At 41.0% G+C, this 121896-nt stretch overlaps 3 protein-coding genes across 12 annotated transcripts; 1 reads left to right on the top strand and 2 right to left on the bottom strand.

Annotated features, from left to right (window-relative positions):
- The first annotated feature begins 1091 nt into the window (after positions 1–1091).
- Positions 1092–46888, top strand: erc2 (ELKS/RAB6-interacting/CAST family member 2). Of its 6 annotated transcripts, none has more exons than XM_012918543.4 (20): positions 1092–1216; positions 5831–6638; positions 22151–22174; positions 27003–27437; positions 27783–27857; positions 29983–30138; positions 30948–31115; positions 31567–31734; positions 32573–32710; positions 34435–34575; positions 34826–34966; positions 36487–36522; positions 38763–38965; positions 42676–42687; positions 43045–43168; positions 43264–43424; positions 44470–44617; positions 45410–46045; positions 46513–46580; positions 46720–46888. In XM_012918543.4, the coding sequence occupies exons 2-19, from the start codon at positions 5967–5969 to the stop codon at positions 46537–46539; spliced, it is 3465 nt and encodes a 1154-aa protein (XP_012773997.2). In that variant the 5' UTR covers positions 1092–1216; positions 5831–5966; the 3' UTR covers positions 46540–46580; positions 46720–46888. The 6 variants fall into 6 exon arrangements, with proteins under 6 accessions (XP_012773997.2, XP_076740167.1, XP_076740168.1 ...); XM_076884052.1 differs by lacking the exon at positions 42676–42687 and adding an exon at positions 40645–40767; XM_076884053.1 differs by lacking the exons at positions 22151–22174; positions 42676–42687 and adding an exon at positions 40645–40767.
- Positions 46889–50908: 4020 nt separating this feature from the next.
- LOC101466124 (uncharacterized) lies at positions 50909–61661 on the bottom strand. 5 transcript variants are annotated; one of them, XM_076884048.1, is made up of 20 exons: positions 61522–61661; positions 60911–61070; positions 60394–60628; positions 59709–59812; positions 59510–59615; positions 59381–59422; positions 59138–59256; positions 58540–58596; positions 58374–58434; positions 58059–58282; positions 56950–57003; positions 56812–56866; positions 56630–56731; positions 56438–56476; positions 54748–56353; positions 53787–54017; positions 53603–53686; positions 53345–53440; positions 52655–52795; positions 50909–52549 (listed from the first exon to the last, which is right to left on the bottom strand). In XM_076884048.1, exons 2-15 carry the CDS (start codon positions 61016–61018, stop codon positions 55782–55784), a joined length of 1878 nt encoding a protein of 625 aa, XP_076740163.1. In that variant the 5' UTR covers positions 61019–61070; positions 61522–61661; the 3' UTR covers positions 50909–52549; positions 52655–52795; positions 53345–53440; positions 53603–53686; positions 53787–54017; positions 54748–55781. The 5 variants fall into 5 exon arrangements, with proteins under 5 accessions (XP_076740163.1, XP_076740162.1, XP_076740164.1 ...); XM_076884047.1 differs by having other exon boundaries at positions 53787–53958; XM_076884049.1 differs by having other exon boundaries at positions 53791–53958.
- A 3053-nt stretch (positions 61662–64714) lies between these two features.
- LOC101465164 (inter-alpha-trypsin inhibitor heavy chain H3) lies at positions 64715–96017 on the bottom strand. Its single transcript, XM_004548486.6, has 25 exons — positions 95867–96017; positions 95084–95244; positions 94852–94956; positions 94384–94546; positions 94177–94287; positions 91315–91443; positions 91076–91192; positions 89618–89786; positions 89411–89521; positions 89052–89233; positions 88763–88942; positions 88546–88667; positions 86911–87143; positions 83352–83426; positions 82945–82995; positions 81409–81441; positions 80312–80344; positions 68605–68670; positions 68358–68405; positions 67683–67754; positions 67174–67281; positions 66870–67038; positions 65740–65888; positions 65582–65666; positions 64715–65482 (listed from the first exon to the last, which is right to left on the bottom strand). The coding sequence occupies exons 1-25, from the start codon at positions 95936–95938 to the stop codon at positions 65368–65370; spliced, it is 2859 nt and encodes a 952-aa protein (XP_004548543.4). The 5' UTR covers positions 95939–96017; the 3' UTR covers positions 64715–65367.
- Positions 96018–121896: the final 25879 nt, after the last annotated feature.

The raw sequence follows: 121896 nt of genomic DNA, 5'->3' as shown, positions 1-121896 counted from the left end.
AGGTCACAGAAACATACGGGCTTTGCTGTAAAGAGCTGAGGCTGTCACACAGACTAAGCCCTAATGATAGAAACAGGTGATTAAAAAAACAAATTTGAGTCCTGCTATACATAAGTAACCTTAAAATACTTTAGTAAATGTACTGAGTTACTTTCTACTACTTGTTGAATAAAAAAAGTATTCAGGTATATTTTGTCAATGATCCAAACTGATTTGTACTTAAACAAAGGTCAGTGCAATATAATCATATATAATCAGTTCAATACAATCACATAATAATTTGATTGTAATTTGTCCTTGTATCTAATATTAAATACACAATTTTACTACTTAAAGCAGCAGACTAAGTGCAGGAGCTGATAACTAACCACCACACTTGTATTTGGGGTGTTGTAAAGCATGTAAAGCTGGACTGCCCGTGGTGTGCCAAAAAGTGAGTGACTACCAAAAAAAAAAAAAAAAAAAAAAAAGATTTCCAGTGGGGTTTTTTGTGTTTTTTAAAGCACGATATATTTGTTTGCTTTGGTAAACAAACTGTGACCTGATTCAAGTATCTTTATGACTCTGTGTTATTGTACTTACATTATAACCAATCCAGCCTTTTTGGGCTACTTAACATATCTTTATAAATGGACTGTTTCTTATATCGCACTTTTCTACTCCACTTGAGCGCTCCAAGCGCTTTACACAACATGCTTCATTTACCCACTCATACAAGCACGATTTTTCTACACTTAAGTGCTGTCTATCTAACAGACACACACATTCATACTCTGATGAACGCATCGGAGAGCAATCTGGGGTTCGATATCTTACACAAGGACACTTGGGCACCTGGAAGCATCAAAGTGCTTCCAGGGCCCTGTGCACGCAGGTTTGATGCGCTATTATTGGCACAGAGAGACGTGCAAATAAAGTAAAATAAAACAAGATCCAAATATCTTCTACTAATGTGGGTGGGAATGGTCAGTGATTCCCATTCAGCACCAAGATGTGAGATTCAGCGCAGGCCGCTCTCCGCATCCCTCTCGCCCATCCCCTCCCGCCAGCTGCCACTTGCAGTAGTGGTGATGCTGCTCCCTGGCGTGTAGAGGAGGAGAGAGAGCGTGCCCGCTGCCCAATGACAGCGCAGGATGCTGAGAGAGGCTGCTCGGGTGAATGGAGGCGACAAGATGCCGTCTAGAGCGGCGAAGAAGAGGAATTAACATCGATAAAGGTAAAGCCCGTGCGTTTATTTTACCTCACATCAGATCTGTGATTTTCATTACAGAAGAATGAACGCCTGACATGCGCGAAGGTTTTTTTTCCCTGCCTTCTTGAGGGTTTCATGAACGACTTGCCGGGGGAAAAGGCACAGGCTGTGTGCGTTTAAAAAAAAGAAGAAGAAAGAAATCCTCCTAATTCCGTGGTGGCTGATTGCATAGCTCACTTGATACGTAAGAATTTGCATTTTTAAGCCGCGTTGACGCGATAGAGCAGCGAAGTCTTTCAAAATAAAGGTTTCAATCGCTTTCTCCACGGCGGGTTAGACTAATATTTCATTGGTGTATTCAGATGCACACCACGCTGGAGCTATCGAAAATGTAGGCCCAGTGAGCTGTCAATTGCTCGGTCGTGCCTTCCTGTATTACTGTGCTGCATTAAATGTAGCCCCTATCACCCAGTGTCAATAAGGCGACATAAGGAGAAACACCTCAGCTCCAAATAGTCGTTTATGACTTAATGAAGGTTACCGTGATATCGGGGTGTTTGACATTTCCCTCCCCCCGCCCGTGACATCTTCCATTAGGAGCCTGAAGCATAAGCTGGACCATCCTTAAATACTGGAATTTGGTGGATAAGTGGACATCTACATTTTCTCATCTAATCATCCAAGCGTTGAAGTCCGTGGGAGGCATTCGGGGGCGTCAAGGCTCTGTAGTAGAATACATGATGAGGAGGCTGCATGTGTTGCACTTGCTCTCGTAAGGAACCGGTTGGCGTGCTTGGCCGCCTTCACATGAATTACTAACTATTATCGGCCCATATGACAGTCTATTTATAGAAAATGTCCTTCTTTGTCCGCCATTGGCATGCGCTCTGACCTCACATTACCACAGCCGCTCCATATAGTTTAGTAGGCTGGTCGTTTCATCAGTTTTATCAGGGTAAGAACAAAATACCCCCGTGCAGCCTTTCATAAAATGTCACGATTGCCTGATAGGAAACACTCCCCCTGACCCCAGAGGTAGCCAAAGCATCCCCTGTGGTGAAATCTTTGTTTCGGGACATCTGTACCCTCTCTGCTGTTTCCGCACCATTTCTCTCTGATCGTGTTATACTGTAATTTGCTCTTAGGTTTGTCACCTCAGCGGCATAATCTATGTTTCAAACCCTCCAAAACCACGCGTGTTTGATATTTACGATCGCAATAATAAGCTCACAGCAGAAAGCCTGGATAATAAAGTCTGTAAACAAGTTTGGTGTCATAATGGAAGTAAGCTCTGATTTCCCTTCTGATTTGTCATGGAACCTTTTGTTATCCATATAAGGTAGATGATTGCAGTTGGGCTTGTCATCAGCTGGCATCTCTTGAGGTTCTTCTATATTATCACTGTTTCTGCAAAAATAGATACTCTCCTTTTTCCATTTTTTGACAGTTTTGTCATTCTGGCTTTCTCAGCAGTGTGCTTCGGATGCAGGTGATTCAATTTTCCTTTAGAAAAGGGTTATAACAACAATAAACGAGCCCCCACAGTCTTTTATAACACAGTATATAAGGTAGAACATAGCACGTTATGGTATTTGTCACAGATATTTGTCACTTGAGTCCAGCTTCTACAATGAAACAAACAACAATGACTAAATGGACTAAATGGATGATTTAGTGTAAATTTTTTCACTATCTGCAATCTTACACTGCAAGTCCTATGACCAAACCACAATTTACAGATTTCCATCCAACTATTCCACCACTGCAAGTGCAAGTAGAGAAACACATGACTGTGGCACAATGATGTGCTTGGAATGTGCCATATGGTGGACAGGGAATACTGTGCAATGTAAAAGCCTTATCACTAGCAGCTGATTTCTGTTAGGACAGAGAAAGACACACTTTTGGTGTGTTCACTTAAGCGGTGGCAGTCTATTGTGCTTTCAAAACCTGTGTTTGTATGTTGTTGTTGTTTTTTTTTAAACATTTCCCAGCATTGTTCTGCATGTGTGGTTTTCCTGTAATTTCAGAGTTTATATGCCTAACTCGGAATGGAAGTTGGATAGCCTAAAAAGCTTCAGCATTGGACAAGAAGACATATTTTAGGTCAACTTACAGAGTGAGAAACATGCTGGAGTCACTGCCTGAATCGTTGGCTCATCATTTTTGACACAAGTCAAACTAAAACAATAATCCTAATTCTGTAGAGACCACATTTATATATCCTGAGCAGTGTCATCTATCAGCAAAAAAATAATGATTATGAGGCTCATTAGCAGGACAGTGCTAATTTGTTAAAAGATGCTTCTCTGCAGTCTTTTGCTGGATATGTTGGGGGTTTTTCCCCATAAATTTACCAACTAGACTTCACAGAGCTGCTGTAGCAAGCTGACCGCTGAAGATAACAGCAGCAGGCTTTGTTGTTGCACATGTCAGCATATTTGAAATTTGCATTTAATTTGCTCGTGTCCCTTTGAGCATGTAAAGTTAAAAAAAGAGGGTTTTTTTGCAGCTAAAGGATATAGATGAAATATCTGAAGGCATGCTCTGTCCGAGCCTTTAGACAGATTCCATTTGATTTTCTTTTGCCCTTTTTAAATATATGCATATATCTGTCCAGCCCCGTTCTGTTTCCAGACACCTGTTACTTAATACAGCTAGCAGAGAAGACACTGTCTCGTTCCACTTCCTCAGCCTGGCTGCAGTGATCGCTGCTGGGCAGGCGCTGATTTACAGATGAAGCTTCGGTGAAAGCAGCTGAGGGTCCCCATCATCAAAAATCGCATTGAATTTCACACACTGCCCAACCTGTCGATATGCTCTACCGTGCCATTAATTGTCATTTTAACTGCCCTTCAAAGTAAAATACAAGAATGTACATGATAATAAAAAAGGAATTATTTGCAGAATATACCCTTAAGTAAATTTTGTGCTGCATATACAATTAAACATTTAAAAAAAATTTTTTTTAATCAGACCTTTTTGAAACATTACGTCAGACGACTGAGGTGCTTTATCTTTGTTAGCCCTGGCATAGTCACCATGGCAACTGGATCTGCGTAACAAGTGTCACCAAAGGAGACACTTTGATGGAAGAGTCTGGTTCTTTTTAACTTACACTGAATGCCTATAAGCTCAGTTAACCTTTGTCTTATACAGGGTTATACAGGGTTATACAGGGTTATATAAGGTATTTGACCCCAAATATCAGCTACGGTGTAATAAGGACATCAGGTTTAAATAAATTATAAGCGTAATACATCTTGTGATATATTTAAACTAAAGATGGCACAAACTGACACATCCATTATTACACCCATTAAAAATTAACTCTCCCACATCATTTTCTCCCATTTAGCCAGTAATGTCTGCTTTGCTTTGCAGTCTTTTAATTTCTGAAAAAACAAAACAAAAAACAAACTAGGCCCCATACTATGGCATTACTGTTATAGTTAATACTAATCCCTTCACATGTTCAAAAAATGAAACCCAGTCAAAAATATCCATTTATTTTCTTCATTGCAGTCTGGAGTCTATGCCAGATGACACTGGGCAAAGAGGCGGCGTACACACTGGATGGACAGTTCACCAGTCTAACACAGGAAATCGCAGAGAATCAGACAACCATCCACACTTTACTGTTTGCACATAACAACATGCAGTTAAGAGATAACGGCTGCAGCATTGTGCTGATCCCAAAGACACGTTCAATCCCAAACTCTTTACAGTCTTATTGTGAATATTACTGTGTGAATTAAATTATCCGTTTATGAGACAATAAAATACTGCAGGGCTTTACTCTGTTCTGTTTGCCATGGAATCTGTTAGCTGTCTTTTTGTACACACATAAATCACATTTATTTCTTTAGATATTGCATTGACTGCACTGTTGGATGCACTGTGATACTCTGTGTTCATGTGCTGTGATGCTCTTCATACTGTTACAAGCATGCTCGGTCATGCTTCTGTGTATGTGGGACATGTTATGGGCTAACTGCTCATTAAAACCACTTTCCGAACAACACATTTTTCTCCTCGCACGAGGAGCTAATTAGGAATCAACACTGCTAATTGGGTCTGTACTTTATCATTATATCTTAATATAATAAAACAATACAACTAATAGCCCCTATTAGTTTTAATTAAAGCAATACCATTAGAATGTGAAAAACCTTAAAAAATGACTAGATGTTTTAAAAGATTTTTCTTTAGTATCTCAGTAAATTTTCCATGGATATCATTGTTCACTCTACTGCACAATAAGCAAGCATCAGTGAATGGGCATGTGATATATTATTCCTGTGAATTAGTCCGTTGTTTATTTGGGATCATTAATGGGATTTACTGTACATCACTGCTGGACAGTGTATGAATCCAGTGGGATGCTGGGAGATTACTGTAAGTCACATAAATTGTGTCAATTTGCTGCTAATAAAACTAATAAATGATAAAACTAGTTATTTTTCAATCCATAGTAGTATTTTGCAGGCCAGGTCTGTTTTGGTATTCTTTTCTGAATGCAGTGTTTTTTTGGGGTTTTTTTTGTAATAGTAAATGCTTTGTCTCGCTGTGCCTTTCATGTGACACGTACAAATAGTGGTTATTTATCTAACAGAAGCTTCTCTCCTGTTTCCTCAGATCTGACTTTGATCTACTCCACCTTTTCAGACATGAAATAAGTCACCCATGTGCAGTTCTAAGAGTCAGAGCAGTCTCATTATAACTCGCCCCTGTTAAGGACCCCTCTGGTGGCTACACCGCCGAATCACAGGACATGTACGGCAGTGCCAGAGCTGTAGGCCATGTAGAGAGCAGCCCCGTACGGTCCCCGCGCCTACCAAGGTCCCCCAGACTGGGCCATCGAAGGGCACACAGTGGGAGCGGGGGCGGTGCGGGGGGCAAGACGCTCTCCATGGAGAACATCCAGTCCCTCAACGCTGCCTATGCTACTTCGGGGCCCATGTACCTGAGTGACCACGAGGGCGTGGGCTCCACTGCCACCTACCCAAAAGGCACTATGACTCTGGGTCGCGCCACCAGTCGGGCCATGTATGGGGGCCGTGTCACAGCCATGGGCAGCAGTCCCAATATTGCTTCTGTGGGGCTGCCTCATGCTGACCTTCTGTCTTACAGTGACCTGGGCTCCCTCTCCATGCTGCACCCCCACCACCACCAGGGGGTGCCCTCTGCTCTGCTGAGGCAGGCAGTGCGGGGCAGTGGTGGGGAGCTGCTGGAGATGCAGGCCCAGCTCAGGGAGATGCAGAGGGAGAATGAGATGCTGCGACGGGAGCTTGACCTGAAGGACAGTAAGTTGGGATCTTCCACCAACAGCATCAAGAGTTTCTGGAGTCCTGAACTGAAGAAGGAGAGGATAATGAGGAAAGAAGAGGCGGCTCGTACGTCAATCCTCAAAGAGCAAATGAGAGTCACTCATGAGGAGAACCAGGTGAGACAAGCCCTCGTAGCTGTCATAATCCACTCATTACTGCAGTGAATTTCAGTTGCTGCTTTTGTCTCTTGCCTTTCTGTTTTTTTTCACGTACTGTCCTTCTTGAGCTGTGACTGTGCTTTCACCACGCTCTCCTTCTGCAATAGACCACAGTCATCCTCAGTCCAAGATTTCAGAGAATTATTGCAGTCATGTTTTTCAATACTTGTGGGAACCTTTCTGGAAAGAGTTATTTGTGTGCATAAATATTTAACATGCCGACACTCTCCTCTCCTAGTACTCCTCTGCAGAATCAATGTCACCTCAGCCACAGGAAATACAAAACCCTAATCAAGTTTTTTACAATATACTCGAAATCTGAGCATATTAAGTTAAAAGTGCAGTGACGCTGCCAACAGGTAAACTGAACTTCCTGCACACAGTATAGAAGCAGCACTGCTTAATTTTAGTGTATTTTTTTAAAGGTTCAGCAGATTGGCCCTAGAGGGGGGAGATGTCAAAAGGTTTTCTGCTTGCCTCAGTGTGGGGGTGTAGTCATGGCCCAGTTAAATCACTGCCTGACAAGAGTAGGCACAAGGCCCAGACACAATTGTCAAGGACTCTTAAACACTCTCTATCTGTCTTACTCTCTAACTGTCATTCTCATTTTCCACTGTCTGTCCTTTACTCGCACTGGCTTTGATCATCTCTCGCTGTTTACCTCTGTTCATCTGGCCTTCACTGCATTCACTTTAAGAGAGCTTTCAACCCACTTTTGGAGTTAATGAAGTAAAAGGCTAACCTGCAGCTTTCTTCTTCTTGTCCACTGACCTGTGTGTGCAGCACACAAATATCTACAGAAAACAAGGTGGATAAAAAAAAACCCCCAGCTGAGCTCGCGTTCATGTTGAGAAAATGCTCACCCTGATTTTAATCATTTTTATGTCAAACCTTGGTGGCAGAAATTGGAAACAGTTAGCTGACTCATAGTCTGGAGAGAACATTTGAATATAAAGCCCTCGGTTCAGTTGGATATGTCATTGCTGATGATACAGTGCACTAGATTGTGGAGTAGGTCAGCGTATTGCTTGTCTGGCCAGACTGAACCGTACAGTATGTTTTTTCTTTTTGTGGCAGGCTGTGGCATGATGCAGCAAATTGAAGAATACCTCAGTGATGTAAAGGTTAAAAATGACCAGCCGGCTGGCGTCTTTGTGCCAGTTTGAGATGTGATTTAAAATAACGAACAGCCAGTGGGGCATTCATTACTCAAAGCAGCAGACGGTGTCTCTCCACCCTTCAAGGTCATAGAAGGATAGTGTTAGCAGGACCGTCACATGACTGTCTGTCGGCACATTGGTTTGGATTTATGTATAAGAACAGCCCTTTAAAAAACAAATCGGTGTGGACGCACCTGATTTGACTGGAGTTAAAAGGGCCTGCACTTTTTATTCTTGTGGTTACAGCAGTGTCATGAGGCTAAACTGAAAGATGCGTCACAGGCTGGATGCCTAAACCTGCTAGCAACCCTCATAAAGGGTGTGGGGCAGGTGTACTTTGACTCTTGTCTTTCTTTATGATTCCTAAAAAAACAAGGGGGCACTTGTTTTGGGCGTGAATGAGCATTTGTGTGGTGTTATTCGATTTCCTTGATTTGTTTTTTGAATCCACGCCTGAATAAAAATGATATCATCATTTGCAACACATTAATTTGGCAACAGTTGTGTAGATTATGCACAGCCTTTGTATTTGAATAGTAGGCAGACTGTCTGGTTATTACTGATGAGAGTCTGTGTCACGCATCGGGATGAAGTCAAAGATTTAACATCGAAACAAGTTTTGTATGCAAATGTGCCTGTTTAATAGCAGTGTCAGTGACAGGACCAAAGCAGTTCTTTACATTCAGTGTGATTAGGTACTGAGTCCTGTATGCATTTTTAGCCTGGCTTCAGACATTGCAGTGGCTGATTGGTCCTGTAGAACATGAAGGCTATACAGTGTTGGCTTTAATAGGTTTTCACTTGCCACAAATATATTTAGCCTTGTCCAGTCCATAGTCATCCCCTGCACTGAGTAATATTTATGTTCCTCCTGGTAGGGCTCATTAATGAAGTATGTCAGCTAATAAAAGGCAGATGTGCCTTGTTACTATAATTGGTCTGTTCTAAGTTGATTTCTGGGCTGCAAGGCGTCCTTACATAAGTGCATACTTGCAGTGGAATGCTTTGGTCACACCCACTAGGCTTGTTCAGAGGCTGAGTGAGGAGCAAATTGCTTCATTAATAATGGAGTAATTTCAGGCCAATCATTACGTCTGTCTTGCAGAACTCTTTACAGTTGCATCAGGTGCCTTGGGCCTCTATTAGCTTGAGCAAATGCCATGCATTATTTATCGTGCGAAATCTAGAATAAGGGAGGATGTGCTTCTTTTTTTAGACAAACTTTTTAAAGACATGCTCTCTGGCATTAGATTTTGCCTTTTGTCTGTTTTGTAAAGCGAAGATTTCATTGTGAGTGAAATACCAAGCGTAGCCTGCAGAGTTTTTATCAAAACGTTCAATGGTCATGACTGGAGGTAATGATTACTGATTAGCCCGGGACCGTTTTGTGCATTTTTAATGTAGTGTGGCTGAGGCCGTTATAAAACTGTTCTTTTTTGACTCCATTTCACCAAATGTTTTGCTGCGCTCAAGCTGGAGAAGAGCTGCTGGAGGCAAATATGTGAGCTAGAGCATACCATATCGGACTGAGTCATGACCACTCCTGCTCAGCCACCCAGTCAGCCTGCATCAATGCTTTTCACAAAAATGGAGGCTGAGCTTCCCAGTCCCTCTGCTCTGTGTCTGTGCATGGGTGCAATGTTTGCTTATTTTATGCTGGAAGATGCCAATCTTTACATGGTGTTAGCACAAGTGTGAACTTGTGAATCTCACCAGAGTGTTGGAGTGTATTTTAAATACCTCATGAAAAAGCATTCATGCTTGTATTCCTCATATCTGTGTGTGTAGTGTGTTTGCATTCTTAATTAGCGGTTACTTCCTTTGGTAGTTGTGCTGGCTTGTAAATGTGTGCACAGAAGTTTAATTGCCAGGGTGTGTTTGTGTGGGAGGGGATAGTTAATTGTTTGTATGTATGATTCATGGCTCAGGTGAACCCACTACAGAGTACATTAGTGCAGTTTGTTGATTTATCCCATTTCATTAAGTAGCAAACAAGCTTGCAGCTGTCATACACACATGATGAGCAAAAGTACTGATGACACGTTGAGTCATGTCACAGTCAGCGTCATGTGAATAGTCACTTTTCTTAAAGTGCCCATGGATTCTTCCCGTGCCTGCCACTCTCCATCAGAGCACATAAGATGGCTGCTGCCTCATCCACACGACAGGAAGGTGTTGAAATGAGGAGGCCGTCTCCCTATTTTATTTTGACAAGATGAGATTAAAATGCAGTTTACATAGGGCAAGGCTGCTAGGATTTGGATGAGAGTGAAATGTTACAGTCTCCTTTTTCTACAGAATCACATCAGTTTAGATTCAGAGCAGAGATTTGAGTGCAGAAAAATCATAACAAGTAAAGTAATAAAAAATATGCACAAATGTAAGCCAGAAAATAAAAGGTAATCACACAATTAATGACACTGCAGTTTTGCATTTCTCTAGGAACATATTTGAATCTTGTTATTTCAATACATTACACTGAAGCATGTCAAAATACAGTGGGGGGAAGAATGATCTGATCCCCTGCTGAGTTTGCTCACTTGCAAAGAAATGAACTCTAATCTTCTCTGATTTTTATGGTAGTTTAATTTTAATGGAGAGAGACAGAATATCAACCAGAAATTCAGAAAAAAAAATACATTAAAGTTAAATCCTTGTTGGCAACCACAGTTGTAAGACAGCCATAACATGTTTCTTGTAGTTGCTCAGCAGGTCTTCACACATCTCTGGTGGGATTTTTGGCCCACTCTTCTTTACAGACACTCACTGAAACCTTGAGGTTTCTTGGCAGCTGCTTGGCAACTCAAAACTTCAAAGTCTGGAGACTAGCTAGGCCACTCCATGACCTTAATGTGTTTCTTCTTTAGCCATTTCTTTATTGCCTTGGTCATATGTTTTAGGTCAGGGGTCAGCAACCTTTCTAATGATGAGTGCCATCTAAAATTTCCTCAGAAGTCAATGTGCCATATGATTGCATTAGCAATAAATTTAATAACGCTCTATACTAACAGTTACACACTATATAGAACAACTTTATAGAATTATATTTGTTCGCAGATGTTGGCAGCTATCAGCAAATAGTTATCAGCTATTTTGTAACAAAAAAAAGACACTTTTTTAGCCATAACAAGAACTCCATAACAGCAAATGAACTGTACAACAGAAAATGCAAATGCTATTTATGGTCTCCTCACAACAATGATAAGAAAAATAAACTGGGCCAATTGGCATGTTTGTTAATACAGAGATACACGTATTAATGTGACCTCTGGTCTCTCACTCCAGCATTCAGATGGCTACCTGAGGACTCTCTTCATGTGAGAGAAAATCTGCTCACACAGATATATAGAGCCAAATACTGTCAATAAGGCCTCCGCAATGTTCTGAAGACAGTTAAACTTGTCAGGTAGTGATGTCCAGCAGGTGAAAATGCAAGCTCCATGAACACGCACAGCTATGGATACCAGTTGCATTCGTATTTCTGCAAACTTTGACCCCCACAGAGTGTGAGTTCTGTCACGAGTCTACCGATGTATCCGTGTATTTCCGCGGTGTTGATGCTGCGCTGAGCGAACAGCTCCTGAAGCATTTGAAGTGTCGGAATGTTGAAATTTCAACATCGCTTGAAAGAACTGCCAGCTAGTAACGTCCCTTTTACCGGTAGGCCAAGTAATTTTTAGCTTATTGGTTGTATCTGGTAGTTGGGGGTTGTTAGCTAAGATACCATCATTAAGAAGTGGCACAACTAATGTGTCTATGCAAGATAATTTGCAATGTGCACTGCTGGCCCAGCCATTTATTTTTTAATGCACCTTCTCAAATTAATTCACTGCGTGTCGTGCCCAGGGCTGGACTGGGACAAAAAAATCAGCCCGGGCATTATGACTAGAGACCGGCCCACCAGGTATTATAGGAAAAGCCATAAAGCCTTTGAATGAAAACAAACACTGTTGTGACAGTGATGTACAGTCTTGTTGGTATTTGTATGATTTCTATACATTTTACATCAGATAAAAACTTTGGTTGTAAGATTAAGATAATTATTTATTAAAAGCGAGACATTTTAAATGAGAATAAGAAAGAATGAATCGCTACCTTATCGTAGTGGAGGGGTTTGTGTGTCCCAGGGATCCCAGGGGCTATGTTGTCTGGGGACTTTTGCCCCCTGGTAGGGTCTCCCATGGCAAATTGGTCCTGGGTGAGGGACCAGACAAGGAGCAATTCAGAAGACCCTTATGAAAAAAACATCGAGGGAACAGTTTACCCTGCCCGGGATAGGGTTACCGGGGCCCCATCCTGGAGCCAGGCCCGGGGAGGGTGCCCGAGGGCGAGCATCTGGTGGCCGGGCCTTAGTCCATTGGGCCCGGCCGGGCACAGCTCGAAAAGGGGACATGGGCCCATCCTCCTGCAGGCCCACCACCCGCAGGAGGTGCCATAGGGGTCGGGTGCATTGTGTGCCAGGCGGCGGCCAGGAGTGGAGGCCCTGGCGGACTGATCCCCGGCTACCAAGACTGGCAATCGGGACATGGAATGTCACCTCTCTGGTGGGGAAGGAGCCTGAGTTAGTGCGTGAGGTTGAGAGGTACCGGCTAGATATAGTCGGGCTGACCTCTACGCATGGCTTGGGCTCTGGAACCAGTCTCCTGGAGAGGGGCTGGACTCTGTCTCAGTCTGGAGTTGCCCCTGGTGAGAGGGTATTCTAATATCCCCTCGGCTTGCTGCCGATACGTTGGGGTTTTTCCCGGTGGATGAGAGGGTTCCCTGTGCCTTAGGGTCGGGGAACGGGTCCTGACTGTTGTTGAATTCTCCCAATTCTTTGAATCTTTGGGCTGAAGGAGGGACAATACTCGGTGTATAAATGCTCAATCAACAATCATTTATTTCCATACAATTCAACAGTCAGAGCATTACAACGTCCGGACGGGAGAGATGCTACCAGAGGGTCAGGCACATGTCTCAAAATGGTGACGGGTTGCTCAGCTTTTTATAGTCTCTAGTGGCCCCCAGCTAGTCGTAAAAGCCAAAACATCACATTTTTTCTCTGTTACAGCGCCTAAGTTATGACCTCGGCAGTTGTTTCTCTGCTTTCTGTAAGGTGGGGGTGTGGAATGTGGTCTATCTATCTCCCCTGTCTTTAGACACAGAGTCTCCTGCTTACAACCTTCTCTTCATGATTCAACAATTAAGCATGTCAAGAAAACAGTGTAACACATTCCCAGCAGATCAAGGATACAGAGTGATGCACATTTATCTAATGAACTAATATGTGAATATGTTCTGTTAACTCAAAAGTATAATGAGAACTAAACTACATACAGCTCACACACTCTATATTAAAGGGTATAATGTGATCTACAGCAGTATTCTAATTCAACTACTTTGATTACATATATAAGGTAACATATAATAACAGAATAATCTAATACTGTCATCTGCGCTTATGTGCCGAGTGGCAGTTCAGAGTACCCAGCCTTCTTAGGTTCCGAATGGACCATCTTGAGCGTCTCCATTCCCGAAGCTGCTGCATTGAGCTGCAGCCGCAAGGTGGTTGGTGCCTGTCATGGTGGTAATCCCCGAACCAAATGGTGGACACCAGAGGTGAAGGGAGCCACCAGGCTGAAGAAGGAGTCCTATCGGGCTTGGCTAGCCTGTGGGACTCCGGAGGCAGCTGACAGGTACCGACAGGCCAAGTGGAATGCGGCTCGGGCAGTGGCTGAAACAAAAACTCGGGTGTGGGAGGAGTTCGGAGAGGCCATGGAAAAAGACTTTCGGACTGTTTCGAAGAGATTCTGGCAAACCGTCAGGCGTCTCAGGAGGGGAAAGCGGTGCTCTACCTGCACTGTGTATAGTGCTGGTGGAGCGCTGCTGACTTCGACTGAGAAAATTGTCGGGCGGTGGAAGGAATACTTCAAGGACCTCCTTAATCCCACTGACACATCTTCCGAGGAGGAAGCAGAGTCTGGGATTGAGGGGAATGACCCGCCAATTTCCGAGGCGAGGTCACTGAGGCAGTTAAACAACTCCTTGGTGGCAGAGGCCCTGGTGTTGATGAGGTCCGCCCCGAGTTCCTGAAGGCTCTGGACGTTGTAGGGCTGTCCTGGCTGCCACGCCTCTACAATGTTGCGTGGAGATCAGGTGCAGTACCCCTGGACTGGCACACCGGGGTGGTGGTCCCCATCTTTAAGAAGGGGGACCGGAGGGTGTGTTCCAACTACAGGGGGATCACACTCCTCAGCCTCCCTGGGAAAGTCTATGCCAGGGTGCTGGAAAGGAGAGTTCGTCCGTTAGTCGAACCTCGGATACAGGAGGAACAATGCGGTTTTCGTCCTGGTCGCGGTTTTTGCGGATGATGTGGTTCTGTTGGCTTCATCGAGTGAAGGCCTCCAGCTCACACTGGAACGGTTCGCAGCCGAGTGTAAAGCAGCGGGAATGAGGATCAGCACCTCCAAATCTGAGGCCATGGTTCTCAGCCGGAAAAGGGTGGAGTGCCCACTCCGGGTCAGGGATGAGTTCCTGCCCCAAGTGGAGGAGTTCAAGTATCTCAGGGTCTTGTTCGCGAGTGATGGGAGAAGGGAGCTGGAGATTGACAGATGGATTGGTGCTGCGGCTACAGTGATGCGGACGCTGCACCGGTCCGTCATGATGAAGAGGGAGCTGAGCGTAAAAGCGAAGCTCTCAATTTACTGGTCGATCTACGTCCCTACCCTCACCTATGGCCACGAGCTGTCGGTAGTGACCGAAAGAACGAGATCGCGGATACAAGCGGCGGAAATAAGCTTCTTCCGAAGGGTGGCTGGCCTCTCCCTTAGAGATAGGGTGAGAAGTTCGGCCATCCGGGAGGGGCTCAGAGTAGAGCCGCTGCTCCTCCACATCGAAAGGAGCCAGCTGAGGTGGTTCGGGCATCTGATATGGATGCCTCCTGGGCGCCTCCTGGGTGAGGTGTTCCGGGCATGTCCCACCGGCAGGAGGCCCCGGGGCAGACCAGGACACGCTGGAGAGATTATATCTCTCGGCTGGCCTGGGAACGCCTTAGTGTTCCCCCGGATAAGCTGGAGGAGGTGGCTGGGGAGAGGGAGATCTGGGCATCTCTGCTTAGGCTGCTGCCTAAGCGGATGAAGATGGATGGATGGAATAAGAAAGAAAAGTATTTCTTTGTGCCCCCCTTTTCCCTGTTAATGCCCTTCCTGGCCCCCTGGCAAAACTTTGCTAGACCCGCCCCTGCACAGTTACCAGCTTTCAGCTACTTAGAAAAGGATCCTGGTGTTATTTGTCTCTCAGAAACAGTTCATAACTTCCCTTCAACTCATTCATGTCACCTAAAAGGTAAACCTGTTTCCCCATAACCTGTTCAGCTCTGATAATTCAGTAAGGACATCTCCGTTTCCCTCTCACCACATATCCAAACCTATATCATGGCCAGCAGCTTACAGCTGTGGCTCCAGCAAACATCAGCTGATACTAGAAATTAATATTAAATAAACGATTCAGTTTTTTACCGGACGGTTGGCAACTCTAATAACTAATCTTATGAATGAAATAAAGTTCACTATCAGTAACATCATAGCACCCGCCCAGCCATTGGCTGTATAGCACCTCCGTCATGCTAGCTAGTACGCAGTACAAGATATTGTAACTCACTGTAAAAAGTCAGCACAACGAAAATAAACTACACCTAAACTTGGTTTATATCTGACCCAGATAGACTGCAGGTCATAACTTCTTACCTGAAGTTCAGTTCACCTGACACTTGGACCAGCGGCCGCCTCGGGTCTCTCCTCCTCCTGTCTCTCCTCCTCCTGTCTCCCCTTTCCCTCATCCACCTGCTGGCCTCTGTGAAAGCTCCGCCATAGCCACCATCAAACAACTGAGTTATTTTTACACATTGGCCAGCATCTGGCCAATCCACCACCTTTCATTGTTTATACTGTTACAAAAACGACAACAACAAAAACAAAAAAACATCGGCCCATGAAAACAAAAAATCACCATCACCGGTATGCCCGATGGCCAGTCCAGCTATGGTCGTTAACCAGATCAGTTAACCCTTCGCATGCCACAGCTGGCACAGGTGCCCAGGGTTGCCGACCCTGGTTTTAGGTCATACCGGAAGACCCATGCATGACCTAATGGATGGAGGTTCTCATCCAAGGTTTTACAGTACATGGCCCCATCCAGTGACCCCTCAATGCAGTGATGTTGTCCTGTATGGTAAAAAGAAACCCAGAACAGCCCCAAACTTAAGACAGCCCAGAACTTGTGCCTTCTTGAGCAGGGGGACCTTGCAGGTGCTGCAAGAGTTTGATCTATTACATTGTGGAGTGTTACGGATGGTGTTCTTGATTACTGTGGTCCCAACTGCTCAAGATCTTTCATGAAACTCCAGACAGAAGGCGATTGACAGTTCTTTTATATTTCTTCCATTTGTGAATAATCATATCAGCAGTTTCTCCCTTTTCACAATAATTCTTGCTGATGGTCTTGTAGCCCACTCCAGCCTTGTGCAGGTCCACAATCTTGTCTCTTACATCCTTTGACAACTCTTTAGTCTTATGCAAAGATGGTTTAGAGCAGGAGTATCTGTGATTGTGCTCCCAATCTGTGGGAGTAAGAATTCTTCCAAAGGCTTGGTTTCAGGGGATGAAATAATTATTTCATTCAGTGACATGCAAATGAATTTATAACTTTTATGTAAGGCGGGGTAAACCCTGGCAACTATTCTCACATTCACATTGAAGGTCACTTTAGAATCACCATTTAACCTAACCCCACTAACAGTCTTTGGACTGTGGGAGGAAGCCAGAGTACCTGGAGAGATCTCATGCAATTCACGTGTGGGAACGCCACTAACCACTGCACCACTGTGCTGCCCTGATATTCTGCCTCACTCCATTAAAATAAAACCTTCATAAAAAGTAGATACTGTTAATTTCTATGTAAGTGTCAAACTTACCAATTCAGCAGGGGATCAAATATTTATTTCCTCTAATGTAACATAGATTATTGGAGGTAAAAAAAAACCCTGATATTTAAAAGAAATGTACATTAGTTCTTTTTTTCTCATGTGTGGTTCTGTTTTTCTAATTCATGCCTGATTAAAAACCATATCATGAGCACATTAATTTGGCAACATTCCTGTAGATTAAACACAGCCTTTACGTTTCAGTAAAAGACAGACTAGCTGATTTTTCATGCAAAATGACCGTGAAATTATCCACTTCAGTCCATCATTACTGATGGGATTGTACATCATTATTTTGCATCAGTTTGAAGACGATTTAATAAAGAAGTATCACATTAGCTTGCTGTTATTCATAGCACATAAGCCTGAGCCTAATGGATACACTAAAGCCCATGAACTCAACGTTACACTACCAACACAGAATTAGTAAAGAAACACACAAACTGTGTCACAGGTTCATTTCTTCTTTTGATGTCTGGTGCATTTAATCCCACAGTTTCTGCTGCCTGCCTCATAAATCTATAGTATTCATTTATATTGTTAATTAACTGCAACATTCTACAAAAAATAGACTTTGTGAACATTTAAGAAAACGTAAGCTCATTCCATAACTACAACAAGGACTGAAAATCATGATTAGCAGAGGCGTGCGCTGACAATTAATGAAAGGCAAGCAGTGTTGATGAATCAATCAGTGATTCAACTGGTCAATGCACAAATGGTCCGCACTTACACACTTCAAGAGTGCAGAAATTATTTTGATGATTTTCTCCTGTGCTGAAAATCTATGTACTGCATCTTGAGAGACAACTGTTATTACCGGCTTCCTGCGCTCTTGAACTGTTGGTAGGTTTGAGAGATCTTCTCTATAGTTCAGTCAGTCCTGTCACCCCCATATTTACTGACACGCCACCATGGATGCATGTGGGGTTATCCATAAAGATAGCAGACTGTGTTGCCAAAAACACACAAAAAACAACAGTGCTCTCTCACCATTGCTGTCAAGACACACACACGTATTTCTTACTTTCAGCTGAAAGAGAAAAGATGCGACATACCTGTGGGGTCAATATGGGGTCATCACATTTGCCTGGCTATATATTTCTCTCTCTCTCTCTCTCCATATGTATATATGTGTGTGTGTATGTGTGTTTGTGTGTGTAAATGGCCGCAAACACAGTTACAAAAAACTTTAATTAAAAAAAATAGATAGCAGCACTCTCATTATGGCTTCTCTCATTTGATGATGATGGATTGGGGTAATCACCACCCCCATATGTTATCTCAAAGAGAGCAGAATTAAGTACATAAACCTTTACTTGTGCCCCCATGTGCACTCAAATACACGAGTTTTACAGGCGTTGGTTATGAATCTAATTATTTAATACATTAACGGTTAAAGAAGCCAAAAGTTAACATATGTTGTATTTTATTGCTCAGAGGGTTTAAAAACAAAACATTGGCTGTTTCCAGTGTATATTGGTTTGCCCTGACTTGTTATTAGGTTATAGCTAATAAATAACTTTTATAACCATGTGGATGGCAACTTTGCATTATATTATCCAATAAATACTAGCAAAAATGATAACAATAGTACTACTAATAAACAGTGTGCTATTAATGAGTTTAGAAACATAAAAAAAAATATAATCAATAAATTATTTGCTCTTCTTTTGCATATTACATCAACAGTGAACAGATCTGCATCAGAGCACAGTTTAACTGCTAAAATGAATCATTTCATCTTGTGTTTGAACTTCATATCATTCTTCACAGTGACGCTTTGACACTCAGTTAATTAAACAAAGCCTAAGTGTAGAAGATCACTCCTCAGTCTTTGGTTTTTATCAAACTTAATGATGCTGGAGTATTATAGTTGGCTGTTCTTGACTATGAGGAGAACATCTAATACGTTTAGACATCACGCCTACAGCTTTAAAAATCCATATTGAAAGATATCAAAATGAAATTCCCCTACCAAGGGTTAATCTTTAGTAGTGCTGCATAGAAAAAATCTTGCTGCACAGTTGTGTATACTGCCTAGACTCACAGATTCGTGCCTTTACTCTGCTGCCTAACTTTCCTGTAGCTGCATGCAGATGCACAGTTGCCTCGTGTGGGTGTAATTGTGTATTGTCAGCTGTCACGACATACAATACAAAGATTAGGAATGTAGTGAGGAGTAGGCTGCTCCGAGTCAGCACTTTAAAGCTGTCTGTCAGATGCAAACACCCACATTCTTTAACACATACACAGACAGTATGCCACACATATCGCAGCTTTTTCCTTTGCCACCTGGTAAAACCGCCTAAATGCCACCAGCTTTGAATATAATTCTGAGGGTAGAGTAGCTTTAACAGTTTTTATTACTCATTGCAAGACACATTTTAGCTATCCTAGTAAACACCCATCCTTGTGGGCAACTGGTTAGAATAATAAGGCGGGGAAGAGTAGAAGTTTCTGTTGAAGTTTCCTCTGCTTCCAGGATTTATGGAGGCAAAGTATAAGTCTGAAAAGGTCATGCCTTATTGTTAAACCAACAAGTGATAGAGGTGGAGCAGGAATGCTAGTTCTTTTAAACAGGGCACAAAGGGAGGTTGGCTGGCTCCTCTGACATTGAGGAAAAAGGTGGTTGATTGTGGATCACATTTAAAATTTTCCCAACAGCTACAACTATTTAATGCCGCCTGTCAGCCCCTGCTAAGGAGAAGAACTCTTTAAAAAATGTCAAGGATGTTAGAAATCAGCCAATATTTTCACAGAGATTCCTGAGCCTTTGTTGGATAATTTAGCTATGAAGAAAGAGCATCAAAGACATGTTGTAAGGCAGGAGATTTTACACTCTGGGTTCAATCTGTTTAATGTCATGTTTGACTCTTTAAGATGTAGCACGTGCACATTCTTACAGAACAACAGTACTTTTAGATGTCAAAATGACAAAATATAGTTTTAAAGTCTTCATAAACCTTCATACACCTCTCATTAGTTATTATTAATGTGTGGCTCTCTTCCACAGCGTGTCTTTGTCCTGTCTTCCTCCCCTCACCCCAGCCATTCGTGGCAGACGGCCCCCCCTCCTTGAGCCTGGCTGGAGGTTTCTTCCTGTTAAAAGGGAGTTTTTCCAAAGCGCTTGCTCATAGGGAGCCATATGATTGTTGGGGGGTTTTCTGTTTTCTTTGTATTATTGTAGGGCCTTTACCTTACAATATAAAGTGCCTTGAGGCAACTTTTATTGTAATTTGGCATTGTATAAATACAACTGAATTGAATACTTACTGTAGTTGTAAGCTGCCTTGTGGTATTGTGCACAATACAGTGCTTACATAATACAGTGCTAAAGAGTAAGCACATACAGTGGTTACTCTTTGCATGAGTAGGTAGATGGAACTGTAGTAAGTTTCTGTCTACCGATCCTGCCTTTTCCTGTGGTAGCTGGGATATGCCTCAGTTTGAGAAACAGGTAAGGAAAATGGATGGATGGATTGCTAGAGTAGATTTAGGTCTAAAGTTCAGGTTAATGCAATTTTGCAGGCAGATTTTTTAAGAAACTTATTCCACTTAATCTCAGTCTTTTTTCTCTAGATTAACCAGAGTTTTGCTTTTTATAGATATATTCCTTAAAATGGCTGAATCTGACTCCTTGTTTATGGTCTCTCTCAAATGGATTTCCTGTTTCCGCACTACAAGATTTCTGACAGCCAGTTACCCCCGGCTGCACCAGGTGTCAGTCGAAGAGGGAAGCTTAGCATCTCTCTGCGACTCTGGTGAAACCTCTGGAAGCAATTTTTTAGGATATGCGGCCAAACAGAAGCCTACTCGTGAGAGAGAGGGTGACCAAAAAGGGAACATCCGCTGAGTCATTACTGATTCACAGAAACTTCCACAGTTGTGCTGTGATTATTGGAGGAACGGCCATGCAGTCAATTTAACCCACAGTGCAATTATGTAAATGGATTCACTGGACTGGCTTTTGCAGTTCAGTTCCAAGATGGGAGGTAATTTAGGAGAAAGGAGCAGAAATGAGGGAGGATAAGAAAGAAAGTATGTGAGGAGAAATAAACGGTTGGGTTTCAGTATTTGCAGAGATTTAACCTCTACATGTTCAAAAAATTAGATATATTTCTAACATGTTTTTATGTACATAGCAAATTAATATTTCTGTGAGAGAGAAAACTTTGTGTTGAAAAGTGTTTGTCACTAAGAGACTGTTCAGGTTTTAAAGTTTGGCCTCATTCTCTGTTTTATATATTATATTTCCAACAGCACTACTGAAGGGAGTTGTGCTTGGCAGCAGTCCCGCAAGAATGCTGACACAAACACCGCCCCCTGATGGCCGGAAGAGTACATGTTTTATACTTACACAGTATCATGTCAGTTCTGTGCTCAGATACTGAGCCAAATGAGAAGGTTTTGTGACATTTATGATAATTTTGTATTTATATTAAGAGGTGGCTGTACTACATATATTATAACGTAGTTACACTGTAATTATTATAAATTAAAACTGCAACTAGTGACTGTGTGGTTAATCTGTTCATTATGTTACGTCCCTCTGCAATTACTATTTCAGTAAGTTCTAATGAAATGGTAAAATAAGCTAACAAAGATCAAAAAATATATTTGCTGCAAGATTGTAAGAGGAAAAAATGTACTTTTAAAGCTGGTGTAATGTTTTGCGTATTTTCTCTGTAGCTGCAGTTTTCTACGATAATGCTTCATCTCATCATTATCATTCTTAATAACATAATTTATACTGCTTTTATTAATTGTACATCTATCACTGCTGCTAACCAGAATGCTTAAGTCATTTTTTAAAAAGCCATTTCCAATCTTTTCTTCATCTCTTTCCAGAAAGGCCATTCTGATAAAGTCATCATTTTTCTGTGGACAGACTTTTGACTTCTTGTAGAGAGAAAAGGCAGAAATAAAAGAAATAGCTGAGCTCTAGTAAGTCTCAGCACGCAGTGAGATGAGAAGTGTACAGAATTCCATCCCTAACTTTTTGATGGTTATGTGTACACCCTCTGAGCACTCTGTATAGACAGAGCTATTAATGTGAACACACATATGTGTAAGTGTGGAAGTACAGCTCAGGACTCTGAAGCATCCTTTATCAATTAAATGCTGTCACTATTAAAATGATTAATTTTTTCCATTGCTTTTCCTACTATGACAAGCCAAAATGTCTGTTTTTAAGAAGAATTTGCACTACTGACTGTGGACTGATAAACTGGCAGCTCTCATTTTAATCTCTGACTTGTTTATGTTCATCCATCTCTGTTGCATCAAGCTCTGACGCTGTGTTTTCACCATACATTTGTTTTTCTGTTCATTCTGCCCATGCTCTGCAGCTGCTGGATGCCAGGAGAACCAAGGTTTGTCCCTATGTTTGCACCACGTGCTGAGTGCACAACATAGAGTCACCTTCAGTGTGGCGTGTATTTTCAGACACCTGGCAATCCCTTTGCACCATACAGTCCTTTCTCCTATGAATCCTATAACTCCTAGAAGTTAAATATTTTCAGTGTTTCAGGCTCCCTTCTTGTCCTATGAACCCTGGTCTTTATGTTTCCTCATTTTAAGAGTACAAAGCGATTACTCTGTTTAATGTAATAATGTCTGGTGCTCCTTTAGTACAACAAAACCTAAAACCTCAGACTCCCCGTGAAGTCGGTTTGATTTCACATATTTTCCACTCCTTCAGATCCTGACTGAGCTATTTTCTGAACAAAAAGTAATTTGTGCTCCACTCTCTGTCTCTGCTGGAAGAAAATTTCAACAGAAGTCAGTTTTTGACAGAAACCGGGCCTTAAAGGTATTCCTCTAGACCCAAAACCAATCAATAAAAAGAATGTGAATGGTGTATAGCTTTGATATCATGTAATACGGACAGACAAATTCACAAACATGCACACCTTTGTTCAACAGATGGCTGATCTGTCCCTATGGGGTATCAATACTGTAACTTCTGTTCATTAATTTTATATTTTAACTAGTTTTCATCCACCCAGCCAGTCTCTACCAGGAAATTTCACAGTTAGTTTGCACATGTTTTCATTGTAACAGTATGGCCCCTCTGATATTTTTAACTTTTAGTATTCGTGTCCTGGTGGCAGATGCATAAAGCTGTGTGTATGCACAAAGGCAAAGGCAGATTTATGAAACCATGCATACAGATTGTGCTCTTCAAATGCACCTAGACACTTAGATTAAAACAAAAATCTGTATAGTTGATAAGTTTTGTATCCCATATTATCCTCATCAGTTTCACCATATCTGCGCTGATTTCCTCTAAAAATGTCCCTCATATGGTCTGAAGATCTAGTGCATCTAAGAAAATTTGAGCATTGTGAAAAGTTCATTTTTTTGTGATTAAATTAAAGAAGGTGAACTTTGATACATTCTACATTCATCATATATAAAGTGAAATATTTCAGGTCTTTATAAAGAAAAATATAGATTTCATTTTGAGTGAAATACTGTTCACACAGTATAAATAATGTCTATCTCTCAGTCTAGTTCAGTACATGCAAACACAACCCAACTGCTGACTTGACAGTTCTCCAGATAATGATCATTGACATCGTCCACAAGGGCACGGAAGAAAAGGCTGGCTGTTGCAGAGTGCTGTGCTCAAGCTTATTCGTGGATAGCTGACTTCAAGGGAAAAATGTGGTAGGAATAGTGCACAAACAGCAGGGATGACAGCAGCCTTGAGAGAATCGTGAGAAAAGTTGATTCAAGAACTTGGGAGAGCTTCTCGAGGAGTGGACAGATGCAGTGTTACTGGGCTGTCGCACAGACGTGCAAAATGCTTTTTTTTTTCAAATGAAGCAAAGGTCCTGACGTCTGGGGGAAGAGTGGAAAAGGCACAAAATCGAAGATGTTTTGAAGTCCAGTAAGAAGTCCGCACACTGTGATGACTCAGGGTGCCAAGTCTTCAGCCGATGTTGTTGGTGTTTTGGTCCACTGTTTTTTATCAAGTCCAAAGTCAATACTGACATCTACCAGGAGATTTTATAACACTTTATGCTTCCATCTGCAGAAAAGCACCACCTGCTCACAGTGCCAGAACTGCTACCATGACCATGTTATTACTGTAAATGATTAGCCAGCCAACTCTCCTGACCCGAATCCCCAGAGAATCTAAGATGAAGATGAGAAACACCTGACCCAAAAATACAGTCGAGCTGAAGGCCGCCATCAAAGGAACCGAGCAGTAACACCTCAGCAGTGGAACAACCGTGTCATACTGCTCTGATGCAGTAATTAGTGGCAAAGGATTCCCAAGTACTGAGTATTTATATAAACATATATTCCATTAATTAAATATTTCTACATTACAAATTGTTTTAATAGTTTACTGGACTTCTGATTTTCATGAGTTTTAAACCATAAAAATCAAATCCATCCAGCCATCCATCCATCCATCTTCTCCTGCCTTATCCGGGGCCGGGTCGCGGGGCAGCAGCCTAAGCAGAGAAGCCCAGACCTTCCTCTCCCCAGCCACCTCCTCCAGCTTATCCGGGGGAACACCAAGGCGTTCCCAGGCCAGCCGAGAGATATAATCTCTCCAGCGTGTCGTGGGTCCTCTCAGTGCGACATGGCCGGAACACCTCACCCAGGAGGCGCCCAGGAGGCATCCTTGTCAGATGCCCGAACCACCTCAACTGGCTCCTTTCGATGTGGAGAAGGAGCGGCTCTACTCTGAGCCCCTCCCGGATGGCCGAACTTCTCACCCTATCTCTAAGGGAGAGGCCAGCCACCCTTCGGAGGAAGCTCATTTCCTCCGCTTGTATCCACGATCTCGTTCTTTCGGTCACTACCCACAGCTCGTGGCCAGACTCTGCTTCCTCCTCAGAAGATGTGTCAGTGGGATTAAGGAGGTCCTTGAAGTATTCCTTCCACTGCCCGACAATTTTCTCAGTCGACGTCAGCAGCGCTCTGCCAGCACTATACACAGTGCAGGTAGAGCACCGCTTTCCCCTCCTGAGACGTCTGACGGTTTGCCAGAATCTCTTCGAGACAGTCCGAAAGTCTTTTTCCATGGCCTCTCCGAACTCCTCCCACACCCGAGTTTTTGCATCAGCCACTGCCCGAGCCGCATTCCGCTTGGCCTGTCGGTACCTGTCGGCTACCTCCGAAGTCCCACAGGCTAGCCAAGCCCGATAGGACTCCTTCTTCAGCCTGGTGGCTCCCTTCACCTCTGGTGTCCACCATTTGGTTCGGAGGTTACCACCACGACAGGCACCAACCACCTTGCGGCCACAGCTCAATGCAGCAGCTTCGGGAATGGAGATGCTGAACATGGTCCATTTGGACTCAATGTCCCCAGTCTCCCTCAGAATGCTGTTGAAGCTCTGCCGGAGGTGTGCGTTGAAGATCTCACGGACTGGGGCCTCTGCTAGGCGTTGCCAGAACACCCTCACTACGCGTTTAGGTGCACCGGGTCTGTCCAGCGTCCTCCCCCGCCACCTGATCCAACTCACCACCAGGTGGTGATCAGTTGACAGCTCAGCCCCTCTCTTTACCCGAGTGTCCAGAACATATGGTCGCAGGTCTGGTGATACAATTACAAAATCGATCATCGACCTGCGGCCTAGAGCGTCCTGGTGCCACGTGCACTTATGGACACTCTTATGTTTGAACAAAGTGTTTGTATGGCCAAACTGTGATTTGTGCAGAAGTCCAATAACAAAACACCGCTCGTGTTCAGATCAGGGAGGCCGTTCCTCCCAATCACGCCCCTCCAGGTATCACTGTCGTTACCCACGTGAGCATTGAAGTCTCCCAGTAGGACAACAGAGTCTCCAGGTGGAGCACCCTCCAGCACCCCACCCAGGGACTCTAAGAAGGCTGGGTACTCTGAACTGCCACTCAGCGCATAAACGCAGATGACAGTCAGGACCCGTTCCCCGACCCTAAGGCGCAGGGAACAAACCCTCTCATCCACTGGGAAGAATCCCAGCGTACAGGCAGCAAGCCGAGGGGATATTAGAATACCCACCCCAGCCCGCCGCCTCTCACCAGGGGCAACTCCAAACTGAGACAGAGTCCAGCCCCTCTCCAGGAGACTGGTTTCAGAGCCCAAGCCATGCGTAGAGGTGAGCCTGACTATATCTAGCTGGTACCTCTCAACCTCACGCACTAACTCAGGCTCCTTCCCCACCAGAGAGGTGACATTCCTTGTCCCAGTTGCCAGTCTTGGTAGCCGGGGATCAGTGCGCCAGGGCCTCCACTCCTGGCTGCTGCCCGGCACACAATTCCCCCGAGGTGGTGGGCCTACGTGAGGATGGGCCCATTTCCCCTTTTTGGGCTGTGCCCGACCGGGCCCCATGGACTAAGGCCTGGACACCAGACACTCGCCCTCAGGCACCCTCCCCGGGCCTGGCTCCAGGGCGGGGCCCCGGTAACCCTTACCCCGGGCAGGGTAAACTGTTCCCTCGATGCTTTCCTCATAAGGGTTTTCTGAATCGCTCTTTGTCTGGTCCCTCACTCAGGACCAATTTTCCATGGGAGACCCTACCAGGGGGCAAAAGCCCCCGGACAACATAGCCCCTGGGATCCCTGGGACAAACAAACCCCTCCACCACGATAAGGTAGCGATTCAAGGAGGGGATAATAATCAAATTTAAAACAAAAAAGGCTTGGAATATTTCACTTTATGTTTGATGAATACAGATGATTATGATCATTTAGATTTAGAATTAAATTAAATTTCAGGGTGTTCAGTTTTTTTTTTTTGTTCATCTGCACACTTTCTTCACTTATATGTACCAGTTTACATAAAGTTGAATGTGCATGTTATTGTACATGCACTTGGTCCCTGCTTTCTCAGTGTGAAAGTCAGACCTGTGAGAGCACCAGGGTGTTTCTGTGTATAATAAAGCCCTTTACAGACTAATAAATTTATATTTGGAAGCTGTGAATTCTTTTTAAAGATATTTTCTCCAACAACTGTAAATCTATGCAGTCAGGACTTAAATTAGATCCGTGCTTCACACTTTTTCAACAAATAAACCTAAAATCTAAAAGCGTGCCAAGGTAAGTCATGTGTTCCCCATGATCGACCTGCTGTGGGATTGTTTGTTCATCCCCATGTGTAGTGTTATTACGTAATGTTCGGTTATGAGCTATACCTAAAAATAGTTTCAATAATTGGTAAGCCTCTGTGTGTGTTTGTATATGTGTGTGTGTTTGTAGCATCTTCAGATGACCATCCAAGCTCTGCAGGATGAATTGCGCACACAGCGAGACCTCAACCACCTGCTGCAGCAGGAGAGTGGTAACCGCTCTGGGTCTGAGCATTTCACCACCATTGAGCTGACAGAGGAGAACTTCCGGCGGCTGCAGGCTGAACATGACAGACAGGCCAAGGAGCTCTTCCTGCTGAGAAAGACCCTAGAGGAGATGGAACTGAGGATTGAGACCCAGAAACAAACCCTGGGTGCCAGAGATGAGTCAATTAAGAAGTTGCTTGAGATGCTACAGAGCAAAGGGCTGCCCCCGGGCCCGGGCAGGGCGACCGAGGAGGAGGAGCAAGAACGAGCCCGGCGCATTGCAGAAGCAGAGGCGCAACTGGGACACCTGGAGGTCATTCTGGATCAAAAGGAGAAGGAAAACATCCATTTGCGAGAGGTAGTATATGTCGAGGGTTAAGATGATGATGTTAAGTCATTGCATTCACTGCTTTAGAGTAAAAAAAAAAAACTGTTCTTTTGTTTTGTTGTCACTAGATGGCAGTGCAGCATGTCACAAAATCAATATTCTCTTCTCTGCTGCTTATCCCTGCATCATAACAATTATGTAATGTATGAAGTAAAAGAACTGAAGAGCAGTTGCATGAAATATTTTGCATGTGTAAGCATAAAGCTTTTATGCATTGTGAGGTGAGCTTTTGAAATTTTAATAATCTAGCTATTCATTGGAGACCACGATCGGTTTTGCTGCACCGCTGCTACAAATTGTTGTCTTTTTTTTAAGGAACTGCACAGAAGAAATCAACTGCATCAGGACCCAAGTAAAACTAAGGCCCTGCAGACCATTATAGAGATGAAAGTAAGACTCCTATACAGCCTGCGCATAAACACATACAGCAGGGCCCATCATCAACTACGCTTCACTGCTTCTGTTTAAAGCCAGATGTTATTTTTGTATTTACCTAACTGACTGACGTTCACAGCTGTAGCATGTTTGCCACTGCATGTCTAAATGGAAACCTGTTCCGGCAAATCTATTGTTGTGATTGTGATCGTCGGCAGCTGAGTCAATCATCAACACACTGACACACTCTAGCAAACACACACACACACACACACACACGTACTGCTCACAAAGCAGTTGTGCAAACATAAACAAGAGTCAATATTACTGTTTAACATTTCAGCTGTTGTGGCTCGCTTGACAGATGGCCAGCTACCCCAGACAGTAACACGCCACACCAGTTTCATGACAAGATGTTTTCTATTCTGCATGACAGATTGTTTGCAAACATCCCAGACTCCAGCTCTATCATTTCAGCTTCATTTTTTTGCAGGGGAGTATTGTGACTCCAAAGCATTGTTTTAAAATTTTCATTCAAGGTTTCTGAACTGAGGAAAAACTACTGAGCTGAAATATAGCAAAAAAAGTGTATAAAAGGATAGCAAGAAGCATCTTGGATTGTAAATAATTCCACAAAACATACCATATGGAGAATCTTTTAGGATGAAGGACCCCACCCTCTTTACACAAGCATGTTGTACAGCAGCTGGATGTGACACTAGCGATATCAGGCTCATTCAATGAACCACTGTAGACACCACCAGCCTCACTGCAGAGGCCTGACATCACTTCCTCAAAATAAATCATGACATCATCGCTGAGCTGACACAGCCCCTCTCACTCGGCTGGATCCGTGCCGAGCAGGCCCCAGCCTAGTCATGTGATGTGCAAGCTCTAGGATCCTGTTGATTTTCATACGGCGCGCGGGGAAGTCCCGCCTCCTTTCTCCTCCTGTGCTGTGCAGGAAGACCCTGCATCTCTCCCCCTCTCCTCTCTCCCACTGCTGTGTTGATGCTGATGGAAGCACGAATAATCCTCCCTCCCTCTCTTCCCCTACATCCCTCCCACCCTCTCCTCCTCACTCACCAGAGACAGTGCACGGTATATAGCCTGCCTGCTGCTGCCATGGAAACAGGTGTGGTTGTTTATGACAGTGAGAGGCCAGTATGCAGGGAGATAGAGAGACAGAGAGGCATACAGAGGCAGGGAAAGGGAAATAAAGAGCAAGATTTACTGACCAGGTCGATGTACCAGTGATTACATGTGGATGGAATAAAATCACTCTTCTTTAAAGGTACGATGTCTTGTCTCGATTGCAGCAGTGTTAGTTCATTGATGTTCGTCTCGTAACACAGAGACTGAGCTGAGGTGCAGCAGCAGGGCGAAGTGCATGTACAATGTGCAGTGCTCATACATTGACGTTAACCCCTCAGATCCTTGTCTGGTACTTCATCATTCCTCATCACATTTCCCACCTTCCTCTGCAGCGGGCTATCACTGCCCCTGCTAATGGCCATAAGTTCATAAGTTCAGAGTCACTAAGAGGAAAGAAGGAGGGACACAAAAAAAGAGAGAAAGACAGAGAACAACAAGGTTGCTCCATGCTCTGCTGGAGAGGGAGATGGACCATGGCTAATCTTAAAGACGTTGTATTATTTATTTAAAAAGCCGTGAAGCTAAAGCTGCACTCACAGTCGCAGTCTAGAGACTGGATTCTGCATTGATCTGCAAGCATCTACGGCAAAAGCTACGGCTTGTTACTTTTCTTCCTTTCCCCCTGCGCATTTCTCTCCGGTCCTGGTTGATCTCGCCGTACTGGATGTGCGCTCAATATTTCCCAATGGTGATTAATCCTCCGAGCTGCCGCACGGAGCTGAGTAGAACGCTTCTGATTTCACCGACAGATACTGCAGTTGCTCTCAGTCAGACCAAAGAGCTTTTTCCATTCTTGGTTTATCTCACTATATCTTTCAGTTCCTCCCCCCCTTTCAGTCTCTGTGTCTGTATTTCTCTTTAAATCTTTTACCCTCCATTTGTTTCCTGGACTCTTTTCTTTAGCTCAGATTTATTTGCAGCATGCAACTTTTGGACATGCCAGTCCTGGTTTTGAGGTGTGTCTCCTCCGCGTGTTTGTGTGCAGGACACCAAAATTGCCTCTCTGGAACGCAACATTCGGGATCTGGAGGATGAGATTCAAATGCTGAAGGCAAACGGCTTACTGAACACAGAGGACAGAGAAGAGGAAATCAAACAGATGGAGGTCTACAAGAACCACTCTAAGTTTATGAAGACGAAGGTAGAGACTAACTGCACTGTGCATGCAGATCTGATGCTGTTAAAGTATGGCTTAATATAAAATGGCAGGCATGATGTTCAGGGTACAGAGCTGTGCAGAAGAGAGAGTACTGAAAAATGTTGTGTTACATAAATGAGCTGCTTTAACACATAGTGAGAACAGCAAAGTGCCCTGACGGCAAAAAATCTGAAAGAGGCTCCGTGCCAAAAGTGGGGAAAAATCCAAACTTTGCAAACGCATACTTTAACATTTGAAAACACTTTTCTTCCTTAATTACACATAAAAAGTACATCACTTTATTAATCTGTGGCCACAAGACAAACACAAGTCTAAAATAAGATAAGCCACAATGAAAGCTTTGTTTTTGTTGAACTGACTTCCGCTGCTTGTTTTCCGACCGGTCCGTGATGATAAGTTGTGTTTGCATATCAGAGTTAGAGTCATACACTCAAGCACAGCCACCTACAACCTGTGATAGTGTCAAGGTGTGTGTGTCTGTGACTTTCTGGGGCTCACGCGTACGTGTCTTTGGAGTGTTTACGTTTTCTCTCCTTATTAAGCGACCAGCCACAGTTTTGTTCTTCTATTTTTAGACTTCTTTTCATCAATCATGAATAGAAATGATGTATAATATATGATGAATGCAGGGGAGTTAGTCCCAAATGCATATTTAATGAGGGAGAAGCGTGTTGATGAAAATAGTGCGAAAGCTGTGCAGACTAGCTCGCGGTTCCCATTCGTGAGTGTGAAATCGTTACACTGCTCACGTAACGGTTGGGTCAAAATGATCTGCTTCCTCTCATGTACAGATTGACCAGTTGAAGCAGGAGTTGTCAAAGAAAGAGTCAGAACTGCTGGCTCTGCAGACGAAGCTAGAGACCCTCAACAACCAGAACTCAGACTGCAAACAGCATATCGAGGTGCTCAAAGAGTCTCTCACTGCCAAGGAGCAACGTGCTGCCATCCTGCAAACGGAGGTAATAAAACAAGCTCAACTTATTTGTACACGTACAATAAATTAACTTAACAATACATCGCTTCACAAACATTCTCAAGCTCCTAGCCAAACTGAGCAAACAATAGGCTCGCCCTGGGCCCGAGGCTTATTACAGCAAATCATATCAGCAGAGTGTTTGCTTTGAAAGCTTTGGTAGTAAGTGAAGTGCAACCTAGGTCACTACCAATGAAAAACTGTTGCCCAGTGTACTGTCACAGCTCATAGACCAGAAAACATCACAGATCTGCAGTAATAAATAAATAACTGTGGTGAATTATTAAAATACTTCCCTAATAAATACTCATCCAGCACCTTTTTTACTTTAGGGTTACTATAAGTTATTAAATCAAAGTGCTTTTAACTATAATGGTACACTTGGGATAATTAGTCCACTTTGTGTGCTTCCTCTGACATGTATTAATGTGCTTTAGGTTGACGCTTTACGTCTACGTCTGGAGGAGAAAGAGTCCTTCTTGAACAAGAAAACCAAGCAGCTGCAGGACCTGACGGAGGAGAAGGGTACTCTCGCCGGAGAAATCAGGGACATGAAGGACATGCTTGAGGTCAAAGAAAGAAAGATTAATGTCCTGCAGAAAAAGGTGAGAATGGAAGGAAAGAAGACCTCACCATGTAGAAACATTAGGGAGGAAATACACTTTAGCCACAATTTTGGCTTGCCCACATTACTCTGCTTTTGAGTTATTGTTTATTTTTTTGTCTACAACACACTGTATTGTGGGGGCATGTCTAATTACTCCAGATTTAGTCACAAATTTGAAATGAACAGCGACTGTGTGGGTTGTTTCGTCACATTTCCGTGTCCTGGACTAAACCAGTCGCTCTGTGGAAATATAAAGCTGGGAGGTTACTCTGTCCATGAAGTGTGAGAGAGTCTCATGCTCTCAGGGGAAAATGCCCACAGAAAGACAAGCAAGAAGATATTTCTGCCTCACTGGCTCTCATTTGTGTGTGCTATAAATACTCACAGAGTGTTACTCCATATCGCACCCAGACCTGCTCTCCCGTTTTGTTTTTCTTCTCTTGTGTCTGATCACACACCCCCCTCTCTCTCTCTCTCTCTCTCTCTCTCTCTCTCTCATCTTTGCACTTTTATCTGTTTCATCATTTTTATTAATTATGAATCATTGTTTTCTCCTGTCTTATCATAAATAAAATACCTTAATTCAGTCCTGCACTGCTCAGATAGCAGTTTGGTTTAAATTCAGGTTTACATTAAGTTCTGCTTTTCAAAACTTAAAGGTCTTATAGTTTTTGATGTATTTCTTCTCACATTGTACATTGTTGCTTATGTAGTGTGTTAAGCTTCAGAGACTTAAAAAATGGCAGATATACCGACTTTAAATGTTGCGCTGGTTTGGAGATCGTGCTTTTTATTGTGTGTTTTGCTCCTTGTTTTTTCTTATTTTTCTGAGTCAGATTGAGAACCTGCAGGAGCAGCTGCGGGACAAAGACAAGCAGCTGGGGAACCTCAAGGACAGGGTCAAGTCTCTGCAGACCGACTCCAGTAACACAGACACTGCCCTGGCCACCCTGGAAGAGGCGCTGTCAGAGAAGGTAGATCACGCCACCCTTATACCACAGAACCCGTAACACTGTCTGAACTGTGACACTTTATCTGTTTGTAGTTACTATCATATCATCAAAAGGATGTATATACTGGAAGGAATTCCAGGTGACTTTTTCAGACAATCATTCATTCAAAATCCAGGATGTGAATGACCTCTTTTTTTCTTGTATGCTCTCAAGAAGACCACAAGGACCAAACATTAGCGTCATTATCGACAAGAAATTGAGATTAGCAAACTTTTTTCCTGACGTTTTATATCTCTGTTAGGTCGCAGTAACACGGTCCTAAGCAAACTTGTATTCCCTGACCGACTGGTAAATGGTTGCTGGCTGTCGCTAAGTGATACTGATCACAAAGAGGATGCTGCACCAAAAACCTCCTTGTGGTTGTTTTGGTCACTAGCAGATTGGCACATTGCCAGCGTTTGTATGGGTGGCTCCAACTTGTCTGCAACATTTTCTCTCTGGGCTCTAGTGAAACTTGAACACACTGCAAGTGCCACACAGAGTAGAAAAGGAGCATGTTCGCCATCAGTTCAATTAAATTCAGTTCGATTCAATTTTATTTATATAGTGCCAATTCAACAACAATCACCTCAAAGTGCTTTATATTGTACGCTAATATTAGAGAGAAGCTATCTGCTGTGACTGGGGGTGAGGAAAAAGAGAAGATAAATACACATTTATTTATTTAATTTAGTAAAAGTTACACTCTTTAAAGAGAATAATGTAAGCTTCGGTGTTGTCATAGATACTTGAACTTTAGAGTTCCTCATAAGGGGAATTTAAAGAGACACAAACAGAAATGCTTCCTCTTATTTCCAGACTTCATATTAAGCTTAGTCAGCTGGTAGCTGGTGAAATTCCCACATATGTTAAACCTTTCCTCTAAATGAACCATGTTAGTAAAAATTCTTGTTTTCTGTTTCTTCTTCTTCTTTTTTTAAACAACTACAAGTTGCGTCTAGTTGCTGTGGAGTGATTGTACAGAACTTCTGAAATTGTGACGAGATCAGATTTGTACTTGTGCAGAAAGAAGTGTGAATAGTATAAAATATTAAAACATTTATTATTACATTCTGTTATTACATTCCTTGATATCAAAGAAGAGAGATGAAGGCACATGTCGCAGCAGGGCGACTGTGCCCTTCTCTGCACTAAGGCTGTTTGTGAAGCCCATCATGGTGCTTTAAAAAGCTCCATCGGGTTTGACTTTTCTTAATCCTCCTAAAAATCGTGGAACCTCACCAAATATCAGTAGTAACTCTATTACAGTTCATAGATTTATGTATAATTGAGGAAATAGCTGATGTAATCCTCTAGCTGCATTAGATATCATTATTTCTTTCCTGCACTAGTGTTTTATTCAATTTTTAGGTAACCAGATTTTGATGATTACATCTTTACTTATAAAAACATACAAGGAAAAAATAACAAAGTAGCACTGGGGTAAAATTCCAGGCACGGCATCTAGCTTGATTCAGCATTTTAGCTTAATTTTAGTCTAATTTCTTAATAACTGTATTTTTCATGTGTGATATTAATTTCACATAACTAGAGACATTTGTTTTTTAAAAGGAATGAACTGATACAAATCTCTGATTTGTGCTGGAACAATCTTAAATGAACATCTCAGCAGTTTAATGTTTATATAGACTCTTAACCGTTCAGTCATATGAAGAGTTTTAATTCTTTGTGCTTCTGTGTGTTAGGAGAGGATTATTGAGCGTTTGAAGGACCAAAGGGAGAGAGAAGACAGAGAACGACTGGAAGAAGTGGAATCATATAAGAAAGAGAACAAGGAATTGAAGGAGAAGGTGAACAGCCTGCAGATAGAACTAACAGAAAAGGAGGTCAGTGAGCAAAGAGATTTTCTCTATAAGGCTACAGGGCTGTGTACACATGACTGTGTCCTTCTCTTTGCTGCAGAGCATGCACCTTTTTTATGCACAGCAAATATTGAAACACTATCTTTCAGTAGGGCTTTAGGTGCCATTTAAGCAGTCGCCTCAGGTGCTGTAACTTTGTTGCACATGCTGGCACTCTGCTGGCCTGCCTGGTTTGAAGCGCTGCTAACCGTCTGTCCTGACTACTCACCTGCAGTCCAGTCTCATCGATCTGAAAGAACACGCATCATCCCTGGCATCCTCTGGCCTCAAGAAGGATTCAAAGCTCAAGTCACTGGAGATTGCAATTGAGCAGAAAAAAGAGGAATGTAGTAAGTTGGAGACACAGTTACAGAAGGTAGGTGTGCATCTCTCACCACCGAATCACCTCGCACACTATAATGCAAAATTTTAATTTAGATTTTAAGAGACGAGCAATTCACAGTTTTTAACCTGTAGAGAATTTTTCAGCAGGTTGTTTTGAAAGAAGTAATTACAGATTATGGTTCCCACAGCCATCTATATTAAAAGACGGCTTATCTAATGCTCATTTTTACACAGTTACTTTTTGCAGCCAATCCTAATTATCCAGTTTTTTTGGTTTTAAAGATCTGTTGTGCTTCAGTTAGAGGGAAATCAAGTAAAGGTGGAAAAGTCGGAAATCCTGAATTGGGGTCAAACAGTGTAGTAAAGCTAGCATTACACCACACAGACTCATACAAGTTTGCACGTGTTGGGAAAACGACACCGCAACAAGTTTCATGTTGGAGCTGCTGCTAAGCTTTTGATTGTACTATTCAATCTCTATATAAAGTTAAGCAATTTCATGTGCTCAGGAAACCTGTGTTTAACAGCTTGACAGCAGCCATGTTCTGGACTTTAACACTGGTTAACACTGTTTTGCTATCAGTGATCCACTGTGAAGAAAGAACTTAAAAATGAGCCTAATGCTACTCTTACTGAAGGTCATATATAAATGATGACTTTCCGCTGATGATTTCAGAAATGTCTGGATGAAAGCTGACCATTTTAGCAGTCAGTACGGCAACATTTTCTATGGATGTCTCTTTGTCTGAATTGCAGAGAGCTTCTGTACTCTGAATGAAGACTGCAGCAATGTCTCTCTTTAATTGCACTGAATTGTAGATAAGAAGCCAGAGCTGAGTGTCCACTGCGAAGAAAGGAATGAGCTCATTGTGAATTCAGGGACCACTTTAGTGGAGACTGTTAAGCAGTTACAGACATAAGAAAAAAAGGCTACTTTCCTTTTGTAGAAATGATTGGCCAAATTAACGTGCAGTGTATTTTCTCTGTTCATATTTTCCTGCTGGTCTGATCTTGGCCTGTGTCATTGAGGGAAGATTAAGTATGATCACAGATTATTTAGTGAAGACAGCTCTGTCCCATTTAAAAATTAAAGTAGCAGTAAAGAAACAAGAATACTGAGGTCTCACTTCTGAGAACATGTTATCCTTCATTAGGCTGTTTCTTTGGACCTGAACAAGAAATGTGAACAGACCTTATATAAAGCACACTTCATTAGGCTAATGGCTGCCATCGTGCTTTGTCTCCTGTAACAGGCAGCCATGCTTTTTAAGGGTGTTGCAAGTAGCAGGCAGTCATTAAATATCCCTCTTTGCCTTCTTCTTCTCCTTCTTGAGACTATCGCTGTATCATCTCTTCCTCTGTGTTTGTCTCTGTTGTGTTGCCGTTAGCCTAACAACATGTGTACTATGTTACTTATCTGTCAAACATGTATTGTACCATGTCTGATCCTGCTGTTCTCTCTTTGGCTCAAACTCAATCCTGACATTTACTCTCCCGGGACTCCCCCGTCTCCCTCCTGTTCCTTCCTCAAACCCTCTGTTTGCAATGTAGCAAGCTGAGCAGCTATTCAGTCACATGAACACTCCTGTAAGTCCCTCTCCTGAGCTCTCTGAGGCACATATTGAAAGCATGAGGACACTGATAACTTCCTTGAAATATGCTAGATGGTGATCGTGCCAAACCCCAGCACAGGTCCTGCTTTCACCCACCCAGGATGCATGTTGTTCATTGCACTGTACTGATATAATGAGCTGCAGTCAGAGTCCTGTGCACTGTGCTCATCCTGTAACTGTTTGTGATATGTGGTGAAATTGGTGCTGCATATATGTAGAACTGAAGGCTTACTTAGTCTGCTGGAACGTGCTCAATATAGATTCTTCTGCCATTTTATTAAGTATATGTAGCTCAAACTAAAACAACAATCTTGCAATAAATTCTGTCTTTATGAGGGTTAATTTTATACAGCTGTTTATTGCCCTTTGTTGTAATTACATTTTACATGTAAAAGTCTTCCTATGATTTAGTATAGCCTCATTACACTGTGTCATGTAAGGACACACCTGGGATTAATTGCAGGACTGTTAGACTGCATTAGCTTTAACTATGTGTGAAGTTGTTGTTGTTTTTTTAAGTTTTGGCTTTGTAGATAGTTTTTTCGGTGGTTATACTTAATAAACTGTCATATTCTTCCACAGCACAAAAAAAACATTTAAATGTAACAAATTTTACATTTATGTAAAATTTTGTATCTATAGCTAAATTTAATGGTAATGTTTTTAGTCACTAAGGCCTCATCTGGGAAGTTGTGTGGCAACAGGAACCCATACATTCACTGAATTGTACAGGTTACACTGACCTCAAATGCAGCACACGTGTGTTTTGTCATAGAAGCTCATGTGGGGAATATGACAAATTAATAGTAAACTTTTCATTGGACTTTCAGAGACTTTATGCAATTGAAGTCACAGGACATGGCATTCAAGTTTCCTCATATTTGGTGCACTTATAACCAGTGAAAAAAATTAAAAGAGGCAAACAGAGTGAACAAACCTTTCTTTAATACATATTTGTCATTGAATTATGTCTAAATATTACATTTTTAGCACAGCATTTCAGTTCAGTGTGTTTTAGCATCTCTGTGAAAATCCTCAAAAAATATCAAACTATTTGACAGTGAATTATAATATTGACATCCCCCCAACTTGATCCACTTTTGTGTATTTTGTGAATCTTGGCAATTTCAGAGGTTCTTAAACAAATGTTATAGATAAGGAAAACAGAATAAAAACACAGAATGCATTCAAATAAATAAAGTAATTGAACTGCAAAATCCTCAAATCATCAAGTGCTTCCTTCCTATAGCCTCCTATAAATGCTCTTCTGTAGTATACTGTTCATTGCAATATTTGCAGGGGCCATATGGAGGGCAATTTGTTGTCCAATAACTGTCTGTTGTAGTTATTTTTCATAAATTTCAACTAGGATTATTGGGTCTTAAATAAAATTATGTATATCTCCTCTAAGCTAAACTCTAGCATCGTTCCTCATGCATAAAATATGACAGTTAGAACAGATTTACTTGGTCACCCTTGCTTCTCTTTCTTCATTCTTTGGACTGACAATTGCAAAGACTGTGCAGCTTCGTTGGGTTTGCATGACTTGGTCGACCTTTGTGCATGTTGTCAGTATCAGTGTTGCCACGCTTCTCTTTTGTCTCAGTGTGGTGCTGTTAGCGAAGGTATCGGCCGTGGTTGAAGATCACTGCAGTGTTTTGGTGGATGGCTCTGTGTAACTCTGCGATATGTGTTAACATATGTGGCTGTGTATTGTCCAGGGTGCTGTGTACCACTGTAGTGGAGAGATGTCCTTGCTGTCCAAAAACTAGACCTCTGATTTTGATAGCCAGTGAATCAATTTAGTGCTTAACTATAATGATTTGTTATTATTGTCACAGACATACAAAACTCTCACAGACTATCCTGAAGTCCTGTATTCTACTCCATGTGCATGAAGTGAGTCTCAATGGACCATTTAATTGGAGCTAAATAATAGCTTTGTTAAAACTAATGAGCCAGTACCAGTAATGATGCCCTCATCCACAACATTTGCCTCGGCTTTATTCATTTGAAAGTACAGGGACACTGCAAGAGACGTAGATAATATAAGTCACTGATGGACTACAGTGTACTGTATGTATCTCTCTTTCATTGACAGTAAAACGTTCTGCGCTTCACACTTTTGTTGATACTGGGTTGTTATTTTTGTTAACTGTGTGTCTTTGGGCGTGTACATGTTTGTATTTGTCTTTTCTTGGCATGTTGATGCAGAAAGCCCATGAAGTGGAGCAGCAGTCGGGCTCCAGAGGGAACCCAGAGTATGTGGACCGGGTGAAACTGCTGGAAAAGGAGGTGAGCTACTACAAGGATGAAGCTAATAAGGCTCAGACAGAGGTGGAGAGACTGCTGGACATCCTGCGAGAGGTGGAAACCGAAAAGAATGATAAGGACAAGAAAATTGCTGAGTTGGAAAGGTAACTAATTCTGACTGCATATTAGCCTGCACTGCTTTAATGCTTCCCTTTTAACAAACACTCTGTTTTCTATGACCATTGTTACATCTATGAAGATAAAAATTAGCATACCTGCCTGCAATTTTAGCAAACCTCTTAGGTAATTTAACATGTTTGCCTGAAAATGCCTGATACATCCATTCTTTGTTTATTTTTTAGCTCTCTACTTAGCTTCAATATATTTATATACAATATAAATATAGGGAATATAAAAACACAAAAAATGGGAGAAAACAAGTAAAGAAAAGGAAAAACAAACTTATCAATACATACATACGGTGTGTTTATTTCATGTATGATCATAGACTGTATATAGAAAAGATGGATGTAGCAGGTTTAGGACACTAATAAAGGTGTTTCTTAAATCACCATTCTTTCTGTTGGCCAATTCAAAAAGAAATCCATTTGTAAAGGACTGCATGAGAAAAGGGCCTCATGAAAATGACATTTTCTTTATGAGTTTATTGTCTGTTTTATTAGTTTTAGCTCATATAAGATACAACATGAGATAAATTTTGTAAATTAGCGTCCCAAATAGAGAACAGGTCTGCTGGAAGTAAAATTATACGTGAAAAGTGGAAGTCCCCCTTTATGTTACTAAAAAAGAAAAGAGAAAAAAATGGCCAAGGCCAAAATGCTCAAAACGTTGTGTATGATACAAAAAATAAATATTTTTCTGTGGCTTGTTTCACATCATAACAAGTAACCCGGCATAAAGAGATGGTTTTAAATCTGCTACTCTCTATATCGCAAACAAAACCCCATTTATCTTCAGATAAATCAGTTTATTTTGTAATTTAGGTTACCCAACTCTCTAATGGTATTACCATAAGCAATACAGTGTGCCACTGTTTGTGCTGAGTAGCTCTGAGCAGTCTATTCTTGATCTGGATGCATCTGTTTGTCAGCTTTACAGTTCTCTGTGTTCGGTGTATGCTGGGCAAATGTCCATGTGGCTCTGTGCACATTTTCATAGTGTTTCCATGTTATGTTCAGTTGTGGTGTTCTCATACTGCACTGCACTCGATGGTATTGGATAATGTGCTCTGTACACACAGTTTTGATTTACACGTTTAGGTTTTGTTTATAAATATCAGCAATGCTCCACTCAGCCACTTCTCTTTCGGAAGAGGTCATCTGAGTCCAGTTAATGGAGTGCAGAAATAAAGCAGGTGGCCTCTCTGGTTCTCTCCTGGGAGCAGTACTGCAAGTTTATTTGCACTTTGGTTTGTCTAATGAAGGAGATCATCGTCCTTTACCTGGACAGGATTCAGACGGATGAGACTAACATAGGGATTGGTTGATCTGCATGAGGACCACACAGCCCTTCTCCCCTGCCACTGCTTAGTGTTAAAGACACTTATATACTCCCTTCTCAGATCATTATAGGATTAATGTCGTGATACTTTGTTAGTGGTGTTTGATTAATTGCGTCTTCTTGTCCTTTTTTTTGCCATCTTTACCCACTTTTCTCCGTCCCATTTCCCTCTCTCTTCTGTACCATGCTCACCTGCCCCTCTCTTTACCCCTGGCCATGAATCAACTTTCAACCTACTTCTCTTCTGTTCTGAAATCTGATTCTGATTTTTCAAAATCTTTTCTTCATCTCCCTTGCAAATCTTTCTCTGTTTTGACACCAGCCCCCCTCCCCCCGCCCCCCGCCCCACCCCTCGTCCCGGTGGCAGAGCTCCCCCTGACCCGCTCCCTTCTGTGTCCACTGCTCCCCAGCAGATAGGGGGCATGGTGTGGGATTTCCTGGGAAAGTGAGTGCTCTGCCCTGGCACTTAAGGCTTGGCTGCGTGGTTAAAGTCTCCGACTGCGACTGCCGCAACTGCATCTGGTTTCACCTGTGTACCTGGGTCTGCCTGCTGTTTGAAGGATTCAAAAATCTTTGTATCAGAGTTACACAGTCTGTTTTTAGTCCGTGGTGCCATTATTTTATTCGCGTACATGATACAAAGATCCCTGGATTCATTTTGATTTCATTTCTTTAGAATGTTTTTGCTTTCTAGTCTGCATCTGTGTCCGTGACTGCTTTTTGATCATTTAAGGAGCTTTTCTACGCGTGTGTGTGTGTGTGTGCACGTGTGCATGTATACACGTGTAAGGGAGAAGGAGTTTGTGTTGCATGTTTATTTTGGGGGCAGCAGTCATCATTAAAACTCATTTATCTGTGCACTGATGATGTAAAGTGGGAAAAAAGTCCACAAATATTTTGCTGCATGAGCAATCACAGCAAATTAAACAGCCATGTGAAATTTTAAGCAAATATGAAGTTCAAACCTTAAAGATCAAGGGTTGTACTTCATATAAATGCAAATCATCAGGTCATAATGTTGTGAATATATGTCCAGATAGGCATATATTGCTTGCCATTTATTTGCACCACATGCTACACTCATTTTTTACTGTTTTGGCGTGTTTCTGTGGTGATGCTTGGTAAAGTCACACAGTAAATTCAGTCACACCGGTGTTGCAGCAAACTGTCAATATAAAAATTGCAGTGTTATAAGCAAATGTTTTGTAATTTGTAACCCTAACTAAAAACGCATTGTATATACTGTAAATGTTTTAATACTAATAATACTGCAAATAATGCACGCATCAGCACCTTTATCTATAGAACTTGGTGTGATTTACCCACTTGCTTTGACTTCTTTACTTTTTTTACATTTTATTTGAACTTGCTATACTTCCTTGTGTTCTTGTGGAAATAGCTTCCTGCTAACACACTTTAAGACACACAAATATACACCCTTTTGTGTCTTTTTGTGGCGTTGGTTGTTTGTAGTAGCTTATTGTATAAGTGTCTGCCCTCAGCTAATGTTTGCTGTTGCCACGAGCACGCTTCCCCTTCTCATTCCAGCCACCCATCTGCTCGCCTCACCCCAAGTCACCCTCTGTGACCCAGCCACCCTTGCACCCTCATATCCCATTAACACCACCTAACAGACCCTATTTTCTAGTGCCCCCTTCTTCCTGCTTTCCATCCCAACCTGCCCCCACGTGCCCTGCCTAGCTTGCTCTACGAGATACTAAAGGAAAAGATCAGCCCTAGTGGCCTGCATGAATAGAGCTGCTGTGCTCCACGTCTACACGCGCTCAGTGTGGGGTGCTGTAGTAGGTAGGGTCTGGACTGAGCCCTCAGTCCTGAAGTGTGTCAGTTCAGTCAGGTCTTTTCTGTCTGAACAACCCTGCATCCATAACTGATTCTCCCACTAGCTCCCTTCTTGCCCACTTGATCAAACCACCGTTGGCTTCCTCTCCTTTTGCTCGACTCTCCAACCTGTCCTCTCCTCTTATTTTTGCCCGGCTAACTTTTGCCTGACTAAATGCATGTCTGCCACTTCCAGGCTTGGCAGAAGATGCACATGGGCCCTTGTTTTCAGAGAAGGTGCATCCTGCATTAGCTGTGTCAGGCTGCAGAGCAGTGACTGCCACAGGCGTGTTTGTAATTTTCCATGTTGTTGGATGAGCAATGAACACAGCGTGATCTCCTCTGGGTTCACTGTACTTTTTTCTTGTGATTGTTTCTTTATGTTCTGGTTCTAATGTGTCTGTTTTGTTTGCTTTTTACTTTCCTGTGTGTTCTCTTATTTCCTGCTTCCAATGTCTACTTCACTCGTTCCATCAACCCCTTGTCTTCTGCCTTTTCCTTTCCCCATCTGCAGTCTAGCTCCCAGGTAAGTAATGACCCTGCTCCCATTACATCCCCATTTCTTCCTAACTCCATCCTAACACTGGTGCTTAAATCTGTGATTTATCTCAGCAATGCAATTAACATGAAGCTATCGCTACATCTGTGATGCTCATGTTTTGTTGTTGTCCTGGTGATCTCATAAGCGGTACTATTTTGAAACTGAATACATTCAAAATGCACTTGACATGATCGCCCATTGCTGTACTGGCTTTGCTTGTTTTGTGTTTCACATTTTTGTTGTGGTTTTGGGTATAAAATGCACCCATTTCATAAGTCTACATATTTTTCATATAACTCTACTGACTTTTAATGGAAATGCACAAATTTTGTGGTTTTGCAGACAAGGGGGTAAAGATCAAGCTAAAAAGGGTTCAAACATCAAACTGGGGCTGCAAGGTGACAAGAAAGGCTTGGGACAGGACCCTCGTAAGGACAGCTCCATAGATGGTGGTCACCACTTGAAGGTGATGTACCCTAATAAAAAATTTTTTTACCCCTGATGATACACAGTTTAATAATTACCTAATGAGATATATGTCCTTGTTTTCCCAAACGTCAGTTGGAGGAGCTAATGAACACGCTAGAAAGGACGAGGCAAGAGCTGGATGCCACCAAGCAGCGTCTCTCCTCCACACAGCAGTCTTTACAGGAGAGGGACACTCACCTCACCAACATGAGACAAGAACGCAGGAAACAGCTGGAGGAGATCCTTGAAATGAAGTTAGTGTTTTCTGAGATTTGCTGTTAGCAAAAATCAGATTGGCGGTCTACATTTTCAACCTCCTTTTTAAAAAAATGTTCTTGTAATTAAGCCTTGGATTAATTTCTTTTCTCAAAATGTAATCCAGTTCCTTTGTTTTTGTCCTTCCCCACCGTCTTTATGAGAAGACAGCCGACATAGCACTGCTAAATTGAAATTTGATTTCATTATCAGAACAAAAAGTAATCTGAAATCCACCACGATGGTCACACTGATATTCAAAACAGTAGCCAATCTACCCAAAATGTCTGTGTAGGTTCTCAGTCATCCAGGTCATTGTAATCTAAGTTTCTTGAAGAGGTTTCACTTCTCATCCAGGAAGCTTCAGTTCTAAGACCAAATGGTGGAGAGTCCCAGTTTTTTTTAAAGGGACAACTCCCACTAGGGAATACCTGGGGCTCTCCACCATTTGGTCTTAGAACTGAAGAAGCTTCTCTGAAGTGAAACCTCTTCAAGAAACTTAAAATAGTCCAATAATTTTTCTTCCCAAGCTCCTTAAATCTACCCAAAAGTCAATATGTGCTGCACATTCACCCTGAGGCCAGATAATGTCCAGAGAAATTGCAGAAAAAAACACAAAATCTCAGACTCTACATGCCTTGGTTAGCTTGTTAAATGTTGAAGTTCATGACAGTTTGGCTTGTATGGGAGAGCCAGAAGAACATGGTAGCACACATCGTAAAAGTGCATCTTAAGAAAAAACTGTCCTGGACAAATGAGATCAATGTGGCGATGTTTGCTAATAATAATTAGCACAAAGTTTGACAAAAACCAAACACAACATATCAGTACAAACACCTCATACCCTGTTAAAGCACAGTGTTGGTGGGGTGATGATTTTGGCTTGTTTTTCAGTCGCAGGGTCTGAGCACCTTGTAATCACTGAGTCGATCATGAGTACCTCTGTATATCAAAGTATTCTAGAGTCAAATGTGAGGCCTTCTATCTGATAGCTAAATCTTTCTGGAGATACTACTGTAGTGTTTTATGTTGTTTTTCTTTCAGACAACAAGCTCTGCTGGCAGCAATTAGTGAGAAAGATGCTAATATTGCACTGCTGGAACTGTCTGCCTCAAATAAAAAGAAGACCCAGGAGGAGGTGCTAGCCCTCAAGAGGGAGCGGGACAAACTGATGCACCAGCTCAAACAACATGTTAGTACTGCAGCATACTTCCAAGGAAATTTCTCTCTGCCGATGCTTGTTGCCAAAATAAAAAATGTAGCTGTACAAGTCAGCTAAACAATTTTCTACAAGGTTATCACTGCATGACCACTTTGCAAGTTCAGAGTCATTTTTCTGCTTTTATTTCTTAAGTCTTTGTTAATTCCAGACTAGTACTAAAATGAAGTGATGTCATTATCATCTCAATTTGCAAATAATTTGTGGCCGTAAACATCAGAGTTGAATAAGAAGTCTGTGCCTCCAAGACTTCAGTTTTGCAGCAGTCTCAAATATTCCGTTTTTTAATTTTTTTTTTATTTTAAGCTAACTCAAATTTTAAAGCGTACAGCTCTAGTATGATTTACACACGTAAAATTCTGGCAGAGGCAATCTGGCCACTTTTCTGTCTCTAGTTTTTGTCTTATGTCACCTTGGAAGCACATAAACTGATCCTTGAACAGTGGATGGTCACCTGGAATCGTACTGTAGTTTAACCACAGACGGTATATAAAGAATGGAGGAAGCCTCTAGGCCTAAAGCCATTGTAAATGTGTCTAAGAGTTATACATTCTTTCTAACTGCCAGTAGGAGGTGAGAGTTGTTGCTCATCTTAATCAGTAGTTTTAAGCCTTATTTAATACAACCTGATTTTTATGTTATGAATTAGGACAGCGACAGTTACTTTGTTACTGACAAGTTGCTGCCATGTACTGCAAGTGTGCAGTCTCCTCACTTCTGCCAACTGCAGAGCGTCATGCACTGACCTCTGCCCTCCTCCTACAGACACAAAGCAGAATGAAGCTGATAGCCGACAACTATGAAGACGAGCAATATCATCCACATGCTCCTCACCACCCCCAGTCTCAGCCCCCACATGCTCCACCTCAGCCCCAGCCCCAGTATTCCCACGCTCCCCACCCTCAACAGACTCCATATCCACACGCCCCGCACCCGCAACATCCGCAACACCAACAGCACCCACAGCACCTGCAACACCCACAGCACCCACAGGCATCCCAGCAACACCCACACCCACAGCAGCCACAGATGCAGTACCCTCACCCTCCTCACCAGCAACATCCTCAGCACCCTCAGCCACCTCCCCAGCACCAACAGCACCCACGCCCTCCACAGCCCCAGCACCCTCACCAACAGCACCCCCAGCATCCTCAGCAGCACCCACATGGGCATCTGCCTCCGCAGCACCCTCACCCTCAGCACCCACACGGACCTCCGCAACAGGGGCCACACCCCCAACATCCACACCCTCAGCACCCCCAGCACCCCCAGCACCCCCAGCACCCTCAGCATCCCCAACACCCTCACCATGCCCAACATCCACGTCACCCGTCGCCCCACCATCGCGGGGGACCAGCCCGAGGACCCCCGCATGCTGGTCATCGCCCTTCCCCAGACCAGGTAAGATCACACATGTTATCTCTGTTATTAAATGCTATTTACAACATGTTTCAAAGGTCAGCACTGACGTCTTTTTGATATGGAAAAGTAAAAATGTCTTAAAACTCAGTTAATCTAATAACTGTGACCAACAAATGCCACAAGCTACATACTGTACTTGCATGTGACACAGATATCTGTGATAATCTCAGCCATGATGGTTAGAAGTTTGCTTTGACAGACTGTCAAATACACAGTAGCACAGTAGTTGGACAATAGATGCAATGTTAAAATTCTGTTGTAGAGAAATAGTTGTGACATTAAGCGAACAAAGAATTAACCGCTGACATCGCTCCAGTCACCAGATGTTGGTCTCAATAAATAAGACACAGTTTCAGTCCCTCCAGTTCTCAATGCTGCTTTGAATAAAAGCAACATAACAGCTTCTGCTGCTTTCTTCTCCTCATGCATAACGCTGCCAACGACAGGATGACGAGGAGGGCATTTGGGCATAATCCTTGCTGTGACAACCAAAGCTCTAATGTTGTTTTGAGGGGTGAGAAATATTTAAGACTTTCTTAATTTTACTTCTTTGCCAGCGGAGTCTGTGGTGTTTTGTAAAAATCTCAGCATGTTTGTCAGATTTATATTTTTATCTTTATATATCTTTGTATTTTTTTTTTTCTCACATTCAGATGATTCAGTCACTACTGGAGGAGCACAGCCATGCCATGATGTTGTAACACTACCCAACTAAATATTTATTACCTCCACTCAATCAGTACCCAGCAACGGGACCTTTTTTTCCCAGGAAGAGGAGGGGGAACTCAGGTGTGCAGGTCATGCATAGAGACTGACAGCTGAGCAGGTATTTCACCCATCTGGACACGCATAGACATGCTGTAGTGAACATTATATTAATTACACTAAAAGAAAAATCTTTCCAAACTGAAACTTCCACTGTCTCCTTCATGTTCTGTTTAAGGTGATGTGGGAGCTCTTCTTGGTGTGAACAGGACAAGACGCACTCCACTTCACACAACATTAGATATTCACAACTGAAATGGAAGGAGAGAGAACGATATGGAGAAAGAGATGTTCTGTGTGTGTCTAATTGTTGCTTGGACATGTGATTAACACGGGAGCACTGTATCAGAGGTTACACCGAGGTCAACTCACCTGTCTGTCACAAGTTCAGGCCAACGGCGCTCTCTTGATCCACCCAGCAGAGATCTCATGACCGTCTGTCAGCCCAGTATTTCTTCCTTCCTCCTTCTTCCTTTGACTGGTTCAAGATCATGGTTGTCTTGCTGACTGTTTCACCTGCCTAACTGACTCCTCTGGCTCTGGTTGGCTCCTCCGCCTGACTCTTGTCATGGTTTTTCAATCCTCACTGCCCTCCTGACTCACCTGGTGACATCTGACCCCTCTGCCTGGCTGTCATGACCTTCGGCGTGTTGTAATCATCAGATTGTTTTGCTGAGCTATATTTTCCCTCCGTGGCACGCAGTGACTTCTTCCTTTCTTTTTCTTTTTTTAACCTTTTTACCTGCCATGTGTTTCTTCAGCATTTCTAAACGTGACGTGGTGTCCCTTTACTAGCATGTTCCACACAGTCCAGATTAAGTGGTTTTAGGGTTTCTTTTGTCATTTCTTGTTGGTAAAACGAAGAGCTTTGATCTGACTGATGACAGGCTTGAGCCTTGCCTGCAACATCAAGAGGTCTCTGTGGCTGTGCAAGCAGGGCCTTCCAGTTCTCTGGCTAGTTTTAGCCTTAAGGCTGTGGCTGCACTGGATTTTATCTTCATCTTACCTCATTTTAATCAAAAGTAGTCAAAAAAAGAAATAAACTATGCAGATGTAAACATAGAGTGAATGCATTCCCATCCTTACTTAAATCAAGTCAAAATGATTTAATTGTCCAATCACAGCAGCCAAGGGAGTGGTCAGAATATATTGATCAGATTATTTAGATTATTTCTGAGACTATGCACCTATGCACCTCCTCTGTGTTGCAGGAATTTTTACTAATGGTGCTTCTGCTGGTGCTCAAACTAAACGGTGTGAGAAGACCTGGTAAAGAGCATCTTTTAGTCCTTTTACAGTAAAGGGACTTGATCCCACAATGGGCTTCATAAACAACTGTAAAGGAGTTCTTTGTACATATGATTTGACAAATGGGGTTTGTGATCCACACACAGAGGCTAGGTCCCTCAGCAAATACTGCTACTATAAGCATCATTCTAGACTATAAAGAGAAGGCAGTGTCCAATAGATGTTTATCCTGCAGGTCTATTGGAGCCACTGACACACCAGTGTCTGACCTAGAGTATGCTCCTGCTCCCCTCTCCCTTGTACTCTTCCAGCAGTAGTTTGTGTGACCTCCCCAAACATAGTGACTTGTTTTCTCCTTCTCAACAAGGTGGCCTGTGCCTCGTAAAAACTGTACACATATGATAGATATGAATATATTATACATATAGAGAGAAATCTATAGAGTGTGTCTATATGTGGTCAGAAAATCATTTCAAACTGACAAGATACTATATAAATATATATATATAATATATATATGTTTCTTTTTTCTTCATGGTTATTTTTCTATCTGGCTGGAGGTCTGAGAAATGTCTTATTTAGAGCGTTGAGCGGTGTGATTTTCCTCTGATTTGTACTGTATATGAAAACCCCCCTCAGCAGCAAATTTAACATTCCCTGTCTGAAAATACAGGACAGCCCAAATAAAAAAAAATTAAGAGCTTTAGGACAGTTTATGGGAAACAAAGAAGTGTATCCAAATCTATCTAGAAGTTTAGAAAAGGTGACATTATTACATTCCTTTCTTAATGTGAAAAACAACTCAGTTGAAGACCACTTTGCCTGTGGTGACGACTTTGAACAGCGACTTTATTTATTTTTTTAATTTTGCAGCTCGCACAGGTAGCATTGAGATTATGTCTGCTGAACTCAGCAGTCAGAAGCTTGCACTTGTGAGAGGACTATCACAGTTATCACCCAACCGGAGGTTTGAGTGACTCTGTCTGGATGCATTTCCTTCGTGTGTTTGTCGTTGTTGTTGTCTCGTAAGCCGAAGTGATGATGTATGTGACTGTGACAGCTAACCGAGTAGAAAAAAAAAACACATGCGCACACAAATTGTTACAGTATAGTGGAAAAATGAAGTAGACTGTTACAATCCCCAGTTCCTCTCTCTAACCCTCATAGTGCCTGTGTGTCTCCCTTTTATGGCCAAGTGTTGGTTGTTGTATATAAATGTCTTTCCATTTACTCATCACTCCAAGGTGATCTGTGCATCATCTTTTATGTGTCTGCTTCCCACCGTTACGGCTCTGATCCACTGACCAAGAACCAACAGACCGTGTGAAACCTTGCTGTTTGTGTTTACAAATGTTAAGATAAATCCTGACTTGGATGTTTAAAAAAAACAAAAGGGAAGACAATGCAAACAGACAGAGGAGCAACAATCCTCTCACTACACCGAGAGGGGGATGAAGTATGAATCCTCTATTTTCAGGTCCTTATCTACTGAATACTTGAAGTAGGGAGTTCTCCTACCATGAAATAGTAACATATGATTTACATGGTAGACGACATTTCAATTGTGCCCATGCATGTCGATTTTTACATAATGTGCCAACTGAAAGCGATGATGTAAGGATAATCTCCTGTTCTCTATGCAGAGCGATTTCTCTACTGTTGCGTCAAAAAAAGGTTTCGGAGACACCAAGGCTTAGAGGCTGGGACTGGTTTCCTGAGCTTAGACGCAAGAGTAATCTGACATTGCGCGTGGCAGATTTGAGAAGGCAAGGCTTCATCGGTGCCTAGAAACAGATGTGTAGAAAGACTTGAAAAGTCACCAGTAATTTTCAAAAGCCTTCAGAAAAAAGAAAAAAAAAGCCTACCATACATTTTCACTGTATTCTTGTAAACAGGTTGTTTTTGTTTTACTGCAAATCACTGAAAACTTTGGATTAAACAAATCACTGTGACCAATGCCAGAAACGCTTTTGTTTAACGGAACAAATATTATGTTTACTTTTTTATTATTCATTTTTTTGTATTTAAGTTAGCTTTATTTTTTCTATTTTTTCGGTGCACTGAACATGCCAGTTTGAGACTGTACTATTTGTATAGGTAAATGTTTTGAGGTGTACAGTAAAAACCAAGGAGCAAACTAAATGTGTGTCCAGCATGCTGAATGATTATTCGTGTGAACGTGAGCTAATCTCCCATAAAGCATCATTCCTCATACATTAATTGCATCTGCATCGTGCATTGTGACGGTGTGATGTTGTGTTTGAGAGTGATGTGTGTCTCACTTACTGTGTCCCCTTAGTAGACAGCCTGTGCAGTTCTGTGAGAGTGCAGCATGTTCTTGGAGTTGCTGGTGTAAATGCATTCAGAAAAGAGGGATGTGTGCGTGCATAACTGCAATTTATTTGTTTATGAGTGCGTGTATGTTGTTGTGTGAATGCACAAGATAAAACTATTTAAAAAAAACTGAACAAAAACAACAACAACTTTATAAAGAGAAAGTCCCTAAATTAAAAAAAAAAAAAAAGTGAGATTGAGTAAGTTTGGGGGAAAAAAAAAGCATGGATACTCTGTAATGTTTTGTTTTATAAAAACTATAGGAGGCTGTCCTCAGTGCCCCAGTTTGCTATTGTATGTGCTGTATCAGAATATTACTATTGAGTGTTGGCCAGCTTGTTTATATCCATCAAATAAAGGTGACTTTCTTTCTGTCTGCGTTTGTGATTTTTCAACTAAAATCACTTAAACAGTTGCTACTTTATACATAAACTTTGTCTACCTTCTTTAAGTTAAAACCTGATTTAATGCTCACTGAAGATGACTGATTCAGAATAACTGTATGTAAAGTATTTATTTGAGCATTTATACCTTGAAAAATGTGCACATGGAAAGCATTGAACATAACAGCTTTACTACAAATTTCCATACACCAACACAAATCAGGATCCTAATGAGGACACATAATCTTTCCTTTAGTTTGTGCTGACAGCAAAAAGCAAAGATGAAAACCAGCACAGAGAGACTTTGACTTCAGAAACATGAACAGGTAGAAATGGAGGCAGCAGCCTAACTGCTCATCGCTGCTTTTGCTACATGTTAAAGTTCAGGGTCTGGCTGCTGAGCTGGGGTCCACATGCCTTGGACCATCATCTGTAAACTATAAAGATGGTTATGTTGGGAAATTTTAAATAGATCACCAGTTTGTGAAATACTGAGACCAGGCTGTCTGGCAACAACAACCTTGACATAGTCAAAGTCACTTAAATCATTAGCCAACTATATATTTGCATAAACGGCAGCTGAACAGGTGTACCTAAAATAAAAATTAAAAAAAAAAGGGTGGTGAAAGCATCCTCTCATTGTATTTTGGCTGCTCCAAATACAGAGAAAAAAAACCCCAATCGTTGGTCATTTCTAATGCAGTACATACAAATAACAGCAGCATTTTATATGGAAAACTGGCCATGGTCATTACCTTGGACTGCTGCAGGAGCACAACATTAATGTGTTTGTTTGATATATATAATAATCTAAACACATGACTTTCTTCCTAAGCCTTCTGCTAAGATACCTTCTCCCCCCTTTGTTTAGATCTTTAGTTTGGATTCTTTGGCTCTTACTTGTGTAAAGTGAGACAACATTCACCGTGGTATTTAGATGTCTGCAGCTTCATTAATGTCCTTGTGAGAAAGATACTTGAGACCCTGAAAGTCAGTTTTTCCTGGGTGCCTGTGCCAATACTTTTAAAGATTTAACAGGTTTTACTTGAATCTCCGTAATCAAACTCACTAAAACTGCAATGTGCACATAGAATTCAAGACATCTGTAATTTTATTCTACGAAATAAGACGATGTTAGATACCACCAAATGCACTTCAACTCTTTAGCTGCTTAACTGAATCAACCTTTTGTAATCTCACTGCACAAATATATTTTCTTTTCCGTACTCCATAAGGACCATGATATCACACACTGACTTATGGAAAAACAATTTAAATCCATGAGTCTGAGAAAAATCTGCAGACTTGCAGAAGATAAGGCACACTAAATGTCACCCTCCTGAATCAAAAAATTTTATAAGCAGCATAAACTTAAAGTAATAGTTTATACACTTTAACAAACAAGACATTTTTAAAAGCACATATTATATTCCACACAATACAAAATAATGCAAAACTCCATGGCCACTCTAAGCAGCAGCGCATTGGTTTGTCCATTTCCTGTAAAGTTCTCTTTGCAAAAGTCTGCAACTCTAATGTCCCTTTACAAAGCTGTTTAACAATCGGTCGCCTCGATCAGAAAGCCAGTAACCCGCCATGGCTGCCAATGCTCCCATAAACACAGATGTGTAGACCAAATCTCCCTTTGCTGCAAGTGTTGCCAGAGCACAAAGGACCACCCCAAAAAACATCTGCTTCAGTATCTCCACCTCATCATCCTGGATATCCTCAAATAGACCTTTCTCCTCAAAATCTGCAGAAGGGTGGGAGAAAAGAAGAATTCAGTTTGGTTTCCTTTGAGCAAATTTTCTGTTCATGTATTTGTAAGTGTCCATGGTTAACATTAGGTGGCACTCACGAGGCAACTGCTTTTTCACGCAAACACTGTCCATGCGGATGAATCCTTCAGCGCAGTCACAACGGAAAGATCCTTCTGTGTTGGTACAAATCTCATCGAGACCATGGCAGGCAAGCACACGGTCACTGCATTCATCTATATCTGAGCAAAACAATAGCAACAGAATGGTCAGACTTTTTAAGCAGCTAGAACTTTGGAGCTCTACTTTTCCACCATGTACCTGCATCATTATTTTTCACCTACTTTTTGCTCTGTCTGTCATATAGAGTGAAACTAGTACATATAGCTAGCGATGCTTTACTGAGTCATTGGTTTGCTTTTGGTTCACATTTAATCATCTACTAGTATCTCCTCCTTCATAGCCTGGTTGCACTCAATGGTGTTTTTGCCTCAAGTTTTGTTGTTTTGACCTCTAATGGGAACAATTTTCTTGCATATTTTTTCAGTGTACTCTTTTCACTGGAGGCTGACATACAAGCTCTTTCTTCAAACACACCTGAGCTTGTCTCATTTTTGTGCATTTTGTGCTATTTTTAAGGCAACAATATTGCAAAAACACTTTTATATTGTGAGAAAGAATCATACCAGGTATTTTATTACAACACAATATGGCACAGGCCAGTTTTACAGTGTTCCAGCATTTTTGGAACTCATGCATATATCATGCACAAACTATTCTCTTGTATTTACCCAAACACTTGGATCCTGTCAGTCTGTACCCAGAAGCACATTTCCTGCAGCGTGCTGGTCCGCTACCCAAGCAGCCCACACAGGCCACGTCGCAGCCTGAGAAAAGAGGGGTCATTTCCTTTTTTTTAATCCACTGCCTGCATTGCATTCTTAAGCTGCTGCAAATAATAAGCAAACAAGTGAGCAATAGGTCCAATTCTTAATTTTCTGCATGAGTATCCAACATAGTTTCTTTAACACCAACTCTAAGGCACTGACCTCTGCACTCAAAGGATCCTTCTGTATTAAAGCAGTAACTGTTTGGAGGACAGTTACCCAGCTGTGTGCCACACTCATCGATGTCTAAAACATAACATTTAAAAATGTAAAAACACCTTTTAAAAAAAATTAAATATATAAGTGATAATGTCTTGACTCCAGAAAGAAGCTCTGTATACAGTACCTACACAGATCTTATTATGGAGTGTCCATCCATCTCTGCATTCCTCACACTGGTCATTTTCTGGCCCTGAACACAAACTGCAGCTATCTGGACAACTGCTCACCTGAACAGCCAGCAGACTCCATAGACAAACACCCTGAAGCAGGTTTCTGTGGAGACTCTTCATGCCCATCTGGCCAGAAGATGAAACTATGAATTTGCTCCAAAATACCATGTCTTTACGAAATGGTGCTTGTGTTAGTAGAGATAAAGTGAGATTTATCTGTTTACTTCATGACAATATCAGTTATTTTCCACAATTATATTTAATGGTCTCCAACACTGCTTCACAATATTTCACACATAACACAAACGTTTTTGTTTTGTTTTGACACAGGTTTTATATATTAAAGTTTTACATATAAACAAAGGTTGCTTAAAAATACACAAAAATACTACTACAGTTCTGAAAGCTATATCAATTAACTGCTATTATCAACAGTTACTGGAACATCACAGATATATCATATCAAAGGTATTTGTTGTCTTATATGTTCTGACTGTTTATTTATTGATTGATTTTTTTATTGAACTAAATGCTGAAAAAAAGAGGCTTGTGGTAATTTAGAAATGATGTCATCACCTAGTTTGCCCAGTAGAGTGGTTACATTGTTTACATTGTACTCAATATTATCTGCAGCTGTAGCAAATTATGCACCACACTTGAGCAGAAATTATTAAGTTGCTATAAAGCTAATAAATTTTGTTTTACTTCCCGAAAAGTCTAAAAATGGAAACCTCCAGTATTGGCTGGGGTAACAGAATACATTGCTTAACACACCCTAATTAGGATTTTCCATATAAAGGATATTAACTTCTAAAATATTCTTAGTTAATTTATTTGTTCCACCACTGTTTGGTTCAATATAAAAACGAACATTAACATAAACAAACAAACAAAACCAAAAGAAACCGGACGTACTCGGTTACCGTGCTTCTAAATATAAAATAGCCTTGATGCCAGTCTCTGGTTCTTCATGTTTCACGTTGAAAAAAAAAAAAACATATCAGCCGACAGAAAATCTGACACTAAAACAAGCAACACGACCAGCAACAAACTGACTCTGAAATGAAGAGTATTCGTTACCTTCGCGCTGCTATAGGGTGAAACGGGCAGAAAACTTTAAAAGAAGTGAATCCAAGACAGACCCGCTTGACACATGACCGGCTGTTGGCTACATTGTGTTCGGTTGCAGAGATAACTCACACCTCCCGCGCGGGCGGAGCACATATCCGTCCCAAGACACCGCTCTTACGGAATGTGGTAATACTTATAACAAGTACTTCAGTAAGTCCTTACACTGGCCCAATAAGAGCCGCTGTCCTTCCAAAGACCAATCATAACTCGATGTGTTTTAGCTTTTAAACCAAACAAAAAAACAAAAACAGAGGCAAATATAGTTATAGACAGGTGTGGACAGGCTTCCGTGCACGGTTATTTTTAGTCTGTAGGAGTTACAGTTTTGCAGCTTTGACAATAAGACTATAATCGTTCTTGCTTTCAAAAAAATCCCCTAAAAGACCAAAATGAATAGATCATCCAGATTTTTTTGCCGTTGTCTTTGTGTACAGAGATGATCATCTCAAGACATGTCAGGACTTAGTTTATACTGTCAGTTTGTATACACTGTCCTGGTACAGCAGCTGCTTCTGCTTAAGCAGATTTAAAAAATAAAATAAAATAAGGCTTGAAGGTATGTGGAGATTTAGAACAACAGATTATTGGTTATGGTCTCTGTATGGAATTTGTTGACTGTATTTGTATTACTTATCACTGAGTCGGGAGTCTTATTCTTCATTAGCATATCATCTTCATGGCAGCCAACTCTGATGAACATATTCTTCATGTACACAAAAAAGCAATACAGCTTATTAAAGTACATTTGGGTGATTTAAAAGATTTACACGATGATGCCCTCTTGCTGGTCTTGGTCCCTTTTTAGCCATTGGAGTACCTCACCTTCCTCCATATGATCCTCTCTCTGTCTTTGTCACAGTTAGCTCAGCTAGGAGAGACTGATTCTGAGAGGGAAGACTAAACAGTGGCAGCCCCTGAAGAAGCTCTGGTAAACACCTGTCTCTGGTGTGAGTCTCTCTTGGGTGGGAATCAAATTTCACCAGAATGAAACGTTTACCAGCTCTATCAAGGAGCTTGTCAGCTTGAATTAGGGACAGGGAGGCTGTGAACAAATCAGAATACGGTGACCACAGCTTTGGTAGATCATTTTCTTTGTTCCCCATGCTTTCGTTGATAATATCTTTGTTCCAGTGCATCCATTCTTCGGTTCTCTCCAAGGCTCTACGTGTCAGAACCAGCAGAACTCGGCCACCCAGGCTGTTAAGCTCCAGCAGCTGTGAATGCAGCCATGGCAGAGGCCCCCAATTACACTGCTCCCTCCTGCTCCACTGGTCGACAGACACACTGAAGCCCTTGTCGCTGAGGTTGGACCCGATCTGACACACCAACTTAGAAGTGGCATCATCCACGTCTGGGGGGCTCAGCAGGACAACATGACGCATCTTACAAACTTTAGAGAAAAGTAAGTTAGAATTGTATTGTTGTGGGTGTATGTGTTTGTGTGTTTTAGTGAAAGTAGAGAAAAAAAACTCACTTTTTACTATCCCACCGTGTTGCCAGCTCCACACCCATCCTATAAAAGTAAGAACAGGTAAATTTAAATCACTGGATTTATCACTACATGGATATTTATCTCTTCACAAATAACTGATTCGCTGCACCGTGAATACGCGATGTTATTGTTAGACTACTAACGCGAAAAAGAAAAGGAAATTTTCAAACTTACCCTTGATAGATTTATGAAAGGACCATAACAACAGCACAGTAATGAAAGCCAGCAGCATAACAGCAGTGGCTAGGAGACTCCAGCGCCACCTGCCAGCTGCAACTAGGAAAAAATAAAATCCCTTTTCAGAAAATAGAAGAATGCTATTCTTTTACAATTTTTAAAATGTGACATGTACCTACCATTGTCATCAAAACAAAATGGACCTAGGTCATGTTCCATTCCCTTTACTCTCATCTGCACAAACAAATAAAAACAAAGGAGTTACCTCTGTTCAGGAATCAGGTATGACTAAGTCTATACATTTTGGAATACTTTACCATCAAACACGGCAAGGGCCGGAGGGGTACATTTTCAAACACAAATGTGTTCACCTGATGAAACAATTGCAAATCCTATTAGTTTATAAAATAGGGTGTTCAGCTAGACACTGTTTTATTTTATTTTTGTCTAATACAGATACATTGATACTAATATTGGTACTTCACTCGTTGCAAATGTCCTTTATTTTCAATTAAGAGCTGGAACAAACTGATATAGTGCATGCAATCCCGATCAAAAGTTTAAGACCACTTGCAAAAATGGCAAAAAATTTTTTGCATGATTGGATCTTAACAAGGTTCCAAGTAGCGCTTCAATATGCAACAAGAAGAAATGGGAGTGAGACAAAACATTTTTGAGCATGTAGTTTTTTGAAAACAACGCTGAAACTGAAACAGGCTGTTTTACAGCTGATCAAAAGGCCAAATCTGTCAAAGAAAAATTGATTCATTGTCAAATTCTGTCAGGTAATCACACTGTCACGATGTTCTGAAGGCAAAAGCAAAAAAATGTTCCCTTTTTGAGTGTCGTCAGGTTGCTGAACTGCATAAGCAGGGTCGCAAAAAGAGTCTCTTGAAATCCATATACCTGACCGTTTGGACCAAACACGGGACATTGAAAGGTGGAAGAAAGTTTTATTCTCTGATGAGAAAAAATGTAACCTTGATTCCAACGTTAGTGGCATGACAAGCAGATCCCACCTGAGATGTTTTCTACACGCCACAGTGGAAGGGGCGCCATAATTGTCTGAGTTGTTTCAGCACTGTTTTCAATAAATTGCGTGCTCCAAAAAATGTTTTGTCTTTCTTCTTGTTGGATGTTGAAGCTCTACATGGAACCTTGTTAAGATCCAACCATGTAAAATATGATTTTATTTTATTTTTTACCATTTTCAGGTGGTCTTGAAAACAGATAGATAGATAGATAGATAGATAGATAGATAGATAGATAGATAGATAGATAGATAGATAGATAGATAGATAGATAGATAGATAGATAGATAGATAGATAGATAGATAGATAGATAGATAGATAGATAGATAGATAGTAATAGTGAAGAGTCTGAAAAAGAGGAGTGCACGTCTCACTAGGCTGTATCACTTCTTACCCAGAGTCCCTTGATGTTTTGTTTCCATGCAGTGCCATTTTCCAGCTGTTGGCTGAAGGCACTCCTGCTTCGACTGTGTTTCTTAAGCAGCCACACTTTACCATCCAGCCTGCAAGGTGCAGACACGTTCCAGGATAACATTTCTCCAAAGCTGGTCATTTGTACATGGGGCTTTGACACGGTGATATTTTCCCATATGTTCTTTTGTGATTCATTTAGAGAATCTAGGGGAGACACATAGTGAGTTATGATGTCTACATTTCAAGGAGGTAATCATCCCAATTAAATAAATACACATTGCTCAAATTTTCTCACCAGATTTATTGAAGGGGCATTGTAGTGACCGTGTAGACCTTTGTCCATCCTCGTACCACAGCTATAGGACATGTGAATATGTGAATATGATAGTCATATAAGTCTGCATGGGACACAAGACTGCTGATATTAGCCAGGAGAAATCATGTAAAAGAGCTGATGATACCTGGAGACACATGCAGCGGGTTACGGAGTACAGTGGTATGGTCATCCTGTTCCAACTCTGCAGAGTAACATTTAAAATGGCTTCAGCGAAGAGTAGTACAACTTTAGTACAATTTGCCTAATTGCCCAGCTACTTTTGTGGGCAGAGGAAGACAATATTCACTACATTTATCAGGTTATGTTTATCAGGTAGTTACTTTGCAGTGTTAATGATTACTTATTATTATTTGCAGTGCATTTAATAAAGCAGTGAAAGCATTTCCTCCTCAAATTCTCGAATTATTCCTTAAACTAAATACCTTCTTCACACACACTAAAAGTAATAAAATTAGCTTCACCTACACCAGCCATCGAATATTATGATTGTATACTTATTCGTGTTTATATAATATCATGAAAAACTCCACATGATGAGTAATTTCTCCTCTGATGCGTTCTAATAATTTGAAATAAAGTGAAATTTTAATGCTACAGTTTTACTTGGAATGGTGTTTTTGCTTCTTTTACTAAAAAAAAAAGTCAAACCCTTTCCAACCTTTGTACAGAATATAAATGACAAACTATAAATGTCATGAAATTAAGGCACTGATATCACTAACCTGACACCTTCCTTTCTGCTCGTACTGGATGCACATCGAGGGGGGGATCTTATTCCCGTCTTCAAGCTGCAGCTCCACTTGATTCATCTTTGAGTTTACTGCAAATGTGAATTTGGGCACTGAAAAGAGGAAATCAGTGTCAGTTATTAGGTATGTTTTCTCTCTCTCTCTCTCTCTCTCTCTCTCTCTCTTTGTTGTTTTTTGCTTTAATGCACAGGGACATTGTTTGATTGTGTGTTTTACCTTGACACTCTGGTAAAGTTTTCTGCAGTTCCTGGGAGCACACTGAGAACAAACAGGTATATATGTCACTGTTGCCAGATGTGTAATAAGCTGTAGCTTTATAGTTCAAACGTAATTAAAAATACACACCTTCATTAAAAGAAGGAGCAGCAACCCTTTCAGTTATAGTTGAGCTACGGACAATCAGGGAGATTTCAAAGGGAAAGCCATCTGACTGAGTAAGCACCACTGAGATCTGTAGAAGTCACATACAGATCAGCGTTAACGAGACAAGTATGCTGGAAGTGAGGCAGTAATGGCAGTGCAAAGTACATGGGGTTTACAATACCTTTAGCTGGTTTTGTTGAGTAAGAGCTTCATTATTCACTGTAAACACCACCTTCTTGCACTTTGGCATGGACGCTTCTGTGCAATAACATACTGTCAATGACCCTGTGGTAACACAGAAACAAACGAAGGTGTGGATAAGAAAGAATTGAAACTTCATTTCCACAATAAGCCAGTAGTCTTATCTGTCAAGACGCTTGACTTATATTGTATTACTAACCATTAGTAACTGAAGCTAGTGGTTTTCACTTGTGCCACTGTTATCTATGACAGCGTTGCAACAAACCTCTGCTTCTTCAGATTGACTTATGAAAAAGCAAATCAGATGTAACTGATTTTTATTGTGAGCTAAATTGTTGTTTTGTTAGCCAAACACGTGTTCATTTCACACGAACCATTTCACAAATAAACTCCATGTTTGCTCATTCATTGTTCCAGTGATGATTCCCAACATGCCAGGACATGTTCTTCTACATCTCACTTGGATGGCTTCCAAAACACATCTGCTTGTATATCGCAGCAAGTAACTCTGACTTTCAAGTAAATAAGAGTCATTGCTCACTGTAGTGGCTTTCCTTCAACCAAGACAAAAGTTTAAAAATTGCATCACATAAAAAGGCACGTTACAGTTTCCTTTTGTTTTAATACAAGGCTGATGTTTGAACTTATAAGTGGATTTCAAATACCTTGTGAAGTGATCTTGTCTTCTCTGTATTCTTCCATTTCTGAGCCAGAGGAGCCTTGATCCTCCGTGTCTTCATCTGGATCGATGTTAAACTCTATGTCTATCACCAAACATAATGCACATGCTGTCTTGTTCGTACAGCAGAGCTTAAAATCTGGTTTTAGTGTCTGAACATCCACAGTGTTTTTGCTGGGATTAACAGGCATCTCATCTTTCATCTTGCATTTAGAGAGACCCTTTAAGGAGAAAAAAAATTGGAGGAAAAACATTTGACTTGTTACTGAATGAGCCTGGGTGGCAATATTTGCAGTTCTGATGACTATGTTATAAAACATAAAACACTCTGATCATATAACCCTTTGTCTGCTTTTAATTAAATGTTTAAGAACAGATAACTTGATTGGTGAAACAGGAAATGAAAATGTTCAGGGACATTATGATAAACTATCAATGAAAACTGTGTTTTATGTACAGGGCATGCCATTGTCGGTGTATTTAAGCACTGTAAATTATAGTACCTGTGAGCAAATGACTTTGTGGCTGTCATGTTCAAAAATCTCCAAGCCATGAAGTGGCATGTGTAGACTCAGTAAAATACACCAGAAGGACCATCCAAGAGCCAACATTCTTCTTTAGGTATCTGCAGCAGTCCTACAGCATTCTTCTACGCATATTTCTCTGAGGGCAACATTCAAACCTTGTTAAGCGAGTAATTTGGCTGCTTCCTGATCATCAGCTGGGTTAGAGATTGGAAGTTATACACATAGAAACTCTATTTGTACAAGGAAGGGAGTGAGGCACTGAGATAAACTATAAACCCACATATATGAATATGTGTTTCACATTTGTTTATGGTCTAGTCAAAAAGAGATAAAAAAAAAAAATAAGTTATTTTGTTTAACAGAATAACTTAATCAATACAATTTAGATCTAGCAACTTGACTGGCATTGGCAATCTTTGTGTTGTTAACAAATCCATTACAGTGTTCGCTGTTAACTCAATAGTCCTTGCTTAAAACGCATTCAAACATGAAAAATAAGAACACTGTAGTATGACATTAGATAAGACAGGAGTATAATGACATAAAACTACAGCAAAGTTAGTAATCTAATAGAGAAATAGTCTTACTTTCTTTAAAATCTCGTGTTGTAATCCACTCCAAAGTGTGCATTTCTACTGGGTGTTCAGCTCCACACCTTACCAAAGTATCCCACAAGTGCTTGAGTCATGTGAAAATTGCACCACACCGCACGTCATTGTACTGAATCAAGACAAGTCCCTCCCTCTCTCTCCCTGCCTCTCTTTCTTTCTGTTCCTGTCTGCAACCGAGACTCAGCAATGCGCATAATCCTAAAACTTCCTGCTCCGAATTCTTGATTACAGTGTAACCAACACAAACGACAAAGTTCAAAGTCCACAAGGAGGTTTTTTTCTGGGTTTTTTTGTTGTTGTTTTTTTTTAAATTAGAACAAGGTTCAACCTTTATAAGACTAAAGTATTCTTAAACAGTACACAGAGTGTTACTTTAACAGTTAACAGTTCCTATTTGGGTTTTTTGTTCTGTTTTTTTGGACAGCACTTGATAATGTGTTCTCTGTGCCTTTGTCAAAAATTCCTTGTGTTGCTGTTTTTGGTATACTGTGCCTAGATAAACAAGTTTAACACCTACTTGCATGTCTTTCATCCACTCTAATGCAGCCCGTTGAGTGAGAATTATTCAAGGAGGAACACAATGGCACACACCTTGCACAGCAGCTCAACTGGTTTGACCACATAATGCTTAACTAAACTCAAAACCGTGTCTGTCTCTTGAGAAGAAAAAAAAGAAGAAAAAAAAGAAAAGAAAACGTATATCAGTGTTTTTGCTTTGTCACTGTGAGACAATGGCACTGAAGTTTTCAAGCCTTTCTGCATTTACCATTTCATTTTTTGTCCGATTTGTTTTTCAATGCACTGCAATAATCAGAAATTTCCAGTTTAAGATAACATCTTCTCTTTGTTTAAGAACCAGTTAATAAAGAGTGAGTGAACAGTGAGGCATATCACCACCCGTGTAACCGAACTCTGCTTGTCCCTGTCCATGCAAGTTTGAACACTTTAAAACTTGTGCTGTGTTTATGTTTTTCAGTTTCTGCTATTACCATTAAAAAAAGCAGATAGCCTTGCTAATCTCATTTCTTTTCACTTAAACATGGAGTTAGCTTTCATTCATAATGCTTCAAAATTATTGCATTTAAACAGGTTGCCAATGTGAAGTATTTGTTACTTTAGCGCAGTGTAAGAAGTGTTCACATTACTTTCACTTTTGGTTTGTATCATGAAGAGACAGGTGCATGCAGAGCTACAAGCTGGTGTTGTTGCATTCTTTACATTGAAAGGACTAAGATGCTTGGTAGAAAGCACTAAGACAGTAAGAAGTATATAAATAATACCTTTTTTACTGTCAATTCTGTGCAAAGGAGTAATGTTGGAAGGTAAAGTGGCACCACACATTTTCTACTGAGTAATTACCGTTATTGCAAATCTTGATATATATATATATATATATATATATATATATATATATATATATATATATATATATTTCAAGACATTAAATACGAGGTTATACGAGTCATTCATATAAACCTTTTTTTCTGTTAATGTTGGTAACAGGTAGAAAAGTATGAAGGAGCATTAGTAATATATTAGTAATATATATTATTGATCATATTGATCATTATTGAGAATACATTTGGAATTTCTTCCACAGTTTTCCGTCTGACTTTCTATCCCATCTTTTTAATGTCCTTAAAGTCCTCTCCACACTCTGTTTATGTGCTAAGAAATAACCTCCTTCTTACTAAAACCGATTCTGAAGTACGATCTCATTAACCCAACTACACAAGACGTTTTGCAGAGGGTAAAGCAGCCATGACAGTTTGCTTGATACAACAACTGTAACATTCAGATTTCTTTTTCTCAAAATAGAATTACAACTTTAATCTTGAAACTTCAATTTTATTCTCAAAATGATAAATAATATTTTTCTTCTTAATGTGGCCTAATACTCCATCATAGGAAAGACATTTTCCTCATTTTACTTTGAGTTATTTAACTTATTTCACAGTTAATATAAATCTTTCTTTTATAGCTTAGCTTATAACAAAGAAAACTCTAGTCTAGGTGTTGGAGTAAAAAACCTTAGTAAACAGAACCAATCAGTGCAAAGTTTAAAAAGACTGAAGAGACTGCTTAAACTTTTCTTTAGGAGTTAGATATGTCACTGTATTTCTTGGTCAGTCTTGGACACATCACCCAGTTTGGACTGGTGTGAATAAGTGACCAACGAACTAAATAAGGCCACACATTCTAAGGAGGAGAGGCCAGGGCCCCCTATAAAAACATGGAGGCTCCAGTCAACATAACATAACAACACAAATAAAATAGCCTCTACACATTTAACAGAATATTCATGCTCACAGTATTCAAGTTAAAGTTGACAGATTATATGAGTTAGGCTGTATGTTATATAACATATATGTCATGGTTCTATTGTGAACCAAAGTCTAACGTTTTGTTAGACTTTGGTTCCACTCCACTGATTAAAATAGCTGCCTTTCCGCACCAGTTGTGGTAGAGATGCATGCTGGGAATTTTTTTATTTTTTATCTTAACTTAATCTCAGTCATTTGTGCAAAATGTCCTTTAACCTGTTGTCATCAAATATGGAGGAGCTAAGATAAGGCATATTAGAATATCTTGAAAGTAAGAAGATGAAAGACTACTCCTTCCCATTTAGTACTTTAGTTTTCTTTATATGCAGTTTTATTTTAAACTGTAAATCTGAGCATTATATATACATATGTTTTGGGAAACTATAAACAATGACCAAAAGGTAATAATAACAGTAAAAATTATAACAATTTATTTAGTAGTTGCAGTATTAGAAGTACTCATCATTTAAACTTGTGTTTAATTTTCCTAAGACTTCTAAACTGGTCCATTGTTTGAGTTAGGTGCCTCCTTATGCAGGAATAGGTCAGTGTTAAGTGGCTATAGAAAATATAACAAAAAAAGCATTTCTTTGAAAATAGTCAAGTAATACTGGACATAAATGAGCGAAAAAGGAGCCAATGTCCAAAGGAAAACTTTGAAACTTCAAAAAACCCAGTGAACCGTTGCTATTAATGTTGAAAATTTACAAGAAAGTCTAGCTCTCTCCTTGAAAAGAAAATACAAAGAAACAAGGGTGGCTCGAATGTGTTTTGAATTTCTTGTACATCAACCTCCCCAGCAGGAGGGGCTTATAGCTGTTGTACAGAAGAGCTCGCAAACAAGGTTAGGGAATAGTTTGGATTCTTTATTCATTCGCTTGATATCCATTCCATAAACTGTTCTGAGGAAGTCATGAAATTATGCAAGAAAAATAACAGCATTATATTTGTCAGAGATCCTTGAATCAAGTCAGCCTCATTACATGTCATTTGCAGTTTGAGGCTAAAGACAAAACAGAAGAAATGTTTTAAAAAGTTTTCTCTCTCAATGTTCTGGTACTTAACCAGGATTCAGAAATATTTGAAATTGTTATTTATAAGCAAACCTTCTACAATCCAACTCTCTTCCAGATCAGCCAGCAAAGCTGATTAACATTTAGCTATAACAATATGATTACTGTAGTTTAAACTTATAAAATTAATTTTTTTATTTTTCAACGAATTTAAAAAATAAAGGTGTAGAAGTATGCCTGTTATTGTCATGTCAACTGCATTTGTGTCATTTTGGACGCTATGTTAATGGCAGATGGTGGTAATCATAAATCCTGATTTATGTATGTTATTTTTAATTGGTAATGCTGTCTGACACTAGATCCACATTCACAGTTATATTTCTACATGTTGGAAACAGATGGAAAGAAAGTTTCCACAATATATGTTTTTGCCTTGTTTTCCTTTTAAATTAAAGATTTTTCAAATAAATCAACATATTTGCCAGTTAAAGCTGTGTAATGACAAACTGGAACAGTGGTCTCTGCAGGGCAGAGTCAGCAGACGTGAGCCAACACTTCATTGTGACAGGAGAAGCAAAGCTGTAGTCAACAACCATCTCCCTACAAAAGAAAGAATAAAGAGATCATTAATCTTTGTAGAAATGGCTGGATTCTAAAGCAAAACAAAAACATAAATACAAAAAAGAAAAGAATATATACCCAGTAACGTCTGCCTCCTGGTTTTTAATCTTTAGTTTTCTGACAGGAGCTTGCTGTACCTCCTCATAAACTGCAGCCTCTACAGCTGGAAAGAGAGAGTGAAGCAACATTGAAAACCAATGCAGCAAGGACACACACACACACAGCTTTTCACTCACCTAAAAGTCCTTCAGCATTGTTGTCCGAGGGACGCCGTCTTAAAACTGGCCAAAGGATTTTTCGACCATTGTTCTCATGAACTATGATGACCATTCGCATGTCTCCAGTGGCAACGTCTATTTCGTTGTTGCGCACAATCACTGTCACACTGGAAAAACATGGAGTTACTCAACTTTTTTTTAAAGCTGTATAAAGCACCTGCACAGATCATGCTACTTGGATGAATTTAGCCTGCTCTGATTAAACAGCAGTGCAGTGCATAAAGTACAGGGACTTTAATGTTAGCATCTTTTGTAAAAGTGAATTTATGACAGTCAATTCATGACAAACTCTACTTCATGTCTGCCCCTGCCATTTTCATTCTGTACTTCAGTTCATGGCCTGAACAAATAATTATTTGCATCCATCAATGCATTTTCTTCCACTTATCCATGATAGGAGCTGGAGCCTATTCCTGAGAGTTGGGGTACACCCAGGATAGGTCCTCAGTCTGACACAGTGCTGGCTTGGTTTCTAATAAGTAAACTTAAGTCTGTAAATAAATATAAGTGTATGGCTTGTAGTCTACCTCAGCATAAAAAGTGAAGATCTGTATGCACTCGTCTGCCTGTATTCTCGTGCATTTGGGCTTTACTCAAATCCACTCATGTGAGAAACAATCATGTTCCTGCTTTCGCTTTCCTTTTCTGAGCCAGCTAATCTCTGTTCTGTGTGTTTTAAATCTCACAGCCTCTTATCATTTTGCTTTTCGGACTCCTTCATGTGACCCACCTCTTCCAATTGCTTTACCTCATCCACCATTCGCATGTACCCTCCTAACATTGACTCTGATCTGTTACACTATGTCTAATCACCAAATAGCTTATAATTCATACTCTTTACTTATATATCTTACCGGTGCTTTCAAACGATCTGTCCTTACTAAAATCATATCCCATCTGTTCAATAATCAACACAAAATAAAAAACAAACTTTTTAGGGGTTTCAGCCTCAGAGATGTCAGCTAACATATATAGGTGCTGAGAGAGACAGTCTTCTCATGTAAATCTTGGTAACACAGGTGAATAAGGTCACACATCTGTGCTTAAAGCTGAGAGCACGAGTCTCGACCATGATAATACAACATCACCTTCCAGCTGTAATGCGATCCTGTCCAGTGTAATATGTCACTGTCTGTCCATCTCGTACAGTGACCCAGTTGGTGTCGATCTCAACATGTTGGCTGTCTTTGACGTGTATGAAAATTCTGCTGAAGCCTCCATTTGTAACTGAATCAAGCTCACCATTTACAGACAGTTCTAGAAGAAAAGAGAAATGCTCATCTTATACCACAAACTGGAGTTTTCATATGAAAATAACAATGAGAAAGAAGAGTAACAGTTTTTATTACACTGAAAAGAAATATTAGGATGGAAAAAGCTAACACTACTGACCCCTGCTGGGATAGTGAAGAAGTTTAAGGCGGACAGGTCCACTGACATCAAAGCATAGTGGAACAGTCTGATTCTCAGCTTTTAGCAAAAACCTGTGGAGTACAGGAACTAGAGATACAGAGGTACACAGTGTTAGAACATTTTTAGTGAAATTAAATATTCACCCCAGGTTTTCTACCCAAAATGTGCTTTATAACCCCTGAGCCAGGAATCCAAAAAATACACAATTGTTCATACATACTATGCAGAGCCTGATTTATATAACATATTATTCTTACAATTTTGTTTGCTTTTCTTTTTGTTTTATGGTTAATGAAGAGATTTGAAAAACAGCCCATGTTTGGAGTTTCCTTCCAGAAAAAAAGTATGTAATTTGCTGCATATCTGAGTACATCATGGGTTGTTTGGAACTTGCAATACAAAAAAAGCAAACAAACAAAAGAAACCAAACCAAAACAATTACTATTATTTTTTTTATCAACCTGAATGACATCAAGGCAATACAATACCATCAGTGGATTCCAGAGTAGTAGTATCACGTGAAAGATGAACAACAGCAGGTTGGACATCAGGGAGAACAACTGTAAATACATTTAATCATATACACTAATATTTTAAGTCTTTATGTTGCATATTGAGTTTATAAACACATCCTGATACTAACCACTGCTTTAAATAAATAAATAAAGACATGTATATATTGAGTCTCACAACTCAGTGTCAGTCTGTAAACATAGTTTGTACATAAATTCTAATTTTTGCACTTCAACTTGTTAGAAATGTTGTTGACAAACATTATCAAAGACAGCTCCTACACTGGTTTTGACCTGTTCAACCTGCTTCACTCAGGGAAACACTACAGATGCAGCGTAAATAGTTTCTTCCAAAAAGCCATAACCACGCTGCACTGACAATACAATACCACCTCCCAATCCAAGGACTACCCTCTACACCCAGACTACACTCTTTACCATCACTACTGTGTAATATTTAATTAACGTGCAATAACCAACACAGTAAATATATAACCCTATTTGTTTTTCCCCCATTATATATTTATACATTTGATGTTTTTTGAATACTGTTCATATGTATATAGTGCTGCAAAATACTGTTAATCTAAAGCAGCAGTTACATAAACCTTGCATTGGGTGACGGACTAATAAATTTGTTAAGCACTTCACCTGGTGCAAGGTATCCTCTCCCTCCTCTGGGGGTGTGCTGTTCCATGACTAAAAATAAACAGTAACATATAAGAAGGAAATATCTGCTTTTATGAAATACTATTTTTTGCATGTTTTTGTAAAAGAGTACATTTGAAAAAATAATAAATAAAAATAAAAAATTGGTAGTTACCAATACTGTTAATCTAAAGCAGCAGATGCATAAACCTTGCATTGGGTGATCTAATAAATTTGTTAAGCACTTCACCTGCTCCAGGATGTCCAATCTCTCCTCTCTCTCCTCTCTCTCCTCTGGGGGTGTGCTGTTGCATGACTAAAAAGAAACAGTAACATATAAGAAGGAAATATCTGTTTTTATTATATACTTTTGTATGTTTTTGTAAGAGTACATTTGAAAATTCAGGGATAATATTAATGATTATATTTTAGCATTGACAATATGATTTTAATTAAATAGCTTGCACATACTGGTGTATTAATTATTCCATTAAACAGATTTGTTTTGGTAGTTACCAATACTGTTAATTTTATGGTAGCAATTACATGAACCTTGCATCAGGTGATGGTCTATTACATTTGTTAAGCACTGTACCTCGACCAGAGAATCCTTTTTCAGGTGAATTCTGTACATTACGTGACTTAAATAAGAATAGACAATCGGACTTCTACCGGATTGCAGAAGTTGGAACAGTTTGTTGCCAGGATGGGACGGGTCCTTCAGTATCTGCGCTGCTCTAGTCCGTCATCTCCTGGTTGCATTTATACCCTAGTGGAGGTCCCTTAAGAGGACTATTAATCATGTGACTCATCACATGAGCCAAAGTGTGAAAAAGGCATGGGTCATAATCACAAGAGGTTTTTGGGTTAAACCACTGTGGGACCTTGCTTCACCTGATGCTAGATGTAAGTGGGGCGTGAGCTGGGAAGGGATCTCAAAGCTGGTTTGTAGGTGGCAGACAGTTGGTGTTGTAAGCAACCCCCTCTGTTCAAAGATGGTCATTCACAGTAGACATAAATAGCTTCTTTTACTCCTCTTTCAGATTATCTGTCTTCTGTTTCCAAAATGTGAACATTGCCATCCTTGACAGAGTGACCTTTGACCTTTAGATCCAGTTGTACAGCCAAGTCTTGTCCCATCAAGATGGCTCATCTATGTCATGTGTTTATAGTATGGCTGTTTGGATTCTGTGATGTAGAGGTGTGGCTGGGTCTGAAGTGGACTGGGATGTCATGCTTGGTGAAAATTCTCATTTGGTTCTAGAACTCAATACGTTTCTCAGATGAAAGGTGAAACATCTTCAAGAAACTTAAAGAAGTCCATTAACTTAGATTCCAAGCTCCTTAGACTACCATGACCTGGATGACTGAGAACCTACCCCATTAGCCTTTTGCAGGTAGTTGTAAAAATTTACCATAGTCTCCGATAGTATTACAGGTACATTATCCCATTAATAAACTGAAAAAAATAAATAAAAACATTCTGAACGGTCTTCAATTTAGAAGTATCCTTAGAGGTTCTAAGGTTCTAAGCCTGATCAGAAATGGCCCCAGTGGAAGGGTGGCTGTTTTATGAAAGGGAAACAGAGGCAGACAACCATTCACACTGACATTCACACCTATGGACAGTTTAAGTTTAAAATAATCAGTTAATCCAACCCTGCCAACTGCATGTCCTTGGACTGTGGGAGGAACCTGGAGAGGACTAGGGCTGCCACAAACGATTATTTTGATAATCAACTAGTCACCAATTATTTTTGCGATTAGTCGACTAATCAGATCATACATCCATTGGACATAAAACATACAGCTTATTGCACCAGCAGCATCTGCTCTTATATAACTATCATTAGCTTACAGCTTTAAGTGTTTAAGGTATGTGCTAAATAAAAATAAAGACAAGATGATAGTTTGTTAAATTTTAATGAAATTTGCAGATTGTTTCGGTGAAGTTTAATAAACTTCTTACTATCTAAAATATAACGGGACACCGGAGTATATTCTCGAGCATCTCACACTTCTGATAATCAGTCGTCTGCTTATTCAGCTGTGTAAAAACTATAATTTTAATCTCAGCCAAACCGATTTACTCAGGAACAAATAAAATACTAAAAAAAAAGGCCAAACAATAACATTTTTAAGTTATCTAAGTGACTTATGTATGTTTAACCTGAGTAGCGAAAGACAGCGGTGGGTTTGAAAACGATTTGCCGGGAGTCCAGTGTTCTCACGGGCTCGAGTGCGCCTTGCCCCCAGCTAGGAAAAAGTCGGAGCGCTTTTGAAAATATGTGGTGTCTTGATAAACTGAGCAGATATTTGAGGTTTAAATAGTTACATTCTCGCCTGAAAATATGTTAAATATATTTTGTGACCCAGAGAGAATAATCAGAGTAATATTAAAACTAGCTAGCTGCCGCCATTGTTGGAAACTGAGCTGGCCTGCGCTATGAATTCTGGGACACAACTTCTTCTTCTTTGGGGTTTAACGGCAGCTGGCATCCTTGTACATGCAGTGCTGCCATCTTCTGTTTCAGTCCGTTATTACACTCTTAAATCTTATTACTGCGTCTTTTCGACTATTAAATCAGTCGTCGACGATTTTGATAGTCGACGTAATTGTGACTAGTCGACTAATCGTGGCAGCCCTAGAGAGAACCCACACAAACATGAGAAGAACACACACACACACATATATATATATATATATATATATATATATATATATATATATATATATATATAGATAGATAGATAGATAGATAGATAGATAGATAGATAGATAGATAGATAGATTTAAACCATAACAATTTTGGGAAAATCAGATGTGGTTGAGCAGAAGAAAAAAAAAATCTGATAATGTAAGATGGAATGAGTCTAAAAAATTAACATGCATTTATATAGAACTTGCTGACAAGAAAAAATATAACTGTGTTTATAAGTGAGAAGTGAGGGAGCAGGTGAGAAGTGACGGAAGTGACGGACAAGGTAAGCGACTCATGTTGTAACTGACGTCAGACGCCGGAGATTTTGGCGGAAAATTAAAGCAAATGGTAGTTTAGATTTGAACAAATTCATTTAAGCTTCAGCATTACCAAATACACTTATCAATTGTCTTATAACTAACACTATTTGTCTAAATAATCTCCAACACCCTGGAGAACAACGAGGAGAGTTTAGAGACTCTCCAAGATTACATCGATCAGTGCTTTCAGGATCTCGTGATGAAGAAGACCCCGTGTGCAGCTTCCCCGGCCAAAGCTGAGACGCCGTCGTCGAAAAGACAACGCCCGGCAGATTCCCCCGGCTCAACATCGCCAGCCGGCAAAGATATTGCCGACATATTGGAGTCAATCGACAAGCGATTGTCCAGTTTCGACGCAAGGCTGTCCTTGGTGGAGATTCTTCACCGAGAATTTAAATGCTTGCGAGAATCCCTGGAGTACAGCCAGCAGCAGGTGGAAACGCTTGCTGCTGAAAATGCCACGCTAAGGGAGTCGGTGAAATGTCTCACAGATAATGTTACCCAGCTCAATAGAGAAAAAAAAAATAAAAGAAACAGTTATCGATCTACAAGCTCGTAGCATGCGTGATAATCTGGTATTTTCTGGTATTCCAGAAGCCGCTGGAGAGGACGCGGAGACCACGGTAAAAAGCTTCATCAAAACCCACCTGAAGCTGCCGGAGGACACTGTGAAGAACATCGTCTTCGATCGGGTACATCGCCTCGGCCCCATTCGGGCTACGGCCGGGAGACCACGTCCTATCGTGGCCAAATTCGGCCACTTCAAACAAAAGCAACATGTGAAAAGCCGCGGCAGGGAATTAAAAGGAACGGACTTCAGCGTGAACGACCAGTTCCCCAAAGAGATCTTGGAACGACGCAGGGTCCTCTTCCCAATCCGACGCGGCTTCATCCAGAAGGGCTCCCGCGCTGTCATCGCTGTGGACCGGCTGTACGTGGACGGACAGCTCCACCGCGACCCCAACATCACTCCGTGGCTGTATTAACCTCACACCAGATAAGAATCAGCTACACCATTTCCCTATCCACTCACACTAACTTGCATTAACATCTGTTTAACTTACCAGTATCAAATCGCATCTTAAAGTGTGATTTCATAGCAGAATTAACACCGTCACTCTCCGTCAGTGATTTAATTGGAATGTTTACGTTTTGTTTTGTTTTTTTTCTACTCGTTTTTTTTTCTCCTCTCTCTCCCCCCCCCCCCCCCCCCCTTGGTTTTATGCTGCTCACCCCTGTCCTTGGTTTCTTTCTTTATTCCTTTCACTGCCTCGATCACCTGCTTCGACACTCATCCACAAACATCCTTTATTTCGACACATACGCACCATGCGCTCAACGGCAGCACATTTACATCAGTCAGACAGCGCACACAGTCATATAAGATACACACACACTTAAGCCAAGCCTACTCATATTAGTAACTATGCATACACAAAGTCAGACTCAGGGAGCATCTCGCCACACATTTTTTCTCTCTCTCCTTCTCTTTATTTATGAACAAGTGACGTATTCTCTCCACCTGTCTAAGCGACGCACACAGCATACATCCCTAGTTATACACAAACATCTATGGGTACACTGAGGTTCATTACATGGAATATAAATGGAGCTGGCTCCAGAGAAAAGAGGTTAAAAATATTTAACCAACTCAAAAAACTACAGGCAGATGTTGTCCTATTACAAGAGACCCACAGACCTCTTAGAGGTTCGAATGAACTTAAAACACCTGAGTTTCCTAATGTGTTCTCAGCTTGTTATAATTCTAGACAAAGGGGAGCAGCAATTTTAATACATAAAAATATTAATTTCACAGTACTCGATACAGTTATAGATCCAGAGGGCAGATTCTTAATCATTAAGCTATCTATACGTGATAAAAAGCTATGTATTGCAAGTGTATATGGTCCAAATGTTGATGATCCCTCATTCTTTCACGGTTTTTTCAGTGCACTCTCTGAACACTTAGATGGCACACTTGTTCTTGGAGGTGACCTCAACCTTGGACTAAATGAAGACATGGATAGGCTCAATACAGCGGGAACTCAGCGTAATTGGCAGTCCACAAATATAATCAAACAATATATGAGCGACTTTGGTCTTTGCGATGCATGGCGCTCCCTTCACCCCACCAGTAAGGAATATACTTTTTTCTCACATGTCCATCACTCCTACTCTCGTCTGGATTATTTTTTGGTCAGCAGCTCACTGCTGAACGACATTTCAGACACTGAGATTCACCCTATAGCTGTCAGCGATCATGGTCCTGTATCTTTAACACTAATGCACAAGAATAATACTACGCCAAGAAAAAACTGGAGATTTAATATATCACTACTTAAAGATGAAGACTTTATTAAATATTTTAAAAAAGAGTGGACTTCATATTTGAACTATAATGACACTCCCGAAACATCAGCTTCTGTTCTATGGGAAGCAGGGAAAGCTGTGATGAGAGGTAAAATAATTTCTTTCTCATCACATAAAAAGAAAAAAGAAAACAAAAATATTCAGGAATTAGAAAAAAACATCAAATCACTAGAAGAAGCCTACGCGTCCCACCAAGATCAGGAAACATTGAACAAAATACGCAAAACAAAACTAGAATTAAATGAGATAATTGATAAAAAAAACAAAATTCTTAGTACAAAGACTACGCCTACAAAATTATGAACATGGTAATAAATCCGGTCAATTTCTAGCAAACCAGCTAAAAATAAATAAAGAAAAAACAACTATATGTGCTGTTCAAGATTCATCTGGGAACACATTATATGAACCGATACAAATAAACAACATTTTCAGGGATTTCTATAAAACGTTGTATTCACCACAAATAAACCCATCTAAAAAAGAAATTGATCAGTTTTTGGACAACATAACTCTTCCAAAATTATTGGACACTCAAGCAATGGCACTGGATTCACCACTGACACCAGGTGAACTCCAGGAAGCCCTGATAAGTATGCACAATAATAAGGCTCCAGGTCCAGATGGCTTTCCTGCAGAATTCTACAAAGAATTCTGGTCGATTCTAGCACCAGTTTTCTACAGAACGTTGTTGGAAATTAAAGAAAAGGGCAGACTTCCATCAAATATGAATTCTGCAAACATTAATCTCCTGCTAAAACCAGGCAAAGACCCTATATATCCCTCAAGCTATCGTCCAATATCCCTTATAAATGTAGACCTTAAAATAATCTGCAAAGCTCTCTCAAAGAGACTGGAGAAAATAACCCCCCTCTTAATTCATCCTGACCAAACTGGTTTCATAAAAGGTAGGCACTCATCAACAAATACACGTAGATTACTTAATTTGATAGACTACTCATACAGTAAAAACCTAGAAACTACAATATTCTCTTTAGACGCAGAAAAAGCATTTGACAGAGTTAACTGGAAATTTCTATTTGCAACTTTACACAAATTTGGTTTTGGATCCTCTTTCATAAACTGGTTAAAAATATTATATAATTCCCCAACAGCTTGTGTTAGAACAAATGACCAGACATCCTCCAGCTTCTGTCTCTTGAGGGGCACCAGGCAGGGATGCCCACTCTCCCCTTCACTATTTGCAATTTTTATTGAACCACTAGCAGCAGCAATTAGACAGAATTCAGTAATTAAGGGCATAAAATGCAAGAACGTGGAACATAAAATCAGCCTTTATGCGGATGATGTGTTACTCTTTCTCCAAAATTCACAAACCAATATCTCTGGGGTGATTGAATTGATAAACTCTTTTGCAAGAATATCAGATTACTCAATTAACTGGTCAAAATCTACAGTCCTACCGATTAATTGCTCCTTCCATAATTCCTCTTCTACACCACTGCAATCGGGAAATATAAAATATTTAGGTATTAATGTTTCTCCCAAGCTTGCAGATCTAACTAAATTAAACCATATCCCACTTTTAAAGAAGGTAGAAGATGATCTGGCTAGATGGAAATGTCTACCCATATCACTCATGGGAAGGGTTGCCGCTATAAAAATGATGGTCTTACCAAAAATAAATTATTTATTCCCAATGATCCCAACTAAACCGCCACAAGATTGGTTCAGATCTCTAGATTCATGTATGTCCAAATTCCTTTGGAAAAATAAACCCCCACGTATAAGCTTAAAAACACTACAAAAGACCAAGGATAAAGGAGGACTAGAACTGCCTAACTTTCAGCACTACTTCTTAGCCAACAGGCTTCAGTTTATCTCAGGATGGCTAAAACACACCCTCTTAGATGAACCTTGGCTAGATGTAGAACAAGCACTCTGCAATAATCTAGAGATCTCAGACCTACCATTTATCAGCTCAAACATCCAACGACATGAATGCTTTAAAAGCATCAACATCAGCTCTTCTCTGACAGCATGGTGGGAGTTTCTAAAATTGACGGCGTCTTCATTAATCCCATGCAAACGTACACCTATCTGGAACAACCCTGACATATTACAAAACAATAATATGATAAACTTTTCAGATTGGAGTGATAAAGGAATCAAATATTTAGAACATATACTAGAAGGAACAGAATTTATTTCATTTGACGGACTAGTTACACAATATGGGATCAACAAGAAAAGATTTTTAGAATATCAACAAATTAAATCCATAGTAAAAAAGAAATTTAAACCGGGTCAAGTTGAACTACAAACACCACCAAGTGTGGTTCAATTTCTTACTCTTAAACCCCCCAAATTACTATCCAAAATATACAGAATGCTTTCTAAAACAGATGAATCAATATCACTTCCTATTGCAAAATGGGAAGCGGATTTATCAGTTAACTTAGACCTAAACTTCTGGTCTCAGATTTGCTTAAAAACCTTTCATCTAATTAGAAATCCCAGTCTTCAATTAATTCAATACAAAATATTACATAGAGTGCACTATACAGGTCATCGGATGTTCAAGATGGGCTTTTCGTCTACCAACAACTGCTCACACTGCCAAACCAATTCACCGGACAATTATATCCACGCTCTTTGGTTCTGTCCACCAGTTCAGAAGTTTTGGCGCGAGATATGTGAAGACTTATCGAAGTGTCTGAAATGTAACATTCCAACTTCCCCCTTAGTGTGTTTGTTGGGCAGCTTAGATAATGTCACTTCAGAAAAGAATATAGCCCATATGGTTTTCACTGCCCTATGCATAGCCAAGAAAACAGTCCTCATGAACTGGAAAAATAAAAATAATCTTAATTCTAACCAATATAGAAATTATCTATTAGATTACATTAGTCTTGATACAGCCTCTGCCACCACATCAGATCAATTGCTCTGGGCTCCTTTGATCAGCTCCATCACCTAGTGGGGGTGGGGGGGTCATAGTTTGGTCCCGCCTTCACTGTTGTGATTGGTGTGGGGGTAGGGACAGGCTTAGGGCGTCGGGGGGTTCCCCGGAGGCATCTTCCTTGGGGGGCTCAACCCGGGGTAGCGGTCATGTCCGGTTAGGGGCTCTGTTGGCTCTCAGGTGACTGTTTCCTCGCGGCTGCGTGCAGCGGGGCTAGGGGAGGGTCTGTGCTGACGGACGTGGGTTACTGACCTGGTAGCCTGGCTGGCCCTGGGTGGGTCCGGGATGGGCGTGAGGTTCTGGGGGCGCTCCGTCTCTGGGCTGGGACCCGAACCGGGCCTCGGGGGCTTGGGTCCTGGTTGGTGTGTTGCCGGGGTTGTGGGCGGGTGGGTGCATGGGGGCCCAGCCCTGGAGCAGGGTGCCGCCGGTGCGTCGAGCCACCTGGGGGGCTCTTCAACTGGTGGGGGAGATTGTCACATCTTGCAGGAGCTTTCCTCTCCTCAGGAGCTCCCTCTGCAGGAGGGGGAGATACAGGAGAGGTGGAGGAAGATCTCAGCCTGGGTGTTTATTGTCTTATGTAGTCTGGAAGATGAGTGGATGGTGGGGTGGGTGCAGTTTTCTCTGTGGTGGGGTTGGGTGGACTGTCCCGGGCTCTGTGGGGCCGGGCGGCGCTGCTGTACTGGGCCCGGTCTGGATGGGCCTGGGCCCCCTTTCCCTGGCGGGTCGCGGAGTATGGGGGTGCCTACTGGGGTCAGCGGGGGAGCTGGCCCCAGGGAGGGGTCACTTGCCCCTCCCTTCCTTCCCTCCCCATCTCCAGCTGCCTCCCTCTTCCCGCTCCACCACAACCACCCACACATGCAGGGCCTTGGAGTAGGGGTATGTCACCAGGGTGTAGAGGAGGCTACCCCCCCCCCCCCTGTCCCCTTCTGGCTGCCTCTGCCTCAATTTTATCCCACAACTTAGACATTCACATTACTCACACTCTCATTACACATACATATAGGATCTTGGGGGTGGGCACGATACACGGAGTCCAAAGTACCATCAGGGTGTACACCCCACCCCTGGCATCGTTGCCCACCTCTCAATTTTAAATACACGTAGACATTGAGGGCTAGCAGGAGGGACCATGCGCTTACCTGCTGCTCTCTGGCAGGTAGCTCCATGCCCTCCTGGGTTTTAAATGCACCTTAGAACACACATGCATCAACATTACAATGAGCGGGTGGAGGGAGGTTTGGAGTCTTCTCTCACCCCCGTTCTCTGCGACCTGCTGGAGCAGGGGGGCTAGGAGGAGGAGTTGGCCGTCCGACTGCGGTCTGGAGTGTGGAGCCTTCCTGCTGCTGCGGAGTCGGGGCAGTCTGCCTCCCCCCACCGCAGGGAAAAGGGAAACACCACCTGGGTCTGGGTGCAGTTCCCCCCTCCAGGGACGAGGGCACCTAGACCCGGTTTGTAGAGTACGCTTGGGGAGTGTGATCGTGTGTACAACGTCTCTTTATGTCTGTCTCCACGTTGGTTGAGTGTGGAGTAAGTGCATATGAGAGCATGAGGGTGGGAATGGATGTTTGTATCTGTGTGTGCCTGTATGTCTGTGTCTATATGTCAGGTTGGGTGTCAGGCGCCACCTCTCTGGGGACATCTCAGGCCCTCCAAGGTTTGGAGGCCTATCTCCCCCTACCACCACTTCCCCTGCCAGTGGCGGACCCCCTCAGACATCGGTGCGTTGGTGGTTCTTTGTGTCCGGGGATGGGCGTCCAGGTACACACCGGCTCACTCCTTGGCGGCCGCTTATCGGGGCCTGGAGCCTGGGGCTCGCTCGGGCCACTTCGGAGGTGGGGTGCCCCCGGCCTCTCGGCCTGGGGCTCGGTCACTCAGGCGCAGCTGGCTGCCGGCGGAGCTCACGGGCGCGTCACTGCAACTCCCCCTGGCTTCTGCTCCGCGGCTGCTGAGTGAGCCCTCATCTGGGACTCTCCTCAGCTCTTTCTGGGACAGTGGCGCGGCTGCCCCTCTGTTGGTCTTCCTTGGTCTCTTGTGTTCTGGGGGCCTCTGGATGTCTGGAGTTTTGATCTCCTCCACACCTGCTTCACGCCCTGGAGGACGGGGCTGTGGCCCCCCCACACCCTCTAGCAGATTATTACATGAAGGAACCTTTTAAAAAAACAAAAAACAAGCGCGTCCATGCTCACAGGTGTACACACGGGTGATCACACCCACAAACTACACCCTTTTTGGCTCCTACCTCAAAGCACACTGTGTTCTGTTGATCTTATGTGCTGCACAATAATGTTTAACATTTAGTATTTACTGTCATATTCCCATATATCATTGTGATGTTGTTTATTCTATTACTCTTGTTCTCTTCTGCTTGCTTTCTTTTTTCTTTCTCAGCAGGTGATCCAGGTGATTGATATATGCATTTTTTCTCTGCCCGTTCTGTTGGTTTTTGTCTTTTGCCCTTCTCCCCCGTCCCTCTTCTCAGCTGTTTCTCTTTCCCTCTTTCTTTCTCCCCTTCTTTCCCCCAGTCAAGTCTGTCCCGTATTCAGTAAGTGAAAATAAAATAAACAATAAAAGGTGAATCAAATGGACCATTACGGCAAGGCTGGGATGGTCAGTTTGGTAAAGTAAATCCGTTGGGCATCTTTCTTTGCCTTTAGACAACAATTCTGATGGCAAAAGAGCCAAACGGGACAGGCAAAAAAAAAAGAAAAAAAAAAAAGAACTTGCTGACAACATTAGTACAGCACTCTATATTAGTCATGTTTTCTCACAGTATCTAGTTTATTAGTTAGCATGCATTTATATATTGTGTATTTATAATGAATAAGTCAGTACAAACTTTAGTAGTAATTATGTCTTAATAGAGCACCTGCATTATGTGCCACAACATACCTCAATGTTGCAAATCATGAATGCTAATGACTCATAAAACAACAAAATAATGAACAAATTGATTAATTAAAATTAAGAAACATATTCATTTATATTTATATATAAATAAACCCAAAGCAATCGTGACTAAAATAAAGTTTAAAAAGAGGACAAAAAACCATCTTGAATCTACAAGAAAAAGTATTGTAGATTCAAGATGGTTTCTTGTAAAAACACAATAAAAATAGAATATTGTATGAATTGATATGTTTTTTTTTATGTAAAATGTTTCTCATTAAGAGTCTGTTTCTGTGTTAGGCCTTTTTGTGTTCCCATTTTATTTTTGTAGTCTTTTGTCTATTATGCTTTGTATTCAGCTTTACTTCCCTTGTCTTATCCCTGATTAAGTTTAGCTGTGCTAGCCTTGTGTTTCCATTTTACAATGATTGCTCTCAGTGTCTGGGATAATGTTTGTTCATTGTTGTGCTGCACTGCTGTCTTTAGTGTTTATTCTGCCAATTTGTTCCCAGATCCTTCCTTGTGTTTTCCCCATTATTTCTAGTGCTCTATACTGGACTGCCATTTATATAGAGCTTACTGACAACAGCCTATGTTACTCATGTTTTCTGCCTGTAACTAGTTTAATAGTTAGTACAAGTTTAATTATATTGTATTTTTTTGTATTTACATAGTTAAGATAGTTAATTTATTTAGTACAAACTTAAGCAGGAGTTACATCATAATAGAAAAGCTGCAATATTTGTCACATCATACCTTGACGGCCAATATTCTTTTCTTTTAAGATTCCTGAAATAACAAAAACAAATTGATAACATGAAATTAAGAAACATGTTCATTTATTACTTGCCAAAATAAAGTAATAAACAAGGTCCCTTTTTCTTGTCAATTCATACACGTTTTTCATTCAATTCAGTGCAATTCAGATTTATGTATTGACGTTGAATACATTTAAACAACACGAATTACATACACCAATATTTAAAATCCTTATGTTGCATATTGATTTAATAAACACACCCTGAAACTAACCCATGCTTTAAATAAATAAAAACACGTATTATATTGAATCTCAAAACTCAGTGTCAGGTTTGTAGTGATGGGAAGTTCAGCTTTTCAGAGAGCTGGCTCTTGTGACACGGCTCCCAAACGGGTCTTAATTTATTATTATCTATAGCCTCATATTTTAGCCCTACTTGGCAAAGATGGATGCTTTGTGTGTTTATAAAACCTTTTGCATTCATTGTTTTTATGAGAAGCCTTATAATTGCCTAATTTTGTTGTTCTGTTGCAAAAGCAGGTATTCTTACTTTTGTTTAATATTTTCATGAAAATTTTCATTTTAATTTAACACAAAAACAAAACATTGCAAAAAGGTTTTTTCACATAACAGAAACAGAACCAAACTCAGTAGCCGAACAGTATTTCATCAGTGTAGGTTGACATTGCAGTGTCTCCTCTTAGTTAGTCATCTGCTTCTTCTTTAAAGTGCAGCCAGTTGCTGCTTTATTTATGTGTGTCAATCATATTTATGTGTTTTCACACTCTTCTCCTCGACGCTGTCTACCATCTCACTCACTGACTGAGGGGTAGGGACGTGCGGAACGATCCAGAAAATTCGATACTTTTACGTTTGAATTTTTACGTTTTACACTCTGTAATATAATATCTTAAAAATGAAAGTTTAAGCAAAAAAGTCAGTAATTTCCAGTTAAAATGTTAATGAAAAGCTCTACGGCTGTGAATCCTTCATCAGAAGAATAGACGTTAGGAAACCCAGTAAACTACGCATTAACAACCTTAAGCAGCAATTACATAATATTAAAGCAGCTGCAGTATGTGTCACATCATACCTTGTACGGCACGAGTACGTGTGTTTGAGATTCCTGAAACAACAAAAACACAAATTGATAACATGAAATTAAGAAACATGTTTATTTCGATTTATATTTAATACTTAACTAGCCGAATGGCCCAAAATAATACACAAGGTCCCTTTTTCTTGTTCCCACACAGCAAGGAGGTCTGGCCCGGATCTGGTATCAAGCCGGCACTGCTGACCGACCTCTGGCATGATAGGACGTATGTCATCCAGACATGGGCCAGGCCTGGCAGAGATGGCACTGTCTATGTGATGGCATGGCATCGATTGTGGTTTGGGTTCTGTGGCCCAGGCTCATAGAAAACAGGTCTTCCCTGGATCCAGCATCAAGCTGGCACTTCTGACTGACCGGTGTCATGGTAGGGTGTTTGTCAACCAATGTGGGCGACCTCTGGCAATGATGGCACTATTTATGTTCCTATTTTCCTATTTTAGTTAGAAGACCCAAATGCCATGTTGCAGCCAAATGCCATGTTGTAGCCAATGTTTCAAGTGCAGGTTTGACAGGTTTGTGAGGAAGCACTCAGTTTAGAGAAAGTGTGTGATTGGCTGAATGTGGCCTGTTGTATGGAGCATTTTGAGTAATCTGGGAAACTAGAAAAGTGCTATATAAGAGTCAGTCCATTCACTTATGAACAGAGTTTTGTCATGTTACTTTTGCACTGTTTTGCATGTTCCAGGACATTATTACATGGCTTGATTAAGGTACACATTAGGCCGACATCTGGGGCCAGACCTGAAACTGTTCTGTGCAGTGTGTCTACAACTGGCCCATGGCTGCACACAACTTACACATGGCCCACATACCGCAAAGAATGACGGCCCTTTGGTGGCCCAGACCAGGTTTACCAGAGGTTGTCCACACATGGGCCAGCACAGGACCACCAGTGTGTCTGCAACTGGCCTTGTGCTGGCCTATGTCTGGGCCACATCTGGCAAACCAGATCTGGGCCACCAAAGGGCCGTCATCCTTTGCGGTATGTGGGCCATGTGTAAGCACATTTTGTGGGCCAGATCCGGGCTATACCAATTTTGCTATGTGGGTTGATTCAAACATGTTTTTTTTTAGTAAAAATGTGTTAATTCAATTCATTGCAATGCAATTTAATGTATATATTGTTAAATTTCAACAACAGTTGCTTCACAGCACTGTATATTGTTAGATTATTCACACAGGTTTTGTCTTACTTTTATTATCCTTTTTTTTTTAATCATTAGAACAACTGAATTAGAAGGTAGTTCAGTTTCTTGAACATTGAACTTATAGAGACTAGAGTTTGAGAAATCTGTTAAAAGCTAGTTTTAAAAATGACTGAATTAACTGAACTTCTCAGAGAAGTCATAATTTTCAAGAACTAAACTTATTTTTCTGTTCAGGAATGTGAGTTAATTATGTTACCTTGGCATTAAAAAAATGTTTTGGTAGTTACAATTCTGTTAATTTAGAGCAGCCGTTACATAAACCTTGCATTGGGTGATGGTCTAATAAATTTGTTTAGCACTGTACCTGATAAACTGTATCCTCCATAGCCTCCAATGGATTGTTTGCCCATCACATCTGTGATTAGAAACAAACAGTAACATTTAGGAATCTGTTATTTTCTTTAAAAAATGTTTTAGGGTACGGTACAGTTGCCAATCTATGTCTGTGTAGGTTCGCAGTCATCCAGATCATGATAATCTAAGGAGACTGGAAGGAAAAGTTACTGGACTTCTTTAAGTTTCTTGAAGACATTTCATCTGAGTAACGTCTTCAGTTCTAAAATCAAATGGTGGATAGTCCCAGATAGTTAAACCCTATCGAGGTCGCTTAAGAGGACTATGTATCATGTGACTCATCACACAAGTGTGAAAAAGGCATGGGTCATTATCACTAGAGGTTTGGGGTGAAACCATTGTGGCATCTAACCTCACCTGACGCAAGATGTGAGTGATGGTTGAGTTGCCTGGAAATGGGTCTCCATACTGGATTGTCGTGAATAACCCCTCCTGTTCAAAGATAGTTGTTGACAGTGAACATAAATGGCTGCTTTCATTCCTCTTTCAGATTATCTATTGTCTTCTCCTTCCAAAATGTGAACATTGGTATCCTCGACAGAGTGACCTTTGACCTATAGATCCAGATGTACAGCCAAGTCTTTTCCTGTCAAGGTGGTTCTTCTGTGTTGTGCATTTTTTAGAGTGGGTGTTGAGATTCTCCAATGTTGAGGTCAGTGTTTGTGTTCTACCCATTATTCCTAGTGCTCTAGACTGGATAACCATTTATATAGAGCTTACTTACAGCAGTCTATAGCTGTGTCGCAAAACATCGGCTGCATCCTTCGGAGGCCGCATTTGAAGGCCGATTACGTCACAGCCAGGCAACGAAGGCTGTCCCAATTCGTCGACTCCTTCAAATGCGGCCGACAAATGCGTCCTTCATTTCCCCGAATTTGAAGGATGGGTCGGGTGTGTCCTTTGTGGCCCACCATATCCCAGAATTCATAGCACGGCCCAGCCAAATTTCAGCTGCCAACAATGGCGGCCGCTACTGAGTTTTAAAATTAGTCTTATTAATCTTTCTGGGTCACAAAATAAACTTTTAACATATTTTCAGGCGAGAAAGTAGCTGTGTAAACATCAAATATCTGCTCGGTTTATCAAGACATCACATATTTGCAAAAGTGTGCCGACGTTTTCAGAGACGTCTGTTACCCACCCGCTCGATAGCAAGCCGGGGGGGTTCAATGGTCACTCCAGCCGGCGAGAGCAGCGGACTCCCGACTTCATCGTTTTCAGACCCCCCCTCTTTCGCTACTCAGGTTAAACATGATATATAAGTCACTCTGATGACTTAAAAATGTAATTTTTTACCCTTTTTCTGTGTTTTATTTGTTCCGGAGTAAATCGGTTTGGCTGAGATCAAAGTTATTAGATTAAATAAAACTTTCTTAATAATTAACTTTATTAATTCCTCCGGAATTTTCACAGAGCTGAATAAACGTCAAACAGAAAACTGATTAAACAGAAGTGTGAGACAGGCGAGAATTTACGCCAGTGTCCTGTTATATTTTAGATAGCAAGGAGCAGACGGACGAGTTTATTAAACTCCACCGAAACAGCGGTAATGCAAATCTGAAGGCTAGACCGTCCCATTTCACAGCCTCGCACTTCCGGCCTTCTCGGTCTTCGAAGGACCCGGCCCACGTAGACCGCGAAGGCCGGGTCCCCCGAAGGATGCAGCTGACATTTTGGGACACAGCTTGTAAGTGTCACAGAAATGGCTTATGTATAAAGAAGTTTAATAGATGGTTCCAGCAGTTAAAATGTTCTTGCTTGTACGTTTCTGTGGTCAATATTGTAGTTTTGTTACACCGCTATTATCGCGAGGTTTGGGCGTGATAGTATAGGCTGTGAGCCCACGTTTAATAATCACGCTAAGGAGTCCAGCGAGCTATCTGCAAAGGCCGGGTTAGTCTACCAGCTGTACAAGGTATTTGTCATTTGCCATAACTGTATTGTAATATTGTGAAAATTTGTAATGTATGGTGTTCTAATTATTTTATGTTTTAATTTAGAATGCACAAGACTGTAAAGGTATTCTTTTAGGACCTCCAAAGTGGCAGGTGGCCACGGGGTAATTTTTGTTGTTAAAGCACAAGTGTTACTTTTGATAGACTGAAGCGCTTAAAGCCTTTGTGTTTTATGTTTGTAGTTTTCACGGCGTTCAATAAATGCAGCGAAGCGCCCGTCTTGAAGAAGCTGTGCCTGTGTTGTCATTTCGGAGTTACACAGCTTATGTTAGTCATGTGTTGTGGGGCGTGGTCTGCGGTGCTGGACGCACCTGCACAGCATCCATAATCACACCTGCTGTGTTAAAACACAGTGAATTGGGGTTTGGGGCTGAGTTGTAAGCTGCGTTGAATGTGGTGTGATGTGCAATATAGATGGCTCTGAACGACAATCTCTGGACCCGCTGTATCACACTGTTAGGGTGCCTGGGTCGTCGACCCAGTGTTTTGTGTTTTTGGTTCTGTGATTTTGTTTATTTCATTATATTATGGGTTATAGGTTTATTCTTAGTTCAGGTTTTCTGTGTGGGTTTTGTTAGAGTTTTAGTGTTCTGGTTTTCTGTCTGTTATCCATAGTTGCTGTCTCCGCGGGTCAAGTCTGCATCTCTGTGTTATGTTTCCTGTTTTACTTTGAAAGTACTTGTCTCATGTTAATGTCTCTGGTTTTGCTGCCTTTGTCTCGTTAGGCCTGATTTGCCCCAGCTGTGTTTCCCTCCTGTTTCCCATTCCCTGATTGCTACCTCTGTGTATTTAAGCCCTGTGTTTCTCTTTGTCTGTGTCGTGATCTACCCTCATCTTGCTGTGTGTTCTGTTTGCGTAAACCTATTTTGTATTCTCAGTTTTGTTATCCTTTTAAGTTCAGCATTAAAGCTGTGTTTTGTAGTTTACGTTTGTCTCCGGAGTCTGCACTTTGGGTCCTTTCCTGCCTGCACACAGCCATTTCATAACACACACCATATCATGTTTTCTAACAGTACCTAGTTTATTAGTTAGTATAGGTTTACTTATATAGTGTATTTATAGTTATTAAGTTAGTACAACCTCAAGCAGTAATTACATCATATTAAAGCAGCTGCAGTATGTGTGGCCCGGATGCACTGTCTACATTGGCTGTCTCTCACCCTTTTTCAACCCTCTTTCAGTAAATATTCTCAGTTGTGGTTATTATGTGTGAGTTTTGATGTTTGAAGTTTAGAACTTTTAGTTTCTTTTCTTAATTTTTGTAATCATAGTGATGCCTCTGTTCCCGGTCTGCACTGGTTAGTATCTATCAATAGTGGTCCAAGGAAGGAACAGTGGTGAACCAGCGATGGGGCCATGGGCGGCCTAGGATCACTGAGAAATGTGGGGAACAAAGACTGGCATGTGTGGTTCGATTTAACAGATGAGCTACTGTGGCTCAAAGTTCATCCTAGCTCTGATAGAAAGGTATTACAATACTCAGTGGATGGCAGTTTGATGCGCATTGGGTTTTTCCTTAACTTGACAATGACGTTAGTCTACTCACCCAGGCGACTACTAGTTAATCAGTTAATCCAACCCTGCCAACTGCATGTCCTTGGACTGTGGGAGGAACCTGGAGAGGACTAGGGCTGCCACAAACGATTATTTTGATAATCGACTAGTCACCAATTATTTTTTTGATTAGTCGACTAATCAGATCATACATCCATTGGACATAAAACGTACAGCTTATTGCACCAGCATGCATCTGCTCTTATATAACTATCATTAGCTTACAGCTTTAAGCGTTTAAGGTATGTGCTAAATAAAAATAAAGACAAGATGATAGTCAGGGCATGGCAGTTTGATGCATATGTTTTTTTTCCCCTTAACTTGACAATGACATTAGTCTGAGGGCTAAAAGTAGAGATTATGAGGCATTTCATTTATTTCAGTCTTTTTGTGTTTGTGATACTCACCAGATGAACCGCGACTACTAGGAGCCAAATATTGTCTTGAAAATTTGTGATCTACACGGGGCTGCCATCTCTGTGGTGTTTCACCTTCCTTTGGTTTATGAAGCACATCTGTGTTCTCTCCTGGAGGCTTTGTGACCACCATAGATGTGAGAGGAGTCACAAAACTGTACTTCAGTGACAGCTCCAAAGCCTCCTTCTTTACTTTCTCTTTCTCCGGTCCCGATAACTGAAGCCTGTGCCACAAAATATTAAATAAATATGAACATTAAGAAAGAATTAAATGTGCACTTGATAACTTCTGCATGTCCTTGGCCCATCTTGAGTGTTTTTAAAGTACTGCTGTATAGGTGGAATTTTTAGAAAATGGAAAGATTAGATTAGATTTTGTGATTCTATCCATCCATCCATCCATTCGCTTCCGCTTATCCTTTTCAGGGTCGCGGGGGGCGCTGGAGCCTATCCCAGCTGTCATAGGGCGAGAGGCAGGGTACACCCTGGACAGGTCGCCAGTCTGTCGCAGGGCTAACACATAGGGACAGACAACCATTCGCACTCACATTCACTTGCACATTCACACCTAGTGGCAATTTGGATTATCCAATTAACCTATCCCCACAAGTTGCATGTCTTTGGGAGGAAGCCGGAGTACCCGGAGAGAACCCACGCAAACACGGGGAGAACATGCAAACTCCACACAGAAAGACCCCGGCCTGATGGTGGAATTGAACTCAGGACCTTCTTGCTGTGCGGCAACAGTGCTAACCATTTTGTGATTCTAATCATAAAAATTGATAAAACAATAATTTGTGTGTAATATTATCACACAAATGGTGACAACAGTGAGTTCATGTGCCACACTTCTTTTTAAAGCTGGTCCTCATTTCCAGATCAACGGAAAAATTTACTGATACATTCAATAGAATGTAAAATATAGGTTTTTAGGTCATCGGCTACCTGCTAATATGAAACAAATTTTCAAGACAGGTTAGCCTCAAACAGAGCTATGCAATTTGAAATGTGTTTTGTTTCTGTAATGAATCATTTCAGTCATGACTTGTTTACTGAACTGTGTTTATGGTAGTTTTCATGATAGAATCTTTTACCATTAGCTACTTTCAGCCACTCCCTTATTCACAAGCTGGTCCACATTTTATGATCGGGCAGCTTTTTATCATCATCATCACCATCATCTTTATTTATAAAGTACTTTAAAAACAACCACAGGTGACAAAAAGTGCTGACATTAGAACTAAATAATACAATTAGATGAGGTATAAATAAAACCCAAATAAAAGAAGGAAAAAAGTAAAATAATTAATTAGTTAGTTAATAAATGGTTTAATTCAAAGAGAAACTAAGTCTCACTACAGTCAAAAGCCAGCTTTTTATGCAGCTTTTTATGCCAAATACCCCAAGGGATTTGTGACTCCTCTCAGAATCAAACCTGGGGTCTTTGCTCCTTAGAAACGTGTATAAAGCTGGTCAAAATAAGGAAATTACTGTAAATATGTTACCTCAGGGAAATTATTAAATAACTTTGGCCTTTTCTAAAAGCCCAACTTTATTGTACATTTGACCATTAAATAAACTGTTAGGAACAGTCAAATGAGGAAAGATGGCATATATCATACTCACTCTTTGTCTAGTAGCTGCTTAACTGTGAGGTACGCCCAAACCCTCTGGATACGGTCATCAGACACTGTTCCAGTGGATTCCACGGTTTTATTTGATTTAGAGAATATTATTCTTCTATTACTCTGTAACAATTCAAATGCAATGTAATGTCAGTATAGATACAGGGAAAACAGTTTAAGAAAATGACAACTGATGAGTCCTGCAAATCTATTTTTACCGAAATGGCCACAACTTGAGGGGTGAAGGTTTCAATATTGTTATCTGTGATCTCACCGGCCACCACAATCTCAGAACCATTATAATACTGGCTGAAGTTAGTCTGGGTTAGATTGGTCCCACCAACATAGATCATTGTCACGTCTGTTAATAGAGGTGTGGCCACCTCTTCATAGAAACCCTGTTGATATACAATGTGGACATTATACAAACTATTCTTGTTTTTTCTTTCAATCCTCTGCGATTTTTAAATCACATCATAAGAGTATTTACTGTATAAGGAAAATTACCTTCAGCTGTAAATCAGCATCAGAGTCTTCATATATCCGCCGTGCCACACCATTATTTTGCAGCGACATTTTCTCAAGGAACTTAAAATCAACATCAAAACCAAAACCAAGACAGTACAGTGGGAATTTGCCTGCAATAGCCTGTCTTACATTTGACTGAATATTCTCCAGGTTTGTCACCCCTGAAAAGATGCAAGATATACCCAGATAGAGTCAGAAATAACAGTCTCAATAATGCTAAAAAAAAACTTGATAAAAAAGCTTAAAACATATAACTAAATTAAATACAGTGTTTAATCTAATCCCCTATTTCTTGAAGTATTCTTGCACATTTATGTAAATGTGTGCTTTATTATAACCTGAGGTTGGGTCTCCATCTGTAAGAAGTATCAGAATAGATGCTGAACCTTCTCTGCTATGATCATTCAGCATACGTGCTCCTTGCAACACTGCTTCATTTATATTTGTGGCTGAAATTCAACAACAAACAAACAAAGTTTCAGGCCAGACATTTTTCTGTCAAGTGTTCATATTCCATAATATATATGTTTACTGCAACTCCTCACATCCTCTAGCTTGTATATTGCTTGCAAAGTTTTTGGCGCTTTCCAGGTTTTTGCTGTTGGCCTGAACGAGTTCTCGCTTCCAGTGCAAAATGTTGCCATCAAAAGTGATCAGACCAAAGTGATCATCTTCTGCCAGATCATTCAAAATGTGGATTAATGCAGTCCTAGTCTGGGCAAAAACATGTTACATTTTTAAAGTGATTTAAACATATTGTATGTTTTAGAATTATAGAGTGAAAAACCACCACAAAAGTGTTGATAAAAAGTTCTTTCCCTTTTCCTGATTTCATATTTTTTCCATATTTGTCACAGTTGCATGTTAAAGATCATTAATTTAATTTTAACATTAGACATAGATGACCCAAGTAAATGCAAATGTAGTTTTTAAATGATCATGATTTAAATTTTAAAAAATTACCTGTACCTGTTTCCATGTGTAAAAGTAATTGCTAACAAATATCAACAAACAACACATCAAGCCCTAAACTAATGAATCTTGAGAACACCTGAGAGACAAAGTTACTGAGATATATCAGTCTGTAAAAGATTATCTGTTTGTGCGTTGAAGCTCAAGCATACTAAAATTATGCCGCACGACAGTGGTCCAAAACACACAAGGAAGTCCACCTCTGAATTACTGAAAACAGAAATATATGAGTAAAACAAATAAACAATTCATGTCAGGACTTAAATCCCTTTAGATGCTTTGGCATGGCCTTAAACTGACCGTTGTAAACCCTCAAGTGTGGCTGAAAGAATTCTGCAAAGAAGAATGGTCCACAGCAATGTTAAAGACTCAGTGCAAGTTATCTCAAAGACTTGATCGTCTTTATCAAATCGAATTTAATTACTGGAGTCCAAGATAACAAAACAAACTGGAAAAACGTGAACTAAGCAGGCAGGCCGAACACATGGCAAGAAAGGAGGGAGAATGTGACGCTGAACAGAGGGAAACACAGACACTAAATAGAAGAGAGAAAAAGGACAAAGAGGAAACACCTGAGAAACACAGCTGGCAACTAATGAAGCAGACAAGACGGGAGAGAAGCAAAACAGAACATGACACACAACAACAGGAGACTATCAAAGTAAAACAGGAAGTACAGGGAAAACACACACAGGCAGATATCCAAAACCAGAAACACTAAGTAAACTCAGGAGCATAAGCATACTAAACTAAACTAAGAAATAAACGATTCAGAGAAGATTGAAAAACCTCAACCTCAAAACAGTAAAAACAAACCACTGGGTCAACGACACAGGTAACCTAACAGGCGATACTTTTGGAAAATGTTTTTTCCAAAATAAATAAATTCATCATCATTTAAAAACAGCATTTTGTATTTACTTGGGTTGTCAGTATCTAATACTAAAATCACATAAATCTAAAGCACGTTGGTGTGATAAAGATGCAAAAATCAGGGAGGAGGGCAAATATAGGCCCTTCAAAGAATTTACCTGGAGTATTTTTCTGCCACTCATTGAGCCACTCTGATCAATAACAAAGACGACATTTTTTGGCACTCGAGGAAGATCAGATGGAGCAAAGTGATGAACAAAGTATCTGTCAGATTTCTAAGGAGCAGTGAGAAGAAGGTTCGTTGGTCAAAAGATAATTTAAGGAGCAGAAAAATATAATATTAATTCAGCATTTCTTTTTCTCTTTGTGTGTACATTGATAATTGACCAGGTTTTACCTTGATGTGTCCTAGTCCATTGTCCCTGTTGACATCATAAATAATAACTAGATCTCCATTCATACCCTGATCACTACAGCTGTCACACATCTTCTGTTGGTCAACTGTTGGATAGAAATACACCCACGCCTGGAAACAGAATGAATTTAATTCTTTAGACTCATGAGAGACAGAGAGGTCAGTGATTTTAATTTCTGTTTACTTGATAAAAAAAAAAAACTGTGTCCTTTCCTTCCAAACCTTTGATTGCATTCATCTGAAAGGTGAGAATGTACAAGCTCAATTTCAAAATATTCTGCACAATGTGTAAGATCTTAATATAAACAAAACTTTCAGACAACTTACACTCCATATTAAAGAATAAAGGTCAGCAGCTTAAAATTCAGTTTTCTAACAAGTCTAATTATACTAAAAAATATTTAGGTCTGACTGGTCATAAAAAGAGAAGCGGGGAATTTCAGCAGTAAAGATGGTCTCACCACTTTCTCAAAGACTGTCTAGGAAACTAGACAGTTATAATATGATATATTAAAAGATTCAGAATATAGAGAGATATGTTTTTACTCAAGGACCAAATGTTTGAATCAATATTTTATCATTGTCCATTCAGTTGGCACCACATCTAAAATAGACGAGACTTTGTAGTAGCAATCCCTGCATGAGCTCAGGAACACTTGAGAAAACCATTGTCAGCTAATATGGTTTGTTGTTGTATACACAAATAAAAAAAAAATCAACAAGATTGTGAAACACTTATTTCTTATTTAATTTCTTATTTGAATTTCTTATTTCGTATTGAATGTGGACTGACGTGATAAGAAATGCAACTGCCATGTACACATGACATGGTTAACTTGTGTATTTGTACATTTCTGTGTAGCTTCCACCATTTAATCCTTGCCTCTTCCTTCCCTCGCTTCCTCTTCCTGATTTTCAAAGGCATCCTACAACCTATCATCCTATCCTGATAGTCAGTGTTGGGACTAACGCGTTATTAAGTAACGCGTTACAGTAACTACGTTATTATTGTGGTAACGAGCACGGTAACTAGTTATTATGCCAAAATCAGGAACGCGTTACTCGTTACTGGGATTTAGATAGGGTCGTTACTCGTTACTTCGTGTGGTGGCTATCGCGGAGCTTCCAAAGATTCAGTAACATTAGCAAGTGGTGGAGGCAGCAGGTGGATGAAGGAAAAGGGACGCAGAAGGAAAAGAGACCCGAGGCGGCCGCCGGTCCAAGTAACTTCAGGTAAGAAGTTATGACCTGCAGTCTCTCTGGGTCAGATATGAACCAAGTTTAGGTGGAGTTTATTTTCGTTATTCTGACTTTTTCCGTACTGCGTGCTAGCTAGCATGACGGAGTTTCTATGCAGCTGGGTGGGTGCTATGAAGTTAATGATGTTGAACTTTATTTTGTTCATAAGTTATTAGAGTTGCCAACCGTCCCGTCTGGTATTCAGAGAAAATATTACGCGTTTCTTATTATTGAGGTGAAAAGGAACAGTTTGTCCCGTAATTCAGCTACAATGAAAAAGGCACAAAGCTGGAGTTATTCTGTGTCTTTGCTGCACAGCTGCCTCTTCTCCTCTCATTCTCCCACCTCCCTCTCCTGTTTCTACTTCAATCATGAAAACTGATCAATGATCAGCTGATCGGCTCTCTTGTTTGTTTATCGCTCACTTTGCACCGAAAGAGGAAACCAGCGGATGTCGCGGTAAACAACAGCAGCACGTTTAAGCTTGATCAGCTGTTGTTAGAATTTATTTAATATTAATTTCTAGTATCAGCTGATGTTTGCTGGAGCCACAGTTCAAAAAAGCTGCTGGTCATGATGTCGGTTTGGTTATCTGGTGAGAGGGAAACATGAAGATGAAACCAGGAGATGTCCTTACTGGATCATCAGAGCTGTGATGGAGAAACAGGTTTACCTTTTAGGTGACATGAATGAGTTGAAGGGAAGTTATGAACTGTTTCTGAGAGACAAATAACCCCAGGATCCTTTTTTAGGTAGCTGACAGCTGGTAACTGTGCAGGTGCGGATCTAGCAAAGTGTTGCCAGGGGGGCATGTAGGGCATTAACAGGGAGAGGTGGGCACAAGGAAATACTTTTCTTTCTTATTATCATTTAAAATGTCTAGCTTTTAAAAAATAATTATCTGAATCTTACAACAAACGATTGATAGATTGATGCATATATACCATCAAAACAGTGTACATCACTGTCACAACAGTGTTTTCATTCAAAGGCTTTAAGATTTTTCCTATAATGGTGGGCCAGTCTCTAGTCAAAATACCCGGGCCAATTTTCTGTCCCAGTCCAGCCCTGTATGCAGCTCATCTGCAGTCTGGTGTTGCCTACATCTTCCTATTCAGAAGGCAGAATTTCAGAGTTCTGAGTACAATCGAAAGCACCACGACTGCAGTTTTTGTGTTGGATGTAAAAGGCGCACATGACTCTGTGACGTAGGCTAGAATCATGGCAACAGTCAACGACGGTCCAGGTGTGGGATTTCTCTCGTGGAAATATGCACATTATCTTTTCCTTTCTATTGGTAGGTGGCACAGTGCACTGTGGCAAGTAAGCAAGCTAGAAGACTGGCAACGTTATGGAAGAAACACATTAACAAGAGAATTCTGAGTAAAACCAAAGTTACTTTCCCTAGTAACTAGTTACTTTGAAAGTAACGAGTAACTTGAAGTAACTGAGTTACTTTTGAGAGAAGTAACTAGTAATGTAACTAAGTTACTATTTTAAAGTAACTTACCCAACACTGCCGATAGTATCTATTTTATTGTCTGTTGTGACAGGACTTAGGTTCACTTAATGCTTTACAAAACTGAGATTTCCAATATACGGTACCTCTTTATCTGTGTGTGTTTTAGTGATGGCATTAGCGAGGGCTTTGGTGCTCAGGCCTCCTTTCACATCGATGAAACTGAAGCCAGCTTCCTCTTGAATGTGCACGTCCACCTGGTATTAAGTACAGTAAATATAAGATCTAGTCATGGCTTACCTCAGCATTGTTCTCCTAAACAATCACCGAACAGATAGCAATAAGACAGTCACCTTGAAGTCACTGACAGGCTGCATGGGTCGAGCATGAATTTGCAGCTCGTACTTGCCACGTGTTCGTTTCATTAATTCCTCATATGTGAGTTCAAAAGTGACCTTTTTGTGAGCAGCCACAGTTACAGAGGTCTTAAATTCCTCCAGAGTCCTTCCTACAGAACTATAGCAGAAACAATAATCATTTCCTTAAATAGAATGTCACAGCAGGTTATTGCTAAAATGAGAACATTAAAAAAACAGAACAAAAAACCCCCAAAGTGGGAAGAGGGGACATCTTCCCACACCCTTGTTTCAAACACCCTGCCTGTGATGGGGGTATCCAGGAGATTTGTGGTGTGCTTTGGCTTTGTCCCAGTTGGTCCTGTTGGACTTTCACCCTTTGGCCCATGGATCCCCCCCAAAAAACTTGTTTTGCGTGACTGAGAATTGTTTTTTTTATGTCAAGTTATGACTGAACTCAAATACCTGACAAGTCCAGCACTTTCACCACGGGACACAGCTTCAGAGTACTGTTGCTGAGCTTGCTCCTTAGCTTTCACAACACCATCATAAACTTGGCCATCGATAAACCTGGAGGACCAAGAGAAGCCCTGGTGTAAATACACACTATTGAGTATCCTGTAATTTGTTTTTCAGTATAGAATTCTTTATTTGCAAATGTCTCTGGATGGTTACACATTATTTTAACTTCACACACATTCGAAATTTACTGATGAAGGCATTCTTGGGAATCCGAACATGGAATTCAATTTCCTTTGACTCGTTCATACGATTGGCCACACGGCTTGTGATGACAGTGGTGGCATAACGACTGGTCACTGTGGAGTTTATGTGAAAGCTGTAGATGTCCCAGTCATCCTGAGCAAACACAGGAGGCACATTTTTAAAAAAGTGGCTTAGGTGATCTTATTGGTTGACCAAAGGTCAGATGTAAAAACAGATGAAAAACAATGTGTTGGTGGATGACATCAGTGAAATCTAATTGGTTTAACTGCAGTAACACCCCATTCTTTTTATTTTTCCTCTAGTTTTAACTATTACATTCTTTCCCTAAAGAGTTGATTTCCCAGACCGACTGGGAAACAGAATTTTCCAAAGTCAGAATAATATTACAATATTTAAGTTAAAAAAAGAATAGACAATAAATATTTACTTAATGGGACTTGGCATTTTTAACCTTAATTTAGAACTTACCAGTGCCGTTATCAATAGCAAGCTTTAACTATTAAAGTTTGCTCAAATTTCCTTTTGACTTCGACCCAGAGCAAGAATAAAGTAAATATGCAAACAGAGATTGATCAAAATTCCTTCAATTCACAAGACATTATGCGATCTTACTGTATATTAGTTAGCTAAAGACTTTAACCTTTTATTTTTGCCTCCTCAACATCCGTAATGCAAACATGCACACACACACATTTTTTTAGATTTTGGATTCTTGAAGTGGTTCTGTGGCCCTTTTTAAGTATTATTATCTTACCTTGTTTGGCAGTGTGGAGGCCAAAGACAGCAGCAGTCCAAAGAGAGTGATTTGCACCACACTTCTCTCCATTATGCCTCCTACCAGAGTGCAATCAAGGCAGCTGAAACTGCCTTTTAAACTCAAACAAGGACAGCACTGCTGTGTAAATATTTTTAATATTTAAAGAGCAAACTCTACTTTCTGTCCTCTTCTGCCAGCAATAACAAACACCCCCACACACAAACCACTCCTCCAACAAAGTGATTTTCCTGCAGTTTTGTGAGCTTTAATGTTGACAGATCGGTGCACTTTACCAGGACTTTGTTACCACAACAATCTTTTCATTTGTGGTAAGCCACAGTGTTCTGATAAAGATACATGAAGACAATTTGACTTTGTAATTATTGGTGAAACTGAAAGAATGCATTAAATTACATTTTCGATAAGACAAATCAGTGTTGTGCAACATAAAAATCAGTCAGTGGTCTCTGAAGGGCAGATTCAGCAGACATAAGCAAGCAGGTCATTGTGAGAGGAGAGACAAGGGTATAGTCAACAGTGCTGTCACTCCAAAAGAGACACCAAAATAGTTAATATATCTTTGTGTTTAGGAGTAATAATAGAAATCGACGATTTTTCATGTAAAACAAAGGGGGGACTAGGAAAAAAAAGTTTGGGAACCACTGCGTTAGATTACTAATTACTGAAAAAAGTAATGGCTTTCCCATCACTGGATATGGGGTTGTGACGTTCGGTGAGCCCCTGCCATTTTCATTCCTAAATAAATAGATTATTTTAACTCCTTACAAATAATCACAGTGCACCTCATCTGAACCTTTTCCTAGGTTCATACCTAGTTGAGGATTGATACTTAGTAACATCTCAATAACATCTCATTTACATTAAATTGTAAAGATAAAACCCCAGATAAGGTAGATCAAATTAGTGCTCTGCGGATGGATGTTCTAGAATACTTTTTTGTCTAGTTTCAGACATGTCAGCTAAGTTGGACAGGTGCTGACAGTAGACTATTGATCTTGGCATGTAACTCTTAGTGACAGAACTTTATAACAGCGGTCCCCAACCTTTTTTGCGCCACGGACCGGTTTATGCCCGACAATATTTTCACGGACCGGCCTTTAAGGTGTCGCGGATAAATACAACAAAATAAAACTAGTACCGGTACCGAAAAAACTAAGATTTATTCTTAACACACGTGAAAAGACCCAGGAAAACCGAGTTAACGCTAAAAACGATAACAAAATAATGCTGAAAACCCTGAAAACCATACATTTCACACCTGAGCCTCAACTCTCGCGGCCCGGTACCAAACGACTGACGGACCGGTACCGGTCCGAGGCCCGGGGGTTGGGGACCGCTGCTTTCTAAGGTCACACATCTGTACTTAATGCTAAAAGCATGAGTCTTGGTCATTATATTGCAAAATTACCTTCCTGCTGTGGTAATTAGTGATGGTAAATTTGATTCTTTTTACTGAATCGAGTTTGAATGAGTCACTCACCAAAATTAATCGGGTTTTTTGAGTCCTTTCAGTCACTGAGTCAGTTGCCCAGAGAGCGCAAAAATGTACATTTTCACTCAAACTTAATTTGTTTCTCTTTTCATGTATATCATACTGCTAAGATGAGTGATTGAAAAAGAAAAACAACAATTTTTATACAGCAAAAAAGAGCAAAAGATTTTAATTTTATTTTATTAGTATTTTCCTCAAATGTGTCAAATATATATTTTCTCATGTAAATGTCCACTGAGCTGTGAGCCAGGGGGCGGTAATGCGCTTTAACATTGGTTGCCAACCAAGAAGAAGAAGAAGCTGTGAGCCAGGAGGGAGGGGGTGAGTGAGTTGTCGTGTCCAAATTCATGGGCTGCATTCTCCTGAGGCCGCATTTGTAGACCGATTACGTCACAGCGACGCGCCGAAGGCTGTCCAAATTCGTAGACCCCTCCGAATGCAGCCGACAAATGCGTGCTCCTTTTTCTGAATTTGAAGGATGGGTCGGGTGTGTCCTTCGTGGCCCACCATATCCCAGAATTCATAGCGCGGCCCAGCCAAGCTCCAGTTTCCGGCTAATGGCGGCCGCTACTAAGTTTTAAAATTACTCTTATTAATCTTTCTGGGTCACAAAATAAACTTTTAACATATTTTCAGGCGAGAAAGTAGCTGTGTAAACATCAAATATCTGCTCGGTTTATCAAGATATCGCATCTTTGCTAAAGTGCTTCGACGTTTTCGGAGACGTCTGCTACCCACCAGCTCGATAGCTAGCCGGGAGCTCGAGGGTTACTGATGCGGCCGAGAATGGCACAACTCCCGGCACATCATTTTCAGATCACCGCGGACTTTCGCTGCTCGGGTTAAACGTTGTCAGCCGGTGATCAGCTGTGATCAGCTGATCACGGGGCCGGGGTTAAAAGAGAGACGCCAGACATCATTCTCTTCGTGTCAGGAGCTCCGAAACTCTGCCGACGTCAGTCTCCGCCTGATTCAGCAACCGTGAGTGATTATCCCTTCAATCCTTTTTCTCTTCCCGGCTCCGCTCGCTCTCTGTCGGTAACGACCGTTCCGAAGCCACGCTTCGTGCACTGATCGTTACTAGAATAACTGCGTGCCTGCTCCAAACCCACCGCTAGCCTTCGCCGCGCTTGGGTCTAGCCAACACGCCACACGGGCACGCCGAATTACTGTGTGTAACCCGCCCGGCCGTGACAAACGTAATATATAAGTCACTTAGACAACCTAAAAATGTTATTGTTGGGCTTTTTTCAGTGTTTTGTTTGTTCGTGAGTAAATCGGTTTGGCTGAGATTAAAGTTATTAGATTAGATAAAATAAAACTTTATTAATCCCCCGGGTGGGTTCCTCCTTGGTTTTTACACAGCTGACTAAACGTCAAACAGAAAACTGATTAAACAGAAGTGTGAGATGGCCGAGAGTTTACTCCAGTGTCCTGTTATATTTTAGACAGCAAGGAGCAGACGGCTGAGTTTATTAAACTCCACCGAGACAGCGGTGACGCTAATCAGAAGGCTAGACCGTCCAATTTCACGGCCGTTTACTTCCGGCCTACCCGATCTTCTGAGGACCCGGCCCACGTAGACCGCGAAGGCCGGGTCCTCGGGAGAATGTAGCCCATGAATTTGGACACGACCAGTGAGTGATTCGTTTATGCTACGTTTCAGCACAGGAAGGGAGGGGGTGAGCGAGTCCTGAGTGATTCGCTTGCTCTATGATTCAGCACAGGAGGGAGGGGGTGAGTAGCTCAAATGTGCTGTTAGCATGTTAGCAGAGCGATGCTACTGTGAACCAAGGAGCTATTGTCTTGATGTGAGCTTCTACTCGGGGTTTTTTCTTCCAGTTCAGAGCAGAAATTATTTTGTTAAGATACTGGATGTTGTGTTTTGCTCCACAATTTTAATTTTAAGCTAGATATATTGCTGCTAACAGCAACAGGGATGAGTCAGTGAGTCAGTTGGGCTTGTGAATCATGATTCATGAGTCAGTAAAGTGATTCTCGAGTATTGAACGATTCGTTCATGATTCGCGCATCACTAGTTAATATGTTGATTAATGGTTTTCTTTCGTTTTTGATGTACTGCAGAATATTTTTTATAAAATCCCAGGCCAGGAAAATCACCTTCATGTTTTTCTGTGTTTTATCTTCAGCTACTTTGACACAAAGGCATCTGCTGTGATGCTTACACCTTTGATAAAGTCTTGCGAGTGTCAGCTTCCTTTTTATAGATACAAAAACATGTAAATGTACTGATCTGAATTATAATATTTCTGACTGTCTGAGGCAAAATTTCCCAGATTCAAATCGAATTGAATCGAATCGAATCGTGGATCGAATCGATTCTGAACCTTGTGAATCGGAATCGAAACGATTCCAGAAATCAGTGACGATACCCAGCCCTAGTCAAAATATGTGTTGTCCACCTAAGTGGACATGTAAACAACTCTTTGAAAAGTACATGTTTTAAAAAAAAGTTCAAAAATCTTTTTTTCATGTCTAAAGATGAATAAAAATACTCTGGATTGAGGTTGTCATAATTCATGCACGAAAGGGTTAAGATTTAAAAATCTAGTTGGTATAGATATTTCGAGTATCCTTCAGTAAAAGTAATAAATCACACAGTAATATTACATTCATGTAGTTGTAAAAAGCATGACAATATATTAAGTAATCCAAAGTATTCAGAATATGTAAGAATCCCTCACACCCCCACACATGCAGGGCTTTGGGGTACAGATGTGACACTGAGGTGCAGGGGAGGCATTCCTCCTCTGAACCCCCTTCTGGCCACCTGTGTCTGAATTTTATCCCACAACCTAGACATCCACATTATTCATACTCTCATAACACATACATATAGGACCTTGGGGGTGGGCACTCCATACGGCATTTAGTAGTGATGTGCGATACCACTGATTTCCTTTCTGATCTCATACCAAGTAATATTCAGGGTAGTATCGACGATACTGATCCGATACCGATACTATGTACAAAAACATTTTATTTATTGTATCATCAAATTATAGCATCATAATGATTACAGGCAGGGGCGGATCTAGAAGGGTGGCATGGGGTGGCAAGTGCCACCCTAAAATGATCCCTTGCCACCCCAAGTGCCAACCCAGTTTTTCATATGACAGTGTTGTTTATTAAAATAAGATAGCATTAACAGTTTGAGCATAGTTACAGTCAACAGTGAATATAAATGCTAAAACTGAATATATTGGATAGTGTCCCCCCCCCCTCTACCATTAACAAATGGTTCAGCCCATAGCAGGACCGGCTTTTTTCTTGTTTTCAGTAGCAAGCAATGCTTATGATTGTGCCAGAGCACATTTTGAACAACACCATGGGAATTTCAGATTTTACACAGGTGGTTGGATGTTACACTCTGTAAATGAGTGTTATCAACCCTCTGTAGTCCACGGACGCGCTGCACCTCCAAATCACATGACTGATTTAAGTTAGCAAAAAGCTGCAGCCACGCTGAGTCTCTATTTCAGCCCACATTGAAAGTTCGGACTTCAACGCTTATAAATTTTAATTACAGGCCAGTAAATCCAGAGTTATGATAATATATATAAGCCATGCTTTTTTTCTAAATACTGTCGTCACGTTTGTGTGTGTGTTTTAAGCGTTCTTTAAGGAAAGCGCGAAAACAGTAAAGAAAGGAAAAAAAGCCATCGCTTTCCTATCGGTGGAAAAATGTACCATGTCGACCAATTTTTAAAAAAAAAAGTCAACACTGAGATTTGGTTGTTTAGGAAGAGGCAAAAGTTTTGGGAGTGACAGTAACGACAGCGAGACAGAGCGAGTGAGTGAGTGAGAGAGAGAGAGAGAGTTGTTAGATGTGGGAGATTTGTGACGGTTAGTGTGGAGTGTATACTTAGTGTGTTGTGTTGTCTTGTGTAGCTGTTCTGTTGTGTAGTCGTGTTGCTTGGTGTGTCAGTGAGGGCACTAATGAACACAAAGGCACATTTGCAATGTAAAAACTGTCACTAAGTAGAAAACCAGCAGAGTGATACACCTCCTGTTGTCAGGCCTGCAGGTTTATCCCTGTGCTGTTCTCATTTGTCTTTTGGTGGACAAACTTTTTTTTTACTGACACACATCATTTGTGGGGCATCTTATTGCGAAACCTGATTGTTCTCTCATTTTAATTTTAATGGTTAATGGTTTTAGTTTAAATGGTTGTGCAAAATTTAAAAACTCGGCAGGTGTATTGGCTGCATTTTTAGATAAATAGTTGTATATGTTTACAAAATGTACAATTATATTTGCATTTCAAGTTATAAAAAAATTACTCAACATGTCTATGTTTTTTTTACAGTAAAAAAAATACTTATAAAAAAAGTTATTTGTGTGATTTCAGATCAGTAATAGTAATGCAGTATGTCGGTGAAAAAAACAACTAAATTCAGTTGAGCTAAAAAAGAATGATACCAAACAAGGCAAGGGGAAAAAAATAAAATAAAACAATTTGAGGGTGAAACTCAAAACTCAAAAGGAGTCAAAAATTGCCAGTTGTATTTCAGACCTCAATGGGTTAATCCAACAAATCATGAAAAATTAAGTTGAAATATTTGTTCATGACAGTGATTTCTGACATTTTGTGCAATTTAAGCTGTAACATTGTGATTGTTTTCTAACAAAAAAAGTGTGAAACTTAAGTTAGACTTGTGTTTGTAAATGAAGCGCTCCATGTTGTGTAGCTTTCTGGATTTTATACTTATTGGGCTACATATTTATTTATTATACAGGCTATACAGTACATAAGAATCAAAACTCACGTTTTATGTAACTGAAGTGTGTAATTATGTGGGCTAAAGACAATAATTAAGTTATAGACTATATTTATATGAAAAACGTATATACTTACTGCATTTGAATCATTTTAACCACACTGTTCCAAAAAATAGTAATGTCAAAGTATCTTACTGTATATTTCACACTTTTGTACTGTCTTTCTAGAATATCATTAAATTTACATATGTAGACTGTGATTTCACATGTCAAAGGTAAGATAACATAACATCACTCTAAATATAGTAAAACACAATTTACTTGTTTTTTAAATATATTTTTTTGTACATATGCATATTTAGATTGTAAAAATACATTAAGAAATATATCATAATTTCACAAATATTTGTCTGTTATGTGAGAGAATGATCTGTTAAATTCAAATGTAATACTATGGAAAAATATTTAAAATGATCGAAAATTCATGAGAATAATCAATAATTAAAGGAGTAATTGAATTATAATTTTGCTGAAAATTTCATGTCATCTAGGTCTGATTCAATAATTGAGAGGTAACAAGTGAAAATATAATTAATAGGAATAAAAACTAAAAAGAACATATAAAACTGTCACGGTCTGGCTGGGGCAGACCGTATGTGTTGCAGAGGAGGACTCAAACGCAGACCAAAACGTGGTGTGGATTAACAAAACAAGCCGTTTATTGAGGCTAGCAACGAGGGTACAAAATAATAGGGCATCATTGAAAACTAAACAATAACCTAAACTGGGTGAACTAAAACAAAACATGAAAAACCTTAAACATAGTGAACTGACATGGGTACCTGGAGCAGAGACATGAACAGCAGGGTGAACAACAGCGGGGTGAACAACAGCGGGGTGAACAACAGCGGGGTGAACAACAGCGGGGTGCACAGGGAAGGAGCAACAGCGAAGTGAACAGAGAGAACAGACGACCTGACAAAGAATGACTGAAAGCCCACGGACTAAATAGACACAGGAGGATAATGAGGGAAGTGGCAACACATGGGGAACCAGCTGACACATGAACATAATGACGTCACAGTGGGAGAGTAAAACTGAACACGATGAACACAGAAACACCAGACCTCTTCACAATAAAACAGGAAACATAATGAGACGTAGACATGACAACCCGAACTTGACAACGTAAGACACAGACATGAAACACATGAAGAGCAGGGGAGACTTAACATAGTTGGAAACACGAGGGGGAAATAATAAGAACTAGAAACAAATGATAACATGATAACAAATGAACTTAGGAAACCTGAAGGACTTACATAAACTAAAACTCAAAACGCTGGGTCCACAGACCCAGGATCATGACATAAAACATTGCACGGCCACGCTGTCCTAATTATATATTTTAAAAAATAAATGTAGAGGTAGGAATTGCAATTAATATGAATCTCAAAGTATTCACAACATTCCTGAACAAAAATAGGCCTCTGCACCTGGGGTGAGGGTGTGGCCATGAAAACAATGTGACATGCCATTGGATGTTGGGACACATAATAACATGACGCTAAGCATCGGCCAATGAATGTGAACTAACAACCACAATGTCGCGGGTATGGCTGCACTGTAGGAAAAAATCCTAATATGAAGGTATTTTACTGTGCATTTTACAGTTTTGTTCTGTTCTTCTAGAATATCATTAAAGTTACGTAAATAGACTGTGATTTCACATTTCAAATGTAAATTAATGTTAAATCACTGTAATGTAATAAAACATAATTTTCATGATTATTAAATGTATCTGTCTGTACATATGCTTAATTAGATTGTTAAAATACATTCACAAATGTATCGTGATTTCACAAATATCTGTCCGTTATTTGAAAGATTGAACTGTTGAATTCAAATGTAATGCTATGGAAAAGTATATAACATGATTCCTATAAGCTTGTGTTACATCACATAAGTATTATTATCATTGCTATTTAGAGCGATCGTGGCTCAAGAGTTGGCAGTTCGCCTTGTGATTAGAAGGTTTGAGCGCCCGCTCGGACACTCTCGGTATTGTGTCCGTGGTAAAGACTCTTTACCTACTGGTGATGGCCAGAGGGGCCGATGGTGCTCCTCCGTCAGTCTGTCCCAGGGCATGCGATCCATTATTATTTAAACCAACTGTTAACTGTATATTTCTGTACATTTACGTATTATGATTCATATTGCCACATTCATTGACCTTGTTTATAGGTAATTTCATTGTTTGATCACGTTAAAATGTTCCTAATTTAATGTCTAAAAGCACTTGGAAAAGGCAGAATCCCATGTAAAATTAGCGCAAAAAAACTATTTTCATTACTGAAAATGACTGTATTTTCATGAGAAAGTTATTTTCTGTTATTTTACGGTAGTATTTTGGCACCCCAGCTGCCGGAATATTACCGTTTTTTTAAGATGTTTTTTTTTTCCTATTTATAGATGATTTCATTGTTTAATCACATTAACATGTTCCTAATTTAATGTTTAACATCACTTGAAAAGGCAAGATCCCATGTAAAATTAGCACAACAAACTGTATTGTCATTACTTGACGATATTTAGAGAGGAATAAACACACATCAGCCTTCGGCCATTTTGATGAACGCATACGCCCCCTAGAGAGCGCTAACTTTATTAACAGCCACACAAATGTAAAGCACACATCAAACATAAATGAACCATTTGACTGTCTCCATAATTGAGAGCATTTTCTCTGCTTATTTCAACACCCCCACTTGCTCTCATATTATGATGCTCCTAAGTAAACAAAAAACAACAAACAAAAGGTTTCTTCCTCAGTATTGTATACATCTCCGTATACCATGTTAATGCCCAAACATAAACTTCTCAAACTTGAACAATTTAACTTTTGTTGCAGGTTTTGTCATTACATCTGCAACCATCTCTTCTGTTGAACAATAATCCAGAGTTATTTTTCCTGTACTCACAGTTGACCTCACAAAGTGGTACTTTATGTCAACATGTTTACATCTCTTGTAACGGTTGCATTAGGTACAAAACTTCTTGTAGGGTTGCAGCTAAAGCCATGTACTCAGCTTCACAGGTAGATAATGCAACAGTAGGTTGTCTTTTGGTTTTCCATGAGATTAAAGGACCATCTACAGACAAGCTTATGCAATAATACTCCGTCTGCCTGTTACATCAGCTACCCAATCAGCATCGCTGTATGCCCACAACCTCAGTTCTTTGTTGTCACATTTCCTGTAACACAGTTCTTTCTCGGTTGTCCCTTTCAGATACCTCAGTACATGTTTTACTGTAGTCCATTGGTCTTCAGTTGGCTCAGTAAAGTACTGTGAAAGTTTACTGACTATAAAACTTAAGTTTGGTCTTGTGCATGTAGCCAAATAGATCAGACTACCAACTGCCTCTTTGTACCTTTTGACATCACTCATCCTTTCTGCATCATCAGCATAGTTCAGTTTTTGCTCACAAGGTGTCTGTCTTTCTTTACAATCCTGCATGTTGAATTTTTCAAGTATTTTTTCCACATATTGTTTTTGTGACATTTTTACACAGTTATCACTCTGCTGCAAGCATTTTCTTCACAACAGTTGGTTCACTTTCATCACTAGCAGCAATGATCACTGTCTTCTTACCCTCAGGCAAAGTGGTTAAGGTAAATGTGTCATTTTCACTTAGTGATTGCATCTCTTCATCCATTGCACTGACCCATTTCTCTGAGTTAGATGAAGTTATTGCTTCCTTGAATGTTTGGGGAATGTTACACATTGCTCTGTAACAATAATCCATGTTTAATAATAAATAATAAACTTTATTTATAAAGCACACTAAAAAACCAAGGGTATACCAAGGTGCTTGACAAAAATAATAGGAAAAGGGAGATGGGAGGGAAAAGAGAAAGGACCTGGCACATGTCAATTATAAAAACCTTGACAACCATAAGATATAAAAGTAGTTCACAAGCATGACGGATAAAAATGTACCAATGCACACCAAGTGTTAACTAGGTGGAAAGGCAAGATTAAACAAGTAAGTCTTCAGCCGTGATTTAAACAGTGGCATAGAGTCAGACGCCCGGATAGCAACAGGAAGGTTGTTCCATAAGACCGGGGCAGCTACAGCAAACGCGCAGTCCCCGTGAGACTTCAGCCGAGAACGAGGTTGCTCCAGAAGAATTTGGGTAGCAGATCTAAGTGCTCTGACAGGAGTGTGTAACCTGAGAAGCTCATTGAGGTAGCTTGGCGCCAAATTATTAATGGTTTTGTAGGTGAAAAGTAATATTTTAAATTGAATACGGTATTTAATTGGAAGCCAGTGCAAGCCAGCAAGAACAGGAGTGATGGAAGAAAACTTCCTGCTACCTGTCAAAAGGCGTGCCGCCGCATTCTGGACAGTCTGCAATCTAACGAGAAGGGTGGAGGAAAGGCCAATGTAAAGAGAGTTGCAGTAGTCCAACCTGGAAGTCACGAATGCGTGAATGAGTTTTTCCAGGTCAATGTGCGGAATATAGCGCTTTGCCTTAGAAATGAGGCGCAGCTGATTAAAACTAGACCTCACAACAGCAGACACTTGCTTGTCAAATTTAAGCGAGCTATCCAGTAGTATGCCCAAATTACTGGCATAATCAGAAGGAGAGCTAGCAAAAGGCATCAGAGCAGCACACAGTTGGTCGCGGGGGATTTTACTATCAAAACACCATGATCTCCGTTTTCTTTTCATTCAGGACAAGAGAATTACTCTTGAACCAACCTTTAACCTCACGCATGCATTCACGAAAATAGTGAAAAGACATAGCAAGATCGTCAGTAATCTCAAAATAAATCTGTATATCATCAGCATAGCAATGAAAGGCAATATTATACTTCTCAAAAATTGCTCCAAGAGGGAGCAGATATAGCGAAAAGAGAATAGGGCCTAATACAGATCCTTGAGGCACACCACAGCGTACAGGTACCGAGGAAGATGAGAAGTTGCCCAAATTAACCGAAAAAGACCTGTCAGCAAGATAAGATTTAAACCAGTTGAGGGCAGTGCCTCTTATACCCACAGTATGCTCAAGTCTTAGTTGAAGAATGTTATGATCAACCATATCAAAAGCAGAGGAAAGGTCCAATAAAACCAGGACCACAGAGCGTCCAGAGTCAGTGCTTAAAAATAGGTCATTGAGAACTCTAAGCAAGGCCGTTTCAGTGCTGTGCCGTGGCTTAAAGGCAGACTTAAATTTCTCTGCAATGTTGTTCGCGTCTAAGTACGCCTGAAGCTGAGAGAGAACTAGTCACTCCAGGATCTTGGACAGAAACGGAAGCTTAGAGATTGGTCGATAGTTCAAAAGATCATAACAATCAAGATTCTTTTTTTTTTCAGAATAGGCTGGACTACAGCATGCTTAAAGGCCAGTGGGACAGATCCAGAGAGTAGAGAAAAATTCATTAAGAATAGAATGCTCGGTCCAATTAAGGTCAGAGGTCAAGGTCAGATTTATTTATATAGCACATTTCCAACAGCCGATGCTGCACAAAGTGCTTAACAATAACAATAAAATTAAAAACTACAGTGTAATACAATAATAACAATAGAAACAATAAAATAGAAGAATTGAAACAATACTAACTAATTCAGATAAATCCAAAATGCTTGGGTCATAATGTGTTAAAAGCCAGAGCGTAAAAGTGTGTCTTTAGTAAAGATTTAAATTGCTCAAGAGTTTGAGCAGATCTAATATTAAAGGGGAGACTATTCCAAAGTCTGGGACCTGCCACAGAGAAGGATCTATCACCACGAGATTTGAGGTTAGTCCGTGGAATGGACAACAATAGTTTTGAACTAGATCTCGTGGGTTTTCCTGGAGCATAGGCAGAGAGGAGCTCTGACAAGTAGGGGGGGGTTCGGGCGTTGAGTGACTTAAAAACAAAAAGTAAGAGTTTAAATTGGATCCTGTAGGGGACAGGGAGCCAGTGTAAGGAGGCTAAAATTGGGGTTATATGCTCTCTCCGTTTGGTACCGGTTAGCAGGCGAGCAGCAGCATTCTGAACCATCTGAAGGCGATGGATGGTGGCATGATCTAGGCCATAATACAATGAATTGCAGTAGTCCAATCTGCAAGTAAGAAAAAGGTGGATGATACGCTCGAAGACGTCAGCCGGAAGGTATGGCTTTATCCTGGCTAGCTGTCTTAGCTGAAAAAAACAGGACTGAACTACTGCACTCACCTGCTTGTTCAATTTAAAAGAACCATCAATGTAAACTCCGAGGTTTTTTACATGTGTTTTACAATACGAGGAGAGGGTACCCAACGTGCTGTCGATATGATTGAAATTGCCAAAAATGACAACCTCAGTTTTGTTTTCGTTTAGCTGTAAAAAATTTAATGATAACCACTGTTATCATTACATCAAAGCAGCCCTTAACAATGCGTGATGGGAGAATATCAAACACAGCATTGGTGTTTTTCAGTTGATCAACCAGCTGCTTCAGAGTCGAAAGCGACACGGGCTCAAATTGATGAAAAGTTGAATTACACTCAGAGGAAAAGACAGGATAAGAGGCAGACGAAGAGGAAAGCTTAAGGGATGAAACCTTATCTAAAAAAAGAATTTGAAAACGCTCACAAAGAGCTTGTGAATACAGTAAAGGCATATCAGGACAGGGATTAACAACAGAATTAAAAATTTTAAATAGCATACGGGGGTTGTGACCATTAGCCAAAATGACTTTGGAAAGAAAAGATGCCTTAGCCATTCTAGCAGCAGTTTGAAACTGTGAGCGGCTGGTCCGTAACATATCATAAGAAACCTGAAGTTTATCTTTTTTCCACCTCCTCTCATCACGGCGACAGACACGTCGTAAGGCACGTGTAGTATCATTTAGCCAGCAATGAGAGTAGGTTCTAGGGCGCTTCATTTTGATGGGAGCAACAGAATCAAGAATAAAAGAACAAACAGATAACAGGATATTAGCACAACCATCAACCGAACAGAGAGAACAGTCGTCAGGTACAGCCAAATCAGAGGTAGATGAAAATAATGATAGCAAAGTATCAGCATAACCACTTTTGTAAGTACTTGATCACAATCCTCCTTATCAGTAACATATTAACTTAAATACCCAGGCCTCTTTCTCACTCTGGAAGGATACCTTGCAGCCTCGCAGTCGAGTTCATTCTCCTGTGAGTGGCTGCTCATCTCAGACATGCTTACTGGGATCTGTTCCTGAGTATCTGTGTGTTCTATACTCACATCAGTCTGTTCTCTGGTCTTGGTGAACCTGTTTGGTGTCTCAAAGTCACCCTCATCATCTGGCACCTTGTCAGTCTGTGTTTGTCTCTCTACTCTTGTTTTAGTCTCAAACTTCACCAGTCTATGCTTCTGTACTTTCCCACTGTTTGGGTAGTAGACCATATAAGCTGGACTGTTCTTGTCATATCCAACAAAAATTCCTTTCTCACACCTTGAGTCTAGTTTTCTCTTGTTCTGCCTGTAGGCATAACACACTGACCCAAATGTCTGCATCCTGGAAAGGTTTGGCCTTCTTCGTGTCAGCATTAAATATGGTGTCTGTTCTGTGCGTCTGTTAAAACATCTATTCCTCACTACAGCTGCTGTTTGCACTGCGTAAGTCCACAACTCTTTAGGTAACTGTTTCTCTATTAACATACACCTGGCCATATCAAAAAGAGTACGCCAATTGCGTTCTGCAGTACCATTTTGGTGTGGTGAGTATGGTGCTGAGGTCTCATGCCTGATTCCATTTTTGCTAAGGAGTGCCTGATACTCATTTCCCATAAACTCTGTTCCATTGTCAGACCTGATACATTTAACCTGCCCATACGGGGCTGTATCAGCCAAAAACGTCTGTGTCGCTTTTGCTGTGTCACTCTTATTTTTCAGAAAATACACAAACACTGCACTGGAATAGTCATCAGTGAATGATAGTGCAAATCTATATCCATCTCTGGACTCTGGGTCTACTGGACCAGCTAGATCTGTGTGTACCAGCTCTAAGGCGGTTTTGGCTCGTGCATCAGGGTCCCTGTTTCTAGTTTGAACAAACTTTCCCTGTGTGCACACTTCACAATGCAAGACAGATTTGTCTGTTTTTCCTTTGATTGCCATACCATCAACAACACCCTGTAATTTCTGAATGTCATTATAATTACAGTGACCAAGAATTTCATGCCATGTTTGCATGTCATAGCAACCCTTACACTGGTCTTTACCTTCAGTGTTTACTGTTTGCAGGTAGTACAGTCTGTTGTACTCATATATTGGGAACCTTGTACCGTCTTTGTGTCGCAGGGTGTCTTTTCCTTGCTTGAAGATCATAGTTGCTCCATTTGAGGCAGCTGCTTTCACAGAGAAGATGTCTTGTGGATACGATGGGATGTACAGTGCTTGTTTCAAGGTTGTTTTGTGGCACTGCCCCCTGCTGTCCATCAAGCAAAACTCTGCCTCCCCTCTTTGCTCTGCAACTCCAGTGCACTTAGTGCCGTCAGCCAACTCTACGTAGTGTGACTTGGGCTGGAAACTGTCGTCGAATCTCCTGAACTTCGTTATATCTGTGACAATATGCGAATTTGCCCCTGTGTCCACCATCAGACCCTTTTTGTTGATGCCATGCTCTGACTGGAACGCTGCATCCTCGCTGCTTACCCGGAATGCGTAGTCTTTGCTACCCGACTCCTCGGAAACTTTCCGTGCGTTGTCTTGCCGCCGTTTCCGTCTGCATGTTGAGTCCCGATGGATGGTGCTTTTACACTCGCTACACCACTGCTTGCGCTGACACGTCCTGGCTTTGTGTCCTTTTAGTCCGCATCTGAAACACACTATGTCTGCGTTGCCAGCCCCACGGTCATTCGATTTTTCAAACATGGGATTGTCGCTCGGTCATGCACGTGCTTTCATGATGTTGTCATCTGACGCTGTGGCGCGCATTTTCTCTGTGTCTTCAAAGCTTCGCAGTTTAGTTTTAAATTCAGCAAAAGTCACTTCAACTTCACTTTATGTGACATGGATAGCAAACGGTTTCAAAACCATTGCTACCAATAGCCCATCACTCAAAGTTTCTCCAGCATTCCTCTCTGCTCGTATCACATACTCAGTCACACTCTCACTGCTGGACTTTTGGAGCGAAGCTAATTATACGAGGCTTTCCTTTACTGGCATAATAATTTCTTAGAATCCCCAGCGCCTTTCGTCCATCATCCGCTGCTTCTCGCATAACAAGAGACGAACTTTTGTCATCCAGAAACTGGATCAGCTCCGCGTAGGCCTCTGCATTCTTTGCTCTGTCTTCTTCTCCCTCCGCATCGGTAGGCTGCTTCAAAATAATGTCTCTTAAACCTTGCAAACGAAGGTGGCCCAAAAATTTCGTCTCCCATAGTTCGTAATTCTTTTCGTCTCCATCAAAAACTAGCCGAGCCCAACGGCTATTTGACTCAGCGGCTCGTCGGCTCATGGCGCTAGCATGGTATGCTAATCCTCACCGAGTGTGCAGTACGTCACAGCGTTTTCTCTCGGTGGCAAAACCACATGGACTCTTTCGGAAAACTTCTTAGCTTCCTGGGCCCATAACCTGTTGGCAGAGGTATGAAAATGCGCAGGAAAATCCGACGTGCATGGCAAACTTCACCGACGATATTTAGGGAGGAATAAACACACATCAGCCTTCGGCCATTTTGATGAACGCATACGCCCCCTAGAGCGCGCTAACTTTATTAACAGCCACACAAATGTAAAGCACACATCAAACATAAATGAACCATTTGACTGTCTCCATAATTGAGAGCATTTTCTCTTTTTATTTCAACACTCTTATTTCTCTTTCTGGGTCGCAAAAAAACTTTTAACATATTTTCAGGTGAGAATGTAGCTGTGTAAACTTCAAATATCTGAGCCGACCAACACATCATCTTCAAACCATCGCAGTCTTTCACTACTCAGGTTAAACATGATATATAAGTCACTTTGATACAGGGGCGATTTTAGCCCATTTTTGGGGGTGCTTAAGCAAATCAAAGCACCCCCAAAGATTTCTTACTTTTTTTGACAATATTTGCTATTTGTGTGACACACTACTAAAAATATAAAAAGCATACAGTACTGTACTTGTTTGAGACGTAACATTTTAACAACTAAAGTGTAGATAACCCCCCTCCCAAAATGGTTTGTTCCAGCTCGCCTCTCCCCTACTCTGGCTCTAGCACTCTTGCTGCCAGAGATGGTGGCTGAGACGCAGCGGAGCGGAGGTGTAAGTGCCTGACTTAAAACAGGACATGTTAGCTGCATTTAACCTTCAGTTACTCTTATATAGTTCGGTAGGAGTCAGACCATGTTTCTTTTTAGCTGAAAAGCATTACACCAGGTAACCTGCAGTGTTGAAAACGTGTTTTCCAACAATGTTTGCTACCTTACAATCCGTCCTGCTCTGTAGTAAATTCAGCAACTTTTGATCGTCCTGTTGCTCCCATTAAAATGTATACAGCCTATTTAAAATCTAAAACTTTAAATTGTTCGCAGCCTACTGTTGGTTACCACTGTCCTCTTTGAAATGGATACTAACTAGCTAACTGACTGAATGCCCATTAACCTTATAACTCCTGTTGTGTGAGTGTGTGTTTGTGTACAGAGAGACAGCCAGGTTCATAATGGATATAAGGAAGTTTTTTCAAAAAAAGGAGCCACATTCAGGTAAAAGTGTAAAATCAAATGATCCATCAATCAAGAATAATGTTGGATCAGTGTTTCAATGTTTATATCTTTTATTAGATGTTCATGTGGTTTAGTTATTTGCCTTTTGGTTGAAAGTAGACTGAGAGAGGACTTTTTGTTAGTGATCTTTTAATTAGAGATGGACCGATCCGATATTACGTATCGGTATCGGTCCGATACTGACCTAAATTACTGGATCGGATATCGGAGAAAAATAAAAAATGTAATCCGATCCATTAAATATCACGAAAGCACCTCACAAAACTTGCAACACGCCGTAACTCACCTCAGAACGTATGCATCACGTGATAGAGCAGCTGTGGCATGCAGGACCTGTCGGTGGTCTGGATAGCATGTGGAGCTTCGCTAGCAACCTGGCATTTCATCTCCGACAAAGTTATCCCCGAGAGAAGTAAAGCAAGTGTGTAAGTCCATCTCTGAATGTTTGTAAAGCATTCCTGCGTTAAGCTTAACAAGCGACTGCCTCTCGCTCTCCGGCTGCTACTTCAATCGTGAAACTGCTTAAATCAGCTGATCGGCTTTTCTGTCGCGAGTCTGTCTCTCGTTTGTTTTTGGTCCACTTTGCGCCAGAAAGAGCAAACCAGCGGCTGAACAACAGCAGCACGTTTAAGCTTGATAAGCTGTTGTTAGAATTTATTTAATATTAATTTCTACACCAGGATCTTTTTCTACGTAGCTGACGGCTGGTAACTGTGCAGGGGCGGATCTAGCAAAGTTTAGCCAGGGGGGCCGATAGGGCATTAACTGGGAAAAGGGGGCACAAAGACATACTTTTCTTTCTTATTCTCATTTAAAATGTCTAGCTTTTAATAAATAATTATCTGACACCCAAAGTTTTAATTTGATGTAAAATGAATAGAAGTCAATTACTGTACATAGTGACTATTAAGTCTAATATATATACCCTAGTAAGCTATAGTACTTTTTACTTTGGGAAGGTACCATCTGTGCAGTCTGCAATTTTGTTGAAGAAAGATGTTGAATCTATTTAATATTTCTTGAAAAATAATTGATTTCTGTGCATTTTTTTTCACACTGCATCAAATTAAGGTTGATTACGTCGATTAAGCATCATGAGGTGGCGCGTGAGGGGTGGTTCCCTATTTTTTATTTATTTAATTTTGTTGTTGCTGGGAGTTGGAACCCTATTAGTTAGGTTGCTTAATATTTACCCTAAGTACTCTTTAAAATACCAGAATAGGGAGGATGGTGTAGGTCTAAGTTTATTAGATTGATCAGTATTGCTGAACTATGAAATATTTTTTTTGTATACAGGTATAACAGAATAGCTTTAGTGTAGTTGTTGTTTTAAACTTGAGTATGAACTTGCAGACTTGCAAAATGCAGCAAGATATTTTAAAAAACAGTTTTGTTGATTAAAAAACACTATATCGGATTCATATCGGTATCGGCAGATATCCAAATTTATGATATCGGTATCGGTATCGGACATAAAAAAGTGGTATCGTGCCATCTCTACTTTTAATAGAATTTTTTTCATATTAATGTAATTTTTCATCTAATTGAATACAATCTATTTGTGTATGATTGTCAGTCCAAAGAGGGAGAGAGGAAAGAGGGGAGAGAAAGTACAAGGTCAGGAAGAACCAGGTAAGAAAACAGACAGGGAACAGTGACAGGCACAACAGAAACTGTTAAACTGACAAAGAGGGAAAAAAAAACTGATTTTACTCACACAGTCTGGAAGTTGTGTTCTCCCTATATTAAAGCTGCTATACAGAATCTGCAAAACAAACTGGGTTGAAACATTTTTGACCCTCTTTAACAACATTCCAACATAACATTATAATTGATTGGGGAGATTAAAATTAATGATATATTTTTATGTGGTTCAGCCACAACTCTACTAAAACCTCAGACAGTAATAGGTAGGCCAACTTTTCGACCGTCCAGTTGCCTGTATGACTGCCGCAGTACGTACATCACATTTGCACACTATTAGAAAGTGCCAAACAGCCCTGGTGGAGTGAGGAGCTGTAAAGAGAAGCAGATGCTCTGTTTATATTCTAAAAATGTTTTAATCTTGTTTCAAAGATTCTGTACAGCAGCTTTAAATGTTTTCCAAAAGCACACATACACTTATCAGTGTTTCTCAAACTTTTTACAGTGTGTACCACCTGAGAAAAAATGTCCAAAAAGTACCACTATGAAAGCATGAAACTCATAAATCTTACAACACAAAGTTATTATTATTAAATTAGTAAAATTAGTATCTGCAATAAAGATTTGTTGTCATTGTATACATTCTACCACAGGCAAAGTTGCCTCCATTTTTATAGTTTCTATTAATATTTTGTAATAATTTATTTGTAATAATTTAATCTGTTTTGGGAGTGTTTTTTAATGTATCTGTATTACATTATACATACACAATAAAATTCACCCCCCCCCCCCCCCCCCCTCCCACCCCAACAGCCCTTTTGAATGTCTCCCTAATTCTGAGGTCTCAAGGTTGGCAAGTATAGCCACAACACCTCACTTTTTTTGCCACATGTATCGCAAACCACGTCTCAGCTGTTTATGGAGGTAAAATACGTCCGCACAGTTACGCTCAGCCATTGTTGTGAGTGCGCACGCCAAGGGGCTGCGAGACATTTATACAGCCGTATTTCGCACATGACTATGAAAGGCGGAAGAGGAAGTAGTTCCTTTGAATGTAGACAATCCGAATGTTATAGTTTCTTTCCACTGTGTTCCTGTTAATGATAAACTACAAATTTACCCTAAATTACTAAAATATCGATATTTTAATGTGAGAATCGATTCTAGAACATAAATGATTGGTATCAGAGGAATTGATATTTCAGGATTGATCCTCACATCGCTAGCATTTAGAGGACAGTCTGTGTATTCAACCTCACCTGTGGTGCTGGTTCCCACCTCTCAATTTTAAATACATGTAGACACTGAGGGTTCTCGTGAGGGGCCATACTGACTAGAGGTGGGTTTTGATTATCGATTTATCGATTAAAATCGATTCTGGCTTGGATAAGGTGATATCGATTCATTCAAATCCTGAATCGATGTTTAAATATACATTTATTTTGCCCGAAACGCCAGGTTAAACCTCACAAAATTTCTACAACCACCAAATAGCTAAAACAGTGAATGAGAGCAGGTACACGAATTCTGCACAAAGACGTATACACAAAACGCAGACCCAACACATCCCAATCAGTGAGCTGTCGCTTTTCTAAGCTGATGGCACGTACGCGGACACGCCGTCGGGGCTGAAAGCCGACAGCTCACTGATTTTGAAGCGTCGGCGGACGATTTGTGTTTACGTCCTTTTTGCGCTAGATTCTGAAACTGCAGGTTTTATCTCTCTCCAAACAATATTGATTCAACCAGCAGCCAAAGACGATCCAAACTACGCTTCACATAAACATCGTCACGAATTTCCTGTTACTTTTGCTGTTATTTTTATTCCGTTCTGGGGGGGGGGGTCACGTTCATGTTCTGGACAAAGTTTGGTTGTAGTAGCAACATTTCTTTTTAGCGTGGTTCACAATTCGAATCAAATGAGCTTTATTGACATGAGGTAAAATTTCCAGGGATTCAGCCGTGCAGGCCCACTACACCCCAGTGTTCTATGGGTGCATTAGTCTCGTGGTCAGACTGAAAAAATAATAATGCGAGGGGAAAAAATAATGCGTCTCTGGTATTGTTCAGGTGGCCGGGTCAAATGTGAAGGCGGGCCGGACCGTAGTATGGGGACCACTGGTTTAACCCTTGGACAGACACTTTGTACAACATCTTACCACTGAGCATCCAAAAGTCCAAATCTTCTCGAATCATGAGCAGAAGACCTACTTATTCTTATTCCTGTTAACGAAGGAAACAAGACGAACAGCTTTTACTTGCTAGCATGGGAGACTGGTCAGAACCAGGCTCTTGGAGCTAAACACTCCTCACCTGTCTCCTAGTTAGCATCAAATAAACAACCGTCCTTGCCGCCTTTTATTGAAAACAGTTACAGTACACACAAGCACCTCCCATTGTAAAACCCCCCTATGGTTCTAAAAGATAAGGCACTATGTGTGTATGTGTGTGCACGTGTAAGCACGTGTGTGTAAATGGTAAATGACCTGTATTTGTATGGCGCTTTTACTGTGTGTGTGTGTGTGTGTGTGTGTGTGTGTGTGTGTGTGTGAGCATGTGTGTTTGTCTTTGGGGGTGCATTTGTGTGACCTCCTGCCCACAAAAGGATCATAAAAGCAGGAAGTTTACTAACCAAAAAACAGAACCTTCAGATAGGATGTCCCTATAATAAAACACTATAGCCTCCCCCACCAAAGACTGGCTGGTGGTCAGAGACAAAGGAATGTCTTTTATCATGCTGCTTGAAATATGACAACATTTAACAATTTGACTCCAACAGTGCATTTTCCTCCAAACATCAACTAAAGACTGTGCTCCTATCACACGCTTTAGAAATGTCCCGTAGGTGGTGGTACTGCAGGCGACAGTGTGGAAGCCACCAGCGATGGAGCAGGTGGAGGCACTGCAGGCGACGGTACAGAAGACGCAGGGGGTGGCTGAGCTGTCAGCGGACACAAGGTGCTGAAGCAATTCCTCCAACCCTTCAGCAATGACGAACGACTGAAGCGGCCTCTCGGGCCCCTCAGCAATGACAGATGGCTGAAGCGGCTCCTCGGGCCCCTCAGTGATGACAGGCTGCTGAACGGGCCCCTCTGACTCTCCGGCGGAGGCAGGCTTCTGAACGGGTCCCTCGGACCCTCCGGCGGAGGCAGACACAGGGCCAGCATGCACGGAGGCCTCTGGCGGGCACAAAACAGAACCAGCAGGTTCGAAGACCTCTGGCAGTGTTGATGCTGGCTGGAGCTAAAACAGCACATTTTCTTGGCTCGGGCAGCGGCAGCAGGAAGTTATCCTCAACTGGCCTTTCACCCTTCAGAGGTCCAGAGTCAGTTGAAGGCTGAGATTTAATCTCAGGGGAAGCCCTGGAAGGAGTGACTAATTCTACAGCAGCCAGATCATGAGAAACAGCCAGGGTTGGAATGAGATTTTCTCCCTGCATAGAAATAAATGGTGGCTGAGTGGCTGACAGAACTGAAGACCAAGCTACAGGTAGCGGGGACACTGAAGACCGAGCTACGGGTAGCGGGGACACTGAAGACCGAGCTACGGGTAGCGGGGACACTGAAGACCGAGCTATGGGTAGCGGGGACACTGAAGACCGAGCTACGGGTAGCGGGGACACTGAAGACCGAGCTACGGGTAGCGGGGACGAGCTCAGAAAAAACAGTCCTGCTTAGGCTTTTCTGTTCTAAGTGAGCAGGGTAAAAATAGTCCTTCAATTCTCCCACCACACTTTTGGATTGTGAACCCACAGAATTATTAACAAACTCGGCAGTGCATGTGAAAACAGACTTCAAATCCTACGAGACTAACTTGGAATCAATACGATAGTCCTTAGTGGGCTCCAAAAAGGGTGCACAATCAAAGTTTTCTCCATATTTTCTGCCCTTTTGACGGAAAAGACGTCACAGCCAGTCACAAAGTCTTTTTTATCTACTGGGCCGGAGTGAATAGAAAAAACTGCCTTCATCTCACCAATCTCAGCCGTAAGAGGAAAACTGTCCCCATTACTATTTACAGGTGAAAAAAAGGGGTACAGTCTACATCACTCACCACTGCTGACTGCTCTAACGAGTGGCTGAACTCTGGCTGTGGTGTGGAACGACCTGGAGGAGGGAGCGGATGCGATAGAAGAAGCTGGTGATGATGGAGGAATGAGGTCCTTGTCCGCATCCTGTGACCACATCGCCGCCAAACAGGAGGCAGGCGAATTAAGCCCTGAGCGGCATGTAGTGGAATCCTGTGGCCGCGGTGTGGAAATGCCTCTCACCTGTGGCGAATGCCGCTGCGCAGCGGAAAACTCTGCGGTGAGCTCCCTACATTGCCACTGCTACAGGAGTGGCAGCTTTGTCGTAGAATACTGGGAGCGGGCAAAGGCTGCGAGCTCCCGAGCTTTTAACTCCTCCTGGGCTTTGTGCAGCTGGTCCATCAAGCCCCTAAATCCTCTGAGCTGACGCAGATGAGGATTCCATTCCAGGATTGCTTCAATCGCGTTAATCCCAATCGCCATCACCTTAGCGTCCTTTGTGTGGGAAATCTGCTTGACTAGACAATGGATGCGGGAGAGATAGCAAACGGATCACACAGTGAAAGTGAGGGTACGACACGAGAGAGAGCAAAGGAAAAAACAGCGGAGTAATCATGGAATGGGAAACAGGAGAAAGACACAGCTGGGAGAGATAAGGGCTAACGAGACAGAGGGAAGTAAAACTGAACACACTGAGATCAGACAGTGTGTTCAGTAAAACAGGAAACAAGAAACAGGTCGTGTCCAGATTCATGGGCTGCATCCTCCTGAGGCCGCATTTGTAGACAGATTATGTCACAGCGACGCGCCGTAGGCTGTCCAAATTCGTAAATGCAGCCGACAAATGTGTCCTCCTTTTCCCAGAAATGGAAGGATGGGTTGGGTGTGTCCTTCGTGGCCTACCATATCCCAGAATTCATAGCGCGGCCCAGCCAAACTCCAGTTTCCAACAATGGCGGCCGCTACTGAGTTTTAAAATTACTCATACTAATCTTTCTGGGTCACAAAATAAACTTTTAACATATTTTTAGGCGAGAAAGTAGCTGTGTAAACGGTCGAGAATTTACGCCAGTGTCCTGTTATATTTTAGATAGCAAGGAGCAGACGGCTGAGTTTATTAAACTCCACCGAGACAGCGGTGACGCTAATCAGAAGGCTAGACCGTCCAATTTCCCCAGCCGTTTACTTCCGGCCTACCCAACCTTCTGAGGACCTGGCCCACGTAGACCGCGAAGGCCGGGTCCTCAGGAGGATGCAGCCCATGAATTTGGACACGACCACAATTTACAAAGACGCAGACTGACACTGAACTAAATCTAGAATAATAATCAAAATGGCACAACTAAAGAACCAGAACATAAATCATAATACAGAAATATACCAAAATACAAGAAACTGAAAAAGCTGGGTCAAAATGACCCAGAACTGTAACATCTTGGACCATTAACATTTAAGTGCTTCAGTTTCTTTAACTCATACACACTAACTCTCTTCCTCATATCTCTGGCTCCATTCAGGTTCAAAATAGAAACTCTGAAGTCATTCATCACCAAAGACACAAGGATAAAAAAAGTGCTTACACATGGCCCACATACCGCAAAGAATGACAGCCCTTTGGTGGCCCAGATCAGGTTTGCCAGAGGTGGCGCACATCTGGTTGACATCCATCCATACACCCAGCCATGACACCAGTCAGTCAGAAGTGCCAGCTGATGCCGGATCCGAGGAAGACCTGTTTTCTATGAGCCTGGGCCATATAAACCAAACCACAATCGGGCCAGATGTGGCATGCCATCACATAAACTGTGTCATCTACGCCAGGCCTGGCCCATATCTAGATGACATACCACTTACCATGCCATAAGTCAGCCAGCAGTGCCAGCTTGACACCAGATCCAGCCCAGACTTGTCTGCTATGTGGGTCACCTTCATCCTCTTCTTCCATATCACTATCAGATTCTGCCTGATTCTGTCCTGAGCTTCCCAACTCCATTTTATCTCTAACATCATTTTCAATTTGAGAGCTAGCTACACTCTCAGATTTTGTCTTTTGGGCAGAAACTTTAAAGGACTCCACTAACAGCATCTGACCACTTTCTGTGTCCTCTGCTTCATTTGCAGTTGTTCTCTTTTCTTGAGACTTCCCTGAACTCTCCTTCACTACACCTGTGTTATTTTCCTGATTTTCCTGTGTATCTATCACTATTTGACTTTGAGTTTGGATAATTTGCTCTACATTCTCTTTTTCTGTAGTCTGCTTTTCCTGCACTTCAGCTGCTGTCCGACCAAGTTTCTCAGCAGCTTGTTCTCCTGTTTCGTTTAATTCATTGCTCCCCGAATCTCTGGCTTCTGTTGTTCCCTGCCTCTTTTCCCCTCCTTCCACCCGAGTTTAAATTATTTGCAGGAACATTTTTTCCAGCACATGTTCGAACTAAATGGCCAACCTTCTCACACCCAAAACACACCAACGCGCCTGAAGTCACATATAAGTTATAGTCAAAATCATCTATTCGCACATTAAACACTAGATTAAGGTCTTCATTCTTTTTACTTAGGATCATAAGAACCCGTCAGCTGTGTGAGACAACATGCTTTAACAGCGGTGATTTGCAGCCTGATGACAGTTTCTGTCACGGTCTGGCTGGCAGACCGTGGGGATGTGAGAAATGAGGACCCAAAATGCAGGACTTGACGCTAAAGGCAGTGCGTTTATTTACAGGGGTGAAAATCCAAACAACAATAAATCCCCCGTGCGATCCCGACTCCCGTTCCGTGTCTTCTCCCTTATCCCATGCTCTGTCTCCGTTCCCTGTGTACTGTCCGTGTGCTGCCTCCTGGTCGCCACAATTCCTCCTGAGGAAACACGCATACAAAAGGCAGCCGTGAGTACAAAATCTAATGGCAGACTTGCACTAACCTTGCACAATAACTGAGACTGACGGGAAGTCACTCAACGATCCAGCGTCGAGGAGCTCTCAGCCACACTGTTTTGAAGCTCCTCTGACGAGGCTTGATCGGCGCCAGGTGTGTGTGGATTCCTGGATGGGACCGGTCAGCTGGCAGGGCCACACCCACCAGGCCTAAAAGTGCCTGCCACGACCGCACCCTCACATACACAAGCACACACCCCTAAACACCTGACAGTACACCAACACGGAACAGGACAGCAGACACAACCATAATAACAATAACCACAATAATGATAATAATAATAATAATAACTACAATAGTAGTCCACACTGCTCACGGACCCCGAATCCCTGGAACTGGGTCCGTGACAGTTTCCTGATCGGAATAATAATATTTGCGGTTTTACGCAATCAACAAAATCTGTAACACTTAATTTAATTCCACGCACACTATAAAAATCAGTTGG

Source organism: Maylandia zebra, linkage group LG5 (assembly GCF_041146795.1).
Source record: "Maylandia zebra isolate NMK-2024a linkage group LG5, Mzebra_GT3a, whole genome shotgun sequence".
NCBI classification, from domain to species: Eukaryota; Metazoa; Chordata; class Actinopteri; order Cichliformes; family Cichlidae; genus Maylandia; species Maylandia zebra.
Note: the sequence above shows the minus strand (reverse complement) of the source record. Positions and strands in the feature narration are given on the sequence as shown.

Bases quoted from the DNA above. Each gene is read 5' to 3' on its own strand.
- LOC101465164 (XM_004548486.6), bottom strand. From the start codon at position 95,938: ATGGAGAGAAGTGTGGTGCAAATCACTCTCTTTGGACTGCTGCTGTCT. The intron at 88,668-88,762 runs GTAAAAATAGAT...GAATTGTTACAG, and splicing joins CTCAAGTTGTGGCCATTTCG to AGTAATAGAAGAATAATATT. The intron at 83,427-86,910 runs GTGAGTATCACA...ATCTTTGAACAG, and splicing joins TAGTAGTCGCGGTTCATCTG to GAGGGGTTATTCACGACAAT.
- erc2 (XM_076884052.1), top strand. From the start codon at position 5,967: ATGTACGGCAGTGCCAGAGCTGTAGGCCATGTAGAGAGCAGCCCCGTA. The intron at 6,639-22,150 runs GTGAGACAAGCC...CATGCTCTGCAG, and splicing joins TCACTCATGAGGAGAACCAG to CTGCTGGATGCCAGGAGAAC. The intron at 43,425-44,469 runs GTTAGTGTTTTC...TTTTTCTTTCAG, and splicing joins GAGGAGATCCTTGAAATGAA to ACAACAAGCTCTGCTGGCAG.
- LOC101466124 (XM_076884048.1), bottom strand. From the start codon at position 61,018: ATGTTGGCTCTTGGATGGTCCTTCTGGTGTATTTTACTGAGTCTACAC. The intron at 59,616-59,708 runs GTATTGTAAACC...TGACTTCTACAG, and splicing joins CTCAACAAAACCAGCTAAAG to ATCTCAGTGGTGCTTACTCA. The intron at 56,867-56,949 runs GTAAAGTATTCC...TTGTTTGTGCAG, and splicing joins GGCCCTTGCCGTGTTTGATG to ATGAGAGTAAAGGGAATGGA.